The 140,907-nt window shown below is 29.1% G+C and overlaps 19 protein-coding genes and 2 long non-coding RNA genes across 35 annotated transcripts; 12 read left to right on the plus strand and 9 right to left on the minus strand.

Annotated features, from left to right (window-relative positions):
* Nucleotides 1–2,328: 2,328 nt before the first annotated feature.
* LOC103580880 (interleukin-6 receptor subunit beta) lies at nt 2,329–6,209 on the plus strand. The gene is made up of 4 exons (XM_008562799.2): nt 2,329–2,495; nt 2,933–3,232; nt 5,079–5,236; nt 5,885–6,209. Exons 1-4 carry the CDS (start codon nt 2,399–2,401, stop codon nt 6,065–6,067), a joined length of 738 nt encoding a protein of 245 aa, XP_008561021.1. The 5' UTR covers nt 2,329–2,398; the 3' UTR covers nt 6,068–6,209.
* Nucleotides 6,210–9,331: 3,122 nt separating this feature from the next.
* Nucleotides 9,332–10,913, minus strand: LOC103580871 (WD repeat-containing protein 18). The gene has a single exon (XM_008562789.2). The coding sequence runs from the start codon at nt 10,611–10,613 to the stop codon at nt 9,357–9,359; it is 1,257 nt and encodes a 418-aa protein (XP_008561011.1). The 5' UTR covers nt 10,614–10,913; the 3' UTR covers nt 9,332–9,356.
* Nucleotides 10,914–12,864: 1,951 nt separating this feature from the next.
* Nucleotides 12,865–19,675, plus strand: LOC103580862 (uncharacterized). Of its 2 annotated transcripts, none has more exons than XM_053739233.1 (11): nt 12,865–12,980; nt 14,155–14,254; nt 15,198–15,244; nt 15,322–15,402; nt 15,474–15,680; nt 15,749–15,833; nt 15,985–16,107; nt 16,714–16,886; nt 16,947–17,048; nt 17,140–17,328; nt 17,404–19,675. In XM_053739233.1, exons 2-11 carry the CDS (start codon nt 14,191–14,193, stop codon nt 19,423–19,425), a joined length of 3,093 nt encoding a protein of 1,030 aa, XP_053595208.1. In that variant the 5' UTR covers nt 12,865–12,980; nt 14,155–14,190; the 3' UTR covers nt 19,426–19,675. The 2 variants fall into 2 exon arrangements, with proteins under 2 accessions (XP_053595208.1, XP_053595209.1); XM_053739234.1 differs by having other exon boundaries at nt 15,997–16,107.
* Nucleotides 19,676–19,758: 83 nt separating this feature from the next.
* Nucleotides 19,759–22,965, minus strand: LOC103580843 (malignant T-cell-amplified sequence 1 homolog). Its single transcript, XM_008562751.2, has 6 exons — nt 22,806–22,965; nt 22,580–22,732; nt 22,398–22,498; nt 22,184–22,317; nt 21,795–21,862; nt 19,759–19,978 (listed from the first exon to the last, which is right to left on the minus strand). The coding sequence occupies exons 1-6, from the start codon at nt 22,814–22,816 to the stop codon at nt 19,897–19,899; spliced, it is 549 nt and encodes a 182-aa protein (XP_008560973.1). The 5' UTR covers nt 22,817–22,965; the 3' UTR covers nt 19,759–19,896.
* Nucleotides 22,966–23,353: 388 nt separating this feature from the next.
* LOC103580837 (E3 ubiquitin-protein ligase UBR2) lies at nt 23,354–30,750 on the plus strand. The gene is made up of 2 exons (XM_008562738.2): nt 23,354–23,554; nt 24,634–30,750. The coding sequence occupies exon 2, from the start codon at nt 24,667–24,669 to the stop codon at nt 30,061–30,063; it is 5,397 nt and encodes a 1,798-aa protein (XP_008560960.1). The 5' UTR covers nt 23,354–23,554; nt 24,634–24,666; the 3' UTR covers nt 30,064–30,750.
* Nucleotides 30,751–33,922: 3,172 nt separating this feature from the next.
* On the plus strand, nt 33,923–50,246 carry LOC103580832 (myotubularin-related protein 13). Its single transcript, XM_053739149.1, has 15 exons — nt 33,923–34,885; nt 34,968–35,053; nt 35,910–36,197; nt 36,723–36,942; nt 37,735–37,976; nt 38,052–38,357; nt 39,599–39,776; nt 39,840–40,890; nt 41,737–41,974; nt 42,132–42,327; nt 42,744–43,053; nt 43,130–43,323; nt 44,761–47,301; nt 48,377–48,459; nt 48,544–50,246. Exons 1-15 carry the CDS (start codon nt 34,786–34,788, stop codon nt 48,634–48,636), a joined length of 6,126 nt encoding a protein of 2,041 aa, XP_053595124.1. The 5' UTR covers nt 33,923–34,785; the 3' UTR covers nt 48,637–50,246.
* Nucleotides 50,247–51,792: 1,546 nt separating this feature from the next.
* On the plus strand, nt 51,793–53,316 carry LOC106694239 (40S ribosomal protein S27). The gene is made up of 2 exons (XM_014444904.2): nt 51,793–51,904; nt 52,916–53,316. Exon 2 carries the CDS (start codon nt 52,917–52,919, stop codon nt 53,172–53,174), a length of 258 nt encoding a protein of 85 aa, XP_014300390.1. The 5' UTR covers nt 51,793–51,904; nt 52,916; the 3' UTR covers nt 53,175–53,316.
* Nucleotides 53,317–53,813: 497 nt separating this feature from the next.
* On the minus strand, nt 53,814–57,066 carry LOC103580809 (uncharacterized). 2 transcript variants are annotated; one of them, XM_008562706.3, is made up of 3 exons: nt 56,998–57,066; nt 55,521–55,651; nt 53,814–54,748 (listed from the first exon to the last, which is right to left on the minus strand). In XM_008562706.3, the coding sequence occupies exons 2-3, from the start codon at nt 55,643–55,645 to the stop codon at nt 54,313–54,315; spliced, it is 561 nt and encodes a 186-aa protein (XP_008560928.1). In that variant the 5' UTR covers nt 55,646–55,651; nt 56,998–57,066; the 3' UTR covers nt 53,814–54,312. The 2 variants fall into 2 exon arrangements, with proteins under 2 accessions (XP_008560928.1, XP_008560923.1); XM_008562701.2 differs by lacking the exon at nt 56,998–57,066 and adding an exon at nt 56,079–56,157 and having other exon boundaries at nt 53,815–54,748.
* Nucleotides 55,872–58,970, plus strand: LOC103580826 (uncharacterized). 3 transcript variants are annotated; one of them, XR_008403755.1, is made up of 3 exons: nt 55,872–56,148; nt 56,227–58,283; nt 58,602–58,970. It is a non-coding gene; the product is annotated as an uncharacterized LOC103580826 (long non-coding RNA). The 3 variants fall into 3 exon arrangements; XR_008403754.1 differs by lacking the exon at nt 55,872–56,148 and having other exon boundaries at nt 56,353–56,440; nt 56,546–58,283; XR_008403756.1 differs by lacking the exon at nt 55,872–56,148 and having other exon boundaries at nt 56,366–56,444; nt 56,546–58,283.
* Nucleotides 58,971–61,453: 2,483 nt separating this feature from the next.
* LOC103580793 (uncharacterized) lies at nt 61,454–63,050 on the minus strand. The gene is made up of 2 exons (XR_008403724.1): nt 62,559–63,050; nt 61,454–62,490 (listed from the first exon to the last, which is right to left on the minus strand). It is a non-coding gene; the product is annotated as an uncharacterized LOC103580793 (long non-coding RNA).
* Nucleotides 63,051–70,576: 7,526 nt separating this feature from the next.
* LOC103580771 (breast carcinoma-amplified sequence 3 homolog) lies at nt 70,577–85,073 on the minus strand. Of its 2 annotated transcripts, none has more exons than XM_008562660.3 (11): nt 84,982–85,073; nt 83,507–83,655; nt 82,587–82,745; nt 82,069–82,481; nt 80,437–80,914; nt 80,028–80,368; nt 79,671–79,879; nt 79,303–79,588; nt 78,477–78,610; nt 78,229–78,378; nt 70,577–73,984 (listed from the first exon to the last, which is right to left on the minus strand). In XM_008562660.3, exons 2-11 carry the CDS (start codon nt 83,627–83,629, stop codon nt 71,184–71,186), a joined length of 5,094 nt encoding a protein of 1,697 aa, XP_008560882.1. In that variant the 5' UTR covers nt 83,630–83,655; nt 84,982–85,073; the 3' UTR covers nt 70,577–71,183. The 2 variants fall into 2 exon arrangements, with proteins under 2 accessions (XP_008560882.1, XP_008560888.1); XM_008562666.3 differs by having other exon boundaries at nt 70,578–73,843.
* Nucleotides 85,074–85,146: 73 nt separating this feature from the next.
* On the plus strand, nt 85,147–91,352 carry LOC103580764 (probable dolichyl pyrophosphate Glc1Man9GlcNAc2 alpha-1,3-glucosyltransferase). 4 transcript variants are annotated; one of them, XM_053739664.1, is made up of 10 exons: nt 85,581–85,677; nt 86,566–86,660; nt 86,742–86,991; nt 87,051–87,323; nt 87,389–87,661; nt 88,357–88,522; nt 88,753–88,962; nt 89,104–89,343; nt 89,416–89,564; nt 89,661–91,352. In XM_053739664.1, the coding sequence occupies exons 4-10, from the start codon at nt 87,160–87,162 to the stop codon at nt 90,112–90,114; spliced, it is 1,656 nt and encodes a 551-aa protein (XP_053595639.1). In that variant the 5' UTR covers nt 85,581–85,677; nt 86,566–86,660; nt 86,742–86,991; nt 87,051–87,159; the 3' UTR covers nt 90,115–91,352. The 4 variants fall into 4 exon arrangements, with proteins under 4 accessions (XP_008560872.1, XP_053595639.1, XP_053595637.1 ...); XM_053739662.1 differs by having other exon boundaries at nt 85,582–85,677; nt 86,498–86,660; XM_053739663.1 differs by having other exon boundaries at nt 85,585–85,677; nt 86,580–86,660.
* Nucleotides 91,353–91,446: 94 nt separating this feature from the next.
* Nucleotides 91,447–102,877, plus strand: LOC103580743 (dedicator of cytokinesis protein 7). 2 transcript variants are annotated; one of them, XM_008562636.2, is made up of 11 exons: nt 91,447–92,160; nt 92,337–92,522; nt 92,605–92,783; nt 92,868–93,009; nt 94,272–95,798; nt 96,856–97,061; nt 97,153–100,002; nt 100,085–100,437; nt 100,519–100,721; nt 101,297–101,616; nt 102,354–102,877. In XM_008562636.2, the coding sequence occupies exons 2-11, from the start codon at nt 92,382–92,384 to the stop codon at nt 102,406–102,408; spliced, it is 5,976 nt and encodes a 1,991-aa protein (XP_008560858.1). In that variant the 5' UTR covers nt 91,447–92,160; nt 92,337–92,381; the 3' UTR covers nt 102,409–102,877. The 2 variants fall into 2 exon arrangements, 1 of the variants encoding a protein (XP_008560858.1); XR_549610.2 differs by lacking the exon at nt 91,447–92,160 and having other exon boundaries at nt 92,182–92,522; nt 102,354–102,519; nt 102,610–102,877.
* Nucleotides 102,878–102,907: 30 nt separating this feature from the next.
* Nucleotides 102,908–106,186, minus strand: LOC103580733 (mitotic spindle assembly checkpoint protein MAD1). Its single transcript, XM_008562617.2, has 6 exons — nt 106,010–106,186; nt 105,528–105,896; nt 105,228–105,458; nt 104,054–104,961; nt 103,501–103,805; nt 102,908–103,427 (listed from the first exon to the last, which is right to left on the minus strand). Exons 2-6 carry the CDS (start codon nt 105,894–105,896, stop codon nt 103,078–103,080), a joined length of 2,163 nt encoding a protein of 720 aa, XP_008560839.1. The 5' UTR covers nt 106,010–106,186; the 3' UTR covers nt 102,908–103,077.
* A 798-nt stretch (nt 106,187–106,984) lies between these two features.
* On the plus strand, nt 106,985–109,290 carry LOC103568188 (ER membrane protein complex subunit 10). Its single transcript, XM_008544933.2, has 4 exons — nt 106,985–107,212; nt 107,784–108,047; nt 108,126–108,392; nt 109,080–109,290. Exons 1-4 carry the CDS (start codon nt 107,153–107,155, stop codon nt 109,179–109,181), a joined length of 693 nt encoding a protein of 230 aa, XP_008543155.2. The 5' UTR covers nt 106,985–107,152; the 3' UTR covers nt 109,182–109,290.
* A 219-nt stretch (nt 109,291–109,509) lies between these two features.
* On the plus strand, nt 109,510–114,631 carry LOC103580729 (Bardet-Biedl syndrome 2 protein homolog). The gene is made up of 10 exons (XM_008562604.2): nt 109,510–109,740; nt 109,814–109,933; nt 110,939–111,127; nt 111,182–111,364; nt 111,438–111,660; nt 111,759–112,138; nt 113,106–113,210; nt 113,296–113,608; nt 113,693–113,947; nt 114,535–114,631. The coding sequence occupies exons 1-10, from the start codon at nt 109,510–109,512 to the stop codon at nt 114,627–114,629; spliced, it is 2,094 nt and encodes a 697-aa protein (XP_008560826.1). The 3' UTR covers nt 114,630–114,631.
* A 97-nt stretch (nt 114,632–114,728) lies between these two features.
* Nucleotides 114,729–117,358, minus strand: LOC103580704 (actin-related protein 6). Of its 2 annotated transcripts, none has more exons than XM_053739502.1 (3): nt 116,563–116,627; nt 115,034–116,005; nt 114,729–114,951 (listed from the first exon to the last, which is right to left on the minus strand). In XM_053739502.1, exons 2-3 carry the CDS (start codon nt 115,984–115,986, stop codon nt 114,822–114,824), a joined length of 1,083 nt encoding a protein of 360 aa, XP_053595477.1. In that variant the 5' UTR covers nt 115,987–116,005; nt 116,563–116,627; the 3' UTR covers nt 114,729–114,821. The 2 variants fall into 2 exon arrangements, with proteins under 2 accessions (XP_053595477.1, XP_008560793.1); XM_008562571.3 differs by lacking the exon at nt 116,563–116,627 and adding an exon at nt 117,275–117,358 and having other exon boundaries at nt 114,736–114,951.
* A 520-nt stretch (nt 117,359–117,878) lies between these two features.
* Nucleotides 117,879–122,060, plus strand: LOC103580711 (succinyl-CoA:3-ketoacid-coenzyme A transferase, mitochondrial). Its single transcript, XM_008562580.3, has 8 exons — nt 117,879–117,936; nt 118,002–118,122; nt 118,318–118,701; nt 119,676–120,101; nt 120,178–120,280; nt 120,359–120,572; nt 121,249–121,460; nt 121,519–122,060. Exons 2-8 carry the CDS (start codon nt 118,039–118,041, stop codon nt 121,695–121,697), a joined length of 1,602 nt encoding a protein of 533 aa, XP_008560802.1. The 5' UTR covers nt 117,879–117,936; nt 118,002–118,038; the 3' UTR covers nt 121,698–122,060.
* A 91-nt stretch (nt 122,061–122,151) lies between these two features.
* LOC103580720 (ATP-binding cassette sub-family G member 5) lies at nt 122,152–127,013 on the minus strand. The gene is made up of 7 exons (XM_053739501.1): nt 126,922–127,013; nt 126,371–126,610; nt 124,880–125,455; nt 123,925–124,147; nt 123,632–123,846; nt 123,376–123,555; nt 122,152–122,658 (listed from the first exon to the last, which is right to left on the minus strand). Exons 2-7 carry the CDS (start codon nt 126,567–126,569, stop codon nt 122,171–122,173), a joined length of 1,881 nt encoding a protein of 626 aa, XP_053595476.1. The 5' UTR covers nt 126,570–126,610; nt 126,922–127,013; the 3' UTR covers nt 122,152–122,170.
* A 216-nt stretch (nt 127,014–127,229) lies between these two features.
* LOC103580673 (ATP-binding cassette sub-family G member 8) lies at nt 127,230–136,449 on the plus strand. Of its 5 annotated transcripts, none has more exons than XM_008562546.3 (6): nt 127,230–127,274; nt 132,377–132,501; nt 133,369–134,148; nt 134,268–134,773; nt 134,842–135,308; nt 135,377–136,449. In XM_008562546.3, the coding sequence occupies exons 2-6, from the start codon at nt 132,389–132,391 to the stop codon at nt 135,971–135,973; spliced, it is 2,463 nt and encodes an 820-aa protein (XP_008560768.1). In that variant the 5' UTR covers nt 127,230–127,274; nt 132,377–132,388; the 3' UTR covers nt 135,974–136,449. The 5 variants fall into 5 exon arrangements, with proteins under 5 accessions (XP_008560768.1, XP_008560732.1, XP_008560750.1 ...); XM_008562510.3 differs by lacking the exon at nt 127,230–127,274 and adding an exon at nt 127,281–127,961; XM_008562528.2 differs by lacking the exon at nt 127,230–127,274 and adding an exon at nt 128,587–128,677.
* An 812-nt stretch (nt 136,450–137,261) lies between these two features.
* LOC103580652 (NADH dehydrogenase [ubiquinone] 1 alpha subcomplex assembly factor 3) lies at nt 137,262–139,959 on the minus strand. The gene is made up of 3 exons (XM_008562488.2): nt 139,724–139,959; nt 139,512–139,644; nt 137,262–137,743 (listed from the first exon to the last, which is right to left on the minus strand). Exons 1-3 carry the CDS (start codon nt 139,774–139,776, stop codon nt 137,327–137,329), a joined length of 603 nt encoding a protein of 200 aa, XP_008560710.1. The 5' UTR covers nt 139,777–139,959; the 3' UTR covers nt 137,262–137,326.
* Nucleotides 139,960–140,907: the final 948 nt, after the last annotated feature.

The raw sequence follows: 140,907 nt of genomic DNA on the forward strand, positions 1-140,907 counted from the left end.
AAAAAGTTTTTAGATCTTAGGAAAAAACTCAAACTATATTTCTATAAAACCTTAGTATCCTATAGTTGAAGAAAAAAATTTAAGTTATTAAGCTCTTGCTCATATTAAATGGAGCAACTATTTACTTAACACTCAGTTTCTTGTACCACATTAATGTATTCATAAATATTTACTTCAGTTTTCTATAAAAAGTTTCCACATTCTTAAAAAAATGAATGAATCTATTTTTCCATATCAATGACTCTCAGAAATTTCTTGTCAAAAATTTTAAAGCATAGTTTATTATTTATGTGAGATACATCTACTACGGTAATGGTCAATCGGATTTAAAAGCTACTTGGGCTTCTGTAAGTACCCTCTGGACTTAACTTTTAGAATTATTTTTCGAGAAAATAAAATACTAATGTTTAATGAATTATTATATTTTTTTATTTTTTTATTCAAAAAAAAATGCAAGATGTTACGATTATTTTTTTTATATTTAGTAAAATAATTAAATATCTATAATATTGATTTATTGTTAAAAATACTTAATGTTTAGTACCTCACTAGTTTCTGTAAAATAGTTAATATATTTCAAAAATAACATTAATTAATTCTTAAAAGCCGTACAGTGAAAAAAGACATACGAGAAGTAATTTTCACTTTAGACAGCTAATTTTACTGAATTGACGTAATTTGCATACATCTTTAGCATCTAAAGACAGTTTATTTGAATACAAAATACATGTACTAAACGTCAAACGTCGTTCCATATAAATACAATAAAAAAAAATATCCTCTACTAAAGTCTTATTACGAATTATAAACTACAGGATATCATTTATAAATTAAGCTGTATAATAATTAAATTGCAGCGTTTATTTAGTCAATTACAAAATTAACATATATTATATTGAATAAGTAACACATTTTTTAAAACAAACATCTGAAAAACAGTTAACTCTACGACCCACTATCCTAAAACTTCTCGCTGTTTTTAATTTCAGAGAATTGGTTTATTTTATTTTATTTTTTTTTTTTTTCACCGTCATTTTGTTATTTTTGCATGTACATTAAAAATTTTAATTCAGCCGGTTGCTAGTGATATATTCGATCTAAAAATTCAAACATTTTCTGTTTCAGATTGACCATTTTTTAAATTTTAACACCAAGCGCAAACCCACCTACTAATCGAGGCGTTGTATTGAAATTATATTTTGTATGTGAAAAGTTTATAAAATATATAATTAATTTTTTTTTTAAATATTTCAATAGTGTATTTATTAAGCCCAACAAATCCTACATGTATATCTTTATTCATATTATTAAAAATTCATAAAAATAGTATATTACACACCTAGGGCAATAAAGTAAGAAATGTCTCAGATCTGAGGCTTTCTTATTTACTGCCCAAGGCGTGTAATATACTATTTTTTGAGCGCTAAAAGTAGAAACCTGCCTTAAGACTTAGAACTGATTACATTTTGAGGTAATTCGAACAAGTGGTTCAGTAGTTATACGGAAAAAACTTAAAAATAATAGTATATTACACATCTAGGGAAGTAAAGTAAGAAATGTCTTAGACCACATGTAATTGTTCGCCTCAGCCAACAACGACATGTGATTTGAGACATTTCTTACTTTACTACTCTAAGTGTGTAATATACTATTTCACCATACCTGCGCTGAAAGTTTAAATTCCTGCACTGTTTAGAGGGAAGAATTTCGTTCTTTTATTTCATGGAAAAACAAATGATAAAAATAATCGCATCCGCCATTTTGCCCATAAACAGAGACAAAAATTTAAACTTTCAGAAGTAGATCCGGAGAAAAATTGTGTACAAACGACGGAGGAAAGTAGGACTTCCCAATTCGCAGGTCGGAATATCCTACTTTTCTCCTTGGGTGCGTAATGTACTATTTTTAATTTTTCTTTTTTGAATAACTCGTAAACGATTTTATCGATCGACTTCAAAATTTACTCAGTTCTTTGTGAGCCCTTTCGAGTACCGGCAAGTACATGATATCAGTAAATTTATTCCAACAAAAATAGGTTGCACACAGGCGTGCGCGGACGTCCATCTCAAAATGGTCAGAAGAACTTTTCAGGATCTCAAGTCGATTTTCGAAAATCGGACCAAAAACAACCACTTCCTTTTTTTTTTTTAATTTTTATGACGGGAAGTTAAAAGTGAATAGTTTTTAAAAATATATGTCAAGAATTCCATTAGTGTTTAATTAGATCGAATTAAGATAAAAAAATTTCTTAATTGATTTTTTAAAAGCTTCCAAGAAATATTTGTCAATAACGATAATAATAACTAGTAATAAAAATTATTTAATAACATCCATTTACTATTAAATTAACTTTGTTCTTCATATTAAATTATAAAAATTCTAAAACAAACTCAATAAAATGAAGAATTTTTGGCAACCAATAATTTTTGTTTTAATCGGCTTAATTCATGAAAATTCAGCAGATGCCTGTGCTAATTATCTTGAAACATCAGAAAGTAAGTAAAAATATTTTATCATAAATAAATATAAATATATAGAAACAAATAGAAATATTACTGAGTGTTTTCTAATAAACTATGATTTTGATTTTTTTATATCGAATTTAATTAAAAATAATTTTTTTTTTTTGTTATTTTACATTAATTACACCAAATTTCAAATCAATAAAACCTTCTAGAAATAATTATTTGCTTAGTTTATCATGAGTATTTATATATTTATTTTATTCTTAGCTTCTATTCAATAAAATTCAATAGAAATATTTTAGCAAAACTATATTTTATATAACAGAAATTTTGTAATTTTATCTTCAAACAGTTATGATAACTAAGAATAATTATAATTAAAGCTGTGAATGTTTATTCAGTATATAATTCGATTTTTTAAAATATTTCATTTGATCTTTTAATTTAGTTTTGTAATTTTGTTTAAGTTCTACCACAGCTACCAAACAACTTCAGCTGCGTTTCAGACAACTGGGAATCTTTAAAATGCACTTGGGATCCAGTTGAAAATTGCATTGCAACAAACTATACCCTATGTTACATTATAAATAGGAAAATATATCCCTGTCCTGAAAGAAATATCAACAGTTCCCAAAATTTTTGTATTTGGAATATGACAACTATACCCATGTACAGAATGACAATTGAATACTACCGTTTCATAATGACTGTGAGTAATCGTGTGGGTAATTTAACAAAAATTTATAATTTCCATCACTTTGCAAATGGTAAGTTATATTTATCAATCGTGTTAGATCAAAATAACTATAATAAAACTTATGTTTCCGTTTACTATACACTGAGAAAAAAAAGTACTATTTTCGAAACAAGAATTTTTCGGTTCAAGAAATCCGTTAAAAATATTTATTTTATTATTATTAATTATCAATTTCTTGAGAAAAGAGCATCAAATTTATTTTTGTTATTATATGAATTTGATATTATATTATGAGTAAACAAAAGAATAGCTTTACTTGAATTAAATAAAAATTATTTCCTTCAATTCTACGAATTCTTGAGACAAAATTATATATTCTTGAAAATTATCAAGAATATATGTTATTGTATCAAGTAAATGTTCTTAACAAAAGTATTTTTTTTTCTCAGTGTATATCCTTCTTTTTTATATACACTGTAAAAAATTTAAAGTTCACGGTTTCGTGTAAATGAGTCGGTGTTAAAATTTTCAAAACTGTCGGTGTGAAAGTAACACGTCACATGGTGTTAAATTTAGGACCGTGTGAATTAGAACGTTTACGACATCATTGGTGTAAGTCTTTAAGTTCTTTACATTGTAAGAAATTTTTGGACTCGGTGTAGTGTAAATGACTCGGTATACAAATTTTGGTGTGAAAATTACACTAAATATTGTGTTAAATTTAGGCGGTGTAAATGTGTATTTTATGATAATTTGCGTTAAGAAATATAATAATAAAGATATTTAAATGTTCAAAATACTATTTAATATCCAATTAAAATTAATATAGTCATTGATTAAGTAACTACCTAAAAAACATTAAAGACGGAATGACTTCTTTACGACGTTTTTTTAAAGGAGTCCTCAAGAAGTCTTATGATGACTTCTTAAAGGTGTCATGTTTAAGAACTCTTAATTAAGAGTTCTTGAAGACTCCATAAATAAAACTTCAAGTTTTTGAAGTCTAAATGGATTCTTTTTTTAACTTCTTTATGAAGTCAAAATTAGGAGCTCCTTAAAGACATCATGGTAAATTTATAATGAAGTCTTATTTACGAAATCTGAAAAAAGAACTCTTTTGAAAGACGTCGGACTGAGTTCGATAGGTGGCTCATTTGACATCTTGATAACTTCTTAAAGACTTCTTTAAGATGTTGATCAGACGTCCAAATCATAAATAGAAACTCGTTTAGAACTTATTAAGATGTCATTTTGCTATCTGAGTAAGAATGTTCAATATCATTTGTTGTTCATTAATTAAAATTATAACAAGTAACACGGAATGGTGTTAAAAAAAGTTGATTACACCGTGTTAAAATTACATGGATGAATAATTTATATCGAGGATTTTTTACACCGTTATTTCACACTACATGGCCGTGTAAAATTTTCGGGGCCCATTTTATCACCAAAATTTTTTAGAGTCTATTTCAAATTTTCAATTAATTCGACAGTAGGTATTTAAATGGTATATAATGTTTATTTGAGCTAATAACACCGAACGGTGTGAAAAAAAATACTCATACCGTGATAAAAATACACCGCTGAAAAAATTTCCTTTTTACTCCGTACGTAGAGTGATTTTTTTGTAAACTTTGAAACTCTGCGTAACGGTGAAAATTCGGATTGCAATAAAATCCGTATTCACGACAAAATTTTTACAGTGTATCAAATTTTTGATGTTGGTTTTTTTTATGGCAATACACAGATTCCCATCTTCCCCTTTATCTAATAATAGTAAATTTTTACCGACTTATTTTTGTCCGCGTTATTTTGGTCGGTCTCCATTCAATATAAAAAAAAAAACCAAATTAAATTTATTAACAATTTTTAATATAAATGAAATAAAAAAATATACTTATGAAAATAAATTTCAGTAATTCCTGCTAAACCTGAACATTTATCAGTAATAAATAAAACATCAAATAGTGCATTACTATACTGGTCTGTGCCTTTTCCAATGGAATTTTTTCCTCCAGGTTTACATCACAAAATAGCTTATAAAAGTCAGTTAGACCCAAAAGATACATGGAAGGTAATACATTTTATTTTCATAATACCAGCATCGAAACTTAAAGTTTCAGTGTCTCTACAGCCAGTCGGAAAAAGCTAATTTCAAGCCGATTTTGCTAACAACTGCTAGCGAATTCGTAATTCAAAAATACCTTCATACAGCGGGCAGAAACAATTGATGTTCTTTTCAAGGGAAGAAACACCATTGTTTCTGCCCAATGTTAGTTATATTTAATGTTCATTTGCAACCTTATTAATCTCATTTGTTTGCTTGTCATACAGTTTACTCATTTTATTTTTTAAGTGAGTTTTAATTAACCAAATGAAATTACTAAAAAATGAGTGAAAATAATATTTTTTTTTATTTACTATTTGATAAGTGACTGTAAATCACAGATTTCTCATTCTCTAACAATTCTCCGCATCATCGGTTTGAAATTAACTTGTTTATTACTGGCTGCTAACACTGGAACTTTAAGTTCCGATGCAGGTAATCATGAAAAATATGGTGTAACTCAGGATGACACACGATTTAAAATTATGAGTGATGTCAGCCAATTATATTGGTTTGAAATCATCTTGTTTCATCCCTTGTTACACAATATACTATTTATTTTATTTATACTTTTAATTACAACTAGAAAAAATAATATTTAATTCTGATACTTAGGTAATTGAAATTACGGATCATGTGCATCAAAATAAAAAATACTACAATTTAACAGATTTGAAATATCCAAATAGTGCTTATGACGTAAGAGTGTCTATAAAAAGTGCGTTAGTAAAAGGCAACAATAAATGGAGTCGGTTTAGTGATATTACATTCGAGACAACGCCAATTAGTAATTACTAACTGTGATTTATTTATTTAAATCTCGCCGACGGTAAAAAATAATTGACTTGTTGTTTCTACAATTTAACTTTGATGTTTATCTTGTCTTTGCGACCATGATATGTAACAACTATTTGAATAAATAAAAAAAAAATTATCAGAATCACTGTTGTTTTTAAATTTTTTCTGAGTCCAGTTCATTTAAAAAATAAAATATGTTTTTATACAAAATAATAATCAAGGATCTTAATGTCGAGCTCTTGAAATCGATCAGAACCACTTTTTTAAGAGCTTGAAATTAAACTGAAAGTAACTAGAAAACAATGCGGAATTTTAAAAAACTCGACTGATAATAATTTGTAGAGAATAAAATTGTCAAAAAAAAAAACCTTACATTTAGTGATAAGTCTGATAGTTTCGCCGGAAAAGCAAAAACATCTCCAACTTTACTTCGAGTTCTAATAACTTTTGAACAGATGGATTTAAAAAAATGATAAGAAACCTTTTTTGTAGAGCGTTCAATTTCCTACAAATATATGTATTAGTCTATTCCATCCATTGATATGTTAAAAAGTTAAAAATACTTAAAGCTAAAAAAAAATTTTTCCCATGTTATTTAAATGGGAAAATCGAATTTTTCAATGAGCTCGGTCTGTAATCGGGACATTAGAATTTTTTTTCTTGCGCGAAAATTTTTTTTTTGTGTTGAACTATGATTTTTTCCACATGCACTTAAAAAAAAAAAAATGTTGCTCCGAAATGACGCACCCTAATGTATATAGATTATTCTAACATATTTATATTTTTTGTAATATATCATTCTATATTTATTATTTAAGTGTTTATTTTATAATAAATATATACTCAAATAAAAATTTATATTTATCTGTTGTTTGAATTCTTTATTCAAAATCTCGATTACTTCGACACTAAGATATTAAATTTTTATTTTAAAATAGTCTGCCTCAATAATAATAATGATATACTAGGACTGCAGCTTATATATTATTTGATAATTTTTAACTTCAGATTATATTATCGGACAATATTTGATGTAATAACACCGAACAGTGTGAAGTAAAACACTCATACCGTGTTAAAAGTACACCGCTCGATATTTCATACCAAAAAAAAATTTCACACCGTCAGTTTATCCCGATCAGACTGTGTAAAGTCATCGAGGAACATTTTCACACCTAAAATTTTTTACAGTGAGGAAGTGATAAAAAATATCTAGAACAGAGAGGATAAAGGAAAGGCTGGCTGAAGGGATAAACTTGTAAGGGAAAAAATAAAAAGTGAGATGCGGAAAAAATCAGGAAAATCTATAATCCGAGATTCAAATTTATCAAAACCAGCGTTGGAATAAAGCCCTACTGGATGAATAAAAGAATACCTAACTGGGTAAATGACTTGTCACTGTAGTGCATTATTAGTTTAAAAATAAGTAAAAGCACTACAGCGATAGTTACAAGTATGATATGAATTTCTATGCGAAAAATATGTATTTTTAAATATAGCTGTGTTAGTAATATTTGTTTTGTCATACCCGTCGTAACTTATATTATTTTTCAGTTATCTACTGCTCCACAAGCTCTCTAGACAATTTGCGCAAAAAATTTAAAACATCTTATAGGTCAAGTATTGAATCTAAATATTATTAGTATTGCACTTTCTTAAAATTATTTTTAAAAGTAAAGAGAATCACTCAGTGGTAATAATTTATTTATAGTTAACTTATTTTAGTATGTAAAATTAACACCAAATTAAATTTAAATTATAAAATAAATAAAAAATTTTGAATGTATCAGTCTACTACAAAAGTTGATTGAATAGATACATATTTTTAACAAATACCTACGTTTTACCAATTACGTTTTTTTTTTTTAATTAAAGATCACCCCTAGTATAAAAATTATGTAAGTTTACTCCCATTTGATATAAATTTTGTCATTAATAATTATCACCATACTTTTTTTCTAGTTCCATAACAAAACATTAAATAATTATCGATATTTTTCGTTACTCATTTAAAAAAAAAAATTGCTTTTTTATTTAATTACCACTTGACTTAAAAATTAGCCTACAATTAAAATTCTTATTAATAAAGTAAAAAAAAAAATTAAAACATCTCATACATCCTAGTCGGTTTAAGAAAAGTTTAAAAATTCATCAATAATTTTTTTTTTATAAAAAAAATATTTTTAATGTAAACTTTTTTTAAATTTTAGTCGTTCGTCACTAACATGATCAGAATTGGTCAAGAAATGTCTTAGTCAGTGCATCAGAAATAACTCAGCTCAATCATATGCTGAAGAACTGTAAATCAGCAATACGCGTCAAAGACCACGTGCTGGCATTTATCAACGACAAAAATTATATTACTCTTTTTTTTTTATTATTTAGTTTATTTCGACAATCGCGGTCAGTATATTCAAATTGTACCGTATAAACTAATACATTTATGTCATAATTTTTTAACCGTGATCAAAATTACCAGTCCCTATATGTACCAAAAGCAGAGTGCGGAAGATCTTGGGCCGAGCTTTTTTTGATGGGAAAGAGTTTGCTGCGGGTGTTCACCTTGAACCGACGGTATGTATAGTATTTATGTTATTCTATGGAATCTGCTGAGTCTAACGAGGACCAATGGCTAGAAATCTATGTATACTATTCACATGCACCAACGAGTCCGTACGAGTCGTAGGTGAAAACCGGTCATGAACACGAAGAATACAGGTCATAGATCCTCTGTCGTAATTTTCAATAATTAGTCATTCAAATTCTCCCCCGTAAAATAATTATTTTACGCGTTTATACCGAAGTTTCTAATTATTTCGACGAAATAAATCATCACTGACTACCCAGGCAAGATATCACATTCATATAATTTTACTTTGTTGTCGTAATCTAATTAAAGGATTCCCCAAACAGTCGAGTATTTATAATTTATTAATGAAGAAAATAACTCATCAATTTTTCCTGTTTATTTCAATTAAAAGTTATATTAAAAAATTAATATATTTAAAATAAATTTATGAACTAGATAATTTTTTAGTGACAACTATTTAAAAATTAAGCATTATCATTTTAGTAAATATCGAGTACTCAAATTAATTTAATTGCTTCAGAATACAGTGACACAACTTCCAGAGGACAATGGATTTAAATTCAAATTCATAAGATTCAACCAACCGTTTCCTTGCGACATGTTATTGTACTCGAGATACAACAGAGCAATTCAAAGACTGGCTAAATAAAAGTCTATTTATAAAATAAGGTAAATAAATTGACATTGAGTTTATTTATTTTATGACCCATTCATTTTCGAAGACATTAAATTTTTAATTAAATTATTATATAACTCATTATTAATTTTAATCAATCTCTTGTTCTCGTCATTTGATTCCATCAGTCTGGTCTGGATGTCATCGGCATTTCCCGCAGATAAATTACTTTTGAAATAAAACTCCGGATTGAGAAGCGGACAATCAGAATCAGTTAAAATTTCTAAAACCGCGTCTTTGTCATTTTCATAAAGCGCGCTCTGGAGTGGCCGCACTAATATTTTAGATTCAAATTTATCAGCATGATAATTTGAATACGCTGGTGTAAAAAATGCTGTAACAACCGGTCCCTTCAACGTTATCGTTCTTGTAATTTGCTGACTTGGTATATCCCATAAATTAACATTCCCATCAGCACTTGCTGATAAAAGTGTCGTACAATTAACAGACACCGATAGTTTAGTAACACTTCCAGTGTGTCCTTTGAAGACAATCAAATTTTTTTCTTCAGACACATGATATTCTAAATTACGCGGTGGATTTCGTAATTCAAATTGTCTGATATTACCGTCAATGCACCCGACAAATAAATTGCATTCAATTATATCCATAGAAACTGACGTAAGAGGAACATCAAATATTAACGTCAGCAGTAGAGTTCCAGTGCACGTGTCATAAATTCTTGCTGTCCTGTCTAAGGATACGGTGACAAGACGGGCTCGTTGTGAAAAATTACCGAGATAAATGTCTTTGACTGGACCAGTGTGATGTGAAAATTTATAAACAGGAGCAGCATCATTGTAATTATTAACTACACTTGTCAATCCCCATAGAAATACCAGACTGTCTTCACCGCCACTAGAAAATCGCGAACTATCTGAACTGAAAACTAAACATGTTACTGTCTGATAGTGTCTTGATAATGTTCTTAATAATTTTCCTGTACATAACTGCCAAATAAATATATTTTCGTTTATTGCTGCTGCAAGATAGTGACCATTGGGTGCACAAGCCAACGCTGAAACTTTTCCTGGTGTCGTTGATGATAAATTGGAAACTGGAATCTGGCTATTCAGGGCCCAGAAATACAAACGTGATTTTTTTATGTCTGCTGCCAGCATGTAACTGTCACTGAGGATACTTAGGCAATGATGATTTGTTGCTGATGGATTTCTGTATGTCATCAATAGAGACCCGGTCACTGGATCCCACACTGATGCACTCCATGTGTCTCCAGAATTATCACTTGTCACTAAAACTTCTCTGGATGTCCGAATCATTTTTAATCACTTTTAATAACTGATTGATTATATAAATAATGTTTATATGTATATGTATAAAAATATTTAAATGTTGAGGTTATGATTGATTGTAACACCACGTGCTATCGAACTCACTATTTTAATTTTTCGTGTTGTTACTTTCGTGATCAATGTTTACATCCGGTCAGTTACGAACTTATTAATTTTAAAAAAGTCAATTATTAAAATAAATAAAAAATTTGTCAATAAATGATTATAATAATTTATAAAATTATTTAATTCATAATTTATTTACCAATTAATAAATAATTTTTCTGATATTTCGAGCGCATGCGTAGAATAATAATTTTAAAACTAAAGGCGCGAAAATACAATTTTAAATTATTTATAGGTGCATTTCAAAATGAGCTGCGAGCAGCTGTAGCTTATTAATTATTCTTATTACTTGCGCGGTAAATTTAAATATTTGAAAAATAAATTATTAGAAATTGGAGAAAATTTTAAATCGTATGTTAAAATAAGATGGCGGCAGAATATGATAGAAAAATATTTAAAAAATTAAAAAAAAAACACTTGAGTGTTTGAACAAACCTTGGTGAAGAAATAATATGCAGAAGGGTGTCCTAATACACTTGGAGATTTAATTTAAATTGCTCCAAGTGTATTGCAGCTAAAAAACGTCACTTAACTGCTATTTCCCACCAGACGATGCCAGATGATTTTGCTCAGGAACTTGGAAGCTATCAGTATCAGCAATTCGCAACACTTTACACTGGTACTGAACACTCAACACTTAACGACACCACAGCCACTTTGCACAATTTTAATTTTACTAACACTGCACATTTTAATTAAACAATGACTATGACCAATAAAATTTATGGATAATTCCGCGAATTAACTGCAATACTGTGTTTCTATTTAAACGTAAAGAAGGATCTGGACTACTACTGCCGTTGTCGATGATACTGACTGCCGCTATTGGACCGCCAGTTGATACAAAATCGAATTTGCAACGATTCAACCCCCACCCCCCTTTGAAAAATTTGAACGTTGAATACAGCGCCGCGCAGTGGCGCTACCTTGGCGCGAAATTTCAAAATTGAAATGTAATAGTTTTATTAAAATTTATTTATGTCAATAATTATATTGATTAGACAACAAAATATACTCGAAAATTTTTATTCTTATCAAGAATTTATTAATTATTCTCATTAATTACGCGGGAAATTTAAAAAGTTGAAAAATAAATTAATAGAAATTGAAGAAAACTAAAAATCGTACGTCGCAATAAAGTGGCGGCAGAATATAATAGAAACATATTTTTAAAAAATAGAAAAAAAAAAACACTTGAGTGCTTGAACAAACCTTGGTGGGGAAATAATATGCAGAAGGGTGTCCTAATACACTTGGAGATTTGAATTAAATTGCTCCAAGTGTATTGCAGCCAAAAAACGTCACTTAACTGCTATTTCCCACCAGACGATGCCAGATGATTTTGCTCAAGAACTTGGAAGTTATCAGCATCAGCAATTCGCAACACTTTACACTAGCACGAACACTCAACACTTAACGACACCAAAAACACTTTGCACAATTTTAATTTTACTAACACTGCACATTTTAATTAAACAATTACTATGACCAATAAAATCTATGGATAATTCTGCGAATTAACTGCAATACTATGGTTCTATTTAAACGTAAAGAAGGATCTGGACTACTACTGCCGTTGTCGATGATACTGACTGTTGCTATTGGACCGCCAGTTAATACAAAACAATCGATTTTGCGATTTATTCGACCCTCCCCACTTTAGCAAAAATTTGAACGTTGAATACAGCGCCGCGCAGTAGCGCTACCTTGGCGCGAAATTTCAAAATTGAAATTTAATAATTTTATTGAAATTTATTAGTGTCAATAATTATATTAATAAGGCTAAAAAGTATACTTGAAAGCTTTTATTTTTATTAATAATTTATTAATTATTTTTATTACTTGCGCGGTAAATTTAAATATTCGAAAAATAACTTATTAGAAATAGGAGAAAAATTAAATAATTATAAAATTATATTATGTGTAATTAAATACATGTATTTTTTTCAAATGATAATAAAATCAGTAGGTCTGAAATTTTTCGGGTTAATTAATTCTAAATTAATTTAAAAAAATGTTGTAAAAATAAATAGAGATTTTTAAATTTACCCGCAGTAAAATTATTTTGACAAGCGGCCGCGAAAATGGCGCGTCAAACAGCCAACATGGCGGATGCAAACTCATATATTTTTTTAATGGCGGACAAAAGTTGAGTGTAAAGTAATAGAAGTTTAATTACAAATTTTATTTCATACACTGCAAGTAATGATATAATTATTATATTAATACGTAAGTTATAACTTATTTTAACACAATCAATTGATAAATACATAAACCAGATAACAAACCTATAATTCAATTCAAATAATTTAATTACTTAAGAAATTTTTAGCGTCAGTTATTCAATGGACGCACCAGCGTCACTCGATACTCTATTAAAATAATACTTATAATCCAAAGTAATTTAATTTAAATAATGCCACCAATTTTTTAAATTATTTTAATTAATTTATACTTAGTAAGTTTTCTTTTACCAGCTTTCATATTTTATTAAATAATTTTATTTAATGATCGTACTTGACACCTAAATACCGGTTACAGTACTTGATAAAATTGGTTTAATTTTTAACTGATTAAAATTTCCTTTATGTATTTTGTAATGTAAATTTTTTTTTCTTTTTTTTTTTTTTAACTTTAATGTAAATTTTCATTTGAAATTTAAAAATAATGACGTTTATGAGTAAGTCATTCAACTTAACCCCACCCTTTTTAATTTTTCATTTGGTTACTGATGATTTTACTCGAAAAATTACTAATCACTAATCATTATCAGTTTCCAATAAAACATCAGCATTTAATTATTTATAATCTATTTAAAATAAATGAAATATGTTATTTATTTTAGGAAAATTGCAGCATATTGGAGTAAAAAAAAAATAACCAAAGTTCCGATAGAAATTTATTTTTGACACAATTTTTTTTTTGTTAACGTCATCTAAATTTAGGTTGTTAGAAAAATCATCATCGACTAAATATCATTAAAATTTTAAATTACTATATATTTTAAAAATAAGTTTTAGTTTTGTTTTATATTAATATTTTAAATTAAAAAGTTCTATAGAATACCAAGTACTTGGATTACGTCAAATGAAAGTTCTGATTAAAAGCAAAGACTCGACCAGAAAAAAATTTTATTAAAAAATGCTAAAATTTATTTTTTAAAAATCAATTATAATTAAAATTATATTAGAATTTTAAAAAACTGTTATAGAAAAATTTGATGACTTATAGATCATAATTAATTTATTTTAATCATTTGATTATCATGAGCGTCATTAAAATGATATTCAAATTGACATATCATGATAAATATTTAAACTTAAAGTACAAAAAAAGTTACGTACTTTAGTAAATAGTTGAATTTTAATTATTTTTAATTAATGAAATGCTTTTTAATTTCTAGTAAATCCTAACGCGATCTGAGGATTTATAATTTATCATGGCGTTACCTGCTAATTATAAACAGGTAGCACTGTCTACTCCCAGTATGGTAACTTCGAACCGTAAGTTATTTATTTAAATTATTATTTATAGGGGAGAGAGGGGCAAAATGGAGTACTCAAAATAATAAATTTTTAGGGACTCTAATACGCTACATCTTTTTTATTAATGATATTCAAAATAAGGTAAAATACCTAGTACTTGATCAGGAAATTAGTACCCGACTACTCCATATATTTAGTAAATATAGATATACAAATACATGAGTAACCAGGAATCAGTTCCCTAATTGAGTCCTGGATTTCTTACCATAAATAGAAGTAATTTTAAGTTGTCGTTGAAGAAAAATTTTTATTTGTTTCGAACAAAATAAAGTCTCCTTTAAAAAAGGTGAAAAAAAATTCTGGATGAAAATTTTGATTAAATTAAATTTTCTTGTGAGTAATTTACATAGACAAATTATAATTCACATAATTATTGGATGCGATGAAAAAAAAAAAATTTTTTTTAATAGTTTTTATCATAAAGCAGAAGTCAATAACATTTTTCGACTGACAATCGATTTTTCAAAAGTTTAACTATCATTTCAAATTGTTAATATTTTATTTCTTAGTCACTCTTTATTAATAATTCAAAATAAAAGATTTAAGTTAATTTTTATTTCAAAGAAGATATTTTTAGAAATTATATATTAATTAAAGTAATAGATTAAAAAATGATTAAAAGTCAATTAAATTTCAAAATTTGTAAATATTTTCAAGTTGGTTATTAAAATACACCTTAAGTAATGCGACATTGTGAGTTTTTTTTATTGTAAATTGATAAGAAAAAAAAACTTCTCGAAAACGATAGAAAAAATTCAAAATAATGCTCAGTTATATTTACAAAAGGGATTTTAAAATTTGTAAAAAACAAACTTTTTTAAAATTTTTGAGGTACCCCCGCCCTCTCTACTCCGTTTTACCCCCTCCATTAAATATTTTATTGATAATATTATTTTTGCAGAACGTTTACGAGCTTCTGGTGGGGGTGGCAGTGGATCTGGTGCTAATGTGAGTATTGAATGTACAAAAATTTTTAAAGTTTCAATCAATAATTTACATTTTTTTTTTTATATGTATATTTACAGAAAGATTCATCCAGTCCTTTTATTCAAACTCCACATGGACACCCAGGATTTACCCCACAAAAAGTTGGAAAAAATACTCCAGTATGTTTTAAATCATCTTACCATACATATCTTTGTGTATTGGTTTTATTTATTAATAATTAAAATTTTAGGCTGACTCACGTTTACCAAAACCACCGAAACCACCAGAGAAACCTCTAATGCCGTACATGAGATACAGCCGTAAAGTTTGGGATCAAGTAAAAGCCCAAAATCCAGAATTAAAATTATGGGAAATTGGAAAAATAATCGGACAAATGTGGAGAGATTTACCAGAGGAAGAGAAAACCGAATTTATAGAAGAATATGAAACCGAAAAAGTAAATAATTTATTTATTTATTTATCTAAATACTTAGATCTCTATTTTAAATAAATAATTTTTTTTAGGTTGAATATGAAAAAAGTTTGAAAACTTACCACAATTCACCAGCATACTTGGCGTACATTGCAGCTAAAAATCGTGGAAAATCTGGTAATTTTATGCAACAAATAATAATAACAATGACAAAAATTTTTTATTTTAGATATTTTTTTAGTGAATGCGATTGTCCGTTTGAAAATGGGTGTTAGTGTTATAATTAAATTAGTTAATAATGTTAAGGACTTTATTTTTTTTATATCAGCATTATGTGTAGCACAACAAAGCAGTGATGACCGTGAGACTCATGAACGTTCCTCCAGTGGCGGCAAAGGTCAAGCGGCTCAAGACAGACGAATAGATATTTTGCCAGCTGAAGATGAAGATGGTATGCAATTATTTGTTTAATTAATAAATTAGTAGACGGCAAAAAATCGGGAGTGAATACGGATTTTATTTCAATCCGAATTAACTCCTTCACTCGGAGTTCCAAAGTTTAAAAAAAATCACTCCGCATGCGGAGTTTTTATGGGACATAGTTTTTATGGGAATATTTTATATTTCGGTACAAAATGCAATGTCATCTCGTGGTATGATTGATGTAAGTCATACGACAGTTTGTGACTCAGTGGAATTATATTTGTCAAAGTTTTATTATCAGCTGCTTATAATTTTTAAAACTAATTTCGCGTGAATATATGGAAAGGGAACTCGTAATTATTTCCGTACTCAATATAAATGTCAAAATATCGAAGACCTAAGCTCACTATGTATTAGTAATTTTTTTTATAATTAATATTTTCCGAAACTCCTTCTGGTTGAAATTCACTTCGAGGGAATTAAATAAATAAAAAATCATCCGCTCCTCGATAACTCCCATTCGGAGTGAATTTCACTCCAAAGGGGAGTGAATAAATAAAAAGTCATCCTCTCCGCGTTCATTCCGTAAATTTTTTACTGTGTATCTTATAAAAGTAATATATTTTATTTACAGACCAAGATGATGGTTACTCTGTTAAACACGTGGCTTATTCCCGTTACACTCGAAATCATCGTTTAATAAATGAAATATTTAGTGACACTGTTGTTCCTGATGTTCGTTCTGTAGTCACAACTCAACGAATGCAAGTACTAAGACGTCAAGTCCAGTCGCTTACTATGCATCAGGTAAATTGAAAAATTTTTCATATTTTATTAACAAGCTTAACATTTGTGTTTTATTTATAGAAAAAATTAGAAGCCGAGTTACAACAAATAGAAGAAAAATTTGAAGCTAAAAAACGCAAATTTATTGAAACAAGTGAAATATTTCAAGAAGAATTGAAAAAGGTTTTTATTTTATTCAAATTTTTAGTGATTTTTATTAAAATTAATTATATAAATTTAAATCTCTAACTATGTTGTACTGAAATTTTGTTAGCATTGTAAACCAGCAGTTGATGAAGATACGTTCAATAAAATGGTAGAACGTCAATATGAACTTTTACGTCGTGAAAGAGTTAGAGGCAATGATGAAACTCGATCTGATGGACCAGCATCCAGTGACTCAACACCGAACTCTACTCCTACTCCGACACCGGCAGTAATGAACGAAGACAACACTGCAGAGGTAAATTTATCATCTTATTGTTGTAAATTTTTTAAAAATATATCATTAACAAAAAACGATTTTTACTTCATTCAGACTGAGAATGAAGGCGCTGAGAAGAAATTTCAGGAATCGGAGAAAGCAATAGAGGTGAAGAAGGGAAGTCCATCTCCACCTTTCATGGAAGGAAAACTGGATTCTCCTGTTCAAGCAAATGTCAATGCTCAAGGCAATACAATGAGTTATCCAGGATCAGTTAGTCCAGCTCATCACCAACCACTGCCACCGCAACAACAGCATCAACAACCACCCACTCTGATTCCACAGCAACCTCAAACACAGCAAATAACACATCAATCACAACAGTCTCAAGTGTCACAACAGCCTCCTCATCTTGCACCTCAACATCCGACAATAATGCCGCCGCAACATCAATCGTCACAACCACAGCCTCCGAATCATTCTCAGCCACCTTCTCTACAGTCTCAAGCACCGACTCCACAGCATCCACAACCTCCACCGTCTCAGCATCAACCACTTCAACCTCCTTTACCACATCAACCACCTCCACCGTCACCACACCAACAATCTCCTCCAGCTCCTCATCAACAGCATCAACAACAGAATGCTCAACATCATCTTCCTACACCGCAACATCAAGCGCTTTCTTCTCAACATCAAGGTCCACCTTCGCAACATCAAGGTCCACCTTCACAACATCAAGGTCCACCTTCACAACATCAAGGTCCACCTTCACAACATCAAGGTCCACCTTCGCAGCATCAAGGCCCACCTTCACAGCATCAAGGCCCACCTTCGCAGCATCAAGGCCCACCTTCGCAACATCAAGGTCCGCCTTTACAGCATCAAGGAGGACCACCTTCCCAACATCAAGGCCCAACACAGCATCAAGGACCTCCTTCACAGCACCAAGGAGGCCCCCCGCCTCAACATCAAGGCCCTCCATCTCAACACCAAGGTCCTCCGTCTCAACATCAAGGTCCTCCTTCCCAGCATCAAGGACTTCCATCCCAACATCAAGGTCCTCCATCTCAACATCAGGGACCTCCTTCTCAACATCAAGGTCCGCCATCCCAACATCAAGGCCCACCTTCTCAACATCAGGGTCCACCTTCCCAACACCAGGGTCCATCTTCCCAACATCAGGGTCCACCTTCTCAACACCAGGGTCCACCTTCTCAACATCAAGGCTTGTCTTCTCAACATCAAGGCCCTAATTCACAACACCAAGGGCCTAATTCCCAGCATCAAGGTCCACCATCTCAACATCAGGGTCCACCATCTCAACATCAGGGTCCACCGTCTCAACATCAAGGCCCGCCGTCTCAACATCAAGGTCCACCTTCGCAACACCAACAACCTATGCCACATCAGCCTCCATCAATGCAGCATCAACAGTCACCACCCCCGCCACAACACCAACAACAACCACCTCATCATCAACCACCGCCCCCACCCCAGCCATCTCCACACCAACAATCTCAACTTCCTACAGCTTCAACACCAGGAATGCCAAACCCACCATCAACACCACCATCCTCATCTCCTGTTCCATCTCTGCAGCACAATCCTCACCAGCCACCAAATATGATGCCCAATCATTCAATGCCTTCCCAAGTAATGACACCTCAAGGCCCAGGGAATCCACACGGCCCACCACCAATGATTCCACCCGGACAAGGTTACTCTCAGCAGTACCAACCACCCGGTGGACAACCACAGGCACAAAATGTTCCACTCGCACCGCGACCACCGCATCCATCTTACGGCTACGGTCAGCAACCATACCATCAACCCTATCCCCAGTACACTCATTCTTACTACCATCAACCGTACTCTCAATATTCTCCCCACCCCATGGGAAGACCGCATCCTCACGGACCTCACAGTCCACACAGTCCTCACAGTCCCTACCATCCACAGTCACCTCACACAGTAGGCGATACTAATCCTCCTGGTAATGCTGTAGCTGGATCAGGTGCTGGTCCCAATGCCGAAGGTGGCAACTCTGCGTACTCACCTGCTCCCAATCACGGGGAACCAGAGCGACAAGGACCCTCTGATAATCAAGGCGATGGACAGGGTGATGCTAAATGAGCATCAATATAACGATAATAATAACAAATGAAACTAATAAGTGTAAAAATAATAATAATCTAATTATTAGCTAATACTTTTTTTTAGACATTCAGTTATTTTGTTTTTACTACTGTACTTTTTACTTAATATTTCTGATTAATTACAACCGACATGATCTTATTAAATAAAATTAGCAAATATATGCTTTTGATATATAAAATTATTATTTTTATTAATTGATATTCACAGTAGTAACTTAGTTATGTATTTAAATGCAATTTAAAAAGTTGTTCTGTATTTTTAGTGGGTAAAAAATATATATTAAAAAATAATAATGACTATTGTATGATATAAATTTCATGATTTCATTTATACAAATAAAAAATTACAATCAATATTTAGTGGCAATAATTGATTACAAGATTGCGCGAATTTTCACATTAATTGTATTATAAGTTAGTGTATAAATAGGAACCTTAATTTAATTAATTACTTGACGGGTTTCATCTGCCACAAACCGTCGTTTAGATAATGACAGTTTTCAACTCCTACACCTTTATTAACTTTGGCTCTGAAATAAATTATTTTTGTTAATGCAATTAATTACACAAGAAGAGAAATGGTCGGTCAAAATGTACGGATTTTTATTATGCTGTCGACAAAACTTAAAATGGAAAGTTGTGCGTCAAAAAATTATTATACTGCACTAAAAAAATTTTAAAAACTACCTGACCCTGCGGGCCAACCCTAAAACTTCCCGCTATTTTCGAGTACTTGAGTTCGAAAATACTATTGTTAATACATTTTTGAGCTCTTCGAATTCGAATAAGTAATTTCGCATTTACCATTACAAAAATTCAAATACAGTAGGACCTCGTTATAAGACTACGCGTTATAAGACTCTTCCCTTCAATTCGTTAAAACTCGCTCGAAACACTTCCCCCACCAACTACTCAATAAAAGTTTTGTGCCGAAACCTCGCTATAAGACTAACGACCAGTACGACTAAAATCGAGATAAAATGTACATACATAAAGATTATACATTAAATAATTTATTTTCATAAAGAATACTTTAAATTTCGTGGTATCACATAATTAATTAACAGAAAAGAACGACTAAATTCTGTTTATTTATGATTATATATGAAATAGATTCACTGTATAATAGAGTAGAGTTGAACCGAATACATAAATAAAACGGCGATAGTCTTATAGCGAGGTTTGGGCGCAAACGCTGTTAAGTGCAATCGTGGGTGCACCTCAATTCTAAAAATTTTTTCCCCTACAGCCCCGAGCTAGTCTTATAACGAGGTCTTACTGTAATAAACAATAACAAAAAAAATAATGAAGTAAATCGTTGCTTTTATAATTTTATATTAGCAATATCTTTGGAAATAATTAACCGATTTTGAAGTTCAAAGAGCACGACGCAGTTTTTGGACCTCTAACATTAAAAAAATTTCTGAAACATTTGATAAATAATATCATGAGTTATTCTGGAAAAATGAAGTAAATCGTTTTGTTTTTTTTTTTTTTTTTTCATCACCAATATCTTCAAATAATGAATCGATTTTGACGTTCAAGGTGACATTCGAAGCAGTTTTTTAACTATTAACATTAATAAAAACTGTCATCAACTAGTTCAACGATTTGAATTTTATTAAAAAAATACACTTTTTTGAAACTTTTTTAATAAGGATTTTTTTGAACAAATAAACCGATTTTTATGATTGAGATGGCATCCGATGAGGCTTATAAAATTTTAGAGCTGATTAGATTTTGGAATCAATCCATCAAGTACGTTGCAAGTTATCCAAAAAGAACATTATTGAAAAAAGTTTATTTTTAGAACATCTCCGAATATACTGTCGATTATGCTCAATTTCTCACAAATTGTTGGAATTAATGAGTCGTTTCAAACGTCAAAAAACCAAATTGGTTCATTCTTTCAAAAGTTACAAAAATATTTACATACATACATACACTCGGACATCATCTCGAAAATAGTCAGAATAGCTTCCTAGGCCCTCAAAACATCGAAATCTGTTGAAAATTCAGTTTCCGAAAACCGGACCGAAACCAATGACTTCCTTTTTTTGAAAATTTTCAATTTTCTTAGCGGGAAGTTTAAAATATACACTTGAAACTTAATGATAAATTGTGATGGAAATTGTTTATCTAAATCAAGAATAATAGAAAATTAAAAATTATTAGAGGCTCAGAATAAAAATTGTACTAAAGTCTAGTAATTTTTTGGTGACTACAATTTCCTGTTTCAAATTTGGTCGACAACATAAAAATTCGTCCATTTTTTGTCTCCATTTTTCTTCGCGTAATTTTCAATTTTACATAAATAATGGTTTCTTATTTTTTAAAAATACTTACATGTCTTCAGTTGATAGCGTAGTCACACCAACAGCTAACGCATGTTGTTTTCCTTCTGCCATAACCGCCTTTATATATTTATTAAGAAAAATATTATAATTTAAGAGTCGGCAGTAATAACCGACTTTACGAATTTTAGTTTGTAATTACGTTTTAAATATTTATGGAGCTCAAAAGATGAAAATCTTACAAGGAAATATGTCTTGTGCATTTTTCCGACTGAAAATATCGCTGGAGTGATGGTAGAAAAATCTGTTATATTTTCGCGTATTGTCCTGAAAATTTTTACTTAAAATTGTCCAAGTATTCATGGCCGATAATCGGTCTCCAGAGCCACTATTTCTACGAGATAATTTTTAATTAGTTTTTATAAAATAAAAAAAGGATACAACGACAGTTCCTTTTGATACTTGGGTCATCTTAGCACCTTTTGATGTTAAACCAGGACACATAATATTAGCGCCACTGAGAACGAATTTAATAGCACCTTTGTCTACTTGTTCTATTGGCAGGAAAAAAGGATCTAAATATTTAAAAACAATAATTTATATTATTATCAATATCAATAAAATAATAAATATATTTATAGTTTATTATGCTTGCATTTGTGAAGAAGTTTTAACGTAGGCATCCATGGTCCTTCTCGTTGACGAAAGAAAAGAAGTTCCCCAGAACCATTAACCATAATTTCAATATGATCGTGACTAAAAATAATAAAAAACAAAATTTCATAATTATAATTGATAATAATTTAAAAAAAATATCATAAATTAATAAAGCCCTACCATTTTACAAGACGAAAAGAATCTTTTTTAGGAATTATCTGATCAATGTGACTTTCAAGATAAGGATACAATTCTAATAATTTTGATCTAATACTTTTTTGAACCGATGATTTCAATTGTTGGACACCAGAAACACTGTCTTTTTCATCGAATCTGAAAATAATATTTATGGTTATCGATATCTTTGTAAATACAATTAATTATACTCAATAATAAATTATTTTACTTTTTAAACATTGTATCTCAATGGAATTTTTAATTTTTAAATTACAAATAAAATAAAATTTATATTTTTTAATTTTTTAAATATCAGTAATATATATTGTGAATAAACAAAAATATATATCACATACGGTATTTTTTAAATATGGCGATGGTGTAATTTTTTTCTTAAAGTTGGCAAAATTTGAACTCGAATGGAATAAGTGCGCGCGCACAGTCGCTCATTTAACAAATTGTATGAGTGTGAATGTAGCAGGCAGACAAATTTTAAATTATTAATAAGTAGAGTGAATAATTTAAAAAATAATGTTTATAAAAAATGCACTTATTAATTTCAAAATTTTTGGAATGCGCATTTTTAAATATTTAAATTTTATTAATTATTCACTCTATTTATTAATAATTTGAAATTTGTCTGATATCCGCTACATTACATTCATAAACTATTTTACCAACCGCGCGCGTTTAAAACTCGTTCATTTCTGACCAACTTCAATACGGATGTTTCATATAATTCTCTCTCTGCATACACATACACATATATATATATGATATATTGAATGTAATACGTATTTTTGCGTATTTTGTAAGTAGAGCCATTTTGCGAGTCGTATAAAGCAGCTGTGTGATACTTTTCACGTCCTTTACATTTAGGAATGTCAAATAATAATAATATAAATTTTTGATTGACAAAATAAATACGACATAACGTGTTGAGCGAGTGTTGGCTCGCAACATATTTATTGTACGCAGGTATGTACCTAAAAATTAATTATTTAAATAAATAATCTAACAACACAATAACATTTTACGGAACAAAGAACAATCTCTTAATAACTTCATTAACCTTGATGTCATCGTCATACTGCTTACTAACTTGTGTATTTCACCCTCTAAAGTATTTAGTAGTTAAAAATAGGTTTTTTTTTATAAATCCGTGCGAGGTTAAGTTTTTTTTACAATTAACAATCGTACTTCCTTTCTTTCATTCCATTTCTGCTTGTCATTGTCCTAAATTAATAAAATCTTTTTTTTTTTTTTTATTTATTTATTTTTTTTGTTTCAAATTACTACCAAGTTTTCTATATTCGCACGAGTCTATTTATTGACTCGCCAATTTTATTTCCTGTTGCTTTATTTTTTATTTATATGTATATATATATATATAATTATATATGATGTAATTATTTTAAATTATTTTCTTAGTTAAATATTTTTTGTTACGTTCATTCGTTTATTTTTTTTTTTTTTTGTATAAATGCAAATTAATTTTTAAATTTTTTAAATGCGCATTTTTAAAAAATTTAATTTTATTAATTATTTAGTCTATTTATTAATAATTTTAAATTCGTCTGCTTCATTCATACTCATTTTAATTTCTGATCCTGGTTAGCAATTAAAAATTTTTTGATTATTTTTCAACATCAATTTAAAAAAAAAAATCTAAAAATATGCACATGCAAAAAATTTTAAAAACTACAGGTGCAATTTTTTCAAATATTTTTTTTTTTATCATTTATCATTTTTTAAAAAATCAAAACATTATTTAACGTTGACAAACTCCAGTATCATATTAGTTTTGAAAACTATTAAAAAATATCAGTACTGGGATTGAAATGAATTAAATACTGATGTCAACACTATGTCATAATTATTGATTATTAATAGATTAATTATTTTTTTTTCGAGATTAAACATTAAATAATTATTTGAAAATATTTCCAAAGATTACTGTCCATATGTTGGACTAAAAATAAAATAAATATCTTAATCTATTTAAAACAAATCATTATAATGATATTAATTAATTGTAAACACATTTTTATTTTCAGTTACAGCTTTCGCGGGTACAATAAATAATTAAAATGAGTAACGATAACATCCAACTACTGATAAATGAAAATGAAGAGATGGATGACGTTGAACTTTCACCTGTTCTACGAGTCTTTCCAAATTCAAATAAACCATGTGTCAATGTATGGATGGACAAGATGACCAACGGATCATTGACATCAGCGGACTTTAAAGAACACTGGCGGATTTGGGTTCCCAAAATTTACAGTCCTGAGTTGAATGGAAATTGCCTGACATGGAGCTTCAACGAGAGCTTGGCACAAAAAATGTTATACAATACCCTGGAGGAATTTATCTGCAATGGAGATCCTCGTGAGGTGATAGAGCAGCTTCGTAAGATGGACAAGCCGCCGTCAGTGTGCGGTAAATTTTTTAAAGTCGGTGAGCCGACTTACATTTGTCGTGAATGTGGAATGGATCCTACATGCGTGCTCTGCGTGACGTGTTTCAAAGAATCAGCTCATCAGAATCATAAATACAAAATTGGTACATCTGGGGGCGGCGGATGTTGCGACTGCGGTGATCCAGAAGCTTGGAAAAAAGATCCATTTTGTAACATACATCTCGCTGGTATTCAGTACAAAGAATTATCTGGTAATAAGTTGCCTGAAGACATTACCGAGAGAGCGACAATAACATTTGAATCTGTATTAAAATATTGCTATGAATTATTGTCACTAGATCATAATCCGAATTTACCACCGGATTTAAGTCTCACAGTAACAAATGAAGATCCACTTTCTTTAATTAGTTCGAATGGTAATTATTGTACTGTTTTATTTAACGATGAAACTCATACATTTGAACAAGTGATAAGTACTCTGGTGCGAGTTCTCAAATGTTCACAAAAAGAAGCCATTGAATTTGTAACAAATATCGACAGAAACGGCCGCGCTGTTGTTAAATGCTCGGATTTTGGACACTGTAGTGAATTAAAATCTGAAATTGAACGATTTACATTAAGACTCAACAGCCAACCATTAAAAGTTCACGTTGTTCATGCCCACGTTATAGCGCATCAAATATTTGCAATGAAACTTCTTGATTGGTTGCAACAATTTATGAATCACTGCGAAGGATTTAGAATTATTTTCAGTGATGTTGCATTAAACACTAAATTACCAGATGTCTCAATTGTCCAGGGAATATTAAATCGAGACTCACAGCTTTGGAAAGCTGCTAGAACTGCTTGGCATCGACTTTTCATATCCGGAATGCTGATGGAATACGAGAGTAAAAAAGCACTTGCTATAATATTTACTAAAAATTATGGTGACGTTATGAAAGAATTTATTCGTGATGATCATGATCATTCATTTTCCATATCATCGTTATCAGTACAATTATTTACAGTACCGACTTTAGCTCATCTGCTAATTGCCCATCACGACGCGTTATTTATTCTCATAAATACATTCATGTCAGAAAGCTCACGTCGTTGTAATCCAGCTGGTAAACTTGAATTTGAAAGAAATGTACCCAATACATCATTCAAAAGAGCTCAATATATTTTGTGTGACCTTGCGTATTTACTGAGCTCGAAGCCTGACACGTGGACTGATGAACTGCGCAAAGGTTTCATTCACGGAGTTTCATTTTTACTGACATTACTTTGGAGTATGCAGCTGATGAACTCTGTGCTGCGACAAGTGAGCCAGCATATGGAATACGAACCCGAATGGGAGTCAGCATTCAATCTCCATATCAAATTGTCACCGGTAATAAGTCTCACCCTCGAATGGTGTGGGTCTGATAGGACAGTTTTAATAAAAACCTTCCGTCAAGTTCTCAAAAAATTAGCCGAAAGATCTGAAAATGAACCATCGCCACCCAGAATACTGCGTGAGTTAGCAGATCATTCCGCTTCGTGCATCCAATATGATGTTTCATCTGAGCCAGTGTCTATTCATTTGCCAATATCACGATTTCTCGCCGGTCTATTTCTTTATTTGGAGAAATACGATTTACATTTTCAGAGCAGCGAAATAATGATACAAAATCGTTTGACACCAGAGCAAATAATAGAGCCTGTACTGAGAACTCAAGCAATGATTGCACAAGTACACGCTGGAATGTGGCGAAGAAATGGTTACAGTTTATTAAATCAATTGTATTTTTATCACAACGTACGTTGTCGCACTGAAATGCTTGATCGTGATATTAATTTACTACAAGTTGGCGCATCATTGATTGAAAGCAATGAATTTTTAATTCACATTCTCAATAAATTTAATCTTATGAACTGGGCAGACCCTGATTTTGAAACCAACACTTTAAAGAATCCAGAAGAAGATAGTATAAGACAAACGATAAATCTTGTGGAAGAATTTCTTGGGTTATTGATAACAATAATTGGGGAGAGACATGTCCCAGGTGTAGGTCGCGTTACTGCTGATGACAGATTGAAGAAAGAAATAATACAGCAGCTTTGTATCAAACCAATGTCACATTCAGAGCTGAATAAGACGTTACCTGACGGTGTCCATTATGAAACAGGTTTAGAACGAGTTATCAATGATGTAGCAGACTTCAAAAAACCATTGCAGAATTCAGCTGGTAAAAGATTGTATGAATTAAAGTCACATTTGTATGCTGAGTACAATGTCTTCTTTTATCATTACACTAAAGAAGAACTGAGTAAATCAGAAGAAGCACAACGCAAACGTCGAAAGGCGATGGGTGAACTAGAGTGTTGTCCACCACCGCAATTACCAAGACTCACTGAATCATTTAGTTTAGTTGCTAATTTATTACAGTGCGATGTAATGCTTCATATAATGCAGACAGTACTTGAACGCGCGCGTAATTTACGAGCAAGAAGTTTTTCCGAACCTCAAATTCACAAAATAATTCATTTAATTGGATATGCTCTGCAGGAACAAATAACTGGTTATTATCCATTTCTTATTTTTACAGAACGCGCTGCTAAAAAAAATATATATAATTTATTAGAAGAGTTATTAAATAGTCCTCGTATTGATGCACACAAAGATTTATTAACTTGGGTACTAGAAAAGTATCGTCAAGCAGCTGGCAGTACTATTGCACAGGTTGAGGTTCCTGCTGACAGCAGCCAGGCAGCAGAGCCATCGGCGTCTGAAAAAGATCCAGCTAAAAACAGCAAAGAATGGAGAACACAAATGGCTGCACAAAAACGCGCTAAAGTGATGGCCCAAATAGCAGCAATGCAGAAACATTTTATGAAAAAAAATGCAAAGTTATTTGAAGAAACAGTTTTGGATGTCAATAATAAAACCAGCGAACGCGGATCATCAATGGATTTATCAGAGTCGCTCGAGCAGTCGCCAGTTGCTGTCGGGCCTAAACAGACTGCCCGTCTTGCTGAGGAAAAAACTTACACTTGTATTCTTTGTCAAGAAGATCAAAGTGTAAGTATTACTGGTGACGCTATGGTACTCGCTGCGTTTGTCCAACAGTCAACTGTACTCTGTCAGTCACGTGACGACATCAATGAAACAAATCCATTGTATTTATCATCAAGACTCGGTGCCTCACCGCATACAAGTACTTGCGGACATGTAATGCACGCGTACTGTTGGCAAACGTATTTTGATAACGTACTTGCTAAGGAAAATCGACGGCCGTATCGACTAAGACAGCCGGCAAGTTTCGATGTTGAAAAACAAGAGTATTTATGCCCACTTTGCGAGTGTCTCAGCAATACTGTATTACCATTACTACCGTCCTTAGCATTACTTCACCCTACGAAAGCCAATCGTATAAATATTGATTTTGAAACTTGGCTGGATGCGATTAAAATTACTCTAAATTGTCGGGAAAAAACTAATATCACAGAAATAACAGATCTGTCAATGGAAAATAATCACGAGTCGATTTGCCGCTACTGCAAAGATTCATCAAACTTTCAACATACAACAGACGACGGTTCATCAAAACTTGAAAACTTGGCTTGTCCTATTCGCAAAATATACAAAGAAATGGGCAAAGAAGTTGCAGCAGCTTTCGAACTTAAAAGTCCCGAGCCCGAAATACGTCTGTCAGATCATTTGATATCGATGATACATTTGTTTGCTCAGACGACCTACACCAAAGGATTGGGCGTTGACCCACATGAAGAAGACTCACGTGTACCCTTCCTTGCTTTTAAATCAACGGCTTACACAATTCACGCCATTGAATTCATGTTACGTGATTCAGAAAAACCGCTGCTAGGATCATTGCCATCAAGATTAAGAGACAGTCTCGATTGTCTCGCTAGAATATCTGCTATTCTTGGCCACACATGGTCACCTTACGGCGATAACGGACGGCGAAGAGATTTCGGAAATCAAGCGCTCACTTTACTGTCATTGCTTATAGAGAACCCACACAGTGACAGCTGTTTCACAGAGTGGGATCCGTTTGGAATTCTCGTACCCTTGCTCGTGACATTTCCCAGCCTGTTTGCTATAAATCCTGACCGATCACCACCAATAATAACCGGTGATAACCACGAAGCTCATTTACTAAAACTCGTTTTCTTATCACTTGTTACTAAAATAGTAGCGACAAGTGAATTTGAAAATAACCAAGCGATGGACGTTGACTTTCATGAGGAACCAAATGAAGAAAATAATGAAAATTGTGATGCTCTATTAGCTCTAATGGATGCTATCAATATCAAAACTGGTAGTTTGACTCTAAATGAAATTTGGAAAAAAGTTAAAGACTCAAGTCTACCATTTTTACGTTGCTGCGCGCTATACTTTAATTACATAACAGACGTACCTGCTCCAGTAGAGCTTACCAATAAAGGCGGTGATATCTATGAAAATATTTGCGCTTATCTCGGGTTACCAACAACCTGCGATGGTCTACTAAATTCTGAAAGTGTGCGTACACTCGCTAAAAAATGGATGGAACATCCGCGCACTAAATTACCAGTTAAAGTTAAAGAGCCGCTTAAAGTAAATAGTCTTGTTGATTTACCTGAGGATTACAGTGAACTTATAAATACCGTGTCGCTGTTCACATGCCCGACAAGTGACCGTGAAGATTCACGTAATCCGACAATGTGTCTTGTCTGCGGAGAGATGTTGTGCTCACAAAGTTACTGCTGCCAATCAGAATTAAATAAAACAACTGTTGGTGCATGTAATTATCATGCGAGTATATGCGGAGCTGGGGTTGGAGTATTTTTGCGGGTACGTGAATGTGAAATTTTGTTTTTACGGAGTCCCAATAGAGGTGCGTTCACGTGCCCGCCGTATCTTGATGAGTATGGAGAAACTGACCAAGGACTTAGACGGGGAAATCCTCTTAAATTATGCAAAAATAAATACAAACAGTTGAATCAAATGTGGTTGGGACACGGACTTCATGAAGCCATTGCTAGAGCACTTGAATCCTCGAGTAATCTTATATCCACTCAATGGCAACATTTATAACCACTTAAGAATAATTTATTGATAAATAATAAATAATCGTCGATTGGTTAGAAATAACTCAAAAAATAAAAAGAAAAATTAACGGAGTGTGAATGAAAATTTGCATGGTAAAAAATTTAAAGGTGTTACATGCAAGTAGTCTGATTATATTAGTTCATGCTGATGTAAAGTAGCATGCAAAAAATAATAAACGTAAGGTATTTCTACTTTTAATTTTTCTTTTATCATTTTTTCGAAACGTTTAATTACTATTTATTATATCTACTAGGGTGGTAGTTAAAAATTAAATTTTCTCAGGCGCCTGATAAAAAGCTTATTTTTAGTGAAAAAATACCTGGGGAATTTGGTTTTTTCTTTTTAAGTAAAAAGAACACGTGCCAGGACGATCGGAGTACATTTTTCGATACAATTGCGTTTTTTTTAAATATCTCATGAAATATGCAGATTAAAGGAAAAAATCATAGGAACAATTTTGTAGGAAATTAAATTCTTGACAAAAAATGTCATTTTCATTTTTTTTTTTTATAAAATGTGTATTTACGAAGATATTTTGAAAAACTTTTTTTAGATCTTTGAATTAAGCGGCTTAATATTACAAATTTTGAAAATAATATTTTTTTAATTATATAGAAACTATAACAAGCATTTTTGATTGATATGTTACGAGTTAGAATGTTGTCTATATTAAAAAAAAAAAAAAAACTTTAATTTAAATATTTGTAATTATTTAAATGCTCAATTAATAAGATCTAAAAAAGTTTTTTTAAATATCTTCGTAAATACACATTTTACAAAAAAAATCAATATGACCTTTTTTGTCAAAAATTTAATTTCCTATAAAATTGTTCCTATAACTTTTTTCTTTAATCTGCATATTTCATACGATATTTAAAAAAAACCGCAATTGTATTGAAAAATGAACTTTGATTGTCCTGACACGTGTTCTTTTTACTTAAAAAGAAAAAACCAAATTCCCAAGGTATTTTTTCACTAAAAAAAGCTTTTTATCAAGCGCCTGAGAAAATTTAATTTTCAACGACCACCCTAATATATACATATATATATTTTTTTGTTGTTGTCCCTATGATCTCTGTAATAAATTTATATGATTATTACAAACTTACCGATTGATATATTACATCTTTATTTTATAAATGAAAAATTGCATAAAGAGATCTTTGGATTTTATTTTATAATCTAAGAAAATTAAAATCGATTTGTAAATTAATATATATATATTAAAAACTTTAATTAACCCCTTGATAAAAAATTTATTATGTAATTTATTTACTTAAAATTTCATAGTAATTTTTATTTTCATTTTAGTAAAGAAAAAAAAGTCAATTTTTTAAAATAAATTTTTTCGTGAGTAAAATTGTCGTGATGAAAAGGCACGAAAAAAATGTTTTTTTGAACATCACTTATAGTTTATATATTTTTTAAATTACGATTGATAAATCAATGGGTTAAGTGAAAATTAATTATATTATTAATTAATAATTATAGTTGTATTTAATAAAAAAATATATAGATATATATAATCTCGATATTATTTGATATAATTTATTTAAATTCGATAAATTTGCAATAATTGTCGATGACAAAATTTAATATAGAAAATTATTAATTAAAATAAATAATTCACTAATAAAATTAATGTCGTTTTTTATCTTCTGTTTTAAGGAATAAATATTTTTTAATTAGGAATAATAATAATTAATAAAAAAAAAATATTAATATTTAATTCGAATTAAGAAATAATTTAAATTTATTTTATTAGTTTTAAGTCTTTAAAATTGATAAGCTGATGAGAGCTTTCAATAATATATATTAATAGAAACAATTTTATTGTTATGTTATATAAATTATCAAAAGTGTTTCATTAAATTGGTAAGAGTAATTTATATAAATATATATTATATTAATTAATTAATTAATTAATCAATAAAACGAATTTAATTGTATTCATGTCTATAATTACATTACGTAAATTTATTATTACATATTTAGAATCATTGATATTATAATTATTATTATTAAAAAAAAATTTTAATGCTTGTTTTTACTTTCACTGTGATTCTATATTCTACATTATATCACATTACCCATACAATGTTTACGTCAATTCAAATGATATTATTATAAATTTAACAACAAGCGTACAACTAACAAATTTTTATTTTATTTTCGTATTAACAATTATTATTTAATTTAATAATAACTTAAAAGTTTTTAAGTAACAATAAATACTATTTGTTAAATGATTAAAAAATTTTGTGCTGTAAATTTCTTAAATAAAAAGCATAAAATCATAATTATTTTGTGTTAAATATTATTTTTATACTGTGGTATAAATTCGTTTAGTTTTTTTGACTTCCCGCTAAGAAAATTTAAAATTAAAAAAAAAAATAGATTTTCGAAAACTGAGTTTTCAACAGATGACTTTTTCAAGTCCTAGGAAACTTTTGAGTATTTTCAATATAATGTCCGAGTATAATTATGGGTGTACGTACATATTTATTTTTATCACTATACATAAAATTAAAAATTTTTTATGCCAGTGATTTTGATAAAAAATTTATCGTAACTATTATTTTTATGTAGTCATAAAATTACTACATAATACAGAATATATAACTAGTACACAATATGTCATATTTTATTATAAAATTTCAAAAAACTTTTGAGTCTTAGTAATCTAGGTTGTGACAGCTTTACTTTTATAATAAAATAAATAAATTGATATTGATAAAAAATAAAGCCAAAAGTAGCTGTGAGTATGAATGTAGCAGACTATGAGACAATTTATAAATTTTAAGTAAGTAAATTAAAATAATGGAACTGAAAAAAATGCGCGCGCTAATTCTTTAATTATCTAAATACGCAATTTTTTATGAAACTGAAGCTAGCCGACGTGTAGAAATTTTTTTATTATGTTTTTAAAAACGATAAATTAAAAAAATATTTATATAAATTGCATCTGTTTAATTTTCTACATGTGCTTTTTAAAATTTTCTTTTATTTTAAATTGAAATGTTTAAAAAAAATTATAACACGTGAACTGTCTGCTAACTTCAGAATGATCATTTTTTTGATACTGGTTAGTCGACGTCTAATACTTCTTTGATTTTCTTTCAAAACAGTAAATTATAAAAAAAAAGTTTTGGAAAAAATTGCACTTATAGTTTCTTTTATTTTCCACTTGTGTTTATATTTTTTTTTCGTTTTTTGTAATTGATTTGTTGGAAAAAAAATCCGAAAATTGTTGATTGTCTCTCAATTTCAGAATCATAAATTTTTCATTTTTTTTTCTACTCACATTTTATTTATTTATTCAAAAATTTTAAAAATTGATAATTGTCAGTTACATTTACACTCATAAATTAGTCGGCATTAAGATTTTAGTGTTTTTAATTATCAAGTTAATTATCATTAGTAAATTGTTTAAAAATCTACAGAATATAATTTAAAAAATTCTTCCAATGGATTTTTAAAAATTTTAACCTGTCACTATTTACTTTATTTATTCAAAAATTTGAAAAATTGACAACTGTCAGTTACACTCATAAAGTAGCCAACGACAATTTTAGTTTTTAATTACCAAGTTAATTAACATTAGTAAATTGTTTAAAAATCTACAGAATATAATTTAAAAAATTCTTCCAATGGATTTTTAAAAATTTTAACCTGTCAGTATTTACTTTATTTATTCAAAAATTTAAAAAATTGACAGCTGTCAGTTACACTCATAAAGTAGCCGACTACACTTATAGTTTTTTTTAATTACCAAGTCAATTATCATTAGTAAATTTTTAAAAAATCTACACAATAAAATTTGAAAATCCTCACATGGATTTTAAAAAGTTTCCATGTCAGTATTTTTTTTTATTAAAAATAAATAATTATTTTTGATGACTGCTCCTTCCATCATGATATAAAATAGTGGTTTGATAACCGAGCTGATAATATTTAAAGTTGGCGCTACCGTGTAATTCAGTGATATAAAATATGGTGGTTGAAGAGTAGTGTTGATTTATATCTCCCCTTACGTCTTGCGTCGTCTTTTGGAATCGCCAGCTCGCCAAAAAAAAATGCTGCTGCTCCATCTCCATCCTGCGTCTTCCTTCCATATCTATACCATCACCCATATCATCCATCCGTATTGTGGATTGTTGGTAGCTTTAGTTTCATTTGGAAGGTTATAGATTCATGCTTATATTTGGGGTGTGGCATCTTATTTAAATAAATAACAAATAATATGTCGTTCAAATTAAATATTCCCGTGACTTTGTGATTTCTTTTTTTTTTTTTTTTTATTAACATTAGACGCAATCTCACATAATCTATCAGTTTCATTGTCCAAATTTCAAGGCTCAAGTGTTGTCATCAGTGTTGACTATATTTTTTTTTGTTTTAAATTTTATTTTGTCCGAGTGTTTAAAAGTTTAATACAAACACAATTAAATAAATAACAATTAATACGCATTGAATAATAAGTAAAATAAAAATTATAAGTTGGTAATTATGAATACATTTGATATTAAAAAGTGTTATAGGTTAAATGAAATTTGTATTCATAAAGTATTGCTAAGATGATTCATATAAATATATCAGTTATAATTGTATGGAGCTTACGGCAACATAATCAGCTATTGTCGGAATCATATTTAAAGATTTTAAATTAAAAGTTCATGAAACGACGAGTTATATTTAAGCTGTGGGATGTTGAATACCGTCTGTTCCCCACAGCCTCCAGAATACACCGAGATGTCTCGGTTGGCTGATTATTTTGTGGTCGTTGGTTATGATCATGGTAAAGAAAGTAAGTATAGCGCAACAGGTTTTATTTAATATATTAATTAATTGGTTAATCAATTGATTTGTTTATTTATTTGACATTAAAGGAGCTGGAACAAGTAATGGAATTATTGTCCAAAGATTTCCTGAGAAAGATTGGCCGGACACACCATTCATTGAAGGCATCGAATGGGTGAGTAATTTGGATGGTGGCCACATTTATGTAAAACCTGGAAATGTCAGGAATTATAAATATACTGGAAAAATCAGGGAAAAGTCAGGGAATTTTGTCACAAAGCTGGAAAAATTTTTACTTTCTTTTTTTTTGACTGAAAAAATCAGATGAATTTTTTTTTCTGTCAAAACTGTTCAAAAAGTGGCGCGACGCGAATGCGATTGTAATGTCATTTTTAAAAAAAATTAGTAGAAATTGATTCCAATAGCGAAAAAATGAAGCAGTTGGAATTAAAAAGACTGTTAGAAAAAAAAAATCTTAGTAGAAACCAATTGTCAGGATCTTGAAGCTATTAACATGCATATTGACAAGTTGAAAAACCAAAAACATTAAAAGTATACATAAGTATTGAACTAATAAGTTTCACTATATTTATTATTCGCGTATTTGATTAATATTTTATTAATATTCTATAAAACGTTCTTGTTTATGAAATTTATTCTAGTGAAAATGAAAAGTTTATTTATATTTTATTATAGAGTAAGTTATATAAAATCATAGATTTAAAATAAAGAATGAAAAATTATTCATTTAATAAATAAAAAAAACGTATGAACATTGACAAATAATAAAATAAAGTTTCATTTAACGACAATGATTGATTATTTATTGAACTGACTTATGCCATTTTATTTTGAATTAAATAAATATTTCCAATGATTTAATACTACTACATATAGTCAGGAATTTTTAAATTATTTGACTGGAATACCTGGAAAAGTCAGGGAACTTTAGTTTAAAAAATCTGTGGTCACCATGTTATTTATTTAAAATATTTATATTTATATATTTGATGTTCTTATTTGTTTGATAGTTTTGTCAGCCACAAGGATGGGCGCTTTCGACAGAAAGACAGGAGCCACGTTTTTTCGTGTCTGTCCTTACGGACATTGATGCGAACCGTCATTACTGTGCATGCATGTGCTTCAATGAAACTGTATCTATTGTACCGAGTAAACCGGTTGACGAAGAGGAAGAACCTGTTGATGGAGTTAATCGTACATTAGTTAGAGCTATTCCAGCAATTACACATCATAGTATTATGTACGCGCCAAAATGTCTGGTGTTGGTTTCAAGATTAGATTACATCGAAACATTTCGGGTATTCATTTATTTTATTTTATTGACAGCTATTTCTCAGAGCAAATAATTTTATAAACCAACACGTAATATTATCGATGACTAAATAATTTCATTGATAATTTTTTAAAAATATAATTCCCATATTTTTTTTTTAACTTATAATTTTATAAGCTGTGTTGCTGTTACACTGCAAAAAATTTGCGTAGTGAAAGCGGATTAAATCTGGAGTGGATTAAATCTGGAGAGTTTTTTTTTAGAGTGAATACGAGTTTAAATAAAATTCAGATCACTCCGAAATCACTTATCTGAAAAAACAAACTCCGTATTTACTCTGTATGCGAAATAATTTTTTTAGAAACTCCGAAACTCTGAGTGAATTTGAATTTAAATAAAATCCGAATTCTCTTTAGATTTTTTACAGTATAAGATATAATTATGTTGGTTATTTATTTACTTTGTCGTGATAATATTACATGAAATAATTCTCTGATGATATGTAAATTTATTATTAGCTATTAATGTTTATATACATGTCTTATTATAGAACTGTTTGGGTATTATTTATACGGTGTACGTTGAAAATCATGAAATCCCGCTGGAAACATTAGTTGGTAATATATTAGGATGTATTCAAGTACCACCAGCAGGTGGTCCGCAAGTTCGTTTTAGTATAGGTGCTGGTGATCGACAGGCATTACAACCTCCAATAAGTCCATCTCTTCCCATTACTCACACTAGTGTTAATTTATTATTCCAACAACTTGGTAATTAATATACTTTTTTTTGATAATTCATATCTGTCATAATTAGGTCTACTTAAATTATAATTCTATCCGAGTCAACTCTGCCAAATGACATCAGTAGATGAGGCGCTTAATTTCAAATTTATTTTTAAATTACCGTGAAATTCAAAAATATATTTTTACACAACAGAAAGTATTTTTTAATACTTAATATATAATTCGTAGTTAAGAAATAAATAAAAACTCATTTTTAAACGACAGTAAAAAACTTTTTTTTAAATTCGGATTTAAAGTTTCTTATTTGTTAGATTTTTAAAAACATTGTGAGCTTTAAAATTAAGTGACGTTTTGCATTAAATTCTCTATGGGTATGATTGCAGTCAACAAAAAGAGTAAAAACATTTATAAGAAACTAGATTTTAACATTTTTAGACATGTCCGTTTTAAAAACTAGTCTCAGATATAGATCATAGTTATGATAATGTTTTTTTTGCAGTAGGAATATGATTAGGAAGTAAAGTTATAATTTGAGTAAATTTTTTTATGACAGAAACGTAAATGCGAAATTTTAAAATAGATCCGAAGTCGGAATGTTTTTTGCGCAACGAAAAAAAAAAAATATTAAAAAGTAAATTTCTACTGGATGCTGGTAAGTCAGCTGAAAATCTCAAGCCATCCCCAATTTCCGGAACTGCCCCTCAAGCAGTCAAAATATACGAATTTTTTTCATTTTCGTTGCGTGAAAAATGTTCCGATCTTCGGGTATGTATTTTAAAAACTAATTATTTATATTTATATTTTATTTATTTACAGGAATTCGTAATGTATTAGTATTATTTTGTGCGGTGATGACCGAACACAAAATTCTATTTCATTCTGCTAGCTATTCTAGACTTACTGAAAGTTGTCGAGCGCTTACTGCATTAATGTATCCATTTCGATATACTCACGTATACATTCCATTATTACCTGCTGCTCTTGTTGAAGTTCTTAGCACACCGACACCATTTATTATGGGTGTACATAGTTCGTTAAAACATGAAATAGCTGAACTTGTAAGTAATATTTTTTTCAAACTCTTCCTATTATTATTAATAATAATTTTTGAAATTGAATTTTATTATTTATAGATGGATGTTATAGTAGCTGACTTAGATGGTGGTTCCATAATGGTTCCAGATGGGGTATCACTGGCCCTTCTTTCCGAACCATTGTTATCGCAAACGCAAGATGCTTTATCACTTGTTCTACAGCCACAACTTACTTCCGCGGATCACGCATTCCTTCCTGCGGTCGTACCAGTCACCGATCCTCCGATGTTAGATAAAGAATTAAGAGCAGTATTTATGAGAACTTTTGCACAATTATTACAAGGATATCGTAGTTGTCTTACATTAATTCGAATTCATCCAAAACCAGTTATCACATTTCACAAGGTTTGTTTTAATAAATTTTAATTCTTAATGGTCACATGGGCCCCAAAAAACACCAGAAAATTTTAAACTAAATTTCCGTATCCAAATTTTTCGATATTTTTTTTTTCATTTCTACAAAATTTAAATTAAAAATTGAGGTTCATTTTATTTGATCTTTAGCTTTATAGTCCTTAAAAATAATATGAGGCAACAAAATTTTTTTTCACCAGAAAACCTGCCAGTTAACGAATAAAAAAAAAAGATTTTTTCATCCTAAACGTTCGAGTTTTTCCCCCTAAGTTTCCACCTCTATAACTTTTTTTCTACCAACTTTAAGCGTATGACACAAAAAACCTTTTTTGTAGAGAATTTATTTTTTTACATAATCTCAGAATTCAAAAATTAGAAAAAAATTTTTTCAATGTACAGTAGGACCTCGTTATAAAACTACGCGTTATAAGACTCTTTCCCTCAATTTGTTAAAACTCGCTCGTTACACTTCCCCCTCCAACTACTCAATAAAAGTTTTGTGCTGAAATCTCGCTATAAGACTAACGACCAGTACGACTAAAATCGAGATAAAATGTACATACATAAAAATTGTATTTTAAATAATTTATTTTCATAAAGAATACTTCAAATTTCATGGTATCACATAATTAATTAACAGAAAAGAACGACAAAATTCTGTTTATTTATGATTATATATGAAATAGATTCACTGTATAATAGAGTAGAGTTGAACCGAATACATAAACCCCGAGATACTCTTATAACGAGGCCCTACTGTATTTTAAATGGACCTCCCCGTGCTCAATTTTTGAGATACAGAGCTTAAATTTTAAAAGGATTTTTTTTTTAAAGTAAATTTTGAGATGTATTTCTTCGAATTACTCAAACTACTCAACTTCGACGGATTAGCCAAAAAAACAATTTTTTTTTCTGAAACTAATAACTATTTTTTAGTAATATTTATTAGATATAAATATCCAAATATATGAATAATTGAGTAATAGTTCCCTGATCGGATACTAGATCTCTTACTTTAACCAGTTAAAGTGAGCGACTAATGGTACTTAACGAATTTAGAGTTTTTTACCTTTTTTTTATTTAAATATTTAATTAAAAATATTAAAAGGTAATAAATTTATTATTATTTACTATAAAAAATTTCTCTTTTTATATAGAGACCCCTTGTGACCGTATTGATTCGTTCGGAAAGTGCTGCCATTTAGAATTAAATAAATACTATTTTTTTTTAGGCGGCATTTGTTGGCGAACGAGGTCTCACTGATTGTGATTTCACTATTAGAGTATTAGATTGCATGTTCTTTACTTCTTTTATCGCCGAACGTGGTCCACCATGGCGACCTTGTGATATATGGGATGAACTGTATAGTAATATTAGTGATCAGCTCAAACAAGAATCTCAGGATCACGGTAAGTCACTTCTATTATTATTTATTTATATTTAATATAATAAATCCTTTCATTTTAATATAGGATTGGTATTGACTCATATACAAGAGTTAGCCAAACAATTAGACAAAAATGAAAATCCAAATCCCCAAGTTTATGTACAAAAAATATTAAAACCACCGGAAGGTGCATTTGCAAGAATACATCAGCCACTTTTTCCGCACATTAATACAGAGCAAGTTCAGGCAATTATAGACGAAGGTTTAACTAAAAATAATTTAAAAGTACGTTTATCAACACTTCAACCTCGAATAGTGCCATCAGGTCCTCACATATCGATGGTCCATGATATTAGACATTTAGTTAGTAATTCAGCTCGTAGATTAGAAGTACTCCGTAGTTGCGTTAATTGTATATTTGAAAATAAAATATCAGATGCACGTAAAACATTTCCAGCAGTATTACGCGCGTTAAAAAGTAAAACTGCTCGGTTAGCGTTGTGTATGGAATTATCTCAACATGTTATCGGTAATAAAGCGATGCTTGAACACCAACAATTTGATTTAGTTGTTCGTTTAATGAACTGCGCATTGCAAGATGACTCAGCTATGGATGAACACGGAGTAGCCGCAGCTTTACTCCCCCTAGCTACAGCATTTTGTCGTAAATTATGTACTGGAGTAATACAATTCGCGTACACTTGTATTCAAGAGCATCCTGTGTGGCAAAATCAGCAGTTTTGGGAAGATGCATTTTATCAAGATGTGCAAAAAGATATTAAACGTTTATATTTACCAGCTGATAATTTAATGAGGCTTGGAAATGAAGGACTTGTCAGTCCGATAAGTCCGAGAGAATATAAAGAATTTTCTTTGCGCGATCGAACTTCGATGTATCGAAATCAAGAGCCATCGGCACTGGAAATAGCGGCTGAACAAATGAGAATATGGCAATCTATCGATCCGGATAAACAAAAAGAACTTGTTGCTAGTGAAGAAAGTACGATGTACAGTCAAGCTATTCATTACGCTAATCGAATGGTATATTTATTAGTTCCACCGGACATCAGTGCTAAAACACATCGGCAAGATCATGTTTATGATGATGAAAGAACAAGTAATAGTGTCACTAATAGGTAAATTATTATTATTTTTATTTTAATTAAATATTGTAGTACAAAGTATTTTTTTGCACAACTCAATTGAGAAGCGATTAATGTGTTCTATTATATTCGTACTATTTGAAAGATTACTTATTAATGAATAAAACGCACACAGTTTTAAGTCACTTTTTTAAACCTGGTGTTAATATTGGTGTTGCCAAGTATCACAACTAGGGACAAGATTTTTGACTAAATTTTGAAATGAATGATTCAAATATTTGATATTACAGCGAAAATATTTGTCTGACCGAAAAAGTTTTCAAACAAAAGTTGTAAAAAATTTAATTTTCTAAAAAAAATGTTTCTTATAATTTTTTTATATGACCAATATTTTCGCCGTAACATCAAAAGTTTTACACCATTAATTATTCATTATTATTTTTAAATTAAATCCTTCAAATGAGCGCGAAATCTTTAAGAATTCGACGAAATAAGACTTTTTTTTAAACAGCTATAACTACTTCAATAATGGACTAGTTCAGACTTTTTTTTTAAATTTTGGTCTTTAAATCTACTTTCCAGAAAAAAATAAAAAAATTGAAGACATTAAAATCTATGAAATTTTTTATTTGTAAAAAATCGCATTTTTCTCAAAAACGAAGTGAGATATCGAAAAATTTTATTCTTTGAAAGCCTTATTTCGTCGAGTTCTGCAACAATCGGCGGTCATTTGGCAGCCTCACGGAAACCGTAGAATCCCTAGAATTTTTTCATTAAAATAAAAATTTTATATTAAAGAAAGATTTTCTAATTTTTCTTTTTTTTTTTTTTATATTTATCATTTGTGATATTTGAATACTATTACATTTTTTCAAACAGTGTACCAAGCGATAGTGGCGATGCGGAGTCAGGTTTCGAGGAAACTGACCCCGGGGAAACAGGCATTGCTGTGATAAGGATGGTATCACGATTTGTCGATCGCGTTTGCACAGAAGGCGGTGTCAGTGCCGATCATGTTCGGTGTCTTCATCAAATGGTTCCGGGTGTCGTTCATATGCACATCGAGACTCTTGAAGCCGTTTACCGTGAAAGTAAAACTTTACCACCGATACAAAAGGTATTTAAATATAAATAATTATTCTTTAATTACTTACAAAATATAAAGCAGAAAAAAAAGATAAAATGGGTCCCGTGTTGAAAAAATATGTGAATTTTTGCTCTCTTGATCTTTTAAAATAAATTTAAAAATTCAATTAACTTTTAAAATATTTTAGCCGAAAATACTGACACCGAACATGTTACCCGGTGAAGAAGTTATAATGGACGGCTTAAGAGTTTATCTTCTTCCTGATGGCCGAGAAGAAAGTGTTGTAGGTCTTCCAAGGACACCACCACTTTTACCTGCTGAAGGTGCTATATTCCTCACCAATTATCGAATAGTATTTAAGGGTATACCTTGTGATCCATTTGGTACGTAATCATTATTACTAAGCTTTTTTTACTCAAACATACACGGAAAAAAAAATTATCAAGTCAAGTAAATATTCTGGAAGACAAACGTTTCTGAGAACCAAGTCAAGATTTTCTTGAGCCAAGAAAACTCGTCTTAGAGGAGATTTATACTCAATCCAAGAAAGAGGTTTTCAAAAAAAATTTCTTGAATAAAGAATATTCACTTTCAGCCGGAATTTTTTTTTCTGTGTATGTAATTTTTAAGAGTGTGTGAATCGAATTGAATAATTCGTAACTTTTCGAATAATTTGAAACTTTAAATTTGGAAAATTTGAATTATTCGATTCGATACGAATAATTCATAAACTCGAACTATTCGCACATCTCTACTAGCTTTATTTAGTACAGTAAAATAAATAAATTATTGTAATTAGCTTGTGAACAAATGGTCGTACGAGCTTTTCCTGTTACGTCTTTAACAAAAGAAAAGAGGGTTGCCGTTCAGCATTTAGTTCATCTAGATCAATGTCTTCAAGAAGGTCTACAATTACGCTCATGTACTTTTCAACTTATAAAACTAGCTTTTGATGAAGAAGTTACTCCGGAAAATATCGATACGTTAAGAAAACTTGTTAATAAAGCGCGGTATCCACCTCATATTTTTCATCATTTTGCATTTAATGGACAAATATTTGTTGCGCCTACGTCACATCAAAAGGGCAAAGAAAAAAATGCAACATTAAAGTTTGTTTTATTATTTTTTTGTATATTTTTAATAATATATTTTTCACTTAAATTTATATTTATTATTTTATTCTAGGGGTTTTGCAAAAAAAACTTTACTGAAAACAGCGAGAAAAGCTGGATTTAAACCTAAACAATCGTCGAAAAGACAGAAATATGTATTACCTAATATGAATCTCACAAGCGGAAATAAATATATGACTTCACCAGGTAGAATGAGTCTTCCTGTAACTGATAATAATGATTTAAGTCATGATGACGATCTTAGCAGTAAGTTAATCTATCGATATACCTTTATATACCTTTATGTTACCCGGGAATCATGAGTGCGTATCAAATTTTTTTGTTTTTTCTAATAATCAATTTACTTTTTGTCTAAAATAATAAAAATGAAGAAATACAAATTTTATTTTTATTTTATATTTAGACCCGTGTAAAAAAAAATTCATTACAAAAAATTTGAAAAAATCTGATGAGTGGAAGTTCTAAATTTGAGACAGATTAAAACTTTATGTTTAAATTTTTTCGAACTCTTCGTATTTTAATGATAAAAAATTGTTGTTTTCAAAATTAATGCGGACGAATTTTTAGCCAGATGAGAACGTTTTCAAAAAATAATTTTTAAAATGTATTTTTACTACATTTTTCCTTCGTTAAAGCTCCGAATCATCTATATTTTTTATCATTAAAATTCTAAAAATTAGAAAAAAATTGAACTCCAAGTTCCGATTTTTCTCAAATTTAAAAATTCTATACGTCAAACTTTTTTGGAACGATGTTATTTTTTACCGGGGTACTTATCGATCTAAATTATGTCAATTAACAGAAAAAAAGTTTTTGATGCGCTCTTATATTACCTGGGATATGACATTTATTTAAATACTACACTGTAAAAAATCAGGAGGGAATGCAAATTTTATTTCAATCCGAATACACTCCCTCACTCGAAGTTCCGGAGTTTTAAAAAAGTCACTCCGCATACGGAGTTAATAGGGATTTTTTTATGGGCGGAGAGATTTCGGAGTTACGCGGATTTTATTTCAATCCGAATTCACTCCGGTCCGGAGTGTATTAGAAACATAATTATTTAAATAAATAATTCATTCGGATATTAATAATTAAACTTGAAATATTATGTTTTTAATTTATAAAATGTTTTAGTAACTCACAAAATTATAATTTCATGTATATAATACATAGTGAAAATATTAAATTATTGAACAGCCATAGTGACATAGTTTTTATGGGAATATTTTATATTTCGGTACAATATGAAATGTCATCTCGTGGTATGATTGATGTAAGTCATACAACAGTTTGTGACTCAGTGGAATTATATTTGTCAAAGTTTTATTATCAGCTGCTTATAATTTTTAAAAATCATTTCGCGTGAATATATGAAAAGGGAGCTCGTAATTATTTCCGTACTCAATATAAATGTCAAAATATCGAAGACCTAAGCTCACTATGTATTAGTAATTTTTTATATAATTAATATTTTTCGAAACTCCTTTTGGGTGAAATTAACTCCGAGGGAATTAAATAAATAAAAAATCATCCACTCCGCGATAACTCCCATTCGGAGTGAATTTCATTCTAAATAGGAGTGAATAAATAAAAAGTCATCTACTCCACGTTCACTCCGCAAATTTTTACAGTGTACTAGATAAATATAACAATAGTAATAATCTATAATTAAATTTCCAGTTGATGAATTTGAAGTTACTGGTTTTATATCAGCACCACCAACAGATGCTAAAACTCTAGAGCGATTATCAGAGCGCAGTTATGTCAGAGACTGGTACAGATTAGGCCTAAGCCCAAATAATTTACACAACAACCGTCGAAACGAACCATTTCGTCTAACTTCCGTAAACTGCGCATACATGATGTGTCGTAGTTACCCAGCATTACTCGTAGTACCAAATTTAATAACCGATGAAAGTATCAGAAGATTCTGTCGTTTTTACAGACACAGTCGTATGCCAGTAGTAACCTGGCGGCATCCGCGTACAAAAGCTTTGCTGATTCGTGGAGCCGGTTACCACGGAAAAGGTGTGATAGGAATGTTGAAGGCACACCCGACAACAACCACCAATTTAAAAACGACATCATCAGAAACAACTTCGACGCTAGAACAAGAAAAATATTTAATGGCACTAGTTGCTGCTACTCCAGCACCAGTTTTACGTCAAGGCTCTGCGTGGGGTATGTCTGATAGTTCACTGAGTATTGATTCTCTATTGATTGCCGCAGAAGACAGGAATAATCCTACGCCTGAACAGTCAAGAAGAAATCCATTTAATAAAGCAATCGGTACTTTGAGTTCTTCTGCTGGTAAAGGCCCGAAAAATTTTGGTCGCTGGGGTTCATTGAAAGACAAAAGACACAATTCTCAAGCTTCTTTGACATCCGTAAATCAACGTGGTACTGTCCGACACTCAGCAGATTCTGACAGTGGAACTGAGTGCGTCCATACTTTTCAAAGAGCGGCTCTTTATATATTGGGAGAAAAAGCCCACATGAGAGGAGTTAAAGCCGAGTCATCACCTAAAATAGATTTTATACCCGTCGAGTACTGCGATTTGAGACACACTAAGACGGCATTCAAAAAATTAATGAGAGCATGCATACCAAGTTCACCAAATGTTGAACCAGATCAAAGTTTTTACAAACTCATCGAGAGCTCAGAGTGGTTACAGCAGTTGCAAAATCTTATGCAGCTTTCCGGTGCAGTGATAGACCTTATGGACGTCCAGGGATCATCAGTTGCTATTTGTCTAGAAGACGGATGGGACACAACGACCACTGTATGTTCCGTTGCGCAGATATGTCTCGATCCTCACTATCGCACGATCGAAGGTTTCAGAACTTTAATTGAAAAAGAGTGGCTTGGATTTGGACACAGATTTGGTCATCGCAGTAATTTAGCTGCCAATTCACAGACTACTAACTTTACTCCAACATTTTTACAGTTTCTCGATATCGTACATCAAATTCAGAAACAATTTCCCCTAGCTTTTGAATTTAATGATTATTACTTAAGATTTCTGGCTTATCATTCAGTGTCCTGTCGCTTTCGTACATTTTTACTTGACTGTGAGTTTGATCGAGTCGAGTGCGGAATAACGGCCGTGGAAGACAAACGGGGTTCACTTACAAGTCATCACAAAGGTGTGGACACTGGCAGCGATGATGAAATTGTTTATCCAGGTGGTAGACTTGCTGGTACTAATATTGGTTGTAATCTAGGTCTTAGTATTTTTGATTACATTGAAAAACAGCATGCAAGATGTCCGTTATTTTTTAATTTTATGTACACACCAAATTCAGACCATCCTGTACTGAGACCTGTCTCACATTTACCGAGTCTAGACATATGGCAGTATTATTTCGAAGAAGAATTAGCTCATGGACCGGCTTATGATCTTGAAATTCTACAACAAGATTCACAACAGGAAGAAGAATCAGAGGCTGCTGATGGTACCGCTAAAAGTAATCGTAAAATAGTTACTTTGGGATACGATAATGTAAATAGTTTGGTGCCTGATCAGTTTACTCATTTACTTGAAGAAATTCATAAACTTGAAACAGAGTTGGGACATTTGCCTCAAAAATGGAAAATTCTTTGGGATAAATTGGAGCTACCAAATACTGATTCGCTGGCACGTCATGCATCTTTCAGTACTGCGCTTGTTAGATATCACGGCAGGTTAATTCACAAGCGTTCAACATTAGAATTATTACTGCGCGGTAAATTAGCTGGCGGCAATACAGCAGGAAATGAAAGCTCTGTTTACGCGCATCCTCATAGATTTGAAAGATTAGACTCGGCGACTCCGACTCACTGTGACGCTTGTTCAGGTGTCTTGTGGGGGCCAGTTAAAGCTGGACTGCGTTGTGTTGATTGTGGTCACGTGTGTCATGACAAGTGCGCTGACACTGTACCCAAAAATTGTACCAAATACAAAACGGTTGCTGATAATTTGCAATCCCATACTCTGACACGCAGTGGCAATGATACCGGAAGTGTTAACTCGAGTGTTACGACTATTCAAACTTCTTCGCAACAATATTACGAACAATTTTCTAGTAATGTCGCTGAAAATCGTACTCACGAAGGCTATTTGTATAAACGCGGCGCGTTGTTGAAAGGTTGGAAGCAACGGTGGTTTGTTCTTGATTCTATTAAACATCAGTTGAGATATTACGATGCAATGGAAGATTCTCATTGCAAAGGTTACATAGGTAATTAATTTTTTTTTATATATATTTCATAGAAGCTTTTATACAATTTTTTAAACAATGTCTTACACCCAAGTAGCACGCTTGGCTTTGTGACGTTTACAAAATGTTGACAAAGCGATCAAAAATTTATATCACCAAAAATATTTGCTTTCAAGACTTGACACAAGTGACGACAAAAAGTAAATTACAAAATAATTATCAAATAAATCATCACCTAAATTTTTTAATTGAAATGACTTTTTTAAGACGGGAAAAAAAAGACAAATTTTCTATGACTTTAGGACCAACATTTGTACGTGCTACTTATTTAAGAAAACTTGGCTTTGAAATAAAATAAAATTTGTCTTGTCCTTTTAAATGACATCTTAAAGTTGTTTCTGGGCTACTTGGGCAATAAAGGACATTCTCAGACAATACCCCTACTTTTTGAAATTATTCATGATCCTGAAGTTAGCAAACAATTAACAATCTTCGGATATTTTTTTTTAACAAATAAGTTGCGAAAAAAAAAAAACAACTAAAAATATGCGCATGTAGAAAATTTAAAAATCTTTAAGTGCAATTTTTTAAATATTTTTGTTTTATGGTATCAAAATTTTATCAATTATCCAGTTAGCACAGAGACAACTTAAACTCTTTATCATTAACTTGATTAGTAATAATTTAATTATTACACGCAGAGAAATTTTTGAATAAAAATTACCCATAAAGTTTGATACCGTCAGAACATCTAGCTAGTAATTAAATTTTTACTATGTAGTTAGTAGAAATTGTACTTAATTTACATGCTATCAATGATATATTTTACAATGTGTATGGGAAAAATTTAAATATTCACTACATGTCCTCGCAGTATCAAACTTTTTGGGTAATTTTTGTTAAAAATTCATCTGCGTGATTAAATTATTCAGATCACCCAGATAAATTAATAATCTATGAACTACCTCAATTATTAAACATTAACTGTCAAGAATATAAAACAACAAAATAAAAATTTTTTTATTGCTATTGTTGTTAAGTTAAGTAAAGCTGACATTATTCTGAAAGTAATAAATATATTTTTTTTATATTTAAGATCTTGCTGAAGTAGTTTCGGTTAATCCAGCAGCACCAACACCGGGACCACCCAAGAAAACTGATGACAAGTCATTTTTTGATGTAAGTAATTAATGTCACATTCTTTGATGTAAGTAATTAACGTCATCAATAGATTAAAATTTTATATTTAATTATTATTTTTAGCTCCGTACAAATAGACGTACGTATAATTTTTGTGCGGGAGACGCTGCTACGGCGCAAGAATGGATAGAAAAAGTTCAAGCGTGCCTGCAGTAAATTTTACCTGATGATCAACAATACTCTTTAAATCTAGTATCACAAATGTCTCAAAATCAAGCAAGTGACTGATAACGTAATATAAGATTATCTTAATTTTGTTACATATTTTTTGTATAGCCTAATAGTGTACGATATATATTATATAAAAAAAAAAATAAACTAATAATTGTTTAAGGCAATTACAATATATTAAATTATGACAATGACGATGTACTGAATGAAGTTCGATGTATGTGAAAAAATTTGATGCTTTACTCCGCCTACTTAATAATCGAATTAAATATTTATGTATTATAACTATGCTAAACTTTACTTATACATATAAAAAAAACTATTAAAGAAAATATTATTTCGTTTATTGAATTATTAAATTTTGAATTTAAATCTGTAATTTTATAAATACTGAGTTTTTAAATAATTTTGTTATTATTTTTGCCATGTATTATTATTATTATTATTATTATTATTATTATTATTATTATTATTATGACTATTATTATTTTTAATATAAAACCAAGACTATAAACATAAAATTAAATATAATTTTGTAATTAAGTTACTAAGATCGTGATATCGCTTATAAAAAATGTTTATAAAGGCTATTACTTTTAATTGTTAAAATACATATATATATTAGACCGATTTAAAAAAATAAACTACTTTTTGTTTTTCAAGGACACTCAAAAGTTTCAGTCACATAAAAAAAGACGCCTGTTAAAATTTGAACCCTCAATATTAAGAACTTCCTGATTGCAATTTTCTATTTCCAATTTAAATAACCCGGGGAAATTTTTTTTTAAATACGGAATTTTATAACTCAATTGATTATTGTACCGAAAAGGTCAACACATATTCTTGTTGGAAATTAAAAGCTCTACAAGAAAGGTCTTATCATTTTTTTATAAATTTACTCTTTCAAAAGTTATGCAAGGTCAAATTTGAATTTACGGTAAATTTTAGTATTATTTAAATTTCCCAAAGAAAATATCAGTTTTATCACAAAATTTCATAGGACTTTTTTTGTAGATCGTTTAATTTTCGACAAATTATCTCCTAAGAATTTTTCAAAATTTGTGAATTCTCTTTAGTTATTTGCGTTAGTATTAAAATGGGTCATAATACAACTTTTAGAGTTTATTGATTTTAAATGCGAATAACTAAAGAGCACTCAGGAATTTTAAAAAATTTGTATGAGATAATTTGTTGGAAATGAAAAGGTCTACTAAAAATGTCTTATGACATTTTGTGATAAATCTGATAGTTTAACCAGAAAAAGCGAAAAATAGTAATAATTATATAAATTTAACTTTGACCTCGAATAATTTTTAAAATAAAGAATTTATCAAAAAATGATGAGACTTTTTTTGTAGAGCATTCAATTCTCTACGAAATATGTATTGAACTTTTTGGTGTACTTTTTCTTTATGGAGATGAAATTCCGAAATTAGAAATTTTTTTCCCATGTTATTTAAATGAGAAATAGAAAATTGCAATCAGGAAATACTTAATGTATGATCCTGAAGTTAGCAGACAATTAGCGATTTTCGAATTTATTTTCAATAATTTAATTTAAAAAAAAAAACTAAAAATATGCACATGTAGAAAATTTGAAAAACTAAAGGTGTAATTTTTAAAAATATATATTTTTTTAAATTTATAATTTTTAAAGAAATCCAAAAATTATTAGACATCGTCTAATTTCAGATATGTGTAAATGTAGCAGACATGACATTTTATAAATTTTAAATTAATAAGTAAATTAATCAAAATAATGAGTGTGAATGCAACTAATAATTGTCAATTTTTTAAATTTTGAAATAAGTGAAATAAATTTTACTCGAATAAAATTTAAAACATGCGCATTTGTAGAATTTGAAAATCAGTATATGCATTTCTTTCAGTTTTTTAGGTTTTTAATTCTTTTTTCATTATACTTACATTTTATTCATTTATTCAAAAATTAAAAATTTTCCCACTTGTCAGTTTTTTACCCTACTAAAATTTTTGAGTGTATCCTTGAAAAATAAAAAGTCGATTTTTTAAATCAGTCTAATATATAAATATAATATATATATTATTTAATAATTTTCTTTATATTTAGCAAAAAAAAAAACAATTTGTTTTTTAATTTAATTATTTTTAATTTGTAAAATATTTGTTATCATTATTTTTTTAACAATAAAAATAAAATTTAATAAATTATAATTACATCTTATAAAAATAAACTGTACGAGCAGCCTGCAATCACTACGTGACTGCCCAAATATCACTACTAATTTTATAAAATAGAAGAAAACGATTTCTTGCCCCAAAAAATTTTATTTGGACCGAGAAATTTGATGCATCATAAATTCAATACAAAAATTTTTTGGGGCGAGAAAAGATTATTTTGGTCAAGGAATGATTCCTTGCACCAAAAAATTTTTTCTAGTTCTAAATAACTTTTTGGTTTTAATTCACAATGCGAAAAATTTCTTGGGGTAAGTAAAAATTTTCTTTAGGCGAGTAAAGATTTTTTGTGTCAATGAATCCTTTTTTTTTCTATCCACACTTTTTTGGCTTTGAGAAGCTTCGTAAGACCAAATGGAAATATAAAACTTTGTCATTTTGGAATAAGTAAAGCAATATAAATAATATAGTATATATTCAGTGATATTCAGTCATATTTAGTGACAGAATAATTAAAATATTAATTTATTTAAAGAAAATAATTATGATCGTATTTTTTCTCGCGTCAGAACCTTTCTAACGATACCAAATTTAATGATACTGAAGTTAGCCGACGTTTAATAATTTTTTGATTTTTTTAAGCAATAACTTATAAAAAAAAAAAATATTTAAAAAAATTGCACCTGTAGTTTTTTAAATTTTCTACATGTGCATATTTTTAGTTTTTTTTTTCTTCAAATTTAATTGTTAAAAAATAAAAATATTTAATTGTCTGCTAACTTCAGGATCATCGAAATTTAATAATATTAACCAATTCTATTATACAGATATGCCGGAAATAAAATTTTCTTTATTCTCTTAATAATATAGATTATTATAGTTGTTCTTTTTTTAATTGATAAATTTTAAATTTGCGCGGGAAAAAAAATCCCTAGAGTTTTATTTAAAATTTAACTATAGCTTGTTTCATGACGCAGTAATTGACTTCACTATAGAGTTTTTCGTGATCATTCCTTTCCATTTTATAACGCCGTGCAACAAACACGTGGCTTACGTTATAATTGCCAATATTTAAGTGAATTACTCAAGAAATAAAGTTAGTATTGTTATTAAATATTGTTATTTTTATTATTTAATATAATTTATATAATTTTTCATTAATAATCATCGTACTACATTTATAAGTGTCTCAAAACTTACTCACTTCCACATGTCGTCCATATTTTTTATCTAAACAATTATTTTATTTAAATAATTGTTATGACCATTATTATCATAAACAATTTAAAAATAAACAAATTATTTCAATATTATATTTGATTTTCAATTAGTAAATTTTTGAACTAATGTTTTAATTACGTTTTATTTTTCATAACCTAACTCGGAGCTAGTGAATTTTCACTTGTCTGTAGGTGATGGAAATTTTGTGACATTCATTTTTTTTGAATTTTTATTGTCCAGTAATAATTAATTATTCAAAACTTTTGTGTTGAATAATAATTATTTAAATAATTTAATAAATACAATTAATTTGAAATAAATTTTATTTACATAACTTTTGGTTTTTTTCAAAATTTTTACATCAGTTTTATATATATATATATTTATATAAATCTACTCTAATTTCTCACTACATAATAAATATTAAATAATATATGATACTGAAATTAGTTGACATCTAATAATTTTTGAATTTTTTTAAAAATGATAAATTTAAAAAATTGCCTCTGGAGTTTTTTAAATTTTCTACATGTACATATTTTAAGTTTTTTTCTTTTTTTAACTTGAATTATTGAAAAAACAAATTCAAAAATTGTTAATTATCTGCTAACTTCAAGATTATAATAATATTCTTATTTTGTATCTTCCATATTTTTCTTTCTATTCTATAATTCATGTACGTCGGTATCTTGATTGTCCTTTTGCTTAAAACTTCGTGACCCTGCCTCTTTTTTCAAATTTTTAAAAAATCGCACAATTTCTGATCTACTCCACTGTTCCTTCATCCTTTATCGTATGTCACGTTTTGAGACACTCTCTTCATTTTCTCTATTACATATTTTCTAATGAATCAATTAATTAATTAATAATTATTTACTAATTACAGAATGCCGCTAGCCAAAGATTATCTTCACCCGAGCCCAGCGGAAGAAAAGAGGAAGCACAAGTTGAAGAGATTGGTACAGAAACCAAACAGCTACTTCATGGATGTTAAATGCCCAGGATGTTATGCTATCAAGACCATTTTTTCACATGCTCAGCGACCAGTTGAGTGCGATGGTTGCCGCACGATATTGTGCACACCCACGGGTGGCAAAGCTCGTCTGACAGAAGGATGTTCTTTCAGAAGAAAGGTTCAATGCTAAACATCTCGCATCTCTTTTCATTGGTAATTAAATTATACCAACAAACAATACCATGTAATAATTATTTCATTCTTGTGTTTAATCCGCTCGATTATTGAAAATGAATACTTTGAAAAGAGTAAAAATAATCTTTTACAAATAATATTGAGTTTTTATTTATTTATTTATAAATTCCTTTTATTTTAAAATTAAGTTTTTTTAAATTTTATTAATATTGAGATAAGACAATTTCGGACTCATAAGAGTCAGTTTTTTAATCTGCAATTAATTATCGGTTTTAGTATATAATATATAAAAAATATACAGATATTCTATGTTTTATACAAATTTCGGTTTTGGAAAACTGGTCCTCGGTGAGTTAAAAGTCACCTACAGGTTTTCCATAAAAAAATTATTTATTGACTCCATTAAATGTAAATTTTAAGCTTCAACGTTAAAAGTTATTAAAAACATATTGTGCAATACAGAGTAAAACACAATATTTAACTTTCTGTAATAACAGTCAATCTCATCTTTGTCTTAAATATTTTTTTTTATCTCATGACCCAACATTCGATTTTTTTAAATTAGAAAGAAAAATTAATTACCAAAAAGTTTAAATATTTTTGAAATTAAAATTAATCGAACAATTATCATGATTAGAATAATTTTTTTACATCAATCACGATTGCACAATTTAATATAAATTTTTTACATCATTTGCAATTTATTTACTTTACATAGACCCGACAGCTCACGCCATAAACAGTCATTTAATATAATAAATATAATACATTCATCAGGTGTCAGAGCGTACAATGACAGTAATTTTATAGTACATAGGAGTATAATTTAATTATTCGTATAATATATATCAATCACTGATTTATTGATGTTAATTGTCCGAAAATAAGACTAAAATCTATGTTGTACAATTTCACAATACAATGTAATTTTTTTTACATCAATGTAGATTGCACAACAAAATGCAATTTTTAGATGACATTTTATGATAAAACTACTGATACTTTAATCAATATTTATTTTATGACTAATAGTATTTTCTATTAACTCACAGTCAGTTTAAAAAATAAACCAAATTTTATTAACTTACACTTTTTAAATTTATTAACAAAAATTACAAACAATTCATTTAAATTTAACTTAAATTAAATACTTTGTTAAGAATAAGTGTTTTATCCCGAAATTTTCTATACTCGAAAGTTTTTGTTTCTTTTACTTCAGTTTCGGGGCTAATTGATGCTTCGGTCAACTTGATTATTATTTCATCAGCGTTTTTATCAGCATTTAGATACCAAATATTATCAAAGTACAAAGAATAAGGAGTATTTTGTATACTGCTACCGCTTACTGAGGCACATAAAAATACTTTAGATTTTTTAATTCTGGCACAAGCATTTACTGAATCATGTAAAATAGCGCACAACTTGGCGATGTGCATGTCTTTGAGTTCACTATTTACCACATCTTTGATGTAAGTATCGAGATGATCTAGCAAAATTAACGATGGAAGTTTCGTAAAGCTGTGCAATTCTACTAGTTGTTCTGCCAATGCTTCATAGTTTTCAAGATATCTGCAAAGAATAAATATTTTTAAATAAGTAACTTTGACACTCAAAATTTTTCACACTCAAAAAAATAAATATTTGTCTCAAATAAATCAATTTATTTATGACTTTTTTTAAAAATATTTATTGATGACTAATAAGTATATTTGGTACAACTAAATATGACAATTGATTCAAATACTTTTGGACTTTGACTGAAATATGTCATTTATTTGTGGTAAGCAAATTATATATTTGTGGTAAAGATATTAAATTTGAAACAAAAAAAAGGGAAATTTGGTGATACTTGATATATATTATAAGCGCATGGTCCAACTAACATTTATGTCCAGCAATTGGATCATTTCTTTACAAAAAATAAATAACTTATTTCTCATAATTAAATATATATTTAGCCATATCCAAATATACGATATATTTGGCTCAAATCTTAGCCAGCTTTAGAAATATTTTTTTCAGTGCAGTGTAAAAAATCGAGAGTCAATTCGAATTTCATTTGAATTCAAATTACTACGCATACGGAGTAAACAGAGAGTTTCTTTTTCATATGAATGATTTTGGAGTGATCTGAAGTTTATTAAAACTCGTATTCACTCTGAACCGGAGTTTCAATGTTGAAAAAACCTCCCCTTTCGAAAGAATTTCCCTCCGAGGGGATTAAATAAATAAACAATCATCTACTCTAGATTTAACCCGCGTTCTCCACAAATTTTTTACAGTTTAAAAAAATAAAAAATTTAATGATAGATATATTTTATAATACAAAATAAATGCATACATAAATTTAATCATATTATATACTGCTGGAGGCACATCTTCACGGTCATGATATTGAGCTGGAAAAGATTTCAATGGACTTGCTGTGATGTAAAAAACTTGATTGCCATTTTCGGCCCAGTGCATGGCAGCCTATTCAATGAGAAATTATTTTTCAATTAAATTACAAACTATCTTATATATTTTATTAATTAAATAAATTTATAACAGATAATTGGTTATTTTTTTCATGATTAAATATATATATTATCGAACCAAATAGTATCAAGTTCATTAAATGATTATCTTAATAGAAAACTGAAGAAAAATTAAATTATTTTTATAATCTATTGATTTTTTTTTTTAGATTTTTTAGATTTTTGAAATTTATTCAAATGCTATTTTGAACTTGACTAATTGAAGAAATGATGAAAGTTTTTTAAACCTACTCTATGAAGACAAACGCAGTAATTATAATTCAATATAATCTAATACAACTGAATTATTTATTATGAAATTAAAAAAAAATTTTGGGACCTGGTAATTTATCGTAAATTTAAAAATTATTTAGTTGTCTTACTTCAAATAAAAATGATCTGGCATGAGTGAGTGGTCCACACAGAAGCGTTGAGTTTGAAGTATTTTTTAAGGTAAACATTATAAATATATACTTATATTTTTTGTAAATATGAATTTACTATTTTTAATTTTAATATATATATTTGAAGGTTAGAAATCATACATTTTTTTTCCTTCTTGGCTATGGTCCCTATTGGGCCACTTGCCACTAGAAATCATACGTTATGTCTCCAAACAACAATAATCTTTGCAATAAAACCGAAAGTGAGAGACAACCAACGATTTTGGGATTGTTTTTTTCAACAAATAAATTACAGAATGACAAAAACTAAAAATATGCATTTGTTGAAAATTCAAAAACCTGTAGGTACTATTTTTTTAAACATTTTTTTTCTCATAATTTATTGTTTTGAGAACAAAATCCAAAAATTATTAGAGGTTGACTAACTTCAGATTATTTTTTTGCAGTATTCTTGCCAGCAAATAGAGAAACATTATTTTGAAAAATTTGAATATTAGTAAATCATAATAATATATATTTCAAGGAGTGTTTGATATCTGACAGTACTGGAAATAGCAGATGTCTGAAAATTTGTTTAATTTGTAAATAAATTACATGCTATTAATTGAAACAACTTAGTTTATTAATTTTGCAGATAAAAATTTTGAAAAGTTATTGGAGTGAGTTTTTTAAAATTATTTTAAATTTATTTTAAAAAAATAATAATTTCGATAAGTGTTAATGTAGCTGACAGTTGGTAACTTTTTTATTTTTTGAATAAATAAATAAAATTGAAGTAGAATAAAAAAAATGTGTATTTAAGTGCTTTCTGAAATGCGTTGCGAGCAGCTAAAGTGAAAGACAGCAGCAGACCGTGCAAGTGCAGTGTAGTAGCACAATTTTTGCGCGAAACACTTACGTGTATTTTTTTAAAAATCACGATTTTGGCCCATTTTTACTACCTAGGGACCCTCTGCGTGGCTTCTTCATAGATTCTTGGTTCATACACATAAATTGTAATGAAGCTATTAAATTTTAATTCTCAAATTTTGCGCCAAATCGATGCTAATGCGCGTTGCTGTATTCATCGTTCAAATTTTTGTTAGAGAGTGGGCGTTTTAATGAATCGCAAAGTCGATTTCTTTGTGCTAGCCAGTTGACGAGTTTCAATATACTTCGGTAATTAGTTACCTAACAAGATTTACCTTTCCGGCGATTGAATTTCTGTTCAACGTGATATGAATTGCCCTTTTTTTTTAAATTAAATTTAAATACTTTTAAAGAGTTTTTCATTCATACTTTTTTTTTACATGTCGGTAATTAGAGTTGTGTTCAATTATCACATTTTACTATTGAAGTGTGTGTGTTATATAAATTTTGAGTTTTTATTTTGATTTGTTCTTCATTTAGTGTAATATATATAAGCTATTGAACGTATATATATTTTGATATTGACCAATTTTGCTTTCAAATTATCTTGCATTTGTTGTGTTGGCTACATTTTTGTTCGGATGTCTTTTATGCACCCGCTGTATTCAACGTTCAAGTTTAGAGAGAAGAAAGTCGTTCACTTCTTTAACGCAAAAAACGAATGATAAAAATTAGCACATGCGCCATTCTTCCCGCAAACAAGCAAAAATTTAAACTTTTAGATGCCGATCTGGTGAAAAATCGCCTTCAGCTCAGTTAGGCAATTATACACTCGGGTTGTAATGTCCTACTTTCCTCCCATGGTGTGTAATATACTAATTTGTATTTGAAATACAATTCGACTTCTGATACTTTAACAATAAAATTATTTTTTTGTAACACCGTCACCGGTGTAACTTTGACGCATTTCCGAAAATAAATTTAACACCGATTACTTCAATACTGAGATAGCGTGTAATTATCCGGTGTTTTTTACAGTGGGTGTAATAGATTTATGTTCCCACTTCATCTATATTTCAGTAATTTACAGCTATTAAAGTTCAAATTCTATTGGGTAATCAGTAATTGACGACAAAGATACAACTAAACTCGTCGATATATATAAAGCGATACTCAAACTGAATTCAAGTCGTTTACAATTTTTGTGTAGTACGATATTCACTTAAACGAATTTTATTTAAAAATAAAATCATGAACTACCGACAATTCGAATTTATTGCAGTATTTTTCAGTTTATTTTTTTCTATTGCAACTTCACATATAGTTCATTTCTTGGTATGTATATTTAAGTTAATTGTACACAGAGGATTTTTTGAAAAATTTTACCCTATAATTTTGAGTAAGCCTGGGCTATAAACAAAATAAATAAGAAGAGAATAAAAACTAAAACTAAAGTTTTTATTTTTTTACTCTTTTTATTTAAAAATTTTTTGAAATTAAGTATTTTTTACTGTGTAATTGATCAATATTTGAATACAAAATGGTAATTATTTTTACTGGGTTCCCAATTTACTCAAAATTAATCATATATACTTCTTTCTGTGTAATATATATTTTTAATGATGAAACATTTATGAATTATTATTTGGATAGAATAATGAACAATTAAAATATCAATGTACATCAACTTCTGTAAAAGTATTTTTTACACCTCGTCCATCTTATGCTTCAACAATAATTGCTAATCACCGCATTAAAGATTGTGAAAGTAACTTTGAAGTCGATGAAGAGGCAAGATTCAAGTTTGATTTCAATCAATGTACGTCAGGATTCAAAAATTTTCCTTTGATTGTATCCGAATATCGTCCTAATCACACGAACTCAATGTCATTATACAAAGTATACATCGATTGTCGAAAACCCGAAACCATAACTTATAATTATGTCTCATAAATTGGTTAAATAAATCACATGTACTTATAAAAATTATGATGGTAATAAAAGATAACATTTAAAAAATTATATTTTTGATATTATTTGTAATATCCTTAAGTAAATAAATATTATTAATATTACTAAATACTTGTTAGTAGATATTTAATATATTTCGGGCTATGAAATAATGTCACAGTTGTTATGCAAATTACTAGTAATTTTTAGTAAATAAAAAATTTTTTTAATAATTTTCTCACTAAAGTTAGCATACCTACACAGTAAAATAGGATTCGTCAAAATCAACACATATCGTGTGTAAAACGAACGTTTTACACTTATATATATGTTATTTTAACATGTTGTGAGTGTTAAAAAAAGGTACACACATATATGTTAAAAGTAAAAAATTTTCAAGAATTCTTTTGTGATGGCTGACATTGTTTTGAACATATTTTGTGTGTTGATTTCACAGTAACATATAAAAAGTGTTACTTTCAAATAAAATGACATTTTTGTGTGTTAAGAAATCAATCGATTGCGACACTTCAAACAAGATAAATACTGTGTGTTAAATTCACACAAAAGTGTTAAAAATTACACACTCAAATTTTGACACACGCTTTTTTTTACACTTTGACGATTCGTTTTTTATTGTGTACATTAAAAAAAAAATCTTTTTTTACTTTGAGCTTAAAATAAATAATAAAAGGGATAACTTTAATTGAAATCATATATATGATTGATTGAACTTATCGAAATACGCAAATTTCCTGTACTTTTCTGGTCTAGGGATTTTTTAAAATTATTTTTAATCAATTAGTCATTAGTGGATGTCATTTCGTACTGACTAGGGTTCCATTCTTCACTTCCATTAGTTACTATACTATTCTAGGGCCTCAAAATTGCTGCAGGTCGACTGAACTCATCGATATACGCAAATTTTTTCATGACAACTATTATACATATATTACTTTATAAAGTAATATATAAGTATATATAATTATATATAACTATATAAAAGTAGATCAAACCAAAACTCATATCTAATTTTATCTAAGCATTTATATAATTTAAAAAAAAAAAAAAAAAAAAAAAAAAAAAAAAAAAAAAACGATGCAATTGGTGTATTTTTTCAAAATTATGAGCATTTGAAAAAAAACTTTTAAATTTTGAAAAAAATTTTTCAAAAACGTGTAGTCAACAACTTCGAAAAAAACACATGAAGGAGTTTTTTATCGGCCTCAATCATAAAATTTCAAAAAAAAAATCAAGAAGATTCGGATTTAAAAATAACAGATTCGGCGTGGAATTTCCCATATATTACTAATTTTAATTTATCATGCGAATATTTGTAAATTGTTAGACTCCATGACATTGTTTCTTCAATATTATTGTTATATTGATTTTATATACTTTTATCCAATGATTAGGATAACGTTTTTTAGCAGTGATTAAATGATGGTAATTTAAATATTCATCATTTAGTTTTTTATTTAATTGGCCATTTTTTCGACTAATTCAGATCATCATTAATATGATTTTTAAATTCAGTCCCTTTTGCTTTTTTGGTTTTAAATGAAAAATATAATGAATAAAAAAAAAAGATTTTTTTTTTAATTTTATTAGGCGCCGTCAATATTTTAAATATTAATTTTTATAATATTATATAATACTTAAAATAAATTAAATTTACGTAATTAATTAATAACGACAATCGTAAAAATGCTTTAAGACGCTATAATATGTACGTGGCAAAATAACGTCCCAACAATTATACTTATCATTATATAATTGCCTCTCTGTATTTATAAGCTGTAAAAATAAAAAATAATTAATTTGTCAATTCGATAAATAAACTATTTATATATTAACTATTGCAGTGTAGAATTTAAATGGACTTCAGTATTTGTTTAATAAATTTTTATTAAATAAATCAACAATAAAAAAAACACCGATTGTAGAAATATAAAAGTACAATAAAAAAAAAATTTGACACTTATTAAATTTTCGATGTAATGATTATTTAATAACCTTGGAAATTCCGATGATAATTATTTTTGTTATCAAGACTCATTAAATTGACTTATTATTTCCTACTCGTCATAAAGATCTAAGTACTAAAAATATAGTACCAAATAATTTAGAAAATTCTTAAATAAAATTTTAACAGAATAAAAAAAATCAGGTGAGAAACTGAGAGATTTTGCATGATAAACCTCATGAAAATATATGAAGAAAAATATTAGTTATATATGTAATAAAAAGATTGATTGATTTTCGCTCAACAATGATTAAATTTTATTAATCGTATTTTATTTTATATATATTACATATTATGTTTTATTGGTTGATCGTAAAAGTATCAAGTAAAAACGATTCTCCCACTTACTATATGAATATATATATATATATATATATATATATATATATATATATATATATATATATATATATATATATATATATATAAACTAAAATAAGAACTGGTCATAAATATCAAAAATAAAATGGCACTGATTAATCACTGATTAAAGAGCTGACCAATTTATGATGAACAAAATCCTATAGGATATATTTATAAAAATTTTTATTTATATATATTTACTATAGGGATGTGCGAATAATTTGAACCTACGAACTATTCGTATCAAATCGAACTTTGAATCGAAACATTCGAATTATTCATAAATTTTTGAATTATTCGTCAATTTTTAAATAGCTCGAAACTCTTCGAATCATTAAAAAATTTACGATCAATTTCAAAATTTTCTTTTAAACTTGAAATTTTAACATTTTCTCCAATAATTCAAATTTTTGTCAGAGATAAATAGAGCTTAGACACGAATCTGTAGAAAAATTATTTTTGGTTACTTTAAAATGTAAGCTCACCATTAAATAGAGATTGAATATTTGAAAGGCGATTATAATTTTCTCGATTAGAATCAAGCAATTGAAAGTTTACAAATAATACGTAAACTTTCGGATAATTTGAAAATTGACGAATAATTTAAAAAGTTTTGAGTTATTCGGAAAGTTTTGAACTATTCAAAAATTTAAATTATTTAATTCAAATAGTTATATTCGATTCAGAATTCTAAAATTTGGGCCAGCTTTCAAATTCATTTACAAAAGTTTGCTGAGCTCAAAAGTGAGCAAATAATTCGCTAAATTTAAATGTTTGCACATCCTCTACTTTACAATGATAAATTAGCAATATCATAATAACAATTGTAATTTTAAATGTTGATTATTGTCATTTTTTTTAAAATAACGCTAATTACCCATTTGATACAATTAAAATTTTCTAAAGATTGATGTTGTTGATCTTATTCCTACTAAAAAATCGACAATCAACTTTTTTTTTATAATATGTATTATCCCTCTCCCAAACTCCATGATCAGCTAATATTACGTCGAATAGTCTAAGTCCAGATGTACAGGTAGAAAATTTAATTTCGAAGGATGGCGGGGGTCGGTTAATTTTGAAAAATTTTCTACACTCAAATTTTGTTGGATCGACAACTATTGATGCTGCATATGATGAATTTGGTAGAAAGTATAACGTGGCAGAATTCGGTGAACATACATAAATGAATCTATCTTCAGGCTACAAAAATAAACGTTTTTAAAAAATTTAAATAATAAGTATGTGCCAGTAAATTTAATAATACTTACAGGATCCAAATATGAAAATTCTATGGCCAAAGAGGATATAAAAAATAATCCTGTTATAAAAATAGTTATTTTAGTACAGTTTATCATAGTGCGTTAACAAAAGATTCGATTATTATTATATATTGAAAATTTTAAACCTCGCAGGTATGAACGACACTAAATTGAATTATGTCTCATACATGTAAATATATATGTATATTATCTGGATTTTATCGTTTCAACTATTATTTACCAACTGGTAAATTCATGTTTAATTATAATTCTCTGATATATATTAGACGTATACGAAATAAATGACGTCACCATCTTAATAAATTAGAAGTTTTATCACCCATTTGTGATATTAATTATTATTTTAATAAAAAAATTATAAATTCATGTATTTCGATTTTTATAATTAGAGAATCAAAATTTTTACTTTCAAACGCTCAGTTTACTTTGAAATTTATGCTCGTAAAATAATGAATAGACTGTTTATTAATCAAGGTTGAATTTTATAACTATCAATTTAAAACAATGTATAGATACGTAAATAAAATCAACTAAAAAAAAAAAAAAAAAAAAATGTAAATAATATTAATCAAACAGTTGTTACAAAAAAAGTTTTGTAAAAAATTAAAAGAATAAAGCAATTATAAAATATTTTAAAATAAAAAATTTTCTTGTTCAAGTTCCGAGTTGAAATTTAAATCGTAGATTGAACGCACCTAACATTGAAAACGTAAATTTAACCTTTAAAAACGTAAATAGCCGTAAAAACGTATTTTAGACGTAGTTGACATATGAAAACGTAAATAAGACTTGCGTAATCGTAGATACTATTTTTCAAAACTTGTAATAAAAAAATTAAACTAAGGTACCCACGAGTAATAAGGCCTAAGTGACAGAAATGATATTTAAAATAATCGCCTCCACTAAAGGCTACTTTAGTAGAAGCCCGGGAAAAATGATCAGACATGAGTCTTCAGGCCTGATCAGGCATGTTCAGGTCTGATCAGGTATGTTCATGTCTGTTCATGCCCGGCCGGGAAAAAAAATTATATTTATAAAATGGCCCTATATACTTATATATAATGATGTGTAACTATATTATATTATATATAATTATTGCTATAAAAATAAAAAATTCGGGCGTGTGGAGGATTTGAACTGTAGTTCTTGCGCTCGAAAGTTCAACACGCTACCCACTGACCTAAGAGATTTAATTGAAAAGTAAGTTTCGTATGACTTTTAAGTAATAAAAATCTTCTATGTGATAGATTCTGGGTCAACAAAATTTTATATCTATGAACAGACATGAACAGCCATGAACAGGCATGATCAGGCCTGAATATATTTAACGCTTCAGACATGAACAGGCATGGACAGGTATGATCAGGCCTGATCATGTCTAATTTCAGGCCTGATCATACATGAACAGGCATGATCAGGTCTGATCATTTTTTCCCGGGAGGGTCTTGCATACAGATGTTACGACAAATTTATAGAGTCCCGATACCACGTTTCCTGTCTTGTATATTTCATCATCCGTCATATGCTGTCGTAGCGCAGAAGAAATTATAAAAAACAATCTAGTCTTCTGACTCTTAAAAAGGATACTGATAGTTTCAAGTGCTGTTAAGCAAAGCAATCTAGTCTTCTCACTCTTAAAAAGTATTGTCGCTAAATTTAAGTGATGATTTATGACTAATACCAATTTTATTAAGTATAGTTAAACTATTGCAGTTTGTTTAACCCATAGGCCTTATTACCCTATCGTAGTAAAATAAGGCCTATTCGTATGCTTTTTGTAAAAGTATAATTTTTTGTTTGTTTATGGTAAAAATTACCATTACTCCTTTACATTTTACGGCTAATGTATCGAAATAAAGATTAATGGTACATTTCGATAATTAAATGCAATATTTTCGATTCTATTCAAAATCTCCCTTAACTAGGCCTTATTACCCGCCAGTACCTTATAAGGTCACATTTAATTTCCAAAGAAATGTATCTAGTAGTCAGAAGACGAGAAATAAAAATTTTCAACAAGTTTTGAAAAATATTTTGGGCCTTGCAGGAAAGAACTCTACTAATGGCTCGTAAGCTAGTTGAGAGAGTATAGTTTAGAGTTATCTCTTGCAAGGCCTCAAAATATTTTTTTTCTCGGTAGTCTGTAAAATTTGAAGGAGCACAAGAACCGAGCCATCAATAGAGTAATGTCTCAAAAGTACTATTTTTACTATTTTTTTATATGAATAATTCAATGTATATTTAATTATTATTGTTACTATTATTTACAACTAAAATTCAAATAATAAAACAAATTTTATGCTAGTTAATATATTTTTTAATATAGTTTACCTCATCAGTTACAAAAGAAGTACATAAAAATATAATATTCATATGAGAATAATTTTCTACCACTCGCAATTTTTTTAATCAAAACTTTTTCACAATTCTTTAACAATGCCGCTGTTCTATTCATGCCTCACATAATAAAAATAGAATTATTTTAGACAATGATTTGGTGTAGTATAATCCAAACTACTACATATATTTTATCAATCGGATGTAATAAAAATATCTATTAAATTTCTATTACAAGTTGTTATTTTGCAAAAAAAAAAATAATTAATTTGAAAATTTTACTTAATTAATTTTTGATTCATAAACATTACTATAATATTTTTTTTCAAATAAATTTTCATAGTAATTATAATTGTAATTTACGCTTAATATTAATTAAAAAGTAAAAAATAAATTGGCACGGTTATATAAGGCCTGGTATATTATTCAATAAAATATAAGTAAAAAAATTTATTTTAAAATTTAAATATAACTCAAGTAAATTTAATTTACTGATAGTAAAATTTTAAATAAATATTGATAACATTCATAGCTGATTTTATTTAATATTTAAGAAATAATGTTTATTAAAAATGAATTTATCATTTTTACATAATTAAAGATTTTATGTAACCCATGCTGAAGAATATGCCGTTAACTGACTAAAGTCAGCTTTAAAAATTATATATTAAAATACAATGCTTTCTGATTGGTCAAAAGTGTCATTTAATATATATTAAATCACTCATTTCTATATTAAACCATTGAATTTTAGTGAAATGGGCGGAGTATATCCCTACTCAATAATTAAAGCCAATAACTGAATCGTTTATTTGAGAAACCCCATAAGTTAAGGGAACAAAAGTTTTCAGGAAACACAAAAAACATTTTTCTGGAAAAACTTGCCACTGAAATAATAAATAAATAATTGAAGAGAATAACGTTTGCGTCTCTGAAAAATATTCAAACAATAAAAATTTAATTTTTTAATTAAAATTACTTAAAAAAATGATTTAAAGTTGATTGATTTATAGGTTTCTCAACCAAACGGAAGAAAAAGTTATAAAATCATTGTTTTTTCATTTTTTTCCACTCAAATAATTTAGTAGACTGATAAAATGAAGTACATAAAAAAGTCAAAAATGCAAAAAAACCCAATTTCGAAAAAACATGACTTATGGGGTTTCTCAAATAAACGATTCAACTAATCTATCAGCTTTCTCTCATGTGACGTCACTTTGAATTTAGCTGTCTTATTAACATGACCAAAATCTCTAGACTGCGCATGCGCATTTAATTAATCAGCGCACGCATGTGCAGATCAATGTAACGTCAGCTGAATGTTATAACCTTACACATTTCTATTAATTGATAAGACATATCACCAAAAATGACTTTTTTATTGAGTTGAGTTTTGTTAACTGAATAGTATTAAACAAAGTATAAATTTTATAAAGTATAAATCCTTTTTAACAATAATAAAGTCAATTATTTTTATAACTTTGACTGCATGGCGCTGACTTTAGACAATTAGCGGCGTTTTTCATGCATTCATTACATAAACTATTGTAGTCAAAAGTCGGCGGAAAAATGATCATTTTTCGTACTTGGCTGTAATGAAGTCTATGAATTTTTTTCATTAACGCGCATGCGCAGTAATGACTTCATTCTAGAAAAATGGTGGAAGAAAAGATCATTCTTTTCCGGACTTTATCCATCTAGGACATCGAGTATAATACCGATTCCACATGACGTATAAAATACTATTTAAATTTTTATAATTTGAAAAAGTTGTATTACAACAAGAAATTTACAAATGACATTCTTTGACTTCGCAATAAATTTCGATCTCTTTCCATTCCTTTTTCTCAACCTTTCAAACTACTTTATTAATATGTATCCTAAATATGTTTCATTATTATAAATAACTACAAAATATTATATTATTATCAATATTTAAAAAACTTAGAAACATTAAATTCTATTTTACATTCAAATTTATAAATGATAGTAATTTTAATATGAAATTAATAAATTTTGTTACTCAGTTTTTTTATAAATTGGATAAGTATTTTTTAATACTCGTAATTTAGATCTGGAATATATATAATAAAAAAGTAGTAAATATACAAAGAATGTGAATAAAATGCATAGCATATTTTATAATATTAATAAACGTACAAAGTGAAAAACTTTACAGACAAACAGCCCGCAATGGACTTTATTTTCAATATTTCTAACCCTTCGCCATTTGAATATAATAATATTTATAAAAATGTTTATAAAATTTTATCAACTTACATTTTATAAAAATTAAATGTCACATTAATGGTCTCAATTAATATAAAATTAAATTTATAATATAAAATAATTTTTTTTTTTTCATAATACATCAGTTCAATGATTAATTAAAAAAATAATAAAAAAAAAAAGCTTTAATTAATTTATCACAACCCTTAATATCCATCAATTAAATTAAATGGCAATCACTGGAATTCAGAGGAATATCAATCATTTGATTTTATGTATCGATCATCACATAATAGTTTAAAGACCGTAACTAAAAAATACGTATTTCTTAAAATAATTATTTATTTTTATTTTAGTACGGCAAATTTTCTTGTTATTTTAGAGATTTTTCTTTTCAGTAGAAAAAAATAAAGATATTACATTTTGTGGAAAAAAATAACACTGAGCATACTCATGCACAAAGACAATTAGTTGTTGTTAACTATTATTATATTTTGAAATTTGAATCGCATGTTAATACAATGCGTTTATTTAAGGCAGCGTAACCAGTGAGGTAATACGGTCACGCACCTAAAGTAATTTCAAATAGAACCACTACTATCACCAGGAAAAACCATCATGTTTTCCGCTCCATAAGATGGAGTTGGAGAACTTCTTGCATCCAACGATGCTCTACTTGTTGAACTAAAACTACTGGAACTAAGATCCTCATAACTTGCTACCGACTGACTTCCACCTTAAATCATAAATTCATTTTCTAATTATTTATAAAACTATAATTTGTTACATGTATGTTTTTTTTCTGAATTTCATATTCAAATTTAACCCCTCGTTGGTCGCGTCGCGGGAAATCACCGTAGTGTTAATTAATTTTCTTACAGCATTGCCGAATCTATTGACAATATATGACATCCATATGAATTTTATATACTTTGGTTTCGTACATTTGGCAACATTGAGAATAAAATTTCACTGTCTACTTTGGTCGCGTTCACGGGGAATCCCCGCGATTCCACGTTCATTCTTAATATCTATAATTAATATGAATCATTGGAATTTTAGAACCTCTTTTAATGTATGCTAAATAGATCGAAAAAGGAATAGCTAAATTGTTGATCGAAAACTAAAGCAATTATTTTTTTTTATGCTACAAAATAAAGAAAAAAGCGGGCTCATTGCGCGACTAACGAAGGGTTAATCAAATTATTGTCATTTTTGATGTGTACAGTTGAATTAAAACTCTTAAACAATTAAAATTACTTATTAAATAAAAAAAAACTCCGTTACCTACTTAGTTTAAACAATATTTTATTTTATTTCAATACAAAAAATTTTTTTTGTTCAAATTATTATTGAGTTAATTATAAATAAAGACTTAATTTAAACTGTAAATAAAAAAAAAATTAATTATTTCAGGACTTATGTTAATTTTTGAAACGTCATTTTATTTTAATGAAAAAATTTTATTTTTTTAAGTTGATGAAAAAGTTCCAGAATCATATCATTTACTAAATTTAATGGTGGTTTCAATTATGGAGTGCAAAAATATTGCACAAATTAATGTGGATGACTTATTATATTGTTACTATCCATAAAATTAGTATATTAATCATTATAGATTGCAGGATTTTAATGCTTATGAGCAGCACAGAGCCAGTTTCCAAGAGCTCGGAATCAATTTGTGATAAAAGAGTCGGATTCCATTAACTCGGGACTTCCCCTGAATCTTGACCCTCACTACGTGCTAGGCTGTCTCCCACCCGATGCTATACATTTATATGTGTGTGTATATTTATATCTGCATCATACATGTATGAGTAAGAGCGCATGCGTGTAGTTTACTCTTTGAAGGAGAAGTGGCATTCGATAAGTCGGAATTTCCAGGAAATTTTCATTCCGTAGATTAACGTTCCTTAATTAATTTCTTAAAATCTCTAGAAATACTAAGAATTTAATAAAGTTCCAACTTTATACCTTGATTATTGTGACATAAAGTATCTAATTCGAATTAGGAATGATTTACGACCGCTTCTTGTCGTCTATAACTCAGCGAAATCATCGTGCTGGAAAAGATGAGCTAGATTTTCGAGTTCCTGAACTCTATTGAACAACGGTGGTATTTTTTACTCAATTATATTTAAGAAAAAGAAAAAAATAGTAATATTAAGTATAGAAAATATAATGATAGCTTAATTAACTAATTTTAAAATTAATTTTCAAGATCGATTGATTCTATGAGGTCTGATTTAAAATTAATGTCAGCGTTGGCAACATACTCACAAGTCTCACTTCTGAAAGACGTATTGAGAAGCTATTAAATTTTAATTGGAATATTTGCAGAATTCACCTGCCGTTGGTCAATGGAATCTTCGATTTGACAGGAATTGCGTAACTGGATCCTCATTTTTCCAGAGCATTAATTTTTTTCTTTGATTACCACTTAACTTAAAAATTAGTCTACACTTATAATTCTTATTAATGTACTTGGACTTTATTGTGTAGGAAAAGTCTGATGTAGAGCTTTTTTGAATAGGAAGAGTCTGCTGTGGATATTCGTTTTCGTTCCAAAAGTTTCTTTATTCATGAAATTCATTATAGATAGCTGTCATCATACAATAAGAATTCCTATTCTTTTTGGGACTTTACCAATTGTTTACTTATTTATTTATTTTGTCTTCTATTTTTAGGAATGATATTTTAGTTTCGTGGTAAAAATTTAAAAAATCTACTTTGTTGGGGATGTGAACCAACAGTGAAGTCAGACGACCCACCAACTCAATGAAAATTTTGCGCCGAAACCTCGCTATAAGACTAACAAACAGTACGACTAAAATCGAGATAAAATCTACTTATATATAGATTTTAGAGTAAGTAATTTATTTTCATAAAGAATACTTCATATTTCATCGTTTCACATAATTAATTACGAGAAAAAAAACGACAAAATTCTGTTTATTTATGATTATATATGAAATAGATTCACTGTATAATAGAGTAGAGTTGAACCGAATAGATAAATAAAACGCTAAACGGCGGTAGTCTTATAGTGAGGCTTGAGTGCAATCACTGATTACAATAGTGAGGGAATCTCAATTCTAAAAATTTTTTCCCCTACAACTCTGAACTAGTCTTATAATGAGTCTGATTATATAATATCTAGTTATTCGAAAAGATGTGCGAAGTCTAGTGAGGGTCAGTGGCTTGAAATCTTTGTTTGTTCCCATTAACATGCACTAGAGAATCCGTACGTATCATAGATGAAAACTGGTCGTGAACATGGAGAATACAGGCAATAGATAATCTTCCGTAATTAGAAATAATTATATATTTATTGCACTTACTTATAATACAACAAAACAAAGTATAGTATCTTTTACGAACATTCAAAAATCAATTAAAATCACTCATTAATATAATTTATTAATAATAATGTATCCATGATTAATTATTTAACAATTTTTTTCATTTTTTTCTTTTAGAAATACAAACTCTTCGCTACGAAGGAAAATATTTTCAATTCTGTATTTAATCAGAAAGAAAAAAAAATATATGCATATAATTTATAACACTCTATATGTAATACTTTTTGCAAAATCGCAAATTTAATTTTAATTTAATACTAAAATAATTAAACAATAAAAAAAAAAGCATATCAACTAAAATATAATTTTTCTAGTCATAATTTCTGAGATCGAAACTACGTAAAAATTTTTTTTAAGAAATGCGACATTATTTTATAACGTTGACGGATTCGCAGTTTTTTTTCTTTTCAAATCTACAATACAAGATTTTTAAAATTCTCGATAAACAAAAATTTTAATTACTCAAACAAAAACTACTTCGTTGATTAACTATCTACTAACAATCATAAATTATTATTATCTATTATAATTGTATTAACTACAATCTACGTCAATTAGTTAATAAGATTATTTTATTATTTAATATTATTTAATTAATTTATAATTATCAATCCACCCCAGCAACTTGCATGAGTATTATATAGAGAGCAAGACTTGCTTTAGGCATATCTACGCAATCCTTTACTCATCTGCGTTTTTTTTTCTTAGATCTGTTATTTTTCTTGCCTACAGTTGACCAAGATGGAGATGCAGTTGTTGAATTAGGTTTTTCAACCACTTCTTTTACCCCACTGTCCTCTTCCGTGTCCATTGGAACCACATTAGCATTGAGATCATCAGAAGAACTTGACCGCTCAGGCGCAACTTCATCATTTGAATCTTGTTTAAGTTCCTGCTGCTGTTGCTGTTGCAGCAAATCTGTACTACTGCTACTTGATAAATTTTCCTCATTTGTTTCCAATTCACCGGTAATTTGTACATTGTTTTCTTCTTTAGTTACATCTAAATCTTCTTCACATTTAGTGTCTTTTATACATGACGTGACTTCCATTGAAGAACTTGTTGAGATCAAAGTCGAAGCATCTTCAGCAGAACACTTATAAGCTTCTGAAGCTTCACAATTAAGGCTAAATTGACAATTTGTACTAGTGATAGATTCAGAAGCTGAGGATAATTTTTTACCGCGTTTCTTAGTTGCTTTTATTTCACAAATCGTTTCATCTTTTGAAGATTTTTTATCATCAACAGATTTTATTTTATTTTTACTGACATCTGATTCTTTTTTCTGGCCTGTCATACCCCAATCAAGTCCATCAGTGGGTCTAGATTCACTCAGGGAGTCAGATTTAATTAAATTAATTGGACTTATTTTAGGACTGTCATTATCCGCATCTATTTCTTTATTACGACGTGATTTTTTCATTCGCGCAACTGGAATATCTTGACACGGGTCTAAAATTTTACATTCTGGTATTGTAATTCCACTCGCTACTTCCATTTCCGCTTTTTGCATCGCATCTATATCAATAATCTCAATAAGATTTGACGCCGAATTTTTTTGTATAACAGAACCTGAACTTTTGCTCGTTCGCACTCGGGTTTTTTTCGGCAAACTCTGTGACGTAGTCGGCTCTACTGATTGGTCCGCAGGTTCTACACATCGATCTATTTCTTCAGCTAAATCTTTCTCAGGACTTTTACTCTTGTCCCAATTTTCCGTATGATCAAGTGATTTTACGATGACAGTGACATCTGCTTCAGTAATTTCGCTGTTAATAACAACGACATCTTTACGCTTTCTCGAAGTTCTAATTTTAATTGGTGCTTTTATTTCATCATTTGCTAACAATTTTTTTCGCGGTTTATTTACAGGCGATTCTAAGCATAATTGCTGTGGTGATTGCACTTGCAAAGGTATAACTGGAGATGGAGATTCACTAATTTCAGTAAATTCTGAATGAACAACATGTTCGATTTCATCGTCTGATGACAATCCAACTTTGTTTGCTGGTAACTGATAATTGTCTGACAAATTAACATCATCATTTTGCTCAACTATCAGCGTCTTTGCTTTTTCAAACAATTCCGTAAGCTCTGAACTATTAATATGCTCAAGATCGTCATCTGAAATAGTACTTTTACTACTTTTTCTTTGTCGCATTGGCGACGATTCTATTTCATCGATAACAATTTTATTTATTTCTCTGTCTCTGTCCATTTTAACATCGACCATCTTTAGAATATCATCAGTAGTATTTATATGCTCGATATCATCGTCATATTGATTAGGATACATCGAATCCTTCATATGAAAAACATTGTCTTCAACAATATGATAATCGACGCAATGAAAATCATCAAGTGCTGGCGGTAAATCAGATGGCAAAGACGCCATATCACATCCGGTAGCAACAGAAGCTTCCATTGGCTCTGATATTTCTCTACATAATTCAAAACTACAACTTTTTTCATTAAAAACATCAATTGCTTTTAACTCTACAAATGAGTCGATTGTTTCAATTGATTTACTGCTCTCTACTACCATTACTTCCGGTTTATCAGCACCAGTTGTATTGTCGACGGCCATTTTTTGATTACGCTCTTTTTTAAACTCATCAACGTTTAACTTCTTATTGACATCCGGTAATTTTTTGTTGTCAATTGACATATTTTTATCCGCAGACTCTATAATTTTATTTTTGACAGGAGCGCTGGTGTCTTCAATAAGGACACTGTCATCTTGTTCGCGAATTAAATATTTAGGTCGTTCTTTATTGAAAGTTGACATGCGTTTGTTAACACGAAAATTAGCGGCAGTTGATCTTTTGGATGTATGTCCAGATTCATCGGTATTCGATGGATCATTATTTTTTTTAATTGATTTAATCTCTGATTTATCGAATTTATTTTCGGCTAAAACGACATTTTGGTCATCATAATTAACGATATATTTAGCAGCAGCAAAATTGTGCTGTTGAATTTGAGATTCCTCGGATTTTATTAAACGATTAGACCAAGAACTTTCCCTGGCTTGGGTCATAGGACTGTTTGGAATCTCACCTTGTTCAGCACATAGACTTAAATTAGTAGGAATATCACAAAATGCTCCTTCACGTTCAAAATCTATAGCATTGTCGGCGGAGTTCATGGTCGCAGCTTCAACACAAAGTGATTTGTGCTCCTGGACGTCTTTTATACTGTCATCTGGCACACTGTCAATAGCTGGTTCACTAGCCGCACGCATTTCAGCACAAATTTCAGTAATATTACGAAGTGAGCTGCCCTCAGATTGAAAATCTCCGAGAGAAGCGGGTCCCTCCTCAGCGCACAAGCTCTTAGGAGCATCTGGAACACAATCTTCTTCGTCATCAAACTCTTCCCTCGAACTCGCGTCTTCCTCGTCGGCCAAGATAGTTATTACGGTGCCCAGAGGGTTGACGACTTTAGTTACCGGCTGTCCCACCCTCTCAACTACCAATCGCCTCCCTAATAACAGAAAAAGCCGTTGGCAGGTATCAATAACGAACTGCGCCCTCCGTTATTTATAAATCAAATTTATTTATTTATTTATTTTATTTATAATCATTATTAATTTTTTTTTAAATTTAATTCGTCATTAATTTTTCTATCATAGATAAAATAAGAGATTGAAGTTTGATGAAATGTATTTTTATTTAAGTGATATTATTTATGAAAAAGATTAAATTTAATAGTCATATATTTATGAAAAATATATCGCGTTACTAATTCTAAAAAGACATTTTTTTATTCGCCATATTACAAATCGTTTTGAAGACTCATATGAAAGCTAAAATTTTTTTTTTATTCTTAGCTCTAAAATAAGTCTACGGAGAGAAATTTATAGTAACCATTCGTAGTACGTTTATGAAATATCATCCGATATGGTTATGGTAATAATTACTTTAAATTGTTATAGTTATGGGTTTCCATAACTATGGGAATGATTCCTTTTCTTATGGTAACAGTTTACATATCGCATGGTAACGGAATTATTGTAATGATTGCCATACTCATAAGAATAGTTCCCATAAGCAAATAGGAATAAATCCCATAACCACATTATAACGGTTCCTAAGTGCATATAAGAATAAACCCTATATAATATGGTAGCCATTCTTATAATATATGCAAAATATTCCCATAACAATATTGTAATCTTTCCCATGATACTAAACGTTACCATATATTATGGTAACAATTACTATAATATTATTGTAATAATTACTATAAAATTATGGTAATGATTACCATACCTTATAGTAATAACTACTCTAATGTTACAGTGATTAATACTATCATTCCATGGGAACTGTTCCGATATTGCATAAAACTGAAACTCATATAAATAGAAATGTTTACCATAATATATGGGTAGCATTCCTATAATCGATATTTATAAAAAAAAAAAAATTTGTTACCATACGATAAGGAATCATTCCCATATTATATTGTAATTGTTACTGTGAATTTCTCTCCGTGTACCAAACAATTGGCGATGAAAATAAAAATACACTTTTTTGGCTTTAGGAAATTCCCTAAAACCAAAAAGGCGAATAAAAATATTTTTTTTTTAGAATTAGTAACGTGATATGTGTATTACATAAGCAACCTCATAGTCATTATAAAATTCTAATAGATTTATTTAAAAAATGAATTTAATTGAATTAATGATTTTTTTTTTTAATTTTACTGCCATTACTTATCGTATATTTAATTTAATTTCAAAATATCCTGATAAATTAAAATTTATTTGATAGAATGAACTAAAACCTAAACTATGATAGAAAAAATTCATAAAAAAAAAATTTTCAGTTGTAAAAAAAAATTCATAAAAAAAATTTATAATTCAAAATTTGAATTTAAAACTTTTAAAAATAATAATCATTAATTCAAAAACGTGCATTTGTGTTTCATCAACTTTCAAACAATTTTAAAGAAGTTAAATTAAAACTTTTTTATGACGTTCTTTTTACATTAAACCTAATTAATAAAAAAAAATTAATCTCACTCAATGGATTTAAAATAATGTTAAATTATTTGGGAACAACACAACAATCAGGATAAAACAAATAAATAAACAATTATTTAATTTATAAAACAAAAAAAATTCATTTCTCTTATGGTAAAAATTTGCTAAACCAAAAATATATACTAAAAAAATTTACTTATAAATAAAAAAACAAAAAAAAAGTATAATAAAAAAATTTATTATTGTGATAAAGTGAAACTCATTTACACTAAAATATTTAAATGTTTAATTAATATCTTGGTTTAGAAATTTTTTTGAAAGTAAAAATATTTACAATAAAATAAATATATATATCGAGTTAGTGATAAAAGTATCGAAACATTATGATAATAAGAAACAATTTTAATGAAGATACCTGCCTCTGGCCAGTTCTGCCCGTTTTAAAACTCAGTGTTTTACGTAATATTTAATTTCGTTGTATGTAAGAAACGTTAAGCTTCTTAAGCATATCGTTAATACCGGAAACCCGTACTTTAATAATTTACTACTAAAATAAATTATAGATCACTAATACTAAAGAAATTAAAGATTCTTAATAAAATTCGCATTAGACTATATCTTATAAATATAATTTTAAATATATAAATATATATGTATATGTTATAGGATACTGTAAAAAAAAATTATTTAAGAAAATAAAATAAAAAAACAAAAATTTTAATTAATGAAAATTAATTAATTTCATGTGTTTTTTTGAAAATGTTTTGGGCAATAGGTAAATTTTTTTACTTGATTATATTTAAAAAAATAATAAAAATATTTTTAATACGAAATAAAAAATATATATGACTTATAAAGCTTTTGAGCGGCCCAGAGCCTCTGAGGTCACAACCGATGAACCGGAAGCGTGTTAGCAGTCGTCTAGTGGACGTGCATAGAACGTCTATGGCGGGTGTAGAGTAAAAAAATTAATAGAATTCAATAAGCATTTGCTAAATTCACCTGCCGTTATTCAATTTTATCTTAAATTTGACAGGAATTAAGTAACTGGGTCCTCATTTTTCCAGAGTATTTACTTCCGGTCGAGTCGGTTTGAAAATAGTTTGAAAATTTATTAATAATTTTAGTCATTCGTCGCTGTCATCATTAGATTCAGCCAATAAATGTCTTACTCAGTGAATCAGAGATAACTCAGCTCAACTATATGTTGAAGAACAGGAAAATTAACAGTCTCTACGCTTCTGGCCGATTTCTTCACTCGTAGTTATTCTACGATTAAAGTTATCCGTTAGTTAACGTGAGTTAACTGAAGAATTCTTTTTCTTTACATTAGTTTAAGAAATAACCCCCGAATATTTTTATCCTAAGGATAAATATTGGGCTGACTTTATACCTAGCAGTTAACTTATGAATTTTTTAACTATATCGACGTTAAATGTTTAAAAATGAACCCACGAATCAAGAGTTTACTTCAATTTAGCTTCTTCTATAAAAATAAATTGTTAATAATTAAAAAATTGATTGAAGAAATTTTCTTATGATTTTTGTTTTATAATTATTTAGCCTTGAAACTAATTTTGAATACTTCTATATCTATTTTTCAATTTCAAGAAATAAAAAAATGTATTTTTTCTTTAATTATTCATTCATTCGAAAAATATTTGTTTATTTTTGAAAAGTCGACACTTTTATCTCAGATGTAATCAAGAATATCATAATAATAGTTTAAGTTTGCCTTTTCTTTAGATAGCGTAAACAAATAATAAAGAACTAACTTTTATTAGAACAAAGTAGTAAAAGGTAGGAATTTTCAAGTATATACATAAAAAATTTGAGTCTGTAGGACCCCTATAGTAGGTACTACATCTCACAACCACGCATATAGGACCATAGGATAGCTAACCCGTCGGTCTGTTGAAGAACCGTCGAAATTTTAACCCCAAAATAAGGTTATCTACCGAATAACGAACTCTAGTTTATCTCTCTTACGAAGAAATCGGCCATAAATGTGTAAAAATTTACAGGCATAAAGACTGGATCGGCCTGACTGACCCTCATAGAGCTTTCGGTATATTCACGGAGAAATTATTATTGTTTGAAATGATACGGTGTCATAGTAAAGCCGGGCTATGATGGCCACCTGACGGAAATTTAAATAAACACATGCAAAAATTACTACGCATAGTAAAATTTCCAATGGTTATAGTAATTTGGGATATAGTCGTCCCCGAAAATTTAGTATTTCTTCAAGTACCCCATTTTGTCCCCCACCCGTCTCCTATATAATCGAGGGGACGTGCGGAATCTAATGAGAGCCAATGATTTAAAATCTATGTTTGTTTCTATTCATATGCACGAGAGTCCGTACGTGTCGTAGGTGGAAACTGGTTGTGAACATGGAGAATACAGGGCACAGTAACATAGTAATCTGTCGTAATTAGCAATTATGAAAGTAATTAAACGATATTTCACTAGGTTGTACATGTAAATTTTTGTTATGACAGAAAAAATTTATACCGTTTTGTAATAATCGACATGCGGATTATCAATGATCTTTGAAAAAGAAAAAAAGTAGTAATGACTGATTTTATATTAATAATTAATCACATTGTAAAATTTATGTTACCTGCATAATGTTATTAATACTGAGGTTATTGTCAGGATAATGAAAATATATATTTTTTTTTATTTCAAATCAAGTACAAAAATTTAACAAACATAAATAATAGTGAGTACATACCTGGTGCACGATGAGCAGCTGCTGAAGTCTCGAGCATCGCTTCTGCAAGATCTTCGCGAAGTTGATTTTCACCGTTACCGATACCCACTCCATCGTTTTCAACCGAATTCTCAAACGTTTCTGTTAATCTTGGCGACTGTTCATAACTGCCTAAAAAAAGATAATATAAATTAAAATTTTCTTTATTCAATGAACAATTATTTAGTATTTTCATTATAATTGGTTTTTTTATTGTTAAAATATCTCACTTCCTGAGCCATCAATAACAACAGGCACTAGAGGTCGAGACGCAGCATGGGGCATATTCACAGGATTTGATCGTGCTGGTCGAGATCCTCCGATTATTCCAATTTCTATAGCTTCAGATTCAGCCACATTAATACTAAAAGTATTATTTATAATAAATTATAGTGGAGAATAGCATTAAAATAAATTTAAAGGCATTCTCAGACATTGCCCTCACTTTTTACAAATTTTCAATGACTCAACTATCATAAACGTATCAAAATTTTATTGATTAATTAATTAAAATTACTTACAGTTGACATCAATAGGAAGTTAAACAAAATTTGGAAAATAAATTTCAGTAAAATCTTCATGTCAATTTTACAATTCGAATTTTCAAATTTTGTAGGCTAAAATTCGATACATTTCGTTCAACTCCTATTTGATAACTGTAAGTTTTTTTTTTAATTCTATACCTCGGTGAAATTGTCCTTTTTTAAATTAATACTTTAATTTTTTAACTTCCTGCTATAAAAATCAAAAATTTAAAAAAAAGGGAAGTTATTAGTTTCGGTTCGATTTTTGAAACTCGAGTTTTCATCAGATCTTGACGTTTTGAAGTCCTAGGAATTTATTCTGAGCTCAAAAACAGTGAGAAGTTTTGGAGTTGGCTCACAGGGTCAATCGTTTTTCAAATTTTTTATTTTAAATAATTTATAAAATTTTAATATTGTTATGACAGGTGAGTCATTGAATATTTTTAAAAAGTAAGAGGCACCTTCTGAGTATGCTACTAGTTTAATAATTTTAAAATAAAATTACCCAATGCTAAAAACTATATCTACTTACCCACTAGATGTATTATACGTTTTAAAAACAAACTGTGGACCCATCCACAATCTGCGATGTGGTCCTGCATGAGTTACAATTTCAACTTGGCTTAACCAACGGTCTTCTGTATTATCTAAATTCTGAACGCTTTTCGGAGATCCAGAATAACAAAGTAATGGACTCATTGAAGAGAGAGGAAGAAGGATTTCGAAAGAATTTGGCATTCTCAGTAATGGCCATTGCCCTTTTGCTTCAACTTCTAATTCAATGGAGGTGTCATCACATATTTTTTCCTTCGGTACACCTACAGTAGAATAACGATTACTTTTTTGTATTTTATTAAATATTAATTATTAAATAAATTAGTTTACAGTAATAGTAATAACCTGTAGCTGGTTTTGGTTCTAAATCGTACTGAATCATATTTCCATGGCATGCCATAATGAATAACGAGTCAATAGCTCGTTTAGAAACTTTGTTTGTCGAATCTCTTTGTGTGTAAATCCATGCTCTTGGTGGTGCAAAACAAGCGCAAATTTTTAAAGGTAATGTTCCATTGTCATCAGAATGCAACCGTTGTCTTTGCTGTGGTCGACTAAAAAAATTATTTTAATTCATTATGTCTATAAATACATCTAAGTTGCGGATAAATAATTTCAGTCGATGTGACAGTAGATTTACGTCAAGCTAGAGACGAAATGGTCTGTCTTCATGTATAATAATATAAAGAAAATTAAATTTACCTCGGCTGTGATTGATTATTAGTATGATTTAATGTCGATGGTTGACGGATCTGTGCTAATGGATGAATTATCGTTGGATGTGGATACGGTGGTAGTCTTGGATTAGAATACGGATAAACCGAAGGCTGCAACTCAGTATGAGAAACAGGAGAATGAGACCTGGTGCCATCATCAGTAAGACCAGCGCTTTTATGAAATCTAGAGAGTCTGTTAACAACATGGGGAGTAGAATGGGTTCTCATGCCCACAGGCCCACCATAAGGAGCTACGGGAAATACATGAGTTGTTCCTCGAACCGTTGACACAGCTGCCCATCTTGTATCACTTGAAAAAACCATGTCCTAAAAATTAACAGCATAATTAATTTTTTTACAAAAAAAATAAATTTTATAATTTTGTATTCACGTACTTGTACTTTAGCAGTAGTATCACCACGATGTAAAACATAAAGATGATGTACAGCAGCTAAAGTTGGACCACCAGGATGAGGTTGTATTCTAAATACATGAAAGTCATGTCCTCGTTTATCAGCAGTCATTAAAATCGCTCCAGTCATATCAAATGTCATAGCAACGATCGCGTCACTGTGAGCAGTAAAATGAGCGACCACTGTTTCAATAGCAGGATCATCAAGTTCTTTTTCTTCTTTCGTAGCATGTAAATCTAATATGGTTACCACACCAGGTTGTGTGACATCACTGCCACTGTTATTGATTGTCATTGGAGCTACTGAATTTCCAGTCAAACTCGAGGCCACTGTTTCGCCTAGTCCGCGCAATCCTTTACCCAGTGATTTAGCAGCATACAAAACAGCGGCTGTATAACTTTGTACTCCTTCGCCTTCACTTCCACCGCTACTTCGACGTGCGGGTATTAATTTTTTCTCACTAAAATAATAGTATTAAATATAAATATAATATTTTCTTTATATTAAATTAATGAATCGTTTATTTGAGAAACCCCATAAGAGCACCCAATTTTTCAGAGGAAATATTATCGCTTTATTACCAAAAGTGCGATTTTTAAATTTGCAAAATTATTTCCTATCAAGAAATAATTTCTTGTTAATTAAAAAAAAAATTTATTTTGGTGAAAATATAATTGCGTTTATATAAAAAACCTCATAAGTCACTGTCTTACGGGGTTTCCCAGTTAAACAAATTTATTATCACTCCTTTCGATGGGATTTTATGCAAAGAACCGAACAATGCAAGTAACTCAATTTTACAAAAAATGTGACATGGGGTTTCTCAAATAAACGATTCAAATGGTATTTAAGAGAGAAAGGGGTCTGAGATACAAAAAAAAAAGAGCATATCTTTGTGATTTTTTTTTTCAGAATACTTTCTTTATTAAAATTCTGAAAATTTGTGACACTATTAAGCATCATTCCAAAAATATTCTGCTAAATTTTCATAAAAAAATATTCAAAAATAAGCCAGTGGTAGTGGGGAGAGACGAGTCACTTTAAAAAAAAAGTCTCCATGCGGTAGGCAAGATAATTCATGACTGCCTCATCTGATATCAAAAAACCAAAAAGATTTCTTTAGTACATAAGTTTATCTTAGATCTGAACAAAGGAATAAACAAAATATTTATTTTTTAATTTTTGGTAAAGGTGCAATCAAAAAAACTCTGACTTTTGCCAAAAATTGCTCCTTTTGTTTGAATAAAAAATAAGTAATTATTGAAAAAAAAAATTCCTTCGTTTAAATCCAAGATAAACTTATGTACTAAAGAAATCTTTTTGATTTTTTTATTTTAAATGAAGCAGTCATGAGTTATACTGCCTACCGCATGGAGACTTTTTTTAAGGTGACTCGTCTCTCCCCACTACCACTAGCTCATTTTTGAATATTTTTTTACGAAAATTTAGCAGAATATTCTTGGAATGATGCTTAATAATGTCACAAATTTTTAGAATTTTAAAAAAGAAAGTACTCTGAAAAAAAAAATCACAAAAATATGGTTTTTATTTTGTATCTTAGACCCCTTTCCCCCCTTAAGTTTAATTTAAAAGTCTATGGAATATATTTATCACCTGTAAGCGAACCATCTTGTTCCAAGAGCAACGGGATTAGGATTTGGACCAGGGCACGGATAACAAGTCGTTACAGTTAAAATATCTTCAAAAGTTCGAGCATCAAAAACCGCTATCTTCTCTGAAAACGTAACTACTATCGATCGTTTATTCGCTAAAACATCACAAACAGGATTTTTAAATTTAATGCTCTTCAATTGCTCTCCAGTTCTTAAAGAAATAAAATTAACGCTGCAAAATTGAGGACCAGGTCCAGCAGAATCACATATCGCTATTATTGGTCGCTTCTGTTCGTAGGGATCCGGATAGTCTTCAACTATTTTTGGATCTGGTAAAATTCTTAAAATACGAACAACACTTTGTCTCCATGATAAGACTTCGGTTGCTTCTCCTGATGCTGCTATCAGCCAAACCTTTCATTACAAGTAAATAAATAAATAAACCGTGAAACTAAAAATATACTTATGGACATTTTTTAAAAAGAAGAATAAAAATATAGATGTATATATTTAATATACCTGTACACCAGTTGTGTATCCTAAAACCAATAGTAATGGAGGTGTACTAGATCCTTCAATATAATCGGGAAAGAAAGATGGATCATTGACATCTGCATACTCAAAGCGTGCCCATGTTATTGATTCCTTGTTGTCTGAGTTGGGTGAGCCAGTATATGCCTGTATTAAAATATTATAATTATTCTCATAGAATATTATTATATAAATCATAAAATACTGTTAATTTTTTTAACTTCCCGTTATGAAGATATAAAATTTTTTAATAAAGGGGAGTTATTAGTTCCGGTTTGATTTTCGAAAATGGAATTTTCATTAGATCTCGACGTTTTGAGGTCCTAGAAAAATATTCTGACTATTTTCCGATGGACGTCCGTGTGTATGCGTGTGTCAGTATGTAAACTTTTTTCGCCCGACGATATCTTGGAAACGAACCAACCGATTTGAAATATTTGGCAAAAAAATTCATTTTAACCGCAAATTTTTTTTTTTTTTTTTTTTTTTTTCAATTTTTAATGAAAAAAATTTTTTAAGACAAGTAAAAATTTTCTTGAGACGAGTAAAAATCTTTTTTCGCCAAAAAATCTTTTTTTTCTGTGTGTCTTGATGCGCCCTTTTGGTTGTCGCGACGAACCTTCAAATTGTATGATTTATTCCAAAGATATCGTCGGACAAAAATGGTTTTTTTTAGTGAAATGTATAGCTGTTCGGTCCAACAGTTTTTTCACATCGAAGAGCTCAAAAATTAACAAGTAATAATTTTTTCAAGCTCTCTGATCTTGAAAACAGCGGGGAGTTTTGTAGTTAGTCATCAGAATCAACCGTTTTTCAGATTTTTTTTTATTCTTGTCAGAAGAATCAGGAAAAATTTATTCAAAATGTTTGTTTTTATACTAAAATTTTAATTTAAAACAAATACGTACTTGAGGAACAATGTCATTGATAATACCAGCAACACTATCAATTATTGATCGATCACTGATCGGCTGAGGTGAAACCACTTGGATACCCCGATGAAGTCCTCTTCTTGGTGAGTCTGCAGACATCTTGCTTTCATTGACTAATTGCTTATCTGAAATAAAAAATAATAAAATAAAATAAATATTTATATTTAAATAAAAAAAAAAATAATAATAATAATAACATATAATTTATTCATGTTTATATGTATTATAAATTAACTTTATATTTCTTAATAAAATAAATTAAAGAAAACCATGTAAAGTGAAAGGCTAATTACTGAGCAATTTTACAGATAAGCAACATGATTTCATAATTATTTAATCACGTAAAATGTACTGAGTAAATAAGCAAAAATCAAGGGCATTCAATAGATTTCTAACTACTTTAATTATGACACATAATTAATTTTTTATAATTATTGTTTTTACAACAACAAAAAATAAAATCTTTATTTAATAAAAGTAAATATAAAATTCAAATTTTATTCAAATGTCTGTTTTCTATTCCCAATCACTCCGCATCGATATTTTTATCATTTGACATTGACGTAAAAAAAATTTACTAAAAAATAAAACAATTCCATTTAAAAAATTTTATAAATAGAAAATATTTTTTATTTATAAATTTATTAAATAATAAAGCAATTTAATTTACGAAATAAAAATAATTGAGTTGTGAAAACAAATAAAAAAAAAATATTTATACGAAGCAGAGTAAATTTATGAGTGTGAATGTAGCAAACGACAAATTTTAAACTATAAATAAATAGAGTAAATAATTTAAAAAATATTTATAAAAAATGCACTTATTAATTTCAAAATTTTTTAAATGCCCATTTTTTTCAAATTTTATTTTATTAATTATTTACTCTATTTATTAATAATTTTAAATTTTTCTGCTAAATTCACACGTAAATTTTTCCGAAAGTATGCTGTTTTTATTATATATATATATATTGTAATTATGTAAAAGTCATAAAGAACACAACAGATACAATATAGACACCAGTGTTCCTTGACATTGAGAAATTGTGTAATTAGAAATCAATTTATAATGAATAGCTAACAGTACAACAACAAAATCCATCATCTAAAACAAATATTAAACTATACATCATATCAGTAAATTAGTACATCACTGAATTAGTACAGCTGTTGTACATTTAAAAAAAAAAAATAAATATTTTTATAAATAAAAAAATACGCGGATTTTAAACACTCATGTAAACAATTAAAAAAAATAATAATAATTCTAAAAAAAAACATTTAAATAAATGTAACAGTGTAACAATTAAAAATAGACAACGCGCTTGTCACAACAAAGAAACTTCAAGTTCAAACGTCATTTTTAATAACATGAACCCAGAGCGAAATTAAAGAAATGAACTTTTAACTACAAGTAATAATAATTAACACAGTATACATTTCAGACTTACTTAATAAATAAATAAATTATATTTCCATAATGCAGAAATAAATAATCACTATATCCAATTTCATTGAATTTATTTAAAACAATTATTACGACCTTCTACTGCGTCATACTGTGATCAACTGACAGACACAATTTAATGGAGTACTTGGTACACTGTATGTACTGTTGTTGCAGTAAAAAAAGAGATGTGGTGATGATGTCACCGCGCGTAGTGATTTTAAAATGTCAGTACAGTACATAAGTAAGTAGTCAGTAGTTATTCATGTATACTTTCCTTTGTTCTATTGATTATCGTAAATGTATGATATAAATTATCAAATAAACAGATTTTTTAAAAATTATACTACAGATAGCGCTAATGACAAACTAGTTTATTAAGATTGTTTAGTATGATATTAATAACAAAGCACTAGATTATTTTTTCACTCCAATAAAAACAATAATCAGCTGATTGAATGACGATACTCAACAACAAAGCAAAATGCGTGACCTCGTTCAATAGTCAATTCTCTGCTTACTATTTATGTTACCAGAGGCGTTGGACGATGGGATACAACGACCAATCAAAATTTTTATTTATTTCTGACAGTTTTACACGGAAAGCTCGAACGCGCTTTGATCGAAATTATTTTTTTGATAAATTCACTTATTGAAGGAAAGGAAGTACTGACAGATTTTTTGAATTTTAGTTTTCTAAGTAAGTTTTGAATAATTACGTCATTTGAATGATGAAAATATAGAAAAATGTGTATGACAAATTTTTCTGGGAGGTATAAAAATTATGAGTGTGAATGTAAGTGACAGGTGGCAATTATTTAAATTTTTGAATAAATAAATAAATGTAAGATGATCCTGAAGTTAGCTGTCAATTAACAGTTTTCATATTTTTCTTCGCAACAAATCAATTACAAAAAAAAAAAAAAATGAATAAAAATATGCACATGCAGAAAATTAAAAAAACTATAGGTGCAATTTTTTAAAAATATTTTTTTTTATAATTTATTGGATTAAAAAAAAGACTAAAATTATTACGAGTGCGAATGTAGCAGACATCAGACGAATCTAAAATTATAAATAAATAAATTAAATAATGAAAAAAATAATATTTATAAAAAATGCACTTATTAATTTTTTTATTTTGTGCGCATTTTTTAAAATTTTATTTTATTAATTATCTACTGTAATTATTAATAATTTTAAATTTGCCTGATGTCTGCGACATTCACATTCATAAATTATTAAATGTCTGCTAACTTCAGTATCATAAATGTAAGTAGAATTTAAATTTTTGAATTTTGTATTCAAATCTTGGAAAACTCAGAACGTGTATTTTTTAAATTTTATTATTTTTATTTATTTATTTAAAATTTATAAGTTATCTTATGTCTGTTACATTCACACTCATTTATACATATGTATCACTGATCTCTATATAACTGATCGTTATATAGAGATCAGTGATATGTATATACGGGTCTTAGTCCCGGTCTCTGCAACCTGTCTCGTACTGACCGCAGACACGCTACGAGACAGATTGGAGACAGGCTACGAGACAGATCATTCAAAATCATTTTCTTAATCGAAGAAATCTTTGCTCAGCTCGCACATTATTCTTTTTATTGGAGTAGTGTAAAAAAAATGACGATTTCCTCCTGCCAAAAAAATTATTCTTCATCTTAGGTATTAAATTAATAATATAATAATTTTTATTGATTTACTTCTTAAGAAAATATCGTTTTTACAAAAGTTATTTTTTTTCAGTGCATGACCCAGCCCTAAGGTTTTTTACAAATATATGTGGTACATAAATAATAATAAATCGTGTAATTATAATTATTTTCAACTACACGTAAATAAATTTCATGTTCAAGTAAAATGTAAACATGTCCACGGTGAAAATGAACCTCGGAAATTTCTCCCACTACCGATTATTCCTAAACTGTGCATGTAAAGGTGGGAGAAAATTGCGTACAGAGAACACCCGGAGAGAGAAAAACCGAAAACACCCGAGGTATAATCTGTTGTTGAGATAATTTTACAGTATCTTTACTTGTGGCTCTAAAATTTCAGATAATTATCAACAAACATTTAAACCGCCACATGTAATAACCTACGTGTAAAATAAGTATGTAAATATTTAAATATCATAACATATTGGTACCAATAAGATTATGTAAAAATGGCTAAACAATTAAAGAAAAAATTAACAACTAATACTAATACAAACACAGTAATTTCAAAAAGTGACCAATCAAAATCTAGTAATGAGTTGATAAATAACAAAGGAATTTATACAATATTTATTCTTGTTTCTGCAATAAAATTTATTTTAATTCCAACATAGTAAGTCACTAATATTTATACAATACTTACGTATATTATTGACATATTTATATTAATATTTTCAGTTATTCAACCGACTTTGAAGTTCATAGAAATTGGCTAGCAATTACCCATAGCTTACCAATAAAAGAATGGTATATTAATGCTAAATCAGAATGGACATTAGATTATCCACCTTTTTTTGCTTGGTTTGAATTTATTTTAAGTCAAATAGCTAAATATGTTGATCCAGAAATGTTAAAAATAGATAACTTGAATTATGAATCACCTGATACAATAATATTCCAAAGAACAACTGTCATTATTGCAGATTGTATATTTTTATATGGAGTTCTACAGTAAGTTAATTTATATATTATTGTTTGTTTGTTAAAATGCTCAGGGGGTTATCCCCGGTAGTCCGACTCTTCCATCAACAAGATGGTTAGCAAACATAGCAGACCCTTTGTAGCCTAAGTAGACGGAAAGATGTGAGAATAGCAGCTTTTTGCATTCGCGAAGACAGAAACTCAACTTGCAATGAACAAGTTGGTTTTCTAGCTAACGCAGATACAAAAGACTGTTTCGTTCCTCCAAGAACGACAACTGTAAGTACAGGATTGACACGGTAGCCTGGGTAAAGGTTGACAATTTCGAACAGAAGTTCCTGCTATATTTGTTGGTTGTGCTCTTCTTTAACCGTGATGTCATATTCAGTAGGTACTGAGAACTCAATGATAAATTTCACAAGTGGTTTTATCAAAGAGCTCAATTTCAGGCTTGTTTTGATCAATCTTCCAAGTTGTTGCGAATGCCAACTTATTATTATTATTTTTGTTATTGCGTAGAAAAAAAGGATTTATCAGTGCAAGACAATTTTTTTTCGTCCCAAGAAAATTATTGTTTTCAATTCGTAGTGCAAAAATTTTCTTAGGGCAAGCAAAAATTTTTTATGCCAAGAAATCCTTTTTTTCTGGGTATTGTTATTACTATTAATTTATTGAACAAAAATATCAATAGTCAATACATTGAATACTAACTTAATGTATCATAGGATTGGAAGAGTATTTTGTACCTCACAAAATAACTTTATGGTGTTTGGTTGTTTGTCATTATGTAATATTGGCCTACTGATGATTGATCATATACATTTTCAATACAATGGATTTTTATTAGGAATACTTTTATTGTCAATTGCACGAGTTTGTAAAAATCAAAGTGTAAGTTTAATTTAAATATCATAAAAAGATTTTAAAAACTGGATCAAAGAAAAATAAATTTTAATTATCTTACTATTAAACATGTCAATATACATAACTGAAATTTATATGAGTATTAATTATTTTTATTAATATTCATATAAATTTTATAAAACACTTTAATAATTATAATATAAGAAAGTTTTATTGCAATAAAAGAAAAATTATATTTATTTATAAATTTTTTTCAGATTAGTATTTTACAAGGAGCCGCATGGTTTTCAATTTTATTAAATCTCAAACACATTTATTTATACGTAGCTCCAGCATTTATTGTGTGGTTACTTAAATGGTATTGCTTCAAAGATAATAAATTTTTTACAAGACTTATTCAACTTGGTATAATCGTTATAACAATAACGTTTGCTTCCTTTGGGCCATTTATATCTCAATTACCTCAAGTTTGTAATATTATTATTTTAGATTAATACACTACTTCAACCTTTCCGTGAAAACAGAAATTGTTGAAAAAGTGTTGACTATTTTAAACTTCAAAACGAGTTTTTTTACTCGAGTTTTGTAATTTACATTGTTTTATTCAGGTACTCTCAAGACTTTTTCCTTTCAAGCGAGGTCTAGTCCACGCATACTGGGCCGCAAATGCCTGGGCGTTATATATAGGCGCTGATAAAGTACTGTCATTAATTTGGAAACGGTTTGGTTGGATATCAGGAATAAAAACTGCAGCTATGACCGGTGGTCTTGTGCAAGAAGATTCTTTGACTGTTTTACCAACTCCAACACCTCTTGTTACATTTGCCGCTACATTTATATCAATGCTAGTAAATACTTCATTCATTACTATTAATTTTTTTTTTATGACATTAATACAATAAATTTATTTCAAATTTTAGCCCGCTCTTTTTTTAATACTAAAAAGAAAACATAAAGATTTAAAACGAGAAGATTTTCTAAGATGTATTGTTTTGTGTGCATTAAGTTCATTTATATTTGGATGGCACGTTCATGAAAAAGCTATTTTGACTGCAATCATTCCACTGAGGTATATAATTTAATTTTGATTATTATAAAATACAATATATATAAATATAATATTTTTTATTTAAAAAATTACTTATTTATAAATAATTATTTTCAGCGTTTTAGCTGCAGTTAATAAAAATGATGGCAGAATATTTATAATTCTTAGCTCAGCAGGACATACAGCGATTCTGCCTCTTCTTTTTCCCGCTGATTTAATTTTATTAAAAATTTTAATGCATTTAATTTACACGTCAGCTGCAATTTTATGCTTACAAGAATTATTTAATTCATCATTATTAAAAATTCACGAGTGGATTTACGTGACAATTTTACCATTTATAACAATTTACGAAACTCTTATTCATAAAATTATTTTTCAACAAAATTTACCATTTTTACCGCTAGCGTTAACTTCAATCTACTGTGCAATTGGTGTTATTTACTCATGGATATTTTATTACTACGTATTTTATACTAATTGTACCGTGACTGATATAGAAAGCATGAATGTGAAAACAAATCAAAATGTAAAAATTGAAACTGATAATTTAAAGAAAAAAAATAAATGATTAGAGAAAATTGTTAGTAATTTTAATTATGTAAAAAGTTTGTTTTATTAATTCGTATTCAAAATATTTGTAATACATTTATCCCAAATAAGAATCTAAGGGAAAATAGACTTTTAGAAATCCCATACTCCAATAAGTCATTTGTACAGTCTCAAAAATATAATTTTTTAATTAGTTATTGACTACTTAAAATTGGTAAATTTTTTAATGGGTTTCTAAAATCATTCCGATCTCAATTTGATGGAAATCGAAAATGGAGTGAAAACTGAGTCCGTTAATTAAACTATGTTTATTTCTTTTAGTAGATTTCATAGGAATCTATTGAATTTATCCTCATGGTGGAATTTTCGATAATTGCGCCATAGTCTCATAATTCGTCGAGTAGGTTTCAAAAATACCATTGATTCAAAAGTTTATAAATGTAATATAGTGCCTACAATTCGAAACGGATTTTAATGAAACTTGGCACACTTATTCTATGAATGATTAGCTCGGTTAAGTTTAAAGATGAGCAAAATCGGTAAATTAGTTTAGAAATGGTAACGATTTGAAATCAAATCGATTTTGAAATTGACGAAAAACGCTACTTCTGTCGCTTTTTTATTAAATAACTTTTCAACGAACACGTGTAATCTTATTGGGTAAAAAAGACATCATAGCTGATAAAATGAGGTATATTTCCTTTTTCTACTTTTTATTTCACGATAATTTCTCGAATTTTAATAAAGGTTCAAATTTACAATAATTTTTGTATGATCCTGAAGTTAACAAACAATTAACAATTTTTCATTTCTTTTTTCAACTCATAAATTCAAAATAAAAATATGCACATGCAGAAAATAAAAAAAACTACAGGTGCAATTTTTTAAAACATTTTTTTTTATAATCTATTGTTTTCATAAAAATCCAAAAATTATCAAGGTCGGCTAACTTCAATATCATGATTTTTGTATTATCGTAAAAATGTCATAATATCTTTCAAAGTTTTTGACGGATGATTATGAAATTTTATATACTCTTATTCTTGGGTTATCCCAATGCCTTATTCAAGAACTAACTAACTAACTACTCTTATATTCTTTAGACAATTATCTTTATAAAATTCAAAAATCTTAAAAATCGGTTGAGTATTTAGGAAAAGGCGGCAATTTAAATTTTTAAATTATTTTAATCCTGATGACACTGAAGTTAGCCGTCTAATAATTTTTGAAATTCATTCAAAACGATAAATAATAATAAAAAAAAAAAAAAATATTTAAAAAAATGCACTTATAGTTTTTCTAATTTTCTACATGCGCATATTTTTAGTTTTTTTTTTTTGTGGTTGATTTGTTTAAAAAAAATATCCAAAAATTGTTAATTGTCTACTAATCAGGATCATTAATTCTGCCGGTTTTTGAGCTCGAAATTTATTAGAAATGTCAAAAAAAAATTATTTTTTAATTCAATTTGATTTTGAAACTTCAAAATAAAGAACTAATGAGAAATTTACTTCCATTTTGGATGCCAAGTGCCCTTTTTTTTATCATTATTTCTTTTATTGTTTTTTTTTTATTTGCGCTGCGAAAACGCGAATACAATTTTAAAAATTTTGTAAATTGCGGGGTTTTAAATAAATTATAAATAGAAGTTTAATTCAAGTACTTACGTACTTATTTATGGGTTTTTTTTTAATTGTTAGATTATCATTGTTATTTAAATGTAAAAAAAACTTTTTGAATAATACATTTAAAATACCTGTTCATATAAGTACGTTCATACATCTGTACTTCACATACATAGAGATAAATATTCGTATGTGTAAATGTCCCACCTGCAGTAAAAAGAACGTTCATGTTCAGTTCTATTTAGTATAAGTTATAACCTCTCTAAAAAATGGCTTTAACAAACTTGATATTATTTTGTACATAATAATATAATTAAAATAAATATTTAAATTAAATAAACTAAATATTAAAAATATAAATATTTTTTGATATTTAAATTTTTGAATATTAGTTAATAAATAACTCGGTTTCTACAATTTGTTTACATAAAAAATTAAACGTAAGTTTGTTTAGATAATAAATCATAAACTGAGCCGCAAAAATTTAAATTACTTTAGCCGCTAATTATTCATAAACATTTTATATAAATAATATCATATTGATATTTATTTTTACTTGTAATATGTAATTTTTGATGGCAATTTAAATCTTACTGTTTTTTTTGTCTATGAACAGAAAAAAAAATTTATGTAAACCATAAACCTCGTGGCGGTGTCAATAATGTCTTCAGTTCATCGAACATTCGCATATAAATTGAGCAAACAACTTGCTGCTGATGTAAGACGACATATATCTAATTCTTCATCATATTCAAGAGAACTTTCAAAAAGTGAGAGCAATGCATCAGGATTTTCATCATCTGTACGTCATAATTTAACGTCAATTTTAAACAGGATTGTTGTTTAAATTTATAAATATAAAATTTTATTTTTAATTTTACTAGATATCACTTTGTGAAGTATATGAGCCAGTAGACTATGAAGATTTTCTTAATCAACATCTACTGATTATTGAACGTGATCCATTAAGATCAATATTAGATTTTCCACCGGATGATGTGGAGCTGCGAGTTGTCAAGCGTAAAATTCGGACGGAAAAACCTGTAGTTCCATTTGAATCTCTGTGAGAAATAAAATTAATTTATTTGATCTTAATTTAAAGTCATAGTATTTAGTTATTGTTAAATTTTAATTATTTTTTGTACAGTGATACGGTTACGCCTTATGTTCGAAGATGTATTGAAACTTTTACGTCTGATTACATAGTAATTCATCGAAAGTATAGAAGAAAAGCTTCACCGATTGCTCGAGAAAGATTAATTTTAGATACTCCTCGACAAGATTTTGAAGTTTGTATAAAAGATTTAATTTGTGTTAAGGCTCTTCACTTTTTTAAAATTTTCAATGACTCAAACTGTCATAGACATAGATATATTTTAATGACATATAGATTTTTAAAAAAATGACTTACAGTTGACACCAATTAGGAGTTAAACGAAATTTCGAAAATAAATTTCAGTAAAATCTTCATGTCGACTTTAAAATTTGAATTTTTAAATTTCGTATGCTAATTTATTCAACAAATTTGATTCAATTTCTTATTGATAACAATTGCGAGTAATGTTTTTAAAATTCTATATCTCGGCGAAATTGTCCTTTGTTCAATTAAGGTTTTTTTTTTTTTTTAATTGATAAAATTTTTAATACGGTTATGGCAGTCGAAAGTCATTGAATGTTTTGAGTATTCTCAGACAGTGCCTCCGACTTTTTTAAAATTTTCAATGACTTTCAACTGTCATAATCGTATCAAAATTTTATCAATTACCCAAGTAGGATAGAAACAACTTTAAGATGTCATAAAGATGTCTTTTAAAAGGTCAGAACAAATTTTTTTTGTCTCAAAGCAAAGTTTGTTTAAATGAATAAAACATACAGATGTTGGTCTTAGGAGTCATAGAAAATTTGTCTTCTTTTTTCCGTTTTAAAAAAGTCATTTCAATTAAAAAATCCTTTAGATGATTTATTTTACCATTATCTATAATTTAATTATTGCCGTCACCTGTGTCAAGTTTTATTAAACAGATGTTTTTTCGATGACAAAATTTTTATCACTTTGTTAACATTTTGGTGTCTTATCGATAGGTTAAAAAACAGCCTCAAAACTTATCTTATAAATGTCACAAAGCTAAGTGTGCTACTTGGGTAATTAAAAATCAATTAAGGCATTAATTAAAAAAAAAAAAGACAATGTCGCTGAGATATACATTTAAAAAAATTACTTACCGTTGATATCAATTAGAGGTTTAACGACATTTGTTATTTAATTTTCAGTAAAATCATATTAATTTTTATAATTCGAATTTTCAAATTTTGTGTGCTAAAATTTACTCAATAAATTTTCTATAACTTCTAATTGATAACAACTGTAAGTAATTGTTTAAAATTCTATATCTCAGCAAAATTGACGTTTTTTAATTAATGCTTCAATTGTTTCTTAATTAATTATGATAGTTGTCATTAAAAATTAAAAAAAATGGATGACAGTGTCTGAGAATGCCCTGAAATTTTACTATAAAATAATAATTTATCTTTTATTAAATTAAATACATAGGTCGATCAAGAAGATATTCTCTACAATTCGCCAAATGATGAAGATGATTTATCAAATTCATTAGACACACCGCGAGGTTCATGGGCTAGTTTAGATTTACGTCATTCTCAGCACGATCCTCTCTTACCCGGTTTACTTGATCGAGTTTCTCCAGAAACAATCGACCAAATAAACCAACAAAAACGATCTGAAGATCGACAGGATGCGATATTTCCACTTTACACTCCGTCGAATTGTCAGGATGACGAGTGGCAAGAAAGTAGTCCAGCGTTAGAACCAAGTGAATTATTTTCCCACAAAATACTCATTAAATGTCTTCAATTAAAATTAGAATTAGAAGTCGAGCCAATATTTGCGAGTTTCGCACTCTACGATGCCAAAGAAAAAAGAAAACTTTCGGAGAATTTTTATGTTGATATGAATCCGGAAAATTTAAAACGAATGCTCGGTAGTCATATCGCTTATAGCGATGCAAGTACTCTGGCAAGAAGTTGTGTCTTCAGCATCAGCAAACCAAGCCCTGATTTATTTATAGTAGTTAGGTTGGAAAAAGTATTGCAAGGTGATATTTCAGAATGTGCTGAGCCTTATCTACGTGATGATAAAAACAGAGATAAAGTAAAAGTCGCAGCAGCTGTAGCATGTGAACGGCTAGGACGATACAGAATGCCCTTTGCATGGACAGCGATACATTTATCAGCTGTAATAGGCGGTGGCAATGGCGGTGGTATTGATTCTGATAGCAACGGGAGTGCAGGATCATTAGATAGAAAATCTGGAAGTTTAGAGCACTGGCGCAAAAGAGTTGAACAACCGACTCGACGAGGTTCTTTGGAGCGTAAAAGTTCTGATAAACGACGGAGTTGGTCACCAGATGATTTTGCAAATTGTCTTGACAGTTTCCGACCAATAACGTTGACCGTTTCGAGTTTTTTTAAACATGAAAGTGAAAGACTCAGAGATGAAGATCTCTATAAATTTTTGATTGAATTGCGCAGACCTGGATCAAATCTAAAGCGATTGAAATGTATACCCGGAATTCTTAAATTAGATTTGAGTCCGAAACCGGAAGAATTGCCGAGGTGTTTAGATCCAGATTTACGAAGGCTCATACCGTATCCTGATGAAAAAAATAGACCGATAAAAGAAATTTTAGAATTTGCCTGTGATGTTGCAACACCTGATTTAACTTATCGTAATTTTCTATATATATATCCTAAGGAAGTTAATTTTAGTTCAAGAACGGGATCAGCTCGTAATATAACTGTGAGAATTCAATTGATGGGCGGAGAACAAGAAGCTGATGCACTGACTGCGATATTTGGGAGATCATCTTGCCCTGAAATGACTCATGAATGCTTTACTTCCGTTTCGTATCATAATAAAAATCCAAATTTTTATGACGAAATAAAAATACGTCTTCCGGCAGATTTAAGCGCTCGGCATCATTTGTTGTTTACTTTTTATCATATTAGCTGTCAGAAAAAAGTTGAGCAACCGAATGTAGAAACACCAATTGCTTATACGGTAACTATAAATTTGAAAATTTTTTTAATTAATTACATTAATTTTTTATTACACAATTATTGGACTAATTGAAAAAATCGACGTTTGTTTATTTTTCGAGGAGGCTTCCAAAAGTTTCAGCAGGGTAAAAAAATTGTCAAAATTAGAGCTCTTCATATCAATATCGAAGACTTCCTGATTGCAATTTCTCATTTTCCATTTAAATAACATGGGAAAAATTTTTAGAATTTTAGAATTTCATAACTCATCAATGAATAAGCATACCGAAAAGATCAGTACATATTTTTGTGGAGAATTGAATGCTCTACAAAAAAAGTCTCTTATCATTTTTTGATAAATTCAATATTTCAAAAGTTACCCGAGGTCAAAGTTGAATTTATAGAATTTTTACAATAATTCGACTTTTTTGGGGAAACTATCAGACTTATCACTAAATGTCATAGGACCTTTTTTGTAGATCGTTTCATTTCCAACAAATTATCTTCTACAAGCTTTTCAAAATTCTTGAATGCTCTTTAGTTATTTGCATTAGAATTAAAATCAGTCATAATACGACTTTTGAAACTGATTGATTTTTGAGCGCGGATAACTAAAGAGTATTCAGGAATTTTGAAAAGTTTGTAGAAGATAATTTATTGAAAATGGAACGGTCTACAAAAAAGCCCTATGGCATTTAGTGATAAATCTGATAGTTTCCCCACAAAAGTAGAAATAATGAAAATTCTATAAATTTAACTTTGACATCGAGTAACTTTTAAAATATTGAATTTATCAAAAAATGATAAGAGACTTTTTTTGTAGAGCATTCAATTCTCTACAAAAATATGTATTGATCTTTTCTGTATACTTATTCATTGATGAGTTATAAAATTCTAAAAAATTTTCCTATGTTTTTGAAATGGAAAATTATTATCAGGAAGTCTTCGATGTTGATATGAAAAGCTCTAATTTTGACATTTTTTTTTACCCCGTTGAAACTTTTAGAAGCCTCCTCGAAAAATAAACAATAGTCGATTTTTTAGAATCAGTCTAATAAATATATTTATTTTTTGTATAGTGGTTGCCTCTTTTACGAGATGGACATCTTCAGTACGGTGAATTTACATTACCTGCTATGCTAGATCCACCTCCGTCAAACTATTCTTATATAGCCCCGGATGTACTCTTACCTGGTACCAGATGGGTTGATGCTCACCGCGGTGTATTTAACGTTATCATTGAACCTGTATCAAGTGTGCATCCTCAAGATAAATTTATTTATAGGTATTTAATACTACCATCGTTCCAATTCCTCCATTTTCACCAAAGAATTACTATCTTTACTCATAAATAGTAACTTTAAAAATTTTTACAGATTCTTATCTCTCTGCGGTTATTTGGAAACCGGCCAAGTGCCTCCGAGAATCGGAGAAGCTGGAATGGAAGCAGAGTTGAAATCATCACTACTAGAATTATCTCGTGCATCAAACTCAGCTCTCGTACGTTCACTTCCTCAGTTATTCGATCAACTAATATCATACTTAGTGGTCCCTCCAACATTGCCATCATGTCCAATAAATATCGCCGCGGCTCTATTCGAAGCTATCGGTCTCCTAGCGAGAAATATCACAAATTTACCAGACGGCCAAGTGGACGTTCACGGTAGACACACACTCCTAGCAACATACGCCGCATATCAATGCTCTCTACCACGAATGACATCATCACCAAGAGTTGCTCGTTCCCGCAGTAACCCAGATCTGTCAGTAGAAGACTTGGAAATGGAAATTCACGCTCGTGGTTTAGATCGTACGGCATCAATGCGCCAAGAATCTCCACTAATAAATTGCCCATTGATCAGAAGGCTACTCCATGAAGAATTAGCTCTACACTGGGTCGTCTCAACTGGACAAGCTCGTGAACTAGCGATAATTCACTCGTGGTTTTTTTTTGAACTGATGGTCAGATCAATGGTAATCCATCTCTACGAAGTTGGCAATTTAGACGCACCGCGAAAAATAAGATTTTCACCCCAGTATTGTGATGACATTTCTACCCTAGTTGATGTTCTAACAAACGAAGTGATAAATAGATACGTAAAAGATCTTAAGACAGCATACAATTTAATATTCAGCCTGGCTAATTTTTTATCTGATTTGCTGTCAATTATGGACCGCGGATTCGTGCTTTCTCTAGTTCGTACAACCTGTTGCCTGCTATCTGATGCCACAATTCACGTTCCCGATTCCACGACACTTTTTTCCCTCAAAATGGATTTTATCAGAACAGTCTGCTCTCATGAGCATTTCGTTGCTTTGAATCTTCCATTTGGTACCGGATATACATCGGGATCAGCACCAGCATCTCCAAGTCCTTCTACCAGTAGCAGTACCGGAAGTCTTATTTCTACACTAGTACCTGGTAATTGCGCAAGATTTGCTGAACTAAGTCAAGAATTTCGTCAGCAACATTTTCTCGTAGGTTTAATTCTGTTAGATTTATCAACAACTCTTGAAATACCCAATCCAGTTTTACAAAATAAAGCCATTGGTTCTGTCAGATATTTAATGAGTTGTCATGACAAAGATCCAAGGTATGCTGACCCGTCATCAAAAGCACGTGTCGCAGTAATTTATCTTCCGTTATTAAATATTATTATGGACTCACTTCCCCAACTTTATCAGTGGGATTCTAAAAATAAGAACTTGTATCCCAACGATACAAATTCCATCACCCAGTCAGTAGCGCTCGCTATTGCTGGTGGTAATGCTGCAGACGTTGCTAGTCTCTATTGCCGAGTGTCATTAAGCTCAGAAGCAACTCGGCATCTTCTTATGTGTTTTCTCTGGGTCCTAAAGGGACTGGAACGCAGTGTCCTGATTCAGTGGTGTTCTGAATTAAATTCCCGCCGCGTTTTATGTTTACTGCAAGTACTTAATATTTGTATCGCTGCGTTTGAATACAAAGGGAAAAAAGCTTTAAAGAGAATGCCACAGCAGGTCGCTGCCTCTGGTGACATTCGTTCGAGATTAGAAGACGTGATACTTGGACAGGGAAGTGCAAGAAGTGAGATGATGTTGCGACGCAAGGAACGAATTATTGGGGACAAGCTTCGATGGAGAAAAGATCAAATGTCTTATAGAGCCAATGAACCAGCTGAGGAACGAGTCGTCGAACAAGACGCTCATATAGAAGGAGCTTTAGCTGCTGAAGCTTCGCTTATTGTCCTTGATACCCTAGAAGTTATCGTCCAGGCTGACTGTGCTGGTGGTGCAGTCAATGGGGTACTGAAAGTACTCCTGAAAGCTTTGGCCAGAAATCAAAGCACTTCTGTACTGCAGCATATGTTTAATTCTCAGCGCGCACTTGTCGTTAAATATCACAGTGCGTTTTTTGATGACGGAAGTGAGAGATGCGGCAATCTTTGCTTGACCCTTCTTACTCGATGCAGTTCTCCATTGAGTGCAATCAGAAGTCATGCCGCTGCAAGTCTGTACCTTCTTATGCGTCAAAATTTTGAGGTGGGTAATAATTTTGCAAGAGTTAAGATGCAAATGACGACATCACTATCGACTCTCGTTGGTCGCGGACGTGGTCCGAGTGAAGGTGCACTACGTCGAGCGTTGAAAACTGTTTTGGTTTATGCTGAGAGAGATACTGAGTTAGCAAACACTAGTTTTCCGGAACAAGTTAAAGATTTGTTGTTTAATTTACATATGATACTTTCGGATACCGTCAAAATGAAAGAGTTTCAAGAAGATCCGGAAATGTTGTTGGATTTGATGTATCGTATTGCTAAAGGTTACCAGAGCTCACCGGATTTACGACTAACTTGGCTAGCGAATATGGCACAGCAACATATGGAACGTAAAAATCATACGGAAGCTGCGATGTGTCTAGTCCACAGCGCGGCACTTGTCGCTGAGTATCTGCACCTGCTTGAACCGGGCAGCGGTGGTCGGCCTATTGGGGCAGTAGCCTTGAGTTCTGTTTCTACTAATGTGTTAGAAGAAAGTGCTGTTGGTGATGATGTTCTTGCGCGGAGAGAAGAAGGTCTATGTCTTGGGCCAGATTTCTCTGAAAGTGGACTCGCTGGATTACTAGAGCATGCGGCTAGTTCATTTTTTGCTGCTGGAATGTATGAGGCTATTCCTCATGTTTATCGTGTCCTTCTACCAATAGCAGAAACTGCATATGATTATAAAAAATTGGCAAATATTCATGGGTAAATAGAATTTAAATTTAAATATTTAAATTTTGTATTTTAATAAAGTAATTATTTTATATTTATATTTATATTTATATAGTAAACTACATGAAGCTTACACGAGAATTGACCAACTTTCGGGTAAAAGGGTTTTTGGTACTTACTTCAGAGTCGGTTTTTACGGCAGCAAATTTGGAGATCTTGATGGCGAAGAATTTGTTTATAAAGAACCGACTCTTACAAAACTTCCTGAAATATTTTCAAGACTAGAAAATTTTTACATTGAACGATTTAGTGTCGATAATGTTGTGATTATCAAAGACTCTAATCCAGTAGATGTGAGTAAATTGGATCCTGATAAAGCGTATGTTCAAATTACGTATGTAGAGCCGTATTTTGAAGCATATGAATTGAGACACAGGCCAACTGTTTTTCATAGAAATTTTAATATAAGTAAGTACTAAATATATTTAATTTATAGAATAATAGTATATCATTATGGATTTAAAGTAAATAGCAATTATATTGTAATAGAACGATTTATTTATGCGACACCTTTCACTACAAGTGGCAAAGCTCATGGTGAGCTGAAAGAACAATGTAAAAGGAAAACAATTTTAACAGTCGCCACGTATTTTCCATACCTCAAAACACGTATTCGTGTTGTAGCTCGAAAGCAAATTGTACTTAGTCCTATTGAGGTAGCAATTGAAGATATCCAGAAAAAAACAGTAGAGGTATGGAGTTTATTTAAAATAAGGTAATGGTCTAGAAATGGGGCACAAATTTTTCAAGGTTTCTGCTTACAGTTTAAATATCTGTAATTAAACTTTTTCCACGTGTTCAGTTACATAGTGGATTAAATTTCCTTGCCTTAGTTTTGTCTGTAACACACAATTCCTGTCCAAGTCGTACCTAAAGGGTAAAAAATTTATGAAAATACATGAGATCTTACAAGTTTTTAAATATATAATAATAATTTTTTAAATAAAGTTTTAAAGGTTGATCAGAGCCACAATAATTTACAGATCTCGAATCCTTGAATCGACACATACTTGCTGAAAAATTTTGATTCGGTGTTTTCTCTTTACATTTCAGTCAAAATATTTAAAAAATAAGATGTTCTTGCTGATATTTTTTTTTACGAGACGTCACTTCTCTAATAAAATGAGGGAGAGACTTGATTAAAAGCCATATGTACAAAATTGAATTTTTACTTGACATTAACAGTTGGATCCTCTCTTCTAGACCATTACCTTAAATCATTAATTGATTTAAAATTAAACTAATAATGAATGCTTTCTTTAATTAGCTGGCTACTGCAACGAATCAAGATCCACCTGATCCAAAAATATTACAAATGGTACTTCAAGGTTGCATTGGTACAACGGTAAATCAAGGACCAGCAGAAGTGGCTAATGTATTTCTCTCAAATATAAGAGAATCAAATGTGCATCCTTCAAGATTTCAACATAAATTGCGGCTTTGTTTCAAAGACTTTACAAAAAAGTGTTTCGACGCATTGCGTAAAAATAAAAATCTCATTGGTCCGGATCAACGTGACTATCAACGTGAATTAGAAAGAAATTATCAGCGTTTAACTGAAAAGTTAGCGCCTCTTATTACTTGGAGGTAAGTTATAAATTCAATGATTATTTTTTTATTACACTGTAAAAAAACAGGAGTTTCGGAGTTTAAAAAAAAATCACTTCGCATGCAGAGTGAAAGTAATTTTTTTCTGGGCGGAATGACGCGGATTTTATTCAAATCCACATTCACTCCGGTCCGGAATTTGAATACTTAAATAAATTAATATTTAATAGAAACAGCTATTAATTAGAAACATAATTATTTAAAGAAATAATTCATTCAGATATTAATAATTAAACTTAAAATATCATGTTTTTAATTTATAAAATGTTTTAGTAACTCACAAAATTATAATTTCATGTATATAATACATAGTAAAAATATTAAATTATTGAACAGCTATAGTGACATAGTTTTTATAGGAATATTTTACATTTCAGTACAATATGAAATGTTATCTCGTGGTATGGTTGATGTAAGCCTTACGACAGTTTGTGATTCAGTGGAATTATGTTTGGGAAAATTTTATTATCAGCTGCTTATAATTTTTAAAAATCATTTCGCGCGAATATCTGAAAAGGTAGCTCGTAATTATTTCCGTAAATATAAATGTCTAAATATCAAAGACCTAGCTCACTGTATTAGTAATTTTTTTTATAATTAATATTTTCCGAAACTCCTTCGGGGTAAAATTCACTCCGGGAGAACTAAATAAATAAAGTCATCCCCTCCGCAAATTTTTTAGTGTACAATTTTGATAAAAAATAATTATTTTACAGCGGGTCTCCTCCGATGAATCAAGAATGTCCATCATTAACATCTTTACTCTGGTAGAAGCTTGCTTACTGCCATAAAAAATTTAACCAAAGACATCATGATACTCATATGAATATGAAGCATATTGATACTTTTTATTCGAAGACTTTTATATTATTTACAGAAACAGTAAGATATACCTAATAGTATTTTGGCAATCTATTTATATTTATATATATATATTTTTTTTTTTTTAATGACAAATTAATTTTAACTTAGGAAAATCCATTAATGTCTACATCACACTCAATAATTATAAATTAGTTAAATTACATTAAGTATTGAGTACTTACTTAAAATAATTTAGTCATTTAAATTTAAATAAAATACTTATCAACAGCTTGTAGTTAGGGGATTTTCCGATTCAATCAAATGTAAAGCCTCGTACACAATTTTATTTAATCGTACTTAAAAAAAATTTTTAAATTATTTATTAATTAATTAAATGTATCTAGTAAATAAGTAGTCAAATTTGGCTTAAGCTTTTTTATACAGATGTGGTAAATAAATTTAAATATTTTTAATTTATCATAGTAACAAAGACTTGATTTTTTATTTTATTTTATTTAAATTAATACATTTAAACAAAAATAAATTTTTTTTTCTTACGTCAGAACTTGATGACAAATACAAAAAAATAATAAAAATATTGGAAATCATTTTTATAATTAAAATAAAATTTTTTCCTTATGTTATCACGTTGGTTGCGGTCTGTTGAGAGAAAAGTTCAGCTTGGACGGCATTTAAGAACATGGGTACGCTGTGTTGTGTTTTTAAATGACGTTCAATAAAGTGCTCGAGAGTTGCTGAGAATGGAGTCTCGAGTAAATCTACACCTTCTCCAACTTGGAAGTACAAAAAATCATCTGGTGACTCGGCATATTGACTTGATAGCTTGTATCTGCCTTCTTTCGTTCGATCAACTCGCCAACCAAATAATTGATAACACGCCTGTCGATATTCGTGAGATGATGCTTTAAATACATCCTTTAGTCTTGCGATTTTAATTTCATGACTTTGTTTAAGCTCAGCTATTTCTATAAACATTTAATAGGAACAAAAATAAAATATTTTTCTGATAAAGAAGTAATGAAAAAAATAAGTACTAACCTTGAGCTTGTACTGAAGAAACGCCGACAGGTGTTTCAGTATTTCCTAACTGAACTCTAGTTCGCAATTCCTCAACCTCTTGCAAAATCGCCTTCATTTTTTCTTCAGCTTGTTGACTTGCAATAGCTGCTGGGTTCATTTTAAAATGTAATATCTGTGCATTGCAATTGAAGTCTCCTTTGAGAGCTCGATGCTCTAGTTCGCCTTTGAGCTTATCAACTTCTTCTCTTAATCTTTGACATTCTCCTCGTGTTGTCATAGAATCAACGTTGTCTAAATCAGCTTCTAGTTTTGACACTAAGTCCCTGAAAATGATTAAAGCTTAAAAATGTCGTCCGCGATTCTCTTCGACTTTGAAATTGAATTGTTTTGAATCATCTTTTTAAATCAGAAAGAAAACGAACCCCTAATCTAGCCACCATGTTATTTTATTATATAGCAAATAGATAAAAATAAAATGTATGGCTTAAAAAATAAAAAGTATAAATATGTTCATTCTCTCTACCAATCAAAGGGTTAAATACTAATTTAATTAATTATAAATATATATTACCTGTAGCCTTCTAAAGCCCGTTCCAATGCAGGAATACGTTCATTAACAACGTTATTAGTATCGACTGTCATTTCTTTTTCATATAAATCCAACTGTTGTCTATAACTATCTCTTTCACGTGTAACTAACAACATTTTTTTCTGTAATCTACTGACAAGCTTATTTAATCTATCAACTGACACGGCTGATTCGTTAGCTAATTTTTTAGAATCCTCATATTTTCGCTGCAAATTATAAATTTCACGTTGCATTGAATCAACTCGAGAACGCAGCTGACCCTCTTCGGATGTTAATATAGCTTCCGCATGCTGCAGCCTATTAATTTCTTTTTTTAATGACACTGGATCAATTCCAATTCCAATTGATTCATATTCTTTCAATTTTCCCATCAGTTCACTACATCTGACCTCCAGAGTCGCTACTTGGTGTTCAACTTTTTCAGTATGTTCTAATCGTTGCATCATATTTGACATTTGTTCTTCAAGAAGTAATTTACCTTTTACTGACTCCCGCATTGCATTTATTATTTCTCTAGATGCCTGTAATTCTTTTTCTAATTCATTAGCTCTCGCAGCTCGAGCAAGTAACGTTTTACCTTCTTCCCACAATGATCGTTCAGATTCTAATTTGTCTATTTTTATTTTACTATTTTGAAGTTCTAATTTTTGTAATTCAAATTCTTTTTGCAACACCAAATTATCACGTAATTTTTCTTCTAAATCAGTTATTCTTTTCTCAGCCATCTCTAATTTTACTTGTGTTTCTGATGTTTCAGATTGAGCTTTAGGTGATGATACTGATGGTGGCTGTAAATTTGTGTCATCTTCATTGTTATGTTTGGAATGTTCTGTCAATTTAGAATTCTCTTCCATTAAATTAGTTATCTTTTGCTCCAGTTCTATTTTAGTCTGTAATTTATTTAAATAATTACTAAATTTACTTTTAACAATTACAGAAGATTTGGAAGAAAATCGAGAGGAGGTTCAACGGTCTAGAAATCTGTGTGGGTATACGTCTGTCTGAATGTTTCGTGTATTTCTATGATATCCTAATATCTAATGTTTATTATTTCATTCATCATATCAATATATGAAATATAATTACAATTATTTTAATGATCCAATATTGTCAACAAGTTATTAGTATATAATTATTAATTTTATAAAATTAATACCTGAAACAGTTCATTTTCAGCATTTGTCTGAGCCTCACGAGCCTCTTGAGCAGTTTTTCTTACAGACTCAATCCGCCATTCTAATTGTTTAATAGTCTGTTTATCTAACTCAGCTTGCATCTCCAACATATTCTTTTCTTTTTGAAAAACTTCTTCTAATTGATTCCTTAATTTATGTAACTGTTGAACTGTACCCTCCTGATGTGACAGCCGTGTCCGAAGTGAAACGACCTAAAGCAGTAATAAGTAATTAACCAAATTTATTAATTTAAGAATTCAAAAATAAAAATATAAATTTACTTCTGCTCGAAGTCGTCTCCATTCCCAAGGGCTTCCAGGTACAGCTTCACCAGGATTATTACCAAGTGATTCTCTCATGTCATTCGTTCGTTTACGTTTTGGTGGAGTTTGCTCATCATTATGGGATAATACTGTTGAAGAAGAAGCATTCGCTTCAGATAAAAGTAATCCTGGATTACTACTGGTTGATGTAAAATTAGAAGTAACTCTTAATCTATCACCAGAATCTAAAGTATTCGTTGATAACGGAGTTGTAAATCCAGCTCCAGAAAGACGGAGAGAAACTCCACTGTTACGACGATAATTTTCAGTTGTTGATTTTAAATCATTAAGCATTTTTATTACTGCTGTTGGATCTTCTTCATTCATCTGCAAATTTAATTATGATTATTATCATAATTTAAAAAGTTTTAAAAATTTCATTCATAACCTCAACACTTTTGATTGACGTAATATATCTAAGAAATTTTATGCAAAAATACCTTTAGTACATTTGATTGTATTATTAATTATTTAAATAAACTTATACCAATTAATATTAATTGTATAAAATATTTATTTGTTAAAAACAAAACCGGCTTTTTATATTTTACAACTAAATGATGTAAAAAATTTTGTTTGCAACCGTTTTGTTGGCTTTACTTTCAAAATTCGAAGATTTTTTTTTATGGATCTGAAGTTAGTAGACAATTAACATGAGTGTGAATGGAGCAGAGATCAGGGAGATTTAAAATTTTAAATAATTTAAAAAATAATATTTACAAAAAATGCATTTATTAGTTTTAAAATTTTTTAAATGCGCATGTTTTAAAAATTTTATTTTATTAATTATTTACTCTATTTATTAATAATTTTAAATTTGTCTGACGTCTGCTAAATTCACACTTATCAATTAATGATGAAAGTAGCAGACAATTAACAATTTTCAGATTTTATTTTTCAACAAATCAATTCACATATTATATAAAAAATTCAAAAAACTATAAGTGCAATTTTTTAAATACGTTTTTTTTTTATAATTTATTATTTGTGAAAAAAAATTTTAAAACTATTGGACGTCGGCTAACTTCAGTATCATGAGAATTAATAATTTTTCGATTTGTTTTTCAACAAATTGATTACAGAAAAACATAATCTAAAAATATGCGCATGCAGAGAATTAAAAAAATTATAAGCGCAATTTTGAAATATCTCTTTTTTTTATAATTTCTTTTTGAAGAAATTTTAAAAATTATTGGACGTTGGCTATCTTCAGTATTAACTTTTTTTATGTTGAGTTACAGATGACAGCCACGCAAGCGCTTTTTATGGATTAGAAAATAATCAACTAAAGGTTAACTTACATGATTCGTCAGCCAATTAAATTTTTGTCTTTCGTAAAATAACCAATTAAATTTTAAAACTTTTCAAAGAAACGTCATAAGTCGTGACATAGAAACGCGCTGTAATATTTCTGTAAAAAGTTTTTGATAAATATTCATATTCATCATCATCACATATTATTATTTATCATATATAGTTACCGTAAAAAAAGTTATTGTAATATAATGAATTATTGAGTATTCATAATTTTAAATTTAATCCTTGAATCATAATTTAATTATTTAATTAAAAAAAAAATAAATATGAATTTTGTATATAAAGGGATAATTTTATTATTTAGTATTTTTCCATTTATAATAGGGGTATGTATTTTATATATTTATAAAATAATTAATCAATAAAAAATATATTTTTTAACTATAAATTAATTATTATACTTTTTAATAATATTTATATAAATAATTATTTTATTAAAATTCACATACTCAAATAGTTTATGATCACTATTTTATTTGTGAGTGTGAATGTGCCAGGTATCAAACAATTTATAAATTCTAAATAAGTAAATAAATTAATTAAAATGATTAAATTTAAAAAAGTGCGGCTACTAATTTTTTAAATATTTAAATACGCATTTTTAATTTTTACTCTGCTTAAATTTTATTTCCTCATTCAAATATTCAAAGTTACCAATTGTCTACAGTCATACTGATATTTCTTAAATCTATACCTAATTCATTAAATAAGTCAATTAAAATAAATATATATCATTGGTATTTATAAAATTATTCATAAAATGTAAAGAAATGTAAAAATAATTGACGCGATTGATAAATTTAAAAAACTTAAAAACTATAATTTTCATTAATCAAAATTTTAAATTTTAATCTGTTTATTTGCAGTAATAATTAAATTAATTTTTTTGTTATTTAGAGTGAATTAGATTACGATGGCTGGTTGCAAATACGTTTATATCATGCCTTGAATGATAATCCAGTAGCTCACTTTACGGAGAGAGGAAACATAACAGTTTCTAGTATTCGAAATGGAGTTTCTAGTATAGCTCAGGCTGGTTTAGATCCATCGCAATTAACAGCGATGAAAACTCTAGCAAATAATGGAAACAAATATCGATTAAAAGCCGTTATTCGCACATCTTCGGGATCTGAAACGACATTTTTGACATCTGTACCCGCAGTAAGATAATTATAATAATTTTAGTCATAATGTTTTGTCAAAAATATTTAAAAAATAATTATTGTATTTTTACTACAGTGTCATCTGTTCGGAACTGAGCTTGAAGATATTTTAACAGTCTGGTTGGACATAGCAGGAGAACCAATATCAGTATCTCAAGTTTCTCCGGGTCCATGTATGTTAAATTTACCAACAACAAAGATGTGGACAACTAGCGTACAAATACGATCTCCTGACGGAGGTCCAACTCCTGATACAGCTTCATACATTCTTAAAGTGGAAAATGAAAAGGCAGCAAGAGAAAGAGGCGAGACCAAAGACAATCGATCATTCCTTGCTAAATATGTAAGTATTTATTTATCTAAATCATAAATTATGAATAGTCATGATACTGAAGTTAGCCGATGTCTAAGAATTTTTGAAATTTTTTTTTTAAAATACAGAAATTTTTAATTGTCTTCTAACCTCAGGATCATAATAGAATTGTCATATATCAATCAAATTTAAGTACTTTAAATAATGATCCAAAAGTTAGCAGACAATTGAAAATTTTTGTTCTAAAAAACAATTCACAAATTATTAGACGTCGACAAACTTCAGTATCGTTTTAAATACTAGTTATATTAAGTTAAAATTATAACGATTCATATAAATTTGATATACAATAGGAATCAGTTGACAGTTTTTTAGATAGAAGGTGTTATAATTAACGTTTATTTAAAATTTTTGTACAACGTTTCGTCGGTTTCCTGACTTTTGCAAGTACTGGAAAGACAAGAATTAATAATTAACAGGAATTCAATTTAACAATTAACATTTTTACCAGTTACTTTAATTTTTGTATATAAATTAGAATGGTTCATTTGGAACTATTTTTTTTTCACTCCCACTCCAAAATATCGTTGTAGACATTGAAACTGTGAACTCATTCCTGTTGTATTAAATATTATCTCGAATAAATTTTTTAAATAATATACTAACAGTAGTAAAATAATAAATATGAAGAACTAATAAATTTATTATTACTTATAGTGGATGTATATCGTTCCTGCGTTAATCTTCGTAGTCTTAACATCTGCAGCTAATCCTGACGCCGCAGCTGGAGGTGGGGGCGGTGGTGGTCAAAGACAATAATTTTAATGCAATAGTTAATTTGTTAAAAAGTAATTTTTGTTAAATAATATTTATTTCTTCTCTACCAAATACTGCATTTGTAATTTAAATAAAGATTTAATAAAATCTATTCACATAATTATTAAAATTTATATTTATTTTTATTTTATAAAGACAATTGTAATAAAATCGATGTCAGTGAATTTTTTATGACAGCGTTAAAGTAAAAATATTGATTAAGCTAACGTGTATTACTGTCGTGAGAAAATCAATATCTACGTGTAAACACCTGTATAAAAATAGTAGCTTTGACACAAAATTTATAAGTAATGTTACAAGTATATTTACGATGGCAGCATTTACATTAAATCTTGATAGAAAAATTTTACCAACTCTTGTAACTTGTGGTAAATTTGATGGCTCTCATGCTTGTCTTGCAGTTGCTACATCCTCAGGTAATGTTCTTATTCACAGTCCACATCGACAACTACCGACAGATATTAATGAAACTCCAGAAGATAGCTTGGAGAAACGACTAAAATGGAATGGAGAACTTGCAGAACTTCAAATTGGCAAACAAGTAATTTTTTTTTTTTTTAAATTTAATAATTTTTTTATTAAGTTATGTATTAATTTGATACATTTAATTTTAGGTATTATCTCTGTGTACTGGTCGTCTTACAGAAGACGAAAGAGATATTCTTTTGATTGGAACTCTTACTCATATTCTTGCTTATCAAGTGGAAGAAAATGCTGACCTTTTTTATAAAAATGTAATTATTCAAAATATGTACATGTATTATAGTGGCAATATTTTTTCGATTTTTTTAATTCTTGTGTAAAAACAAATTCGTCACAAAAAGATTCCAAAAAAGTTCGACTTGTAGAACTTGTAAACTTTAGACAGATTAGAAAGTAAAAAGTTCCAAATTAGAGGTTTTTTAACTTTTTCGGAACGAGGGTAACATTTTGTAAAAATACATAAGTTATCTCTCCCAAAGTTGCCAAAATTTTTTGCTTATTCAAATTTAAAAGTAAACAATTAAAATCGGCCTGAATAATGGTACTAAAGTTAGCCAACGTCCAATAAAGTTTAGATTTTTTTTAAAATAATAAACTATAAAAAAAAAAAAATTTGAAAAAATTGCACCTGCAGTTTTTAAAATTTTCTACATGTGTATATTTTTAGTTTTTGATTTTTTGTAGTTGATCTATTGGAAAAAAAATCCAAAAATTACTTCAGGATCATGCCAGAATACGATTTCTTGGAACAAATTGACATTTAAATGCATATACCTAAAGAGCTTTCAGGAATTTTGAAAACTTTGTTAAAAGTAAGTTGTAGGGAATGAAATGATCTACAAAAAAGTTCCTATAGCTTTTTAAGATAAGTCTGATAGTTTCGCCGGAAACATCAAATAATTCTAAAATTTACAATGGATCCAACTTAGACCTTGAATAACTTTTGAAAAATTAAATTTATCGAAAAATGATAAGAGACCTTCTTTGTAGTGCGTTTGATTTCCAACAAAAATCTCCATTGATTTTTCCTATCACTGATTTCTATTACTGATAACGAAATAAAATTTCACTTTAAAAAAAAAAATTTTTCCCATATTATTTAAATGGGAAATTAAAAATTGCGATTTCGCGGTTGTTAGTATTAAGAGCTCAAGTAACAGTATTTTTTTCCTTCATCTCGAACAATATTTTCCGTATAATTAAAAAAAAAAAAAAGTGGATTTTTTGAATCAGTCTAATATCCATCCGTTTAATAGATTCCAGACGGTGTATACTCTATTACCATTGGTAAACTCAGCTGGTTATCAAATCAAGTAACAGTAATTGGTAGTAATTGTTCCATTACTATCCTTGATGGGGAAGGTAATGAAATTTTCTGGACAATTATGGGTGGTATCGTTACATCATTAGCGATATTTGACTTTGATGGTGACGGCGAATCTGAGGTAAATTATTTACTTGCCTTATGAATTTATGAAATATTATTTAATTTTGAATAGTTATTAACAGGAACTGAAGACTGTGAAATAAAAGTATTTAAAGCAGATGTTATTTTATGGGAAATTAAAGAAACCGCTCCAGTAACAGCTCTTTTAGCTTTACCTGGACGACAATTTGCTTACGTAGTTGACAATGGAACTGTTGGTATTTACGAAAGTGGCCAGAGACTGTGGAGAATTAAAGTAAATTTTATTGTGATTATTCGTTTTATTTGATCATGATATTTTAATTAATTTAACTGTATATTTATTATAGTCAAAACACAAAGTTGTGTCAATAAGAAGCTTTGATGTTAATGGTGATGGTAAATTAGAGCTTGTAACTGGTTGGAGTTCTGGAAAAATGGATGCAAGATCTTGTGTTACTGGAGATGTTACATTTAGAATACAATTGAATGCTGGAGTTGCTGGAATAGTCGAAGCTGATTATCGTCGAACTGGACGACCAGATTTAGTGATAGTTTCTATTGTAGGAGAAGGTAATTTAATTTACTCATTTATTTATTTGTATTATGATAAAAAAATCAATCAAGTAAATTAACTTGTTCGATGGTAATAAGTATGTAATATTTTGTAGTCCGGGGATATGGAGCTGGGTTGATGATAAGTACACCGGAACCAGGCGAACTGATCAGAAAATTTATAGCAAAAAAACAAGCGCTTTTGATGGAACTCCGTCAACGTGGAGCGAATTTTCAAAATTATCTTGGATCTAAATTAGCTGTCAATATGTTTCCTGGTAAAGGAGCTGTTAGGCTTGCACTAGCTGCGGGTCCTGGGTTATTAATTTACTGCGTAATTGTATTTGCTGAGGGTGTTTTTGAAGGTGAAACAATGGTTGTTCATCCAAATCGACCGGAAGAAGAATTAGAAATTGAATTAAAGCCTGATGATAATATGACTGTTGATATTCATGTTAAAGTTTGTGTTGGTACTGCAAATACCGATTTGTATCAGGTAATTTCATTTATCCACTATATATATATATATATATGATATATTAGCAGGGTAAGAAAAATTGTCAAAATTAGAGCTTTTCATATCAACATCGAAGACTTCCTGATAATAATTTTCCATTTCAAAAACATAGGAAAATTTTTTAGAATTTTATAACTCATTAATGAATAAGTATACAAAAAAGATCAATACATATTTTTGTAGAGAATTGAATGCTCTACAAAAAAAGTTTCTTATCATTTTTTGATAAATTCAATATTTTAAAAAGTTACTCGATGTCAAAGTTAAATTTATAGAATTTTCATTATTTCTACTTTTCTGGGGAAACTATCAGATTTACCACTAAATGTCATAGGACTTTTTTTGTAGACCGTTTCATTTTCAACAAATTATCTTCTACAAACTTTTAAAAATTCCTGAATACTCTTTAGTTATCCACGTTCAAAAATCAATCAGTTTCAAAAGTCGTATTATGACTGATTTTAATTCTAATGCAAATATCTAAAGAGCATTCAAGAATTTTGAAAAGTTTATAGAAGATAATTTGGTGGAAATGGAACGGTCTACAAAAAAGGTTCTATGACATTTAGTGATAAGTCTGATAGTTTCCCCAAAAAAGTCGAATTATTGTAAAAATTCTATAAATTCAACTTTGACCTCGGGTAACTTTTGAAATATTGAATTTATCAAAAAATGATAAGAGCCTTTTTTTGTAGATTATTCAATTCTCCACAAAAATATGAATTGATCTTTTCGGTATACTTATTCGTTGATGAGTTATTAAATCCTAAAATTCAAAAAAGTTTTACCATGTTATTTAAATGGAAAATTGCAATCAGGAAGTAGAATTTTTTTTACTCTGCTGAAACTTTTGGAAGTGTATCCTCGAAAAATATAAAGTAGTCGACTTTTCTTAACCAGTCTAGTACATATGTATATATAACAAACACTAATTTTTTTATTTTAGGTTTTTGAAATTGTACGGCAATTGCCACAATTTTGTATGTATGAAATAATATCACGACCGGAAAATTTGTCTGAAGAGTTTAAAAACTGTGGAGTAGTTTTTGAGGTAATTACTTTAATTAAATTAATACATGTATTGTGTCTACAATTTTCCAACATAATTTTTATGTTCAAATTTTACTGATATGTAGATTTCCGAGAGACTAAAACGTATTGCTTTGTGGCTGAACCAAAGTTTTTTACTTACTAAAGAATTTGATGTGCCAGACGAAGGTCCTACTGCAGGATTTATTGAATTTTGGCTACGAGGAATGAGAGATAGTTATATTCATTGCATTCGCGCTAGTGCATCAGGAAAAGCTAGTCTTCAAACGGAAGATATGAATTTTGCTGGTGATGTAATTCAATCCCTAGCTACCTACTTGGGTATTCAAGAACTTGGATCTGAAGCCAGATTTCCAATTGAAGAACTAAAATTATGTAAAGCTCTAGAACGTGTCAAAGGTGCTGTTTTAAAAATTCAAACATTAACTATCATTTTATTTATTAGCATGAATACTAATAACAATAACATTAATTAATTATTAGGTTTACGTGAAGTTGATGCCAGGCTCCAAGCTGATGCAGCAGGAGATTCGACTTTACTGAAAAATCTTGTAATCCGATTAGAAGATGCTAGAATTTTGAATGATGTTGAAGGTATGAAGAAACGGCTTTTACAACTAAAGAATGTTAATAGTGATCTTATGAGAGAGAATGAGATTAGAACGAATAGTAGCCGAGAGCTTGCATCAACGTTAAGAGAATTAAATGTAGGAGTTCGGAAGGCTTCAAGACTTCGAGGTAATAGTTTATTATGAAATTTATTTATTTAAGGTAAAAGATCTAGTACCCGATCAGAGAACTATTACCCGGTTATTGAATGGATTTTTATATCTATATCCTGATAGCCACGCTTTAAATATAATTGCTTAGCAAGTTCTGCAGTGAAGCATCTACGGCTAACTTAACGACAAGTTTCTGGTAAGCCTATGCTAGATAATACTTGCATGCAAATTGATGCAAATTACTGCTGTCATCTGAATGTAATTTGACAAAAAAACTAGCCATCAATTTGAAGTGAAACTTTCCACCAATTTAACGTCATTCTCTGACAGTAACACTTGTAGTCAAATTTTGAATTCAAGTTACAGACAATTTACTGTCAACTTAAAGGTAACTGCTTACTCCAACACTTTCCTTTAAGTTGGCTTCAGAATACGGCCGTAGCTTGGTTAACTCACGGTTAAGATGGCTATCAGGGTATTTAGTAAAATTTAGTAAATATCGATATACAAATATATGAGTAATCGAATAATAGTTTCCTGATTGGATACTGGGTCTGTTACCTTATATTATATTTATTAATTTAACATTTTCTTATTATTTAGTGGGTCGTGCTTCGACAAATACTATTTCTAGATGTAGAACGGCCATTCAAGATGAAAATCCTAAAGCTCTCATACAAGCATTACAAAATGGATAGTCTTTTAAAACTGAGATTTCAAACGTCAATAAAAAAAACTTTTGTTACTAACAAATTTCATCGTACAAAAATTAATTTTTTTTTTTCTAATTAAAAGTTATACATTATATTACTCATAGACATTATATAAAACTAAGTATGTTAATTAAAATATTATGTACAATAATTGTAAGTTATCTACTAAAGACAAATTTATAAATTAAATTTTTCACAACACAGAGCTGGTCCATTCTCTTCATACTCATCCCTTGTTACCAGCATAGAATTAAATGTTGATTTTTTAGAAAGTGCTTTTCCTCCTTCCCAAGCATAAGTCTCAGGTCTAAAAATAAAAAATAAATAATTTAGAAATCGATCTATACTACAAATTTTATTTAAAAAAAAAGAAAAAAATCAAAACTCACTTTTCTGGTAGAGTTACATTGATATTAAATTCGTCAGGAGCTAAAGCGCGAAGATCTTTATAAATTCTATCACGAAAACCTGGAAATTTAGCATTGCCGCCAGTTAATACGATATTTAATAATAATGATGGCCAAGTTTCTTCATCACACGCTTTTACAGAATCCATAATAGCTTCGGGAATTCCCATTTGACGAATTCCAACATCTGATGGATTAAATAAAATTTCTGGGATAGCAAATCTTTCATTATTTAATCGAAGTGTTTGTTGTTCTCCTTGTGGTTCTGGATCGCGAAGAAACCCTCGTCTGAGTGTCGTGTAATCCGGAAGAACGTAATCCTTAACGATAGAATTATTTTCTAATTTACATTTAGCCAATTCCATATCTTTGAAAAAATCTTGTGATACAAAACAAGAGTCCTCTTTAGCCTGATTAATAACATAAGTTTCATCCATGACATGTAACTGCCGATAAGAAATAATTTCCTTTAAATGATTTGTCAACAATTTTCCACCGACGTCAATTCGTCGTATGCCATCTTTATATTTAACTCCATTAATATAAGGTACGATATGAGTGAAACTGTAACCCGTGTCTACAACTAGACAAGCTTTGCATTCTGGATTAGACGTTTTGTAATTAACATTAGACAAAGTTGCTGCATTTATTTGTAAAAGACTCTGACACTCGTATTCTTCGAAAAAAATTTCAGTTGTTGCTTCTTGAATAGGCGCGAAATTAAATAATGGTTCTGTTATTATGACAGAAGTTTGAGTTAAATTAACTGAACAACATTCTTTTGAAAATATGTAATCCCATACTGTTTTTTGTATGTCCCAATTAACGAGATATCCTTTTTGAAATGGAAGCATGTAAAAAAGTCCTGATGCGTCACGACAATCTTCTATTTGATTCCCTACGAATGGTCTACGACGTTCACTTTTAGCTTTCATGATGCAATTGGGAATTATCCTATTATATAAACATAAAAATAATAATTAGTAAAATAGTATGTACATTTTTAAATAATTAAGTTGAATAAGTGAAAAAAAAAACTGAATCAACTAAAATTAATATAAAAAATGAGTATGGTTGTAGCTGAGGAATTTTTAAATTTTGAAATAGATAAATAAAATGTAAGATGAGTGTGAATGTAACTGACAAGTGGGAATTTTTTAAATTTTTTAATAAAGAAATAGAATTTAATCAGAACGTGCATTTTATGCAATTTGATTAATTTAATTTATTAATTGAAAATTAATTTGTCTTATGCCTGCTACATTTATACTCGTAAATGTAAGTAGAATAGAAATTTTAAAATGCGTATTTAGATAATTAAAAAATCAGTACGCGAATTTTTTTAAATTTCATTATTTTAAATAATTAATTAATTTATTTAAAATTTATAAATTGTCTCATATCTGTTATATTCACATTCATATATAAAAATTATATATGATACTCAAAATACGAGTGTGAATGTATCAGACAAATTTAAAATTATAAATAAATAAGAAAATAATATTTACAAAAAATACACTTATTAATTTCAAAACTTTTTAAATGCGCATTTAAATAAATTTTTTTTATTAATTATTTACTGTATTTATTAATAACTTTAAATTTGTCTGATGTCTGCTACCTTCACACTCAATGATCTTGAAGTTAGCAAATAGTTTAAAATTTTTTTATTTTTTTTTTCGACAACTTAATTTTTAAAAAAATAAAAATTAAAAATATGCGCTTGTAGAAAATTATAAAAACTATAGGTGCAATTTTTTGAAATATTTTTTTTTTAATAATTTATTGTTTTTGAAAAATTCAAAAATTATTAGATGCCGGCTAACTTTAGTATTATTCACACTCATACTCAAAATAGCTGACGTCTAATAATTTTTGGATTTTTTTAGAAATGGTAAATTATAAAAAAAAAAAAATTACACCCAAGGCTTTTTAAGATTTCTACATGTGCATATTTTTAGTTTGTTTTTTTTTTTTTTTTTTTTTTTTTTTGTAATTGACTTGTTTATAAAAATTTTAAAATACTGACAGTAGCAGACATTTAAAAATTTTATTCTATTAAATAAAGTGATAAAATATTTTTAAAAAACGGAAATTGCACATGAAATTTTTTAAAATCTTTTTGTGCTTTTGGTAAAAATTATATTTTATTTGCAAGTAACTCATTTATAAAAATTACAAAATTTTCGGATGTCTGCTACTTTCAGGATCATAACTTACATGGGAGAATCAGTGGAAAATCCAACTTTTGCAGTGTAAGCACCATTATCGATAACAAATGTCATCTTTTTAATTTTCAATCTATTATTAAAAAAGTTGAATATTTATGCATAAAAAATTTTATTAACAAGATTCAAATAATTTTAAACTACCGGTAAACAAAAACTGACGTATATAAAGTGTTTATAACCTCGAATTTAAAAATCCCACCATCGAGGTTCGATTTAAAGCCACCTGGGGCAAATATATAAATCTTTCATCTTAGTAATGAGATTACCATCTGGAGTAAGATAACAATAAAAACAATTTTAATATCAGATAAATTTTGACTGGAGAATTCAGTTTCTCTGTCCCAAATAAACATTTGATAGTGAAATTCTAGTAATTTGAAAAAGTATTTATTTAAAACCAAAAGAATAATTTTGAAAATAGGATTCTGCGGTTTAGCTAAAAAACTTCCCACTGCTTTCCAGCTTTTGAAAAAAATATTTTGCCAAGAGATTTAAAATGATAAAAAAAAGAAGTGATTTTTAAGTTTATTTTCCATTTTAGATTCTGCGGAGTTCTGGTTTTTCAGTTTTTTAGATCTACGATGGATTAAGACAAAAAAAAATACAGAACAGATAATAATAAATTTAACGTCAAAATTCATGATATCGACTGTTAGTAGGTTGCATATTGATTGTAAATCTCTATGAAGAATAGATTAAGAATTGGTTTGTTGTAGCTTGTTTGTTATGATATATTCATAAATAATCAATATTATGTTGTCAAGTTTTATTAAATTTGGTAAAAAATATGGAAAAGCTGATTACAAACAGTTACAAAATTATTTTATAATAAATAAGGTATGGATTTAATAAATTTTATTTATCAAAGATTTTTAAAAGAAATTTTATACAAGTAGACTTTGATCTATGACATTTAAAAATCTATTATCAATAAGATTTTACATAAATAATTTTTTTTGCTCATAATGTATTTATTTTATTTCAAATATTATTGATATCGAATACACAAATGTTTGAATTTTATTTTTACAGGCACTTGCTTTTGAATATCCATTAAAAATTGATGCACATGAATTTCGAACTGAAAAACCGAAATTAAATGAAGCGCCAATCGGAGATGGAAAATATTTCGAATCTGAGGATTTAGCAGTATCTGATATTCCGGATGGTGCTAAATTATTAATTGGGGGTATAGGACTTAGTGGATATCCACAAAATTCAATCGATGCAGTTAGCAAAACAAAATGTAAAGATTTAACAGTAATATCGAATACTGCCGGTTTTCATGATATTGGCTTAAAAATACTGTTAACACAACAAAAAATAAAAAAATATATTACTTCATATGTTGGAGTGAACCCAGAGTTTGGAAAGCAATATCTTAATGGTAATTTAGAATTGGAGTTTACTCCACAGGTACGACTATTTTACTCACAAAAATATTTCTACGCTCTTTTAATTACACCAAAATCGGTCCAATTGCATACTAGCATATAGAGAATTTATTATGGAACAACCCAGGCAGCATTCAAGTCGAAATGACTGCTTTAAGACGTCTTTTTGAAGGTGTCCTCAAGAAGTCTTATAATGACTTCTTAAAGATGTCATTTTTAAGAACTCTCAATTAAGAGTTTTTGAAGACTTCATAAATAAGACGTCAGTTTTGTGACGTCTAAATGTACTGTTTTTTTAACTTTTTTATCAAGTCAAAATTAAGAACTCCCTAAAGACGTCATGGCAAATTCATATTGAAGTCTTATTTGCGAAGTCAGAAAAAAGAACCCTTTTTAAAGACGTCTTACTGAGTTCGCTAGATGGCTCATTCGACATCTTGAAAACTTCTTTATGATGCTGGTAAGACGTCCAAATCATAAATAGGAACTCATTCAGAACTCATCAAGATGTCACTTTGCTATCTGGGAATTTGAACCCAATGTTAACTCGATTCGTTATTTTATTAATTTAAAATTAATTATTTAATCTCAAGAAACCAGTGCTGTCAATTGTCAAGGGTGAAATTTTGCAGACACGATAACTCTCAATAGACACAATTAATCGGCCCGACTTTTTTTTATTATCTTTGTATTCTTTATCACAAGAACCCTATGGAAAATCACTATCAAAATTCCTTTAGTTTAATTGTAATTAATTAAAAACGTAAAACTGATTATTCATGAAAATTTTAGCTGCCATTTTTATTTTTACTGTTATTATTATCTTTTTTATTTTTTCTCTCCATCAACTACTGGCAGCACTAGCGTATCAATATAGGTTTAAAATTTGAAAAAAAGCGCGACATCTAAGACAAAAAGGCGGGATATTATATGATATAAAATGAGCGATTGAGGTGTAGACTTTTGGAATTTCCAATATTTTTTAAATATTAAAAGGGTGTATTAGCAGAACGTCTTAGAGCTGGAGGTGCTGGTATACCGGCATTTTATACACCAACTGGATATGGAACAGTAATCCAAGAAGGCAATTTCGTAATGAAATATGATACTCAGGGTAATCCTGAAATACTAAGTCAACCAAAACCTGTTCAAGAATTTAATGGAAGAAATTATATTATGGAGACTGCAATTACTGGAGATTTCGCTTTAGTAAAAGCGTGGAAAGCAGATAAAGCTGGAAATTTAGTTTTCAGAAAATTAGGGAGAAATTTTAATTCTGTGGTGTGTAAAGCCGCTAAAGTAACGATTGTTGAGGCTGAGGAAATTGTCGAAATCGGTCAACTTGATCCTGATAATATTCACGTTCCTGGAATATATGTAGATAGAATTTTCAAAGGACAAAATTATGAAAAATATACTGAAGTAAGATTTAAATATTTATTTATTTTTTTATAAACTTTATTATTATTGTGATAGTTTATTAAATATTATTGCTTAGTTAATAAAAAAAATCGTAACTCACTCAAAATCATCACCTGTGACTAAAGCAAAAGAAATAATTATTCGACGCACTGCACTGGAATTTAAGGATGGACGCTATAGTAACTAAAATGGCATTTAATTTAAGTGATTATTGATAAATCATTCATTTAATTAAAGTTTGAATATATTTTAAACAGTAAATCTAGGTCTTGGAATACCAACGTTAGCTGCTTATTATGTTAAAAATGATACGAATGTATCATTACACTTTGACGCAGGAGTTTTGAAGTTTTGCTATCCAGGAAATGATCCGGCTGATCCTGATTTAATGGGACATGGAGTAGAACCGATGGCAGTTCTACCTGGTACTTCTTTTTTCAGTTGTGATGAATGTACTGCCATGATCACCGGGTAAAATTTAATACATTTACAGCCGGCTACTCGTCATAAGCCTGGTCTAGGGGACGTAGGAAAAATTTTTCGTAGAATTTCAGTCTTCCCACGACCGTGCGTTTAGTTTTGTTCTCGGCTACCCGTTATAAGTTCGTTTTATTTTACGTCATTTTAAACGTCATATTTAAATTTTGTTACATACGCGACTATCCCGTTTTTTCTGGTGCTTATAGCGCTAAAATAAACACTTATCTTTTTACACTAATAATTATTTAAATGCAAAAAATTATAATGATAACGGTATTGATTACAGTAATAATAAAAATAATAATTTTATTGATCAACTTAATGCTCAATAAAACTTTTCACTTGTAACAGAAGCTTTGGATGTAATTCATGATTACAATTATGAATAATAAATTATATTTTACTTAATAATGATTAAATTATTATCCGCGAAACGTAGATAGTAAATTTTCATCATTAATGTGGATATTTTTTCCTATTGTTAGTTTATAATTTAGACAATTTCAACGGAGGCTTATAACGGGTTCTCTAGTACGAAACTCTTTAGATTAAGTGGGGAAGCTGTTCAGACTCAGTAGCTCCCGATTGAGGGGTAGAGGCTTATAACGGGTAGTCTGTAGTTTAGTTTATTCACTTGGTCACAATTAAGACAACTTTAATTTTTCAGTGGTCATCTCGATGTGACTATTCTTGGAGGGATGCAAGTTTCAAAAAAAGGAGACTTAGCTAACTGGATGCTTCCTGGATCAATGGTTACAGGAATGGGTGGAGCAATGGATCTAGTTTCGGCTCCAAGAACAAAAGTAATTGTGACAATGGAACACACAACTCGCGATGGCAGCCCCAAAATTATGGAAGCTTGTACTTTGCCTTTGACAGGTATTCATTCTAAGAATACTTTCAAATACACTTATATAAATGTTATGTTTTATTATAGGCCAACAATGCGTCGACATGATTATCACAGATTTGGGAGTGTTTGAAGTTACTCGAGGTGAAGGTTTGCGTTTAATTGAAATAGCACCTGACGTTGACATCAATACAGTTATCAATTCAACTGGTTGTCAATTTTCCATTGCTGATGATCTTAAAATTATGGGGCAAATAAGAGATTAAAATTTATTAATTTAATGTATATATATATATATATATATATATATATATATATATATATATCTCTAACAAGAGCCAGTGGCCAGAAATCTGTACTTCTGTTCACATGCATGAGTGAGTTCGTACGAGTCGTAGATGGAAACCGATCATGAATATGAAGAATACAGGTAAAAGATTGCCGTAATTAGCAATAATTAGCACCGACGTATCAAAGACGCAGATGCAAAGCTCATTGGTATCAAAACCATCAAGTTGACGTAGCAAACAGCTGCTACACAGAAGCCATTTTTAATATTTATTATATAATTTAGTAAACACAATATATTATAAAAATTTTATATTTAATAAACTACAATATAAGTCTTACTCATCAATATACAGAAAAATTAAAATAAATATAAATATATGTAAAGTAAAAGACCTAGTTCCCTGATCGGATACTGGGTCTCTTACCTTATCGTTAACAAATATTTTTATTATTCGCGGAACTTGGCTTTAACTTTAGCTGGCAGGGGCACAAGGTAAATAATACTATTAAAAATTACCAGTGCAAATGCGATTGCCAGTGAAATAAGTAAATTAAGATCAACATTCAATACTTGTGATATATTTTGACCTTCGCGTGTGAAACGTTCGACTAAATATGCTCGTCCGTCTGGATATCTACACAGTCCAGGTATACCAGGACACGATAAGCTCTCGTTATATGGTAAATTTAAAAACGTTGGTATATCAACGGTAAGTTGGTTCATTGCTAATGATGCATATCTTGTTGGTAGTGCTATTGAGATAGTCGCCAGCCAATTGGGTAGATTTCTAAGACTACGGACTCCACCCGAAGCAATAAGTAATAATACTAAAATAACATACAGAACAGCAATAGCGCCTGTTAATGGTCGTTTGATAACCATAAAAAATGCCACCGTTATTTGTTCCGCTGCTACATAACTTGCCCAAAGGGTACCTGAAGAAAAAAAAAAATATTTCTTCATATTTATGATTTGTTTTTTTTTTTTTTTTTTTTTATTTTGTTTATTTAATTAATGAGCTTTTGATTGATTGAGGTATTATTGATATAATTTACAGCTCAATAAAAAAATATCTTTTATGGTGTAAATCATTAAATGCATTAAGTTTTAACGATAAATGATTATAATCTATTGGTTTTATATGTACAAACGGTAATAATATCACGTTGTAGACTTATTCTAAACCTGAAAATTGGAAAAAAAAATTTTAACTATAAAAAATGTCTACAAAACGATTAGCAATTGAAATAAAACTATACGCTCTTTTAACTTTAGAGAGTTTCCTAAAGCCAGAAGGGCGTATAAAAATATGTCTTTTTGGAATTAGTAACGTGAGTACTGAGTATTATATCAGAGAGTTGCCACTACTATATTGTTTTTTCCGTGTAGCAGAGATTTTTTTTAGCTTCCCCCTAGGAAAATTGAAATTTTCGAAAAAAGAGAAGTTATTACTTTCAATCCGATTTTCAAAAATTAAGTTTTTATCAGATCTTTTTCTAAGATTTATCAAATCTAAGTCCCAACAAGTTCTTTTCACGGGACTGGCCCGCAGGGCCAAGTGTTTTTCGGATTTTTTTAGATAACCGCAAGGAATGGAAGTAGGATAAATCCTGCCATACCCAACTGTAAGTTGATTTCCTTATTTATATTACCTGAAGCATACGCCCACGAGACTGCATCCAATTCTAATATGGGTACCAAAATTCCAACAGTAATAATAGTTGAAATAAAACTTAATGGCAAACTTAGTAATGTATATGAAGATAAAAACATTGCTCCACCATACAATCCTTCTCTTTTTTCTTGATAATATCTCGCACGAAATCCCGGAACTGAAACCAAATTTCATTATTAAAATAAAATATAAAATATTTTTAATTAAATCAATATTAATTATTTTTTACTGACACAATAGAGCCGTTGTAGCTATTCCAGCAATATAGAATAATACCAAACAATTAAACACAAGACCTCCTATTTGTAAAAATATTCTCGACTGCATAGGACTGGAGTTTGAGTACAAAATAGTTAATAAAGATATGCAAAATGGTAACATCAAAAGACGAGCGGCAAAGTGTCCTAAGCCTGATTTATTAAATGAAAAGGTCGCTGCCATTCCTCTTCTACAAGATTAAAATAGTTTTTTAAATAATTTATCACTGTGATAAGAAAAAAAAATATTAAAAAATTTTTATTCTCACAAATACAAAGCAAGAAGTGTAGAAAAACATCCCGGTTTAATACCACGTCCTAATCCTTTATGTAAATACCCAACAGGTGTTTCTTTAACACTAGCAGATCCTTGCGGGGCTTCTTTAATATATAAACCACCTTCTGCTTTAAATTTTTCAACAAGATTTAATATCTGTTGATTAGATTCTAAAAACCTTTCACGTGATCTACGGTCTACTGTTGACAGACATACTATAAATAAAATATGTAAATTAGAGGTATGCGAATCAAATAACTCAAATTATTCGTAACTTTTAAAATTATTCGTCAATTTTCGAATTATTCGTAACTTTTCAAACTACTCCATACGAATCAAGAAGATTATGATCAGTCTTCAAATATTTAATTGTCATTTAAAGAGCTTAATTTTTTCAAGTAACCAAAAGAAATTTGTCTGTAGATTTGTGTTTGAGCTCTATTTATACTTCTGATAAAAATTTGAATTATTGGAAAAAGTATTACAATTTTAAGTCACTCAAAAAAAATTTTGGAATTATTCGTAAATTTTCAAATTATTCGAAGCTTTATAAATAATTGGCGGATTCGAATTGCGATAATTACCGTAATTTACGGTATTCGGAAGAATTCCGGGTTTTTACGGTGAAATACGGTATTTTACGGTAAAATCGGTACTTTGCGGTAAAATTGCGACAAGCCTGCGTTATTTTACCGTAAAATAAGGTATTGCACTGTAAAAATAAAAAAGCATACGGTGCTTACGGCAAAATGCCACAAATTGCCATATATTTATTGTAACTTACTGTAAAATGCGGTAATTTACCGTTAATTTGAATCCGCTAGGGATATGAATAATTCGAAAATTCAAACTATTCGCGCGTCCTTATTACAAATAATAATTAAAATTTATAGCTGCGTAATTATTTTAAGAATTAAGTGTAATGTATTTTTATTGTTTAGACTTACGGTAATACATCAATGGATTCTCTAATTCAGGACAAGGAAATCCGATGTAGGTGAAGTAATCCAACATACTTCTTGTTGGCCCGGAGTAAACAACAGCTCCGAGACACAAAAGTGTAACTCGACTTACAAAAGGTAAAACATCTGATCTTGGTGTTTCCATTGTCAATACAACAATTGAACCACGTCTAGTTGCATATGACCACAGCATTGAAACAATTAAATAAGTATTCAATGGATCAGTATCCCATGTTGGTTCATCAAGAAGTAAAAGCATTGGATCTTTTGCAAGCTGTACTCCTAACATCAATCGGCGGTATTCCGGTTTTGTAAGATCGTTAACTGATCTATTCGCTACTTGAGATAACGCCAAGTCAGCTAAAGTTTGACGTACACGAAGCTCACGATTGTTCAAATTAGCTAACCAAGTGGCATAAGTTAAAGTTTGACGGACTGTTAGACTTGGTAATAAGTAACATCTATGTGCTACGTATCCACCATGACGTCGAAATAATTCATGTGTTAGTAAGCTTCCGCCGAGAGTTATCCTTCCGCGTTTCTCACCTCTTGCTCTTCCAGCTACATAAATCATTTTTTTATTTTTAATATACATTAGGGTAATCCAAAAAAACCGACTTTTTTTTGTTTTCGAGTCTCATATGAAAATTTTTTGGCTTAATATCTTTTAAGAACCCTCTTCAAAAAGCAGCTCAGTAAAAAATTTTTAAGGGGTCGCTCAAGTCATTCAGAAATTCCAAAAATTATTGAAATTCGGATTTTTTAAAAAATTTTTCTTTCTCGTGGCAAAAATATATTCTATCTGTAAAATCAATACCATGCTGAAAATTTTAGCTCAAAATATAGATTTTTAAACGTCCCTCAATAATTTTGAATATTAACTCATAATAGGTAATTAATACTTTGAATTAATTTTTGTATTTTTTTATAACTCAATTATTGTCATTTCACTAGAATATAAATTTTGCATAACCAAAAATATACTGGACAGTCTTAAACAATAAAATTGGGCAAGATTTGAATAACCAAAAAACCTAAAAATTAAATTAAAAAATGAAAAGTATGTAAATAAATAATTTTTTCTATGTCTTGGGTTATATTTTTATTTAGTATGATATAAATTAATGGTGAAAAAATTAAAATGTTTTAATATTAATATTCAAGGGTCGCTCGAAAACGTTCAAAAGACAGCATTCGGAAACATTCAAAATTCTTGAGCGATGTTTAATTTAAATTTTGGGCTGAAATTTTCAGCATATTAATTATTTTCAGATATAAACTATTGCTGCCACGAGAAATTTCAAAATTTGTGAGCGACCTCTTAATTTTTTATCGATCTGCTTTTTGGAGAGGGCTCTGAAAATACATTAAACCAAAAAATTTTCATATAAGACTTGTCAACAAAAAAAATTCGGGTTTAATGGGTCACTCTAATATATCTAAAAATATAACAGTATCTAACAAATAAATTTATACCAATAACGTCAAGTAGCGCTCGTTTTCCGGATCCCTTTGAACCCAGAACTGCCAAAACTTCGCCTCCATGTACTTTGACTGACACATCTCTCAACACTGCTGTTGGTTCAGATTTTGATATACAACTCCCACCTTCGATTAAAACTGATGTTGAGTATGACACATTAGAAACATCCAAAATACACTCATGTAAATTCATTTTACTGATATTATTATTTTTTTATTTTAAATTCAATCAATCTGTAATAAAAGTCATCAATTAATTTGATAAATTCAAACTACTGGACATCTTAATTTTATTAACTAGGCGTTTAAAAAAATAAATAATCAGAATATAATTGTATATATTTATAACAAAATTATACTATGATTTCTAAATACCAAATTACATATTTAAGATAAAAGTCGAGACTAATTTATAGAAAGAGATTAATTATCCAGAAAAAATTCTTAACTGATAATTATTTTTTATAGTTAATAAAATCAACAGTAAAAAAATTTCAAGTTATAACATAACGTTAATTAGTAATTAAAAAAAATAAAGATCTTACCTCTTATCAATTCATAACTAATTTTTTAAAAATAATTAATTAATCAATTGATTAACAATTCGTACTATTTTTTTTCTTAGAAATTTAATTTCATAATTCCACAGTAAGTTGTAATGTTTATACTGAATGAATTTAAAAATTTGTTAAAATTAAACTAAACGGTGTAGTGGCGATGCGACGATTCGTATCGGTGGGGAAACAAGTATCCAGGTATACCTTGAAATACAGAAGACAGGAGAGCGCTGATACTGAATAAAACTAAAACTTGAACACTATACTCTTTCAGGTCTTGTAACCAGCACCGTGTGGTTCACCGTAGCACACCGTGGCTCTCCAGCAGTAATACCAGAGAGGTGAATGTCTTCCCTTATTAAAAAAAAGTACAACAGGTAGGGGAATTTACAAAGGTAGAGGTAGACAGGATCAGTAGTAGGATTTGTAGTGGTGATGGTTGAAAAGAAGGAGGAGTAGTGAGTAGTGAAGAATTTAAAGTACATTGGTAAAAGCGAGCCAGAGAATAAAAGAGTAGATTATTATAGGTGTACGTGTTTTATATATATCTATACATATATACACTAGGTTTTGTAAAGTTACTTTGGCTGGTATGGTCTTTGGTCCTGTGTTAGTTCCACTGGGTACCATACCTTGAAGCCGTCGACTTTCCGTGGCAGTGCGTGGCAACGTTCTGACTTTGGAGTTAAGTCGTAAAAATAATTCCTGACAGCAGAAGAAAACTCGAAAAATTTAAACTTTGATGTAAAATTTCAAATGTGACAGGCAATTAATTAAATTGATCAAGTGTATTGATAAAAATTGACATAATAGTAAAATATGATGCGTTAATTTTAACTTGAGATTACTTCTGAAAGTGAGCGTCAGCTATCGCGGGTTCTTTCATATCAGTTTATAATTCAAACGCATACGCATTCAATGCACGAGAAGCTATGAAGGCTCACTATTGCCGGTGTTTTATTTAATGAGAATAGTGCGATTACTATTATCTTTTGTTTTTTTAATTATTATTACTATACTTTCATTGGGTGAGTCATATTTATTATTCATTCAATAATTCTTTAACAAGTTGTTATAGTAATAATAAAACAATATATATTTAAATTGATTAGTTGTTAAGTTTTTATAACTTGAAATGGTAAATAAATTTTATATATTTAATTTATGGATGATTTTTATCTTGTATAGCAAAGAGTATTGTTCATAGTTGAGTCATTTCGTTGTGGTTGGTGGATTCTGCTAAAATAATTCAGTAGTTTACGCCGTTATATATATATAAATATATACATATAAAGTTTTAGTAATTGAAGATTTATTAGAGTAGTTTTTGCAATAAACTTACGTGCCTGGCACAGGAAGAGACTCTCGCCTTTTAATTACAACTGATAGTAAATCTTTATAAACAATTCTTTTGAATAATATCACACGATTGGTATATTGTGTACATACACATGCCGGGAATCGATATCCGCTGAATGTATCGTGTATCGAGATCGCGTTCGAACATTGATACTGGATACTACTTTTTTTTTTAAACTTTCTTCATTATACATTTGTATTTTTATTTTATTTTTCTGCATGCTGTGTCATTATTATTATCATTTATTATTACAATGCACGATTTATTGACTAATAAATACAAGGATCAAGTTAGAAAATTTAAAAATTTTTAATGAAATGGGCGTTTGAATATGAGCTGGGGCGTTCAAGACATACAGTGACCTTCATGCAAGTGTATACTATGGTAATTTGCAATTCAGATAACGTTCAGATAAATTGTGAATATTAATATCTTTTATGATCATGATAATAATTCCCGTGTAAAAAAAAAATTTGAAAAGGTGTTGACTATTCTAAGCTTCATGACGACAAACTTTTTTTAAACGATTTTAAAACTCCTGAAAATTCAATAGAACAAACAATTTACTGGAGACTATAAATTAACGTTTTTAGACTCTTGTAAACTTTTTTTGACTTTCTATTAAAAGTGATAAATTTTATAATTTTTTTCAGTGCAAAATTCGTTCAAAAAATGTTGATTTTGAACTACTTCTGAACGTGTTTTTTAGCATATTTTGACTGCGGTGTGGTGTGATGTTTGGTGTTGAAATTTTCAACACTGCCGGTGTGAAAGTTACACGACGCAGTGTTAAATTTTGAACCGTGTGAATTATAACATTTACACCAATCGTGCAAATTTATTTTAAATTTTCGATTATTTTGAGACTAGGTTTTTAATTTTTACTTTTAAATAATTTGCATAAATTATAATGATATACTCGTGGTGTAATCTTTATATCGAGCTAATAACACCAATTGGCGTTAAAGAAAACACTCATACCGTGTTAAAAGAAAATTTCACACCATGAGTTTATATCTTTATATCGAGCAGGCTGTGTAAAGTCCTTAGAAACCATTTTTGCACCAAAAATTTTTATGAGTGTAAATGCAGCAGACATACGAAAATTTTTTAATCACATATGAAAACATTAAATAATTAAAAATAATAAAATTTTAAAAAATGCATGTACTGAATTTTGAATTGTCTAAACATGTATTTTTTTTATTTTTTTTTCATAAACATTTTAATTTATTATTTCAAAATTTTTTAAATTGTCAGATCTCCGCTAACTTTACTATCATAAAATTTTTTACGGTGTAGGATAATCGATGATTTTTCTTTCAAATTTTCAAAAGTTTAAAAAAAGTTAAAAAAAAATTCGTCATTGTGTCACGGTTTGAAGTTTTGAATAGTCAAAGTTTTTTTTACACAGGAATAATAATAATAATTATTGTTATTATTATTTATAATCACTTACACTTGTACAATGATTAGTTTAAAAAATAGTGATTAATAGATATAATTTAGAAATAATTATTTATTTGCTCTAATTTATGAATTACTCATAAGTGATGTGAGAAACGCAAAAGAGAGATTTACTTCACTATGTAATTTTTACGAATGGTTTCCACGATTTCTAAGAAAAATAATGGAATATCTTGGTACTCTTATTTCTAAGAATTTGGGTCACCATTGCACAGAATAGTTCTGCATAATAGTTAAGCACATGTGCTAGTGATGAATTCTTTATCAACTATTAAGTTGAATTGAAATTTTAATTTATAATACAAATGCATGGAAACCGGTGCGTGGGATTTTTAAACATTGCGTGTATATAAGTAAACGACATCGTATCACAGAGAAATTAAATATTGTTCTAATGAAATCGTGATAAATGTTAGAGTAAATGCCCAGAAGAAAATGAAACTTTGACGTGAAGTAGACGATAATAATTTTGTTTATTTAATTTAATAATACGATTAGTTATTCAATGAGATGAAAAATAAACAATATTTATTACTTATTCTTTTGTTTCAAGGGTTAATTGTAAAATTAATTGAGTATAAATTATGTTAATTTGAAAGTGAAATGAAATATGTAGATTATACTAAAAAAAAAAAAACCATTTCTAATAAACTGTTATATAAAATTTTATTTTATAATTTTTTAAATTAAATTATTAAATATTTTAACTTAAAAAATAATTTCATTCTTACTTTTAAAATTATTCAAGAGTTAAGAAATTTAATTCAACGGTGCTTTAACTTTTTTTTTTTACATTTTATGAAGTAACAATTCATTGAACTGTCACCAAGTTTTCCAATATTTTATTTTCACTGTAAATATACTTAATTCAAAGATATAATTTATAAATATTTTATGTTCCAAGTGGTTCCACAAGAAATGTCATTTTATATCATATTAATTTAGTATGTATGTTAATTTTACAGTTGTTTTCTCATATGAAAATAGCAAAAGCTGTTATCAAGAAAGACCCACGTTAGTTTTCCGTTGGATTTGCATTTTACCGGTGCTCCTAGTTTTTGTGTGGCAACGAGAATTACAGTAATTGAATGACTAGAGAATGAGTATCAATGGCTTAAATAGAAAAAAAAAAGGAAAATATTTAATGACTTATATTCATGTAGATGTGCATTATGTTTATGATACGTTCTGAGATTCCAGACGCCACGAGGTAACGGTATCGTGATATTCACATAGCATCAGAAACATGTTTCCGGATTCTATTTATATTTTTATTTAGAATAACACCATATCTCTGGTATGCTGTGCGTATTGAAGAAAAAAAAGTTTCAGTGACAATTAGAAAGTTTTAACTTGTATTTTGAATGTACATGTATCAGCTAAACATATATATGTGTATACCACTATTGTATATTTTTTTGACTTGATAATTAAACACGTGCAGGTAGAAGTTTATTTTACTACTTTTATCTCAGCAGGTGTTGAATCGGTTTAGTTTAAATTTTGACCTATTTCTATAACTTATTTTATAAATTGTCTATTAAAATTATTTATTTAAAATATAACTTCGTAATACTCATCGCCGGTCACCAGTTTTGATAATTTAATAATTAAACAGTTGGTAGAAAAATAAATTTCAAAGAAACTGCTGGTGAAATTGGTGTAACAGAAAAAATTTAAATGTACATGATACCTTGACATACTCGTGTTCATGACACATGTGCGGATCAGCACTTTTACTTTGAAAATGATGATCTCCATATCGTATTCCAATTGCTTCATACATATGATTATTTATGTGTCATCACAAAATTGGTATTTATTTAAATTTTTATCTATACAAAGTTAATAAAAAATTAGTAAGCTTGTAATTAGTTAACGATGCATAGCTATTAAAATCAACAGTAATAAACAGCTGCTGATGATGATTTTTAGGCCATTCACATAAAACCGTTAAGTTGAGAAGCTGTGAAGAATTTCATCGTCATTTTTTTTTTAATTTCATTTCTTTTTCTTTTCTCCGTGTTACAGACACGCGCGATGTATGCATAAAGTTTTTTATTTTAAAGGGAAGAAAAATAATTTAATAATGCTGCAGTAAATTGACAGTAGAAGTGCATGTTAGAGTCAAGTCAATGAATTAAAACGACTTATCTTTCAAATATAAATGACTTCTTCTGCTTGACTTCAATGTCATTTTATAGAAAAAAAAAAAGTTACATTAGTATACTGATAGTTTTTTTGTTAAATATTTGTGAAAAATTCCAGAACCGTAAACAGAAAAACACGTTTATGCGTCTTTCTGGAATGCTGGCTAGTGAATTTTCAACTGGAAATTCATGACTAAGTTCAATGACGTCATATCCACTATCTCGGATAGAATAAGAAGATTGGTATTGCAATAATTTTTCCTGTTGGTTGTTTTATTTTATTTTCACTTCAATGTTAACCAGTCGCATTCTAGAATTTCAAATAAACTGAAGCCTCATTTGAAATGTAAATTTTTACTGCGCTTCGTAATCTTCCTCTTTCAATTAAATTTTTTTTATACTTTTTAAGCAATGCAAGGTTATTATTATTTTAAAAAATAATAAATTTTATTGTTTTTGTTTCAAGTAATCCGAGACAATGGGATCAGAGGCTTGGGAACTCGAAAGAAGATACTCGGTACCTGGGGTACTTGATACACGTGGACTGGAACCACCAGCAAGCGAAGATCTTCATGCTTGGTCAATATACAGGTATCAAAATGATTAAACAATGATGCGATGTTAATACATGGTGACCACCGATTTTTGAAACTGAAATTCTCTGACTTTTCCAGGTATTCCAGTCAAATAATTTAAAAATTCCCTGACTATATGTAGTAATATTAAATCATTGGAAATATTTATTTAATTCAAAATAAAATTGTTTAAGTCAGTTCAATAAATCATCAATCATTGTCGTTAAATGAAACTTTATTTTATTATTTGTCAATGTTCATACGTCTTTTTATTTATTAAATGAATCATTTTTTATTGTTTATTTTAAATCTATGTTTTTATATAACTTACTCTACAATAAAATATAAATAAATTTTTCATTTTCACTAGAATAAATTTCATAAATAAGAACGTTTTATAGAATATTAATAAAATATTAATCACGTACGCGAATAATAAATATAGTGGAACTTATTAGTTCAATACTTATGTATACTTTTAATGTTTTTGGTTTTCTAACTTATCAATATGCATGTTAATAGCTTCAAGATCCTGACGATTGATTTTTACTAAGACTTTTTTTTTAACAGCCTTTTTAATTATAACTGCTTCATTTTTTCGCTATTGGAATCAATTTCTACTTATTTTTTTTCAAAATAGTATTACAATCGTATTCGCCGCGTCAATTTTTGAACAGTTTTGACAGAAAAAAAAATTAATCGGATTTTTTCAGTCAAAAAAAAGAAAGTAAAAATTTTCCCAGCTTTGTGACGAAATTCCTGACTTTTCCCTGATTTTTCCAGTATATTTATAATTCCTGACATTTTCAAGTTTTTCAGAAATATGGCTACCATGTAACAACAATAATAAAATGTAATAATTAATTTTTTCAAATTTTGACAGACAAAATTTGAATTCCGATTTTACGGATTCAGCGCTTGGTTCAGCTGAAAAATCACCTCTACCTTACGGTAATTTCCAACTCCGCGATTCAACGGTACAGAGTATCCTCAGACATCCGCGGTACGGACCCAAGAGTCCGTTGGCAAACAATTCATACACATATTTAAAATTTGGACTGCCACGTGTACTGCCCCCATCACGCGCTAAAGATGGTTCCAGTGGCTATGATTCAAGTGAAGAAGGTAGAAAAGTATCTCACAGTGGAATACCACCCCAGTCAAGCACTGCCATGAGATCTGCTCGAAGTGACCCTGATTTCCGTCAGGTTCATGTGGCACCACGTGAACAAGCCCACTCACAATTAATTGTGAGAGATCACCCAAAACTGAGAAGTGTAAGTGAAGCAAATCTTTTACAATCCGGACGGCCGAATAGACGTCACAGTATAGCACCGATTGATCCAGGATATGGACAAACAGTTTTGGGAGGTCCAGTACCAAGTCATTCAGGACTTGAAAGCTACTTGGGTGCAGGTTTACGAAGAATTCCATCACTCCAGCATCCTCATCTGCAATTACGCGAACTAGAATTATCCACTTCCGATAATTTACCGTTACTTCGCGGTATAACACTTGAAGCCGGTGCTACAGATGTACTTGCAATAATGGCAACAACTGAAAAAGAGGGTACTGCTATTATTGAAACTATTTCTGGTAAACGTAAAATAAAACGTGGAGATATTTTGCTGAATGGCCGACCAGTGACCTCACGTGCTTTAAGGTAATTAATTTAAATAACATATAATTATACAATATCAATTACAAGGCATACAAAACAATTGAACAATTGTTTAAATTAAAATTTTTAATTTACCATTTAATTTTTCTATATATTTAAAGATCAAGAGTCGCTTATTTACCAGCAGAATGCTGTTTGAGTCCTGGTTTGACGGCACAACAAGTTCTTAGTTTCTACATGTGTCTAAAAGGTGGTTCTAGGGCATCTGATATGGAGATCGAAGCAGTATTACAGGAATTGGGACTTGAAGCAACTAAACATTGCTTGATTAATTCATTAACGACTTCGGAAGCAAGAAGACTATCGTTAGCTTGTCGTTTACTTCAAGATGCGCACATACTAACACTTGATAGACCAACACATGGTCTTGATATTTTTGATGCATTTTTTCTCGTTGAGTATTTAAGACATTGGGCAACTAGAGGACAGAGGCTTGTTGTCTTGACACTTCATCCACCGACGTATGAAATACTCACGATGGTTTCGCGAGTTGCATTGACTTCAGGCGGTAGAATAATGTACTCTGGACCTAGAAGAGATATGTTGCCTTACTTCGCACTTGCTGAATTTCCATGTCCGCCGTTTAAAAACCCATCGGATTACTATCGTAAGTTGTTTATAATAAAAGATTTATTAACAACTTTATTAATAAAATAATTATACTTTTTTTTATAGTTGATTTAGTGACTCTTGATGATTTATCAGCAGAAGCAATGCTTGAGTCATCACAAAGAATAGACCATCTTGCAGAGTTAGCAAGATCACGGTTACCAGGTCTGAGTGATCCAAGTCCACCTGGAGTATTACCACCGGCTATATACGACGCCAATATATTTATTCAAATATATGCGCTGCTTTTAAAAACTCTTATATATAGTCAACCCTGGACAATGACTAGACTTGTTCAAAAAATAGTTGTAGCTGCATCATTGAGTATTATACTCGGGGCAATATTTTGGAATGTTGCTGGAGACAATAATTTACATTTAAGAGACAGAGTAGGATTGTATTATTCAAGTTTTGGAATTCTTTTCTGGCCGCTTGGTTTAATTGGTATTTGTGAAGTTGTTAATGCAAGACCCAACGTTGAAAGTGATATAAAACATGGTCTATACGGGCGTTTTATTTATATTATTATTGAGGTAATTATTTAAAATTATTTAAAATAATAGTAATTGAATTATTATTTATTTATCATTTTTTTTTTCAGCTTATTTGTAGTGTTCCTTCATGGTGTCTTGTTTACGTAACATATTTAGTTCCTGCTTTTGCAATGGCCGGACTTCATGAAACACTAAATGATAGTTTTACTTCGCTTTGGAATTATCTTGCCTATGGATTACTATATATTATGTTACAACATTTAATATGCATATTTTTTGCTCATATCTGTAAATGGAGTGGAGTTGCAGCGTTAATCTCTGGTATAATAATCGGCGAAATAACTTTAGGCGGAGGTGTAACACTACACTTGGAAAATTTACCACTTTGGTATCAGAAACTCAGTCCTATGGAGTGGGTATTGTCATTTTTATTACCAGAGATCCATAATTCTCAGATACTTAATAAAATAGCTAATTGTAAAGCTAAACAAATACAGCGACAAGATATTATTGTACAAGCGCTTTGTGAACCGCCTGATGGTGCGGCTGCTTTGAGAGAAATAGCTCTTGATCATGTTAATAATGCGACTAGTATTCAATTAGGCATTGGAATTGGTATTATAGGATTATTAATTATTATTGGATTTATGTTAATACGCTACACGACGTTAAAAAGACCTCGAAGTGCACCTAATAAGCCGTAGAAACATTTAATAAATATAATTTTTTTGTTTAGTCTATTTTTAATGTAAAGTAAATAGATATATTATTGTATATTAGTATTTTTATTATAAGGAACAATTATGTGCCACATTATTATATAAAGTTACTATAAAAAAGTTCATTTTACACTAGTGGTGCAATAAATAAAGTGTAATTATCCGGAGACTCGGTAGTGTCTCGCGCCAAGTACACGTTCAAACACAGGAGTTGCGTGTGTCCTTCCAGAGAGTACGTTGCCGTCGATTTTTACCCCCACTTTTAGAAAATGAATCTAATCTACGTTAGTACACACTAGTATTACAAACCGAAACTTTTCGACAATTCCCGACGGCGACTTACTCTTTGGGAAGACTCTACATAGACGGCGCGAGACTACCGTCTCTATACTGGAGTCAGAGGTCTGTAATCTCACTCATATTTAAAACTGATAATTATTAATAAATACGGCATATTTTTATATTTTATCTATTTATTTGTTAATAATTATCCTATCGCTATCGAATTTATTCACAACTTGCGTATTTTTATGACTTATTAAACAAATAAAAATTTTAAAATTTCTCTTGTGTCAATTTATGGAGGCTAGAGGTACCTCTATCTTTCATAGTAGACTAGACATGTTGCGGCAGACTTTAATTGGGTAGTTTTATTTTTGGTAGGGTCGCTTATGGCTGAGTTGCATACCTGTCGTTTGTGTAATGAAATTTTTAGAATGGTCTTGAGTTAAAAATTTTTAACATTCATAGACACGTTAATGTTTATCATCTTTTGTGATATCAAGTGATTTTACTTATTTTTGAAGTATATTTGTGTTAAATATGCTAACATTAACAGCCAACTTGACTGCAAGTTAACAAAATCGGATTTTGATGTCAAATTGACTTTAAAAAGTAAGTCTATAATTAATCGGCGTTAAATTTCTGTCAATTTGCAAAAAAATTTTTTTTATTAATGTATAACATTACGTCGTTTATTTCCACAAAGATATTTAAGGTTTTATACCTAATTTTTATAATTATAAAAAAAAAATCCCACCAAAACCAGATTCTCTGTAAAAAAATCACGTCAAGTACACGTAAAAAATTCATCACTTTTTGTCTATGTTATTGTTTTTACAAAAAAGACTTAAATCACAAAAAAATATTGAGAAATTGACACTAAACGTTTAAATTTTATTAATTTTAGTTTAAGTAGCTGATTATTTTATTAAATGATTTAATGAGAATATCTTTTACGATTTAAAAGTAAAAACAAAAGTAATTATATAAGTTATTTTACATTTTTACATAATTTTTATTTAATAAAACTATATTATACATAAGTAAATTAAAAATTTAATCTGTAATTCCTTTTACAGGGGTTCTTAATGCTTTTCGAAGAGCAACCTCTTCAATTAATTGAGTATCGTGTTTCTCAAGAACTCTTGGTGGCAAAAGTGCAGCAACGACGTATCTGTTTTCCGAGTTTAGAAAATTAAACGTCGTACATGCTTTTATAACGGGTAAAATTTCAACATTGATGTCTAAGTCTTTGATAATGCTACGAAAATCCTTGATAAATGGAGCATCACGTGGATAATTATCATCTAGACCAAGTATCATTATATCCGGTCTTGGAATTATTGCTTTAAATAATGATAATGAATCTTTATGTATATCACTTGCAGAAGCTATGTTCCATCCAAGTACAGTTTTTGGAAATATTATCATTGCTCCTAGTATAGTCAAGCCAATATTTAATCTAAATCCTGTCTGTAATAAATTATTTATCGTTTCAATTTATTTATTAACCAAAAAAAATTATTGTAATTGTACCCTTTTAATGACAGGGTACCAATTTAATTATTTACTCAATTTCCTTAAAAATTTTTAAGATTATAGATATCTATCGGCGTGTTTGTTTGGTTGCATACTCTGGGTTATTAGGAGTACATTTAGTAACTATACATATACGTCTTTGTTAGTTTGACAGGACAAGGACCTCGTTATAAGGCTACGCGTTATAAGACTCTTCCCCTCAATTAGTTAAAACTCGCTCGGAACACTTCCCCCACTAACTACTCAATAAAAGTTTTGTGCCGAAACCTCGCTATAAGACTAACGACCAGTACGACTAAAATCGAGATAAAATGTACATACATAAAGATTGTACATTAAATAATTTATTTTCATAAAGAATACTTCAAATTTCGTGGTATCACACAATTAATTAACAGAAAAGAACGACAAAATTCTGTTTATTTATGATTATATATGAAATAGATTCATTGTATAATAGAGTAGAGTTGAACCGAATACATAAATAAAACGCAAAACGGCGATAGTCTTATAGCGAGGTTTGGGCGCAAACGCTGTTAAGTACAATCGTAGGGACACCTCAATTCTAAGAATTTTTTCCTCCACAGCCCCGAGCTAGTCTTATAACGAAGTCCTACTGTATTAGAAATAAATTTAAAATACTTTCAATTAATGCTTATTTCATGAGCTACACTATAAAATTTACGAATTTGAGTCGTATCATTGAAAAATTATGATAAGATAAAGCTGGGAGAATAAATTATTTTAATTTTTTTCAAATATTCGAAATCATCAATTCGTTAGAAAAAATTGTTATAAAACACAAGTTATGTAGTAAAAATTAATGCTAATTTCCCGAACTTCAAGATGCATTTTACAAAATTAAGTTATCGTTTTCGGTTTTCGTTACTATTTTTATCAAATGTCAATTTTTCTTGCATTACTTGTCATTTCTTAATTTATATATAGTTCATTTTTTTCACATATATTTCTATGAGAAATTTATATTATTTATAATCTGATATGAGGTGAACATATAACACCCTATCGACGTTCACTAAATTGGTTAAATGTAAAGTCACGAAGGTTATACTAATTAGGCTGCCTATTTTTTAAATTACTGTCATCAGGTGAACCAAAATTTCTACGGACTATTTATAGATGAAGATCCTACTATCAGACGATCGTATAGAATAGCTGCAAAAAACAACAATATCACCTTAAAAATCCCAAACTTTGCTACTACAACTTATGAGCACTCGTTTGTAGTATCAGCTATACCGTTTTAGCAAGATTTGTCATCTGAAATCCTAAACTCTCATAGTTTAGAGTTTTTTAAGACTAAAGTATTTGATTGTCTTTTAAGTCACGATTAATTAGTGAATAATGAGCTGGTTAAAATGAAAAATGAATATTTTACAATATATAAAAAGATATTTATGTAAATATGAGTAGTGTAGATTTGTATATTTAAGCTATCCATCTATTTATTGTGATTACATGAAGCATAACTATGTATATAATTTTTGCTATTTGGCTCTATGCCTTGACATTTAAATTCAATAAATAAATAAATAAGAAATACCTAAAAATCTAGTTGTCATCAAGATTGAATATAATAAATTACAATATCCTATACTTTTTGTACTGTCGACAATTAGATTTTTCATTTTAAAACATTACTTAAAGTATAATAAAAATATTTATAATAAATGACACTTACACAACTGACACCATCAATCATTAGTCCATATTCGGGATCTTTATTTAAAATTGTTACGGTTGTTCTTCCATCTCCATCATAAGCACCTTTGTGCATTGACATAAATCTCTTTAACAGTATAGATTTATATTGTCTATAATAAAAAAATAAATGAGTGATTAGTTAATTATTAAAAGCACATACATTAATTAATTCAAAAAATAAATAATTACTTTGATAGTCCATTTCTGTACAATCCTAAATGCCGATAAATTAAACTAGTCATATTTTTAAATTATTTACAACTTTATCTCAATTAAATAATTAATATACATTTATTATTAATTTTATTGTCTATATTTATTTCATATTTTATAATGTATATAAATATAAATAACAAAATATATATTTCAGGTTAAGTCTTGCGGCGTGTGAAGGGTCGAATAATAAAATACATGCGCAATTATAAAATTTTTTGACTTACACTTACACTTCTATACATAACTGGCCATAAAAAATATATAAAATATAAATAATTTATGAGTGTGAATGTAGCAAACATGTGACAATTTATAAATTTTTAAGAAAATAAATAAATTGATCAAAATAAAGAAATTTAAAAAAATGCGCGTACTGATTTTTAAATTTTTATTGATCTTGAAGATAGTAGACAATTAACACTTTTCAAATTCTTTTTTTAACAAATTATTTACAAGAAAAAAAACCATAAATCTATACATATAGAAAATTAAAAAACTATAGGTTTAATTTTAAAAAATATTTTTTTTTATAATTTAGGGCAATTTTTTAAGCCGGGATTATTTTTATTCGGGTTTAAATTAAAATAGTGTATAGATTAGATATACCAGCAATAAAATTTAAACCTGGAAAATAAACTCGGTTTGAAAAAAAATAAAAAAATAATTAGATGTCAGCTAACTTCAGTATCATTTTTATTGTACTTACCGAAGTAGCACAGAGTCAACATCAAGATGTCTTTTAAAAGGACAAGACAAATTTTTTTTTGTCTCAAAGTCATCTTTTTTGATATGAATACGACCTGCAAATGTTGATTCCGAAGACAGAGATGTTGTGTTGTTTTTCCTGTCTCATGTCAACTCAAAAGTAGTTTAGATGACTTATTTTCCCACTATTTGTAATTTACTTTTTGTTGTCACTTAAGTCTTTTAAGTAGGTATTTTTTTGGTGATATGAATTTCTGATCGTTTTGTCAACATATTGATGCCTTATTGACAAGTCAAAAAGTAGCCCAAAAATTGATATCTGATAGATGTCACAAAGGCAAGTGTGCTACCTGGGTACATTTTATTTATTTATTCCAAAATTTAAAAGTTACCAGTTGTCAGCTACATTCACACTCATAATAATTTATCAATTAAAAATTATATTTCATGTT

This window comes from Microplitis demolitor, chromosome 5, assembly GCF_026212275.2.
Source record: "Microplitis demolitor isolate Queensland-Clemson2020A chromosome 5, iyMicDemo2.1a, whole genome shotgun sequence".
NCBI classification, from domain to species: domain Eukaryota; kingdom Metazoa; phylum Arthropoda; class Insecta; order Hymenoptera; family Braconidae; genus Microplitis; species Microplitis demolitor.

Bases quoted from the DNA above. Each gene is read 5' to 3' on its own strand.
- LOC103580880 (XM_008562799.2), top strand. From the start codon at position 2,399: ATGAAGAATTTTTGGCAACCAATAATTTTTGTTTTAATCGGCTTAATT. The intron at 2,496-2,932 runs GTAAGTAAAAAT...ATTTTGTTTAAG, and splicing joins TTATCTTGAAACATCAGAAA to TTCTACCACAGCTACCAAAC. The intron at 5,237-5,884 runs GTAATACATTTT...TCTGATACTTAG, and splicing joins ACCCAAAAGATACATGGAAG to GTAATTGAAATTACGGATCA.
- LOC103580871 (XM_008562789.2), bottom strand. From the start codon at position 10,613: ATGATTCGGACATCCAGAGAAGTTTTAGTGACAAGTGATAATTCTGGA.
- LOC103580862 (XM_053739233.1), top strand. From the start codon at position 14,191: ATGGCGTTACCTGCTAATTATAAACAGGTAGCACTGTCTACTCCCAGT. The intron at 16,108-16,713 runs GTATGCAATTAT...TTTTATTTACAG, and splicing joins GCCAGCTGAAGATGAAGATG to ACCAAGATGATGGTTACTCT. The intron at 17,329-17,403 runs GTAAATTTATCA...TACTTCATTCAG, and splicing joins ACGAAGACAACACTGCAGAG to ACTGAGAATGAAGGCGCTGA.
- LOC103580843 (XM_008562751.2), bottom strand. The intron at 21,863-22,183 runs GTATCCTTTTTT...AAATATATAAAG, and splicing joins TATCAAAAGGAACTGTCGTT to GCGGTTATGGCAGAAGGAAA. The intron at 19,979-21,794 runs GTAAGTATTTTT...AATTTATTTCAG, and splicing joins ACGCTATCAACTGAAGACAT to AGCCAAAGTTAATAAAGGTG.
- LOC103580837 (XM_008562738.2), top strand. From the start codon at position 24,667: ATGAGTAACGATAACATCCAACTACTGATAAATGAAAATGAAGAGATG.
- LOC103580832 (XM_053739149.1), top strand. From the start codon at position 34,786: ATGTTGAATACCGTCTGTTCCCCACAGCCTCCAGAATACACCGAGATG. The intron at 38,358-39,598 runs GTTTGTTTTAAT...ATTTTTTTTTAG, and splicing joins CAGTTATCACATTTCACAAG to GCGGCATTTGTTGGCGAACG. The intron at 43,324-44,760 runs GTAAGTTAATCT...TTAAATTTCCAG, and splicing joins TCATGATGACGATCTTAGCA to TTGATGAATTTGAAGTTACT.
- LOC106694239 (XM_014444904.2), top strand. From the start codon at position 52,917: ATGCCGCTAGCCAAAGATTATCTTCACCCGAGCCCAGCGGAAGAAAAG.
- LOC103580809 (XM_008562701.2), bottom strand. From the start codon at position 56,156: ATGTTTACCTTAAAAAATACTTCAAACTCAACGCTTCTGTGTGGACCA. The intron at 55,652-56,078 runs GTAAGACAACTA...CTCATTGAATAG, and splicing joins CCAGATCATTTTTATTTGAA to GCTGCCATGCACTGGGCCGA. The intron at 54,749-55,520 runs GTATGCATTTAT...TATTCTTTGCAG, and splicing joins TATAATATGATTAAATTTAT to ATATCTTGAAAACTATGAAG.
- LOC103580771 (XM_008562660.3), bottom strand. From the start codon at position 83,629: ATGTCTGCAGACTCACCAAGAAGAGGACTTCATCGGGGTATCCAAGTG. The intron at 82,482-82,586 runs GTATATTAAATA...TTGTAATGAAAG, and splicing joins GATACACAACTGGTGTACAG to GTTTGGCTGATAGCAGCATC. The intron at 80,915-82,068 runs GTGATAAATATA...CTATTATTTTAG, and splicing joins ACAAGATGGTTCGCTTACAG to TGAGAAAAAATTAATACCCG.
- LOC103580764 (XM_008562650.2), top strand. From the start codon at position 87,160: ATGGCTAAACAATTAAAGAAAAAATTAACAACTAATACTAATACAAAC. The intron at 88,523-88,752 runs GTAAGTTTAATT...AATTTTTTTCAG, and splicing joins GAGTTTGTAAAAATCAAAGT to ATTAGTATTTTACAAGGAGC. The intron at 88,963-89,103 runs GTTTGTAATATT...TGTTTTATTCAG, and splicing joins TTATATCTCAATTACCTCAA to GTACTCTCAAGACTTTTTCC.
- LOC103580743 (XM_008562636.2), top strand. From the start codon at position 92,382: ATGTCTTCAGTTCATCGAACATTCGCATATAAATTGAGCAAACAACTT. The intron at 93,010-94,271 runs GTTTGTATAAAA...TTAAATACATAG, and splicing joins CTCCTCGACAAGATTTTGAA to GTCGATCAAGAAGATATTCT. The intron at 97,062-97,152 runs GTATTTAATACT...AAATTTTTACAG, and splicing joins CAAGATAAATTTATTTATAG to ATTCTTATCTCTCTGCGGTT.
- LOC103580733 (XM_008562617.2), bottom strand. From the start codon at position 105,896: ATGAATGAAGAAGATCCAACAGCAGTAATAAAAATGCTTAATGATTTA. The intron at 105,459-105,527 runs GTAAATTTATAT...TTACTGCTTTAG, and splicing joins GGAGACGACTTCGAGCAGAA to GTCGTTTCACTTCGGACACG. The intron at 103,428-103,500 runs GTTAGTACTTAT...AAATGTTTATAG, and splicing joins TTCTTCAGTACAAGCTCAAG to AAATAGCTGAGCTTAAACAA.
- LOC103568188 (XM_008544933.2), top strand. From the start codon at position 107,153: ATGAATTTTGTATATAAAGGGATAATTTTATTATTTAGTATTTTTCCA. The intron at 107,213-107,783 runs GTATGTATTTTA...TTTGTTATTTAG, and splicing joins TTTTTCCATTTATAATAGGG to AGTGAATTAGATTACGATGG. The intron at 108,048-108,125 runs GTAAGATAATTA...TTTTTACTACAG, and splicing joins TTTTGACATCTGTACCCGCA to TGTCATCTGTTCGGAACTGA.
- LOC103580729 (XM_008562604.2), top strand. From the start codon at position 109,510: ATGGCAGCATTTACATTAAATCTTGATAGAAAAATTTTACCAACTCTT. The intron at 111,128-111,181 runs GTAAATTATTTA...AATTTTGAATAG, and splicing joins ATGGTGACGGCGAATCTGAG to TTATTAACAGGAACTGAAGA. The intron at 111,661-111,758 runs GTAATTTAATTT...AATATTTTGTAG, and splicing joins AGTTTCTATTGTAGGAGAAG to TCCGGGGATATGGAGCTGGG.
- LOC103580704 (XM_008562571.3), bottom strand. From the start codon at position 117,339: ATGACATTTGTTATCGATAATGGTGCTTACACTGCAAAAGTTGGATTT. The intron at 116,006-117,274 runs GTAAGTTATGAT...TTTATATAATAG, and splicing joins TTTTCCACTGATTCTCCCAT to GATAATTCCCAATTGCATCA. The intron at 114,952-115,033 runs GTGAGTTTTGAT...TTTTATTTTTAG, and splicing joins AATGTAACTCTACCAGAAAA to ACCTGAGACTTATGCTTGGG.
- LOC103580711 (XM_008562580.3), top strand. From the start codon at position 118,039: ATGTTGTCAAGTTTTATTAAATTTGGTAAAAAATATGGAAAAGCTGAT. The intron at 118,702-119,675 runs GTACGACTATTT...AAATATTAAAAG, and splicing joins AATTGGAGTTTACTCCACAG to GGTGTATTAGCAGAACGTCT. The intron at 120,102-120,177 runs GTAAGATTTAAA...ATTATTGCTTAG, and splicing joins ATTATGAAAAATATACTGAA to TTAATAAAAAAAATCGTAAC.
- LOC103580720 (XM_053739501.1), bottom strand. From the start codon at position 126,569: ATGAATTTACATGAGTGTATTTTGGATGTTTCTAATGTGTCATACTCA. The intron at 123,556-123,631 runs GTCAGTAAAAAA...ATTTGGTTTCAG, and splicing joins AGCTACAACGGCTCTATTGT to TTCCGGGATTTCGTGCGAGA. The intron at 122,659-123,375 runs GTAATATAAATA...TTTTTTCTTCAG, and splicing joins CTCGTGGGCGTATGCTTCAG to GTACCCTTTGGGCAAGTTAT.
- LOC103580673 (XM_008562546.3), top strand. From the start codon at position 132,389: ATGGGATCAGAGGCTTGGGAACTCGAAAGAAGATACTCGGTACCTGGG. The intron at 132,502-133,368 runs GTATCAAAATGA...AAATTTTGACAG, and splicing joins CATGCTTGGTCAATATACAG to ACAAAATTTGAATTCCGATT. The intron at 134,149-134,267 runs GTAATTAATTTA...ATATATTTAAAG, and splicing joins GTGACCTCACGTGCTTTAAG to ATCAAGAGTCGCTTATTTAC.
- LOC103580652 (XM_008562488.2), bottom strand. From the start codon at position 139,776: ATGACTAGTTTAATTTATCGGCATTTAGGATTGTACAGAAATGGACTA. The intron at 139,645-139,723 runs GTAATTATTTAT...TTTTTATTATAG, and splicing joins TACAGAAATGGACTATCAAA to ACAATATAAATCTATACTGT. The intron at 137,744-139,511 runs GTAAGTGTCATT...AATTTATTACAG, and splicing joins TGATTGATGGTGTCAGTTGT to ACAGGATTTAGATTAAATAT.